General features: G+C 43.5%; 1 long non-coding RNA gene across 1 annotated transcript; it reads right to left on the reverse strand.

The window, feature by feature from the left end:
- Nucleotides 1-27221: 27221 nt before the first annotated feature.
- Nucleotides 27222-94052, reverse strand: LOC308472544. Its single transcript, XR_013983571.1, has 2 exons — nt 93839-94052; nt 27222-27451 (listed from the first exon to the last, which is right to left on the reverse strand). It is a non-coding gene; the product is annotated as an uncharacterized lncRNA (long non-coding RNA).
- Nucleotides 94053-143445: the final 49393 nt, after the last annotated feature.

The following is a 143445-nucleotide window of genomic DNA, read 5'->3' on the forward strand; positions in this document are numbered from 1 at the left end:
CAGTAAATAAAATCATCATCGACGGCACAGAAATAGAAAATCTGAAAGAAATTAGAAAAGGATTCTTGGACTTTTATAGACAATTGTATAAAAGCAAGGAAAAGAATAATATGAGAAAGATAGACAGATTTTTAAGGGAAAAAGAAGTGCAGAAAATCCCGACGGAGAAAAAAGATTTTTTGAACGCCCCAATTGAAACCAAAGAAATAAAAGAGGTAATAAAAGAACTGAAAAAAGGAAAAGCTCCAGAACCAGATGGATTTACAGCCAGATATTATAAGGATTTGAGAAGCATCCTACTTGTACCATTGAAAGAAGTTATAAATAACATATTAAAGAATAGTGAAATTCCGGAAACATGGAAAGAAGCCTTTATGACATTCATCCCAAAACAAGATTCAGATTTGACGCAGGTCAAAAATTATAGGCCTATTTCGTTGTTGAATACTGATTATAAAATCTTTGCGAGTATATTAGCAAAGAGAATGAAAAAAGTACTGCAAGAATTTATACATAAGGATCAAGCGGGTTTTCTTCCTGGCAGACAGATGAAGGATAACATAAGAAACATAATAAATATATTGGAATATCTGAATGTCAGGAATGAAAAACAAGCTATCTTAATCTTTGTAGATGCTGAAAAGGCCTTTGACAATATATCATGGAACTTTATGTTAAAAAATTTAGAGTATATGGAAGTGGGTAAGGAATTCTATAATGGGATAAAGGCAATATATACAGAACAGAAAGCGAAGCTGATAGTAAACAATTATACTACAGAAGATATCAAAATAACCAAGGGTACAAGGCAGGGGTGCCCATTGTTGCCATTATTATTCATTATGGTGCTGAAAGTTTTGCTAAAATCACTAAGAAAAAATGAAGATATAAAAGGGGTGTCTATAGGGAAAAACGAATACAAAGTTAAAGCATTCGCAGATGACTTGGTAATGACGGTAGAAGAACCAGTGGAAAGTGTTAAGAAAATCTTAGAAGAAATAGAGCAATTTGGTCGAGTCGCAGGATTCTATCTCAACAAAAAAAAGACAAAAATTATTGCTAAAAATATGAATCAAGAATTAATTGAGGAAATACAACAAAGGACAGAGATAGAAGTGGTGAACAAAGTGAAGTATTTAGGAATATGGTTAACCCCCAAGAACATTGACTTGTTTCAAAACAACTATTTACCTGTGTGGAATCAAATAAAAAGGGATCTGGAGGTGTGGGGAAGACTGAAACTGTCCTTTCGGGGGAGAATATCTACGATAAAAATGAGTGTGCTACCAAAGATGTTATTCCTTTTCCAATCGCTGCCGATAATCAAAGGGGCATCAATTTTTAAAGAATGGCAAAAAATAATTTCAAGATATATCTGGCAGGGCAAGAAGCCAAGGATTCAGTTTAAGTTATTAACAGATGTGAAAGAAAGAGGTGGCTTCGCCCTGCCAGACCTGAAATTATATTACGAAGCATCATGCCTCTGTTGGATAAAGGAATGGATCAAATTAGAGAATGGAGAGTTGTTAGATTTAGAAGGATTTGACAATAGATTTGGTTGGCATGCTTATCTATGGTATGAGAAGAAAAAAATTCACAAAGTTTCGAAAACCACATCTTTCGAAGATCACTGATAGAGGTGTGGGAGAGGTATAAAAATTTGCTGGAACCTAGACTCCCCCATTGGATTTCACCATTAGAAGTGATGAGTGTGGAAAAAAACAATATGAGGGGGAGGTGGACAACATATGGAGAATTGGTAATAAGAGAGGGGGGGAAATGGAAAATGAAAACTTATGAAGAGGTGAAAGAATCCGTCTATGATTGGTTACATTATTATCAGATCAGCGAAATGTTTAAAAAAGATTGCAAAATATATGGTTATGAAGGTAAAGAATCAAAATTTCAAGTGGAGGTATTGAATAATGAGTATTAAAATCTGTCTAAAATGTATAAAATGTTGCTGGAGTGGCATACAAAAGATGAAGAGGTAAAAGCAGTAATGATACATTGGGCAAGAGATTTTGTTTATAATATACAGTATGATGACTGGATGAAATTATGGAATGAAAGGTTAAAATTTATGGCATGTACTGCATTGAAAGAAAATGTAATGAAAATGGTTTACAGATGGTATACAACACCAGTTAAACTGGCTAAAATGTACAAAACATGCAACAAGTGTTGGAAATGTAAAGAAAAAGAAGGCACTTTCTATCATATGTGGTGGGAGTGTAAAAGGGTGAAAGGCTTCTGGGAAATGATATACAATGAATTGAAAAAGATGTTGAAATATACGTTTGTTAAAAAACCAGAAGCCTTTCTATTAGGAATGGTAGGAAACAAAATCAATAAGAGAGACTGTAAACTGTTTCAATATGCAGTGACTGCCGCAAGGATACTTCTGGCCCAAAGATGGAAGCAGGAAGAAATTCCAACAGTGGAAGAATGGAGAAGGAAATTGACTGAATATGCAGAATTGGATAAATTGACTGGGAAGATTCGATATCAGAAAGACCAAAAGTTTATCGAGGACTGGGGGAGATTTACAGAATATCTGAAAAACATATGTGATGTACAGACAACGCTTGTTGGTTTTGAAGAGACTCTGTGAGATAGTAAGAAATAGTGCAAAAAAGAGAGTAAGAGGAAAAGGAGTTCTAAAAGGCAATATTATGTTTTGAAATGCGTTAACAAAATAGAAATTTTATGAAAGATTGACAGAGAAACTGAGGGGAGTCAAAAATTGAAGAATGAGTGTGAAAATATTTGTTGACTGTATAAAATTGTTTGGAAAATGAATAATTTTTTTTTTTTTTTAAAGAGAATTTCCTCACTTCCAGAGGCAACGTTCTTCCGCTATTTCATCCAGCGGGTTCACGGGACAGCCCATAATATCTTGTGCTGTATTCACCACCCTCTGTAGGCACTTCCTAGTTGATGTCAAACCAGCATACCACACCGTGATGCAGTATGAAAGGACACTTTCTATTGTTGACCAGTAGAAGGAGATCATCAAATGTTGATTGACATCCTTCTTTTGCAATACTCTGACAGTTGCTGTGAAGAAGGCAAAACTTCCAAATGGATCCAATTTGTCTGTAGACAAATTCCTTCCCAGCTCTGAATATGACCAGAGCCATAGCTAGGTGATCTTGCACCCCTGGCAGAACTGTCCAGATTGCGCCCCCTAGTCACTGACAAATTCTACCTCTCCTCCAGCGCACTCCCCCCATTCAATTCACCCTCTATTGAAAACCTATTCTTATGAGGCAGTAATCAATATTTTTATTTATGGACATATTTTAGCTGATTTTGCACTCCCTCTCACCTGTGCCCCTGGTGGGAGCCCACCTCTCCACCCCATAGCTATGGCCCTGAATATGGCAGCCATTTTATAAACAACAGCAAGGTCGATACAGCAGGTGCTCATGGAAGCAAAACAAGGTTAGCATGAAAATTAAAAAGAAGTAGCCTAATGGGAGGGCAAGTGGGCTGCTCTTTGCCCAACTGTGTTGCAAAAGGCAAGCACAGTCGGGGTTTTTTGCAGGCGGCAGACCATAGTGCAGATCCCTATGCAACTCTGAGGGGCAAGAACTTGGAATGTGTGGCACAGGAATCTATTGTTGCAGTATTCTATAAGACTTCACTCTTTTTCAGATGAATGGCTCCCTGCATCTGTCTGCAAATTTATTTCTTAATATTATAAATAATAATAAATAATGAATTTTTATTTATACCCCGCCCTTCCCACTTTAAAAACTGGGCTTAGGGCGGCTAACAGCAAATATAAAACATTGATTAAAATGCGACTTAAAAACAGCATAAAATACAACATAAATGCAGCATCAATGTCAATAAAATTCAAAAATTCAGGGGTCATTTAGGGGAAAGAAAACCCCAGTCAGTAAGCATCAAATGATCACCAGGGCTAATTGGCCAAGTTGGTCCTACTAGGTCCTATTAGATCATCATCATCATTGTTTTATAAATTTCACCTGTTTATATGGCAGTTCCATTCATATTTATGGCAAAATAAGTCCCACCTTCCTGGAACGTGCATCCTTTTTGCAGCATAGACTTAGAATTGCAAATGTAGCAACAAACTTGCTCACTTTTTGTTATTTCTCTTAACAGTGGAGATCCACGATCTAGTCCTCCTGCAGAGACTGAGGTTTATGGGACTGACGTTGAACCCAGTCTGGCCCAGTTTACCCTTACCATAAAGGGCAAAGGACCAGAGGCTTCTTTCACCACTTTAATCCAAGGGATCAATTCTTTCCTTACAAGGGAAGATGAAATAATTGGTTCTTCCGTGGACATAGGAAATCAAAAAATGGATGCTTCACTCAACCCTACAAGAGGAAACATCTATCTTATATTGAGCATATGAGGCCAAGGAACGGATGCTGGTCTCAACAGATTAATCAATGAGATCCGTGATCTACTTAGCAGAGAATACCAAATAACTGATATTACCCTGAGCATACAAGGTCAAGAGATTGATGCTTCTATCAAAAGATTAATCAAAGAGATCAATGTTTCCTTGAGGACAAATCAAGAAATCATGGATGATTCACCCAACAAGTCAGATCAAGGCCAATTGTCTAGTTCTTTCTGGGATACAGGACATGAGGCCAATGCTGATTCACCTGACCAAGGAGACCATGCTTTCTTGGAGAAAGAAGGCCAACTAACTGGCTCTTCCGTGAACATAGAACATGAGGCGAATGTTAGTTCATCCCACCAAGAACAGTTTACCATGAAAATACAAGGCCAAGGGACTGATGACTCTGTCAATAGATTAGTCCAAGCAATCAATGCTCTACTTAACAGAGAAGGGCATATAAGAGATTCTTCCCTGAATAAAGAAAACCACGGGGACCATTTTACTCTGACGCTGAAAATCCGGGGGTTTCCTGCTTTTCTCAACAGAGCAGCCCAAGAGATCGTGGCTTTGATAGGAAGAGAAGGCCAAATAACCAAGTCTTTCCTGAGCATCAAAGTCAACATGTTTTATGTGTCACCCAACACAGGAGGTTTGCTTTAAAATATTCAAAATGTGTATTACACATAAGGGTACTTGCAGCGGGGATCCATCCCTCTTGGAGTATCAGAATGCTATGCCCATTGCATGCCTGGCAAATGTTCATCATAACAGTCAAGCACATTTTTCTGGGTGGTGGCAAATTAAGTATAGAGCCTGATCAAAATATATTGAATACCAATTTAGATAATGCTAGGCTCCTAGAATATATGTTGATAAAAAAAAGAGTGGACTAAGACACGTCAGCTGCCAATGTAGCTTAGAGAGCAAAGAAGTAGCAGAGAAGACCATGGATCAGTTCTTGCCTCTGCACCTCTAGTAGCTGTTCTCCCATCTGCCTGGGTACAGAAGAACATTTACTGACCTGGGAGGATTAGTAGGAAGGTTGCAATCAAAAGTAGCCGTCAGACATTCAGAATTACTACAGGGGAACACCCCCCCCCCGCAAAAGGCACTAGTGTCTCTCAAGACAGGTGGATGCCAACAATACTCTGTACTGTCATTATCAGAAAGGATCCAAAAGATCATAGAATAGAATAGAACAGAATAGACTCAAGGGCCATCTAGTCCAACCCTCTGCAATGGAGGAATCTCACCTAAAGTATCCATGGCAGGTGGCCAGATCTTACTGTCCATACAGTAAAGGTAAAGGACCCCTGAACGGTTAAGTCTAGTCAAATCCAACTATGGGGTGTGGTGCTCATCTCTGCTTTGTTGAATAGCACATCCCTATTTTCATCTGAGAAATGTTGGAGGGTATGCATGCTAATTATAGTCATTATTATAATGTCTGCAAGTGCCTTTCTGTTCAAAGGATGTTACCCTGGCCGGGGGGGTGAAAGAACAACCAAGGTATCTGGTGCATGATTTGTCAAATTTCAAGAAATGACTTTTGCTTAACTACCCTTTCTTCTCTTTGCAGATCCTGACATGACTATTCAATCTCCAGAAACATGTTCTTTGCAAGGGGGCTCCTGCACACAGGACCCATGCACTTCTGAAGGGCAAATACTCGGCACGTGTAGTGCAGGAATGTATTGCTGCAGTACTGAACTTTATGGTGTTGACGTTTCACCCGGGGATAGCCATTTTACTCTGACCATAAAAGGCCAAGGAGTGGGTAATTCTGTCCAATCATTAGCGAAGGCGATCAAATTGTTGTTTAAGAATGAAGATGAGATTATCAGTCCTTCCTTAGGCATACAAAGTGAAGGGTTGGGAGTTCAGAGTTCTGGTTTTATACTGACCATACAAGGCCAGGGGACTGATGCTGCTCTGGAAAGATTAATCCAAGCAATCCACACTCTGCTTAAAAGAAAAGGCAAGATCAGCAACGTTACTATGGACTTACAAGGCCAAGGGATTGCTGATTCTCTCAAAAGATTAATCCAAGAGATCAATGGTTCCCTGAAAAAAAGAGGCCCAGTGACTAACAACCTGGGTGGTGTTAACAACCTGGGTGATGTTTGCATTGATGATATTCAAGAGGTTTGTACACGGAACATGGGTAATTGTAGGAAGATGCCATGCCGGGGGAAGGAGAAGGATATTGGCTCCTGTGGTCCAGGCTTCTATTGCGGTAAAAGGTCTTGATTTCTTTTGCTCTGATGCAGTAAATGGCAGCATCAATTAAAAGGATATTTCAAAATTCGTGTTTCCTGTTTTCGTGTCATAATTTGTGAATGTGGTCCAAAAAAATAACTCAAGCTGGCATTAGAACACTTCAGATGTCCTTAATGTGCTTTTTTAAAGGCACTTAGCCGAAAGCCCATGGCATGTAAGGGAGTCCTGATTCTATTGACACAAAAACAAACCCCACAGTATTTAAAAGCACTGACTCCCTTCAAAATCTTTTTTTTTTTAAGGTTTTGAACTATAAAAAAGGAATATTCATTCAATTAAACATTTAAAGAATTCATTGGTTCAGGCCCTTCCCTCCAGAGTAGCAGAAAGCATGTGTGCTCCATTTTCCATTTGAAGATGGCCACCATATCATCTCTTGGTCTTCTCTACCCCAGGACAAACATATCTAGCTTCTTCAACAGTTCCTCATAAAACTTGGTTTCTGGGCTGTTTAGCATCTTAGTTCCTCTCCTCTGTGATTGAAGCCCATCCTTGTTTTACTTAGACCACACTGCTAGGACCATGGAGGCACAAGTTAATTCTGTGTCCAGGACAGCTGTCTACCAGCTCCACCTGGTACGCAGGCTAAGACCTTACCTGCCTGCGGACTGTCTTGCCAGAGTGGTGCATGCTCTAGTTATCTCCTGCTTGGACTACTGCAATGCGCTCTACGTGGGGCTACCTTTGAAGGTGACCCAGAAACTGCAATTAATGCAGAATGCGGCAGCTAGACTGGGAGTGGCCGCCGGGACCACATAACACCAGTCCTGAGAGATCTGCATTGGCTCCCAGTACATTTCTGAGCACAATTCAAAGCGTTGGTGCTGACCTTTAAAGCCCTAAACGGTCTCGGTCCTGTATACCTGAAGGAGCGTCTCCACCCCCATTGTTCAGCCCGGACACTGAGGTCCAGCGCCGAGGGCCTTCTGGTGGTTCCCTCATTGCGAGAAGTGAGGTTACAGGGAACCAGACAGAGGGCCTTCTCAGTAGTGGCACCCACCCTGTGGAACGCCCTCCCTTCAGATGTGAAGGAAATAAGTAGCTATCTTATCTTTAAAAGACATCTGAAGGCAGCCCTGTTTATGGAATTTTTAAATATTTAATGCTGTATTGTTTTTAACACTCGATTGGAAGCTGCCCAGAGTGGCTGGGGAAACTCAGCCAGATGGGCGGGGTATAAATAATAAATTATTATTATTATTATTATTATTATTATTATTATTATTATTATTTTATGTGTATCCTTCCCATCTGATGTCAGGCTTCAAGGAATTGGCTTCCTCCCCCGTGGCAGTAAATAAGAAGATCAAACAAAAAGAACATCTTACCAGTTAGATTCTTTAATAATTAAAGCGAGAGATAAAAAAACATGTCTCCCTAGAATGGCGATGCTCCCAATTAAGGCTCACTCCCCCTCCCCCCTTATTAATCTACATCACTCCTACGTCTTGTAATCTGAGTTTGTACCCTATGCGCTTTCTGTGCTTTCTGTTCTAAGACTTTCTGAGCTCTTCTTGACCTTGGGCTGAGCGGAGGAATGCTGTCCAGAGACTGTGAACCTGTTAACCCTCCTTCTCCCAGTGTTTCTTCTTCTAGCTGTTTCCCATCCAGTATTTCCCAGCTTCTGCCTTCTGAACTATGCCCCTCTACAAACCACTGTTCCAAATCTACACTGTCTTCCTGTTCCTGGGAATATTCAGGATCAGGGGGAGGGGGTGGCTCCCACCATTCTTCCTCAGTGCAGCCCTCCTCAGCATGGTTCCTGACATCTGACTGGGTTGCCTCAGCCACTCTGGGTAGCTTCCAGCATATGCAAAAACATAATAAAACCTCAAACATTAAAAATACCCCTATACAGGTCTGCCTTCAGATGTCTTCTAAAGGTTCTAAAATTCTAAAATTATTTAATTACAGTGGTACCCTGGGTTACAGATGCTTCAGGTTACAAATGCTTCAGGTTACAGATTCCGCTAACCCAGAAATAGTAGCTCGGGTTAAGAACTTTGCTTTAGGATGAGAACAGAAATTGTGCGGCGGCAGCAGGAGGCCCCATTAGCTAAAGTGGTACCTCAGGTTAAGAACAGTTTCAGGTTAAGAACAGACCTCCAGAACAAATTTAGTTCTTAACCCAAGGTACCACTGTATAGAGATTGGGATGGAAATGTTTCTTCGGGTATACAGGGCCAAGGCCTTTTAGGGCTTTAAAGGCCAGCACCAGCACTTTGAATTGTGCTCAGAAACTTACTGGGAACCAATGTAGGCATTTCAGGTCCAGTGTTATATGGTCCCAGTGACCGCTCCCAGTCACCAGTCTAGATGCTGCATTCTGCATTAGTTGTAGCTTCCGAGTCACCCTCAAAAGTAGCCCCACATAGAGTGCATTGCAGTAGTCAAAATGGGAGATAGCCAGAGCATGTACCACTCTGGCTAGACAGTGCATAGGCAGGTAGGGTCTTAGCCTGCGTACCAGATGGAGCTGGTAGACAGCCGCCCTGGATACAGAATTAACCTGCTGATCCATGGACAGCTGTGAGTCCAAAATGACTCCCAGGCTGCACACCTGGTCCTTTAGGGGCACAGCCTGGTGGAACGCTCCGCCTCATGAGACCAGGGCCCTGCAGGATCTGATTTCTTTCCGCAGGGCCTGTAAGACAGAGTTGTTCCGCCTGGCCTTTGGCTTGGAGCCAATTTGATTCCCTCCCTCCCTCTCTTTCTTTTTTCTTTTCCTTTCTCCTCCTGCAATGAGGCTACATTTTAATATTTTAATTTTTCAATATTTTAATGTTGTATTTTAATTTTGTTTTTAAGTTGTAATCATTCAACTTGTTTTTATTATTGCTTGTTAGCCGCCCTGAGCCCGGCCTTGGCTGGGGAGGGCAAGGTATAAATAATAATAATAATAATAATAATAATAATAATAATAATAGTAATAATAATAATAATAATTCAGGACCAGGGAGTCCTTCCCCACCCACATCCTATCCCCCATAAACAGTAATTCTGTCTTATCAGGATTCAACCTCAGTCCGTTAGCTGCCATCCATCAGAAATGTTGCCCAGGTGGAGGCCTTTGCTGGGATTCCAGCTATGGTGCATTTCATTAAAAATTGCACTATTCCTTTAAAAACAACAGAAACCGTTCCATCAGCAGAAAAAGGTCCAAAGTTCTAATTTCTATGTACTCTTCAGTTCAGTTCACTTTAATTGCTTTAGTTATGGACAACAGCAGCTGGAAGCAGGAAAGAAAACACAACAATTTTAATTAAAAACTTGAAAACAATAAAAACCATACTTCAAGCCAATGGACCCTGGATTTATCTTCAAATTAATGTACCTCGCTGCACTTATTTTGGGTACACAGTGTCTTGCCATGCAGCCTGCTGTTTCCATGAAAGCCTGAAGTTCTAATATGCAACCTGATACCCATTTTTAGGCTCCTTCTACACCAATGGCTGAAAGATACTCATGAGCCCATGAAGTGACAGGATCAGGATCAGAAGGAAAATGGGTGCTGACTGACTTGAGCCACTTGGTTTAGAAAGTGACGTGGAGGTTGTCCCAGAAAGAGGAAACTCTGAGAGAAAGCAATCAGAAATCATGTCTGAACTTTAGGGTGAATCTGCTTTTCCTCTTCTCCTGGGGGAAATCACTCTTCAGCATTCATTTGCAACAAACGGCAATTCAGTTTTTCTCTGGATTTAGCACTAAAGAGCATTTTCCCACCCCCTGAGAAAGGAGCAGGGCAAGGGAGAAACGGCTCAGATCCATGGCTAGAAAGTGCAGATCAAGTGGGGAACTGCTTGGGCACGTGCTTTCCAGGCATTGTACAAGCGGGAGTGTGGAGGAACCCTTCGCCAACTTCATCAAGAATAAAGCAATAAATATCTACTAGGTACCCAGTACCTTCACACTCACACCCACCCACATCCAGGGCTTTGTTTCTGCTGGAAGTAACCATGACTCAGTTGTCAGGAATGAGCCAGCTGCTAGTGACATTCTACAGCCAGCTGCAGAACGGAAAGAGTTAGATCTGCAGCAGGCTGAACAGCAGCCAGTGTCCAGTGCAACTCCCATGCGTATTGGAATGTTGGTTGCCAAGGGAACAACTGGTCCATCAAATATCTCTAGTCCCCTCCCAAGTGGGGGAGACCACTTCATTTTCTTCCTGCGCAACAGCCACCATCTTTTTTCCTTCTCAGCCCGAGCCGCTTTCATGTCTGATCTTGTTTTGCCAGTTTCTAATTGGGGCTCTCCGCCCCAATTGGGCTCTTCGGCTCTCCGCCGGCTCTCCGCCGAAGACTGTGCAGCCAAAAATCCAATTAGTTTTTACACCTCCTGCATTCTCTTTAGATAACTGATTCTTTCTTGGTGAGGTTCACCAAATCATGAGATAGCAAGTATAATGAGTAGAAAAGAACAGCAGCCTCTCACCTCAATAAATCCGTATGTAAAGATAAGAGTCTCTTTCAACTCCAAGCTTTGGCACCCAGTGACTGGGAAGTTTAGCAGATCTTTTTCATCTCCTTCCATCCAGAACACGCCTGGTTTTTAGTCCGAATTTTGGTAAATTTTAAAGAACAGGAATCTCCTGGCTTGCTAGAATGGCTCTCGAGAGTGCCCAATTCGTACAGTGCTCAGCACCCAGCGTCCCCACCCTTCCATTATGCAGCGAGCAGCAGATAATGGATGATCTCTGGGTGATGGCCAGTCCCCCCCCCAGCCGGGGGGGGGTCAGCAGGGATAACTACTCCCTATCATTCCTGATAACCTGCATGACAAGGGTCCGATGTAATTGGAAAACAGCCATTTCCATCAGCCAGGAAACCAGAAGTCTTTAGAAGGGTCATCTTGAGTAATGATGCCGGAGGCTTTGTTTAAGCCGTCTGGAGCTGGGAACCTGGACTCCTGACATCAGTTATAGTACCTTTCAGGTGGGCACCATTGCTGTTATAAGAGAGCAAGGGAGGCATTCATGGTGAATTCTGGCGCCTCTTTTCTAGAAAAATAGCACTGCACACATCACAACTCTTTGTGTAACTAGGTCATTGCTATCCAGTGACATTTTCCCCACCCCAGTTTATCCTGGGGGGTCCACGGACTTCCCCCCACCCTACCACCAAGCCCTATGCAAGCCATAAAATCTGTGACATGGGAGAAACCAACCCCCACTAACAAACCTGGCATTAATGGTGTCCATGCTACAGAGGGACATTTTACGCACACCATGAATAGACATGAAAAATTATGGGATTGTAATCCTTCCCACAAATCAATATAATTGGAGCTCACTGGGGAAATAAATGCTTTGAGCCCCATAGATGCACAGTTGGATTTACCTGGCACTCAGTTTCACTTCCCCCCACTGGAATTAGTTTGGAAAGGAAGATTCTTTGTAGCCAATAGAATACTTTGCAGTCTTCAATGCAGTGGGTGTTTGGTGCCCATGGCAGTTCCTTCAGCTTGCAAATCTGCCCACAGGCTGAGGAAAAAATGTGATTCCTGACGTATGAGTTAGGCCTATGAGGAACATGTGCTAATTGTTCAGGATAAAAACTGTATATTTTTGAAAAATGTTAGAAACAGTAAAATCCTTATTTACGAACCAGTAAATCCTGAATATAATCTTAGACCAATGCAATGTTAATGTACCGTTTTTAGTTCCTCTTACTGGCACACCATGACTTTTAAAGAAATGATGCAGCAATACATTAACAACAACAACAACAATGACAACAACAATAACAACAACAATAATTTATTTATTTATTTATTTATTTATTTATTTATACCCCCGCCCATCTGGCCGGGCCTCCCCAGTCACTCTGGGCGGCTTCCAACATAATATTAAAAATACAATAAAACATCAAACATTAAAAACTTCCCAAACAGGGCTGCCTTCAGATGCCTTCTAAAAGTCAGATTGTTGTTTAGTTCCTTACGATCTGATGGGAAGGTGTTCCACAGGGTGGGCGCCACTACCAAGAATGCCCTCTGCCTGGTTCCCTGTAACTTTGCTTCTTGCAGTGAGGGAAATGCCAGAAGGCCCTCAGCGCTGGATCCCAATGTCTGGGCTGAACGATGGGGATGGAGACGCTCCTTCAGGTATCCTGGGTCGAGTCTGTTTAGGGCTTTAAAGGTCAGCACCAACACTTTGTGGTGCTCAGAAACATACTGGGAGCCAATGTGTAAAAGTAGCATACATTCCTATAAATAGATGAACATTCAGCTTTCCAAATGGTGGTGACTAAAGGCTATCTGCTCTCCCCCCCAAAAAAAAAAATTGTTCACTGAATTATCAGCATCTGGAGACAGCTCTCAGTCGAGGAATCTCTTAGGTCATCAATTCCATTCCTTCTCCTGCAAGTTGGCTCAGTTGGATAATCCCCATTACAATGATTTCAATGACCCATGGTGCTCACCATTATCCCCATTTGTCATGTGCCAAGAAGCAGACAACACATCAAAGCTCCACCTAATACCCTATCCAGCAGGAAAGCTACTCACATCCTACTGGTCACAAGCTGGCTAATAAAAAAGCTTTTGAATGTGTTCCAAGCTCAACTCCCATCCATGGTAGCGGCATCTCATTTTAAGTGAAATTTATGAAATACAACATACAGATTTTATTACCCAAGTCCTGCTCCTTTAATAAGGAAAGGTACTGATTTACTGTTCTATAGTTGAGATATAGTTCTCTGGCCAGCCTGGCTAGGATATGGTATGGTGGGACCTCATCATCACCATGCCAAGAGCCTCCTGAAGTCTGGCATCCATTCTTTATTACCATCCTTTTGGCCCTACCAACTAAGGAGTTCCAGAGGTGGTGAAGCTGATGGTAAGGAAACCAGCGGCAAGGGTATCCTAGTCTGGTGAGTGTATAGTCCCACTAGGCTCGGCTGTAGCAGAGAAACAGAGATAGGCATCATCAACCTGTCTATTTCAACAGATTGAGATTTTTCTTCATGTGCTTGACTCCAAAGGGACAGAGCCTCCAAGAAGCTCTGCTTATAAGGATGCCAACTAGAGAAGTGACCCAACTCTCTATGCTTCCTGGAAGATATTGGAGCAGGATTTAATCTGGAAAAACACACAAGGCTAGTTGCAAACTGGTCCAGACAGCCCCTGCTTTCTTCCTGCAGCTCTTGTGTAACTTTCTTGAAAGGAGAAATCAAGGTGCTGAGACAGCTCTAATGGAAATGTGTCTTTATGCTGGCTCTGGGGAATGTGTCTGGCAAGTAAATTGTTCCCCATTTAGTTGCATTAACAGCTGCTCCTGTGTGCAAAGACGTTACACACAATTCTGCTTCCAGTGATGAAGTTGGGTGGTTTTCACAACATATACAGTAAAGTAGGCAGCTGCCTGCAGTTGAAATAATATTGTAGTAATGTTAGCAATAAATACATTTTTTCATATTTCTATGCACTATAGGTCTACACTTGGATAGAGGTATTGTCAGCGGATATGAGCCTCAAAAAGTCCTCAGAAGTTCACTGAGGGACCTTGGGCCAGTCCCTGCATCTCAGGATGACTGAAAGAGTTAAAAAGGGACACGACAAGGTTGCCCAATTTCCCCACTCCGTTTTATTTCGGTCCTGGAGGTTTTGCTGAATATGATTAGAAGGGACCAGTTGGTTAAAGGTATACAGGTCAGAACTAAACAGTACAAATTGAGAGCATTTGCAGATGACTTAGTATTGACGTTACAGGAGCCAGAATCTAGTACTAAAAGGGTTTTAGAACTGATTCAAGAATTTGGTCAAGTGGCAGGATTTAAATTGAACAAGTCAAAAACCAAGGTTTTAGAGAAAAATTTAACACCGATTGAAAGAGAGAGGTTTCAGAATGAGACAGGTTTAACAGTGGTTAAGAAAGTTAAATACCTGGGGATTAACATGACAGCAAAAAATGGGAATTTATTTAAAGATAACTATGAAAAATGTTGGGCTGAAGTGAAAAAAGATTTAGAAATTTGGTCAAATTTGAAGCTTTCACTGCTGGGCCGTATTGCTGCGATAAAAATGAATGTATTGCCTAGAATGTTGTTTTTGTTTCAAACTTTGCAAATCGTGGACAAAATGGACTGTTTCAAGAGGTGGCAGAAAGATATTTCTAAATTTGTCTGGCAGGGCAAGAAGCCCAGAATAAAATTTAAAATACTAACGGATGCAAAGGAAAGAGGTGGATTTGCCCTGCCAGACCTTAAACTTTACTATGAATCAGCAGCTTTTTGCTGGTTGAAAGAATGGCTACTTCTCGAAAACACTGACATTTTGGACTTAGAAGGTTTTAACAATGTATTTGGATGGCATGCATATCTATGGTATGATAAGGTCAAAGCACATAAAGCATTTAAAAACCACATTGTCAGGAAAGCGCTGTTTAATGTTTGGATAAGATATAAGGATTTGCTAGAAAATAAAACCCCAAGGTGGCTGTCACCAATGGAAGCGAAAGCCTTGAAAAAGATCAATATGGAGGTCAAATGGCCGAAATATTGGGAAATTTTGGAACAAGATGGAGATAGACTGAAATTGCAGAGTTTCGAAAAATTAAAAAACAAAGTGCGAGACTGGCTTCATTATTTTCAGATAATGGAGGCATCTAAATTGGACAAGAAAATTGGCTTCCAGGTGGAAAAATCAAATTTAGAAACTGAACTGTTAGAACCCAAAACTAAGAATTTGTCAAGAATGTATAACTTGCTGCTGAAATGGAACACTCAGGATGAAACGGTAAAATCGGCTATGATTAAATGGGCACAGGACGTTGGACATAACATTATGTTTGGTGACTGGGAACAGTTATGGACCACAGGTATGAAATTTACGGCATGTAACGCCTTAAGAGAGAATATTATGAAAATGATATACAGGTGGTACATAACCCCAGTCAAGCTTGCAAAAATCTATCACTTGCCCGATAATAAATGTTGGAAATGTAAAGAAACAGAAGGTACATTTTTTCACCTTTGGTGGACATGCCCAAAGATTAAGGCTTTCTGGGAAATGATATATAATGAATTAAAAAAGGTATTTAAATATACCTTCCCTAAGAAACCAGAGGCCTTTCTCCTGGGCATAGTCGGCCAAATGGTGTTAAAAAAGGATAGAACTTTCTTTATGTATGCAACAACAGCAGCAAGAATACTCATCGCAAAGTATTGGAAGACACAAGAACTTCCCACGCTGGAGGAATGGCAGATGAAACTGATGGACTATATGGAACTGGCGGAAATGACTGGCAGAATCCGGGACCAGGGAGAAGAGGCGATGGAGGAAGATTGGAAGAAATTCAAAGACTACCTACAGAAACATTGCAAAATTAAAGAATGTTAGAGTGATGTTGGATTGAAAATAAGTGGTTTCCAGCTGTACAGGATAAAATGATAGACAGACTAAGATTAAAGATTAGGATTAAAGAAGTTTAAGGAAATGGAAAATTGATATTTAAGAGGTAAAATTTTAATGCTATATTATATCAAGATTAAAGATTAGGAGTAAAGAAGTTAAAGGAAAGGGAAATTTGGTACTTAAGAGGTAAAATTTTAATGCTATATTATTCTAAGATTAAAGACCGGGATTAAAAAAGTGGAAAAGAAATTGCTGGATAAACAATTTGGACTGGAATACAAAAGAGGGAGGTATGAGGAAGTCCAGAAAATAAGTAAATTTAAAAAAGGAAATGAAAACGTGATATTGTTTTTAATTGTTCTGTTTCTTTTTTATTGTTGTTTTTTGCTTTTCGTGTTTTTTTATTTCTTTTTGGGATTTGTATTGTGTATTTGTGTATCTTTTTTTTAATGTCTTTTCTGTTCAATTTTTGATTGAAACTTTAATAAAAATTATTTAAAAAAAGAAGAAGAAAGAGTTGTGATGGGGATGAAGGAAAGTGGGGAAGAACTGAACTATATCCCATGGTTATAGTGGGGATTACATGAGGTGAGGAAGAACTGTATAAATCACCTGGAGAAAATATGTGATATAGCTACAATGAATGAATGAATGAATGAATGAATGAGATCCCTCTACTGTCTTGTATAGTATAGGGAAAGTGTGTGATGAAAAAGTGTGTAATAAAAAAAATTGAAGAGTCTGGGGTGAAAGAAATGTCAGCCCCCAGGAAGGATGTTCTTACACAGGGATTCTTGGCTTTCAGTGAGCTTCAGTACCCAAACCATCCCAGATTTGACCTGGAGAGAACACAAATATCTTCATAGGCTTACGTAGATGAAGACATAGTAAAGGACCCTGACCATTAGGTCCAGTCGTGACCGACTCTGGGGTTGCGGCACTCATCTCGCTTTATTGGCCAAGGGAGCCAGCGTACAGCTTCCGGGTCATGTGGCCAGCATGACCAAGCTGCTTCTGGTGAACCAGAGCAGCGCATGGAAATGCCGTTTACCTATCTACTTGCACTTTGACGTGCTTTCGAACTGCTAGGTTGGCAGGAGCAGGGACCGAGCAACAGGAGCTCACCCCGTCGTGCGGATTCGAACCGCCGACCATCTGATCAGCAAGTCCTAGGCTCTGTGGTTTAACCCACAGCGCCACCTACGTCCCCCAGATGGGTCCACATTAAAAAGTAAACAGTGTCAGTGTCTAATCCTTCCCAGAAATAAAATATAATTGGAGTTCTCTAGGGAAATAATTCACTTTTATTAAAAACTTTGACCCCCATGTATGCACAGTTGTGCATAGAAGCATTATGCGGCTCCGTATTTCCCCTCCTTCCAATGAAATTAGGTTGAAGGGTGGATGATTTTGTAAGCAAAGTTTGGTGACCCTTGGTCTTTGAGGTCAGCATATGAGCCATGCCTGCTGACCATACAGGAAAATACTATATCTTTCAAGAAAATCTTAGAAACAGAATAATCCTTTTTTCCAAACCAGTGAACCCTGATTATAGTCTTAGAATAATGTAATGGCAATGTACCGTATTTAAGTTCCTCTTACTGGAGCACTGCTTCTTGTAAAGGAATGATGCAACAAAACTCTGACATTTTGCAAATGACATTAAAGTACACGTGGAAAAGTAGCATAGAGTCCCATAAATAGATGAGCACTCGGCTTTCCAAAAGACGCTGGAACTTGGTAGTGCACTGCTTGGGTGTCCATTTCTCACTGGCCTCCAAGGAATCCTAATGAAAGTTCCACCATGCAAGTCTGCTGTCCATTCATAGCTACCATTTTATTGATGCTCCTGATTTCTCCAGGTAAGTCTAATACCAGAACTGCAAGCCATCAGATTTCAGTTGCAGAACTATAGAAGTAAAGGAGAATGGAGGACATCTAGAACTGGGCCAGGCAACCAAGTGGCTACAGGCTAGATATGCCCTTCTGGACACACACACACACGCACACACACACGCACACACACACACACACACACACACACACACACACACACACGAAGCCCTATGAAGTATTCATCATGGTGTGGTAAAAAAGGTACAATGTCATGAATTCTCATAATTACCTACTATCACAAATGGATTTGCAAAATTCTCTTTTGGTAAATTGTGACTGAGCTCTATCTTCTATTCTCCATTTGTTTAGTGGTGAGCCATGCAAACTTACATTTTGAATGGATGTATTTGGCATTCAGAAACTAGCTGGAGATTAGAGGATTTGATTCTGCAATGTGCAGGGGTCTGCTTCACAAGTGCCTTCCCTACAGTTAAGGACCTTGCTAAAAAGCATCCAGCAGGGTTGAATCCTCTGCTCAACACCTGTTGGATGTATTCCCAACAGAGCAAGCAGGGATGATCTTAATTGTCTGTTTTAACCATATTTGCACATCAGGTTCTAATGCTGTTAGTGGCCTCTATTTCAGGGGCTTCTACTCTGCAGCCTCTTATAGGCAGCGAGTCTTTTAGTTCTTACACTCTTACAGTTGTTTTAACTGCATGTTTTTATTTGTTTTTAGTTTTTATCTGTTTTAATTATCAGTTTTTATCCATCCATTATCCTTGTTTAATCTTGTATTTTATTCAGATGCTTTATCCTATGCTTGTTTCTTTGTCCTTATTTGCTCCAACATTTATCAGTTAAAAAAAAAACCCCTAACTGCTATTTTATTTATATGTTTGTTTTTTATCCTGGTCTGTGACCGTAATAAAGTTCATTCATTCAGCAGACCTACTCTATTTTTCCTCTGTTTTCCCCCCAAACACACTCCACTATATGTTAAAAAAAAAACAACTAGTCAATTATGTCAATTTCTCTTTGTTTATTTTCATCTACAGTCGTACCTTGGTTTTCAAACAGCTTAGTTCTTGAATGTTTTGGCTCCCAAACGCTGCAAACCGGGACATGACTATTCTGGTTTGTGAGCTATTTTTGGAAGCTGAAAGTCCACGGGCTTCCGTGGCTTCCGATTGGCTGCAGGAGCTTCCTCCTGCTGGGGCCTCCTGCTGCTGCCGCTCCGCCGGAGCATGATTTCTGTTCTCATCCTGAAGTAAAGTTCTTAACCTGAAGCACTATTTCTGGGTTAGCAGAGTCTGTAACCTGAAGCGTATGTAACCTGAGGTACCACTGTAGTTACCACTTATAGTTTCCTTTCCACAGGATTTTCCTACCACAGCTCATCGTTCTTGGTGCCCTGCTAAGTGTATGTACACGACAGAAACTTCCTCCTACCCCACCCCCAAGAATATGGGGCCAACTTGAGTAAAATATTGGGACAGGCAAGTAAGCCCCACCCTGTATAATCGACCGCATGGTTCTTTGCATGCACACACCATTTGAAAGGCAAAGTCCATCAACTTTTGGGGGCGCAGCTCCCTCAAATATTGGGGATGGGGTGGTGGTGACGAAGGAACCTGTGCCAAGAACAGAGACAGGCCAATCCCCGGAATGGCAGCAGTGCCCCTGCGCATGGTGAGAGCACCTCTGCAGCACTTGAGGCTACTATTTGCCTCCTGATTCTGGCCAGTCAATCCCAGGCTTGAGGCGAGCCTGTACCCACCCTCTCCTGAAAGAGGCAAGAGTGTCCCTGCCCATAGCAAGAGCGCCCAACACACACCCCCGCAGCCACCACTCACAGCACCTCCTGCTCTGTTCCGTCTCCGCTGTTGGCGATGAGGAAGCCAAAATGCGGCGCTCACCATCAGCTGCCACCGTGGTCACCCAACGAGTTCAGTGAGTCCATCTCGCTTGCTGCCTCATCTTTGGCAGCGTCGTCATTGTCATTCTCCACCTCAGTCAGGGGTCCGCAGGGCACAGAGCCCATGCCACCGGCCCAGGTGGTAGAGGCAGCCTCCCCACTGCCATCGCTTCCTCCCACTAGGCTCTTGGCCATATGCGGCCACCTCAGTGGGGAGGAAGGGGCGTTGCCCAGAGGCATCCGAGGCTTCGGATTGGCTGCAAGAGCTTTCTGCAGCCAATCCGAAGCCACGCCACCGCTACCGCCTGCCCAGAGGTGGGCCAGATTTACGAGCCGGGGGGGGCAGATCTGGCCCACGGGCCGACACAAGTTTGCTGACACAAGATCTAGTCTATCTTGAGTTCAGTAAGGCTTTCAACAAAGTCCCCTAAGATATTATTGCAAAGTGGTGGATAAAATGTGGGCTAGATTAGTAGTTGGTTGACCAAACCCAAAGAGTGCTCACCAATGTAAAAACCTCCTAAACCTGGAAAAAAGTGGTAAATGGGTTATTTTGGGGTTATCTCCTGGACCCCTTGTTCAATGGTTTTATAAACAATTTGGATGAAGGAATTGAGAGGGTGGTCATCAAATCTGCAGATGATATCAGCTAGGAGGAGTATCTAATACCACAAAAGATAGAATACAAATTCAAGTGACTCTAACGCATTGGAGAATAGGGCCAAAACTACATCCCCTCCCTCCCAAAAGAGAAAATCAACAGGGACAGATATAAAGTTCCACACTTAGGCAGGAATATCCAGATGTAAACCAGTGAAAATGATCTAGGTGTCTTAGAAATAAAATCCTGTTAATTTTTTCCAGGTGGGTAGTTATGAAACCTTAGAACATATTTTGATCTAAAAAATGGAGTAACGCCTGGCAGATGACAACGAGAGCTTGTGGTTTAGAGAGTGAACAAGAGGTGCAGAAGGCACTGGGTCAACTTTAGCCTCTGCACAGATTCCACTTGGTGGTTCTAGAATAGCTATTCTCCCATTTGCACTAGGTAGGGAATAACACTGATTGAGCCGAGAATAATAGTTGGAAAAGTTACAATCAGATATAGAAGTTAGACATTCAAAATAAATTTAAAAATGAGAAAATTGTCCTGTAGAAGCTTAGAGACCAACTGAGTTTGTTCTAGGTATACGCTTTATTGTGCATACACACATCTACAGATACACTGAAGATGCTATTGGACAATTTTCTTATTTTTTTATTTCGACTGCGTCAGACCAACATGGCTACCTACTTGAATTTAGACATTCAAAAGACAATCACAAAATGCTAAGAGGCTAGAAAAGGTCCTTAGAATATATTTTGATTTTTAAAATGGAGTAACACTTGGCAGATGACAATGAGAACTTGTAGTTTAGAGATAATAATAATATTTATTTATTTATTTATTTATCCATCCATCCATCCATCCATCCATCCCATCCATCTGGCGGATTTCCCCAGCCACTCTGACCAGCTTACAACAAAATATTAAAAATATAATAAAACATCAGCCATTAAAAACTTCCCTAAACAGGGCTGCCTTCAGATGTCTTCTAAAAGTCAGGTAGAGAACGAACAAGAAGTGCAAAAGGCCCTGGATCAACTCTCACCTCTGTACAAATTTCACTGGTTGGTTCTGGAATAGCTATTCTCTCATTTGCACTAGGTAGAGAATAACACTGATTGACCTGAGAGCAGCAGTTGGAAAAGTTACAATCAGATATAGAAATCAGATATAGAAATCAGACATTCAAAAGCACTATATACCATATTTTTCGCTCTATAAGACGCACCAGACCATAAGACTCACCTAGTTTTTGGAGGAGGAAAACAAGAAAAAAAATATTCTGAATCCCAGAAGCCAGAACAGCAAGAGGGACCGCTGCTTTCTCTGCGCAGAGAAAGCTGCGATCCCTCTTGCTGTTCTGGCTTCTGGGATAGCTGCACAGCCTGCATTCACTCCATAAGACACACACACATTTCCCCTTACTTTTTAGGAGGGAAAAAGTGAGTCTTATAGAGCAAAAAATACGGTACTTGCTAAGTATTGTCACAATTAGAAAATATCTAGAATATACATATCTTTTCTATTTAACTGTTAGTAACCTGGCAGAAAGGGAATTAATAGAATATGCAATTAGGTAAATCTCCAGGACCGGATGGACTGACCTCAAGAGGAGAAGATGGTGAAATGCAAACAGGGGACACAGAAGGGGCTGAACTCCTCAATGCGTTCTTTGCCTCAGTCTTCTCCGATAAAGAAAACAATGCCCGACCTGAAGAATTTGGAGCAAATGATTCAGCAGAGGAAACACAGCCCAGAATAACTAAGGAGATAGTACAAGAATACTTGGCTAGTATTGGCTACCTGAAGGTAGGAGTCTATCAATTGATGAAGATGATCATCCAAATGTCATAGACCAAATGGAGCAAACAGCACACAGACCTAGTGGTGGGAGGAAAAAATCCTTAAATAAGAGTCACGGGGGAATGATTAATGGACTTCAATGTCTGTACACTAATGCGCAAAGCATGGGAAATAAACAAGATGAGCTTGAGCTCTTGGTACAGCAAACTAAATATGACATAATAGGCATCACTGAAACCTGGTGGGATAAGTCCCACGATTGGAATGTAATAATGGGGGGATACAATCTATTTCAGAGAAACAGACCAGACAAGAAAGGAGGAGGAGTGGCATTATATGTCAGGGATGTGTATACCTGTGAAGAGATCCAAGATTTAGAACCTCAAAGCCAAAGTGAGAGCATTTGGGTCAAAATTAAGGGAGAGAAGAATAACAGTGACCTCATTGTGGGAATTTACTATAGATCCCCAAGCCAAACGGAGGACATAGATGATGCCTTCCTGGAACAGATGGCCAAGCATGCAAAAGGAAGGGAGATAGTAGTAATGGGGGACTTCAATTACCCGGATATTTGTTGGATGTCAAACTCAGCCAAGAGCATAAGGTCAAAGAGATTCCTCACTGGCCTTGCAGACAACTTCATTGTCCAGAAAGTGGGAGAAGCAACAAGAGGAACAGCCATTTTAGATCTGGTCCTAACCAATGTTGATGACCTGGTTAGTGGGGTAGAAGTGGAAGGATCATTAGGCGCGAGTGATCATGCTCTTCTGAAGTTTACTATACAGCGGAAAGGAGCAGCCAAGCATACTAGGACTCAATTTCTTGACTTTAAGAAAGCCGACTTCATAAAACTTAGGGAAGTGCTGGGTGAGATCCCATGGACAGTAATACTAAAAGGAAAGGGAGTTCATGATGGCTGGGAGTTTGTTAAGAGGGAGATACTAAAAGCACAACGTCAGGCAATACCAATGAGACAGAAACATGGAAGGTGCCTAAAGAAGCCAGGGTGGCTATCTAAAGAACTTTTAACTGAGTTAAGATTAAAAAAAGGATGTGTACAAAAAATGGAAAAGGGGGGAAACCACCAAAGAGGAATTCAAACAAATAGCCAGCACGTGTAGACACAAAGTCAGAAAAGCTAAAGCACAGAATAAACTCAGGCTTGCTAGAGAGGTTAAAAGCAACAAAAAAGGCTTTTATGGGTATGTCCGTAGCAAAAGGAAGAACAAAGAAACAGTGGGGTCACTCAGAGGAGAAGATGGTGAAATGCAAACAGGGGACACAGAAAGGGCTGAACTCCTCAATGCCTTCTTTGCCTCAGTCTTCTCCGATAAAGAAAACAATGCCCGACCTGAAGAATTTGGAGCAAATGATTCAGCAAAGGAAACACAGCCCAGAATAACTAAGGAGATAGTACAAGAATACTTGGCTAGTTTAGATGTATTCAAGTCTCCAGGGCCAGATGAACTGCATCCAAGAGTATTAAAAGAACTGGCAGATGTGATCTCAGAACCACTGGCAGTCATCTTTGAGAATTCCTGGAGAACAGGCGAAGTCCCGGCAGACTGGAGGAGGGCAAATGTTGTCCCTATTTTCAAAAAGGCGAAAAGAGAGGACCCAAATAATTACCGCCCAGTCAGTCTGACATCAATACCAGGGAAGATTCTGGAGCAGATCATTAAGCAAACAGTTTGTGAGCACCTAGAAAGGAATGCTGTGATCACCAATAGTCAGCATGGATTTCTGAAAAATAAGTCATGTCAGACTAACCTGATCTCGTTTTTTGAGAGAATTACAAGCCTGGTAGATGAAGGGAACGCAGTGGATGTAGCCTACCTTGATTTCAGCAAGGCATTTGACAAGGTGCCTCATGATATTCTTGTAAAGAAGCTGGTAAAATGTGGTCTTGACTATGCTACCACTCAGTGGATTTGTAACTGGCTGACTGACCGAACCCAAAGGGTGCTCATCAATGGTTCCTCTTCATCCTGGAGAAGAGTGACTAGTGGGGTGCCACAGGGTTCTGTCTTGGGCCCGGTCTTATTCAACATCTTTATCAACGACTTGGATGATGGACTCAAGGGCATCCTGATCAAATTTGCAGATGACACCAAACTGGGAGGGGTGGCTAACACCCCAGAGGACAGGATCACACTTCAAAACGAACTTGACAGATTAGAGAACTGGGCAAAAACAAACAAGATGAATTTTAACAGGGAGAAATGTAAAGTATTGCACTTGGGCAAAACAAAATGAGAGGCACAAATACAAGATGGGGGACACCTGGCTTGAGAGCAGTACATGTGAAAAGGATCTAGGAGTCTTGGTTGACCACGAACTTGACATGAGCCAACAGTGTGACGCGGCAGCTAAAAAAGCCAATGCAATTCTGGGCTGCATCAATAGGAGTATAGCATCTAGATCAAGGGAAGTAATCACCAAGGGCCACTGTATTCTGCTCTGGTCAGACCTCACCTGGAGTACTGTGTCCAGTTCTGGGCACCACAGTTCAAGAAGGACACTGACAAACTGGAACGTGTCCAGAGGAGGGCAACCAAAATGGTCAAAGGCCTGGAAACGATGCCTTATGAGGAACGGCTAAGGGAGCTGGGCATGTTTAGCCTGGAGAAGAGGAGGTTAAGGGGTGATATGATAGCCATGTTCAAATATATAAAAGGATGTCACATAGAGGAGGGAGAAAGGTTGTTTTCTGCTGCTCTAGAGAAGCGGACCCGGAGCAATGGATCCAAACTACAAGAAAGAAGATTCCACCTAAACATTAGGAAGAACTTCCTGACAGTAAGAGCTGTTTGACAGTGGAATTTGCTGCCAAGGAGTGTGGTGGAGTCTCCTTCTTTGGAGGTCTTTAAGCAGAGGCTTGACAACCATATGTCAGGAGTGCTCTGATGGTGTTTCCTGCTTGGCAGGGGGTTGGACTCGATGGCCCTTGTGGTCTCTTCCAACTCTATGATTCTATGATTCTTTATTACAGATCTTTGAAAGAATGGGTAATACAACCTTTAAAGGAAGTCTGTAATGAAATACTGGAAGGGAAAAGGGCACCAGAGTCGTGGAAGGAAGCTTACATCACACTTATACCGAAAACAGAGACTGAAAAGACACAACTTAAGAATTACCGCCCCATATCATTGCTTAATGTGGATTATAAAATTTTTGCAGATATTTTGGCTAAAAGATTAAAAAAGGTGTTAATGGAAGAAATTCATAAAGATCAAGCGGGCTTTCTCCCGGGCAACTTATCTGACAATACGAGGAATATAATTAATATTTTAGAAAAATTACAAGTGAAGATTAATACCAAAGCAGTTTTGATATTTGTGGATGCGGAGAAAGCTTTTGACAACATTTCTTGGAGTTTTATGAAGAAGAATTTATTGGGGATGGGGGTGGGTCAAGGTTTTGGAAACGGTATAAGTGCAATTTATTCAGAACAGAAGGCCAAATTAATTGTGAACAATGTAGTGACGGAAGAATTTAAGATTGAGAAAGGAACACGACAAGGTTGCCCAATCTCTCCATTGCTTTTTATATCGGTTTTGGAGGTTTTGTTAAATATGATTAGAAGGGACCAATTGGTAAAAGGTATACAAGTGGGAGCGAAACAGTACAAATTGAAGGCATTTGCTGATGATTTAGTATTGACTTTACAGGAGCCAGAATCTAGTACTAAAAGAGTATTAGAATTAATCCAAGAATTTGGTCAGGTGGCAGGTTTTAAGTTGAATAAGATGAAAACTAAGGTATTAGAAAAGAACTTAACAGAGATTGAGAGAGAGAAGTTTCAGAAGGAGACAGGACTGACACTGGTTAAGAAAGTGAAATATTTAGGGGTTAATATGACTGCTAAGAATGTGAATTTATTTAAGGATAATTATGAAAAATGTTGGACTGAAGTGAAAAAAGATTTAGAAATATGGTCAAATTTGAAGCTATCGTTGTTAGGCCGAATTGCTGTGATTAAAATGAATGTATTGCCAAGAATGCTGTTTTTGTTTCAAACACTGTAAATTTTGGACAAAATGGACTGTTTCAAGAAGTGGCAGAGAGATATCTCCAGATTTGTCTGGCAGGGCAAGAAGCCTCATATAAAATTTAAGATATTAACTGATGCTAAAGAAAGAGGTGGATTTGCCCTGCCAGACTTAAAACTTTATTATGAATCAGCCACTTTTTGCTGGCTGATAGAATGGAAGCTTCTTGAAAACACGGACGTTTTGGATTTGGAAGGTTTCAATAATGTATTTGGTTGGCATACATATTTGTGGTATGATAAGGTTAAAGCACAGAAAGCGTTTAAAAACCATATAGTAAGAAAAGCACTGTTTAATGTCTGGATAAGATATAAGGATTTGCTAGAAAATAAAACCCCAAGATGGCTGTCACCAATGGAAGCAAAGGCTCAGAAAAAACTCAATATGGAGGCCAAACGGCCGAAGTATTGGGAAATTTTGGAACAAGAGGGTGACAGATTAAAACTGCAGAGTTTTGAAAAATTAAAAAACAGAGTACGAGATTGGCTCCATTATTATCAAATAATGGAGGTGTATAATTTGGATAAAAAAATTGGCTTCCAGATGGAAAAATCAAAGTTGGAAACAGAATTGTTAGACCCTAAAGTTAAGAATTTGTCAAGAATGTATAACTTGCTGTTGAAATGGAATACTCAAGATGAAATGGTGAAATCTGCTATGATTAAATGGGCACAAGATGTTGGACATAATATTATGATGGCTGACTGGGAACAGTTATGGACCACTGGTATGAAGTTTACGGCATGCAATGCCTTAAAAGAGAATTTAATGAAAATGATTTATAGGTGGTACATGACACCAGTCAAGCTTGCAAAAATCTATCATTTGCCCGATAATAAATGTTGGAAATGTAATGAAACTGAAGGTACATTCTTTCACCTTTGGTGGACATGCCCAAAGATTAAGGCATTCTGGGAGATGATCTATAATGAAATGAAAAAGGTATATAAATATACCTTCCTGAAGAAACCAGAGGCCTTTCTCCTGGGCATGGTCGGCCAATTGGTGCCAAAGAAAGATAGAACTTTCTTTATGTACGCTACAACAGCAGCAAGAATACTCATTGCGAAATACTGGAAGACACAAGATCTACCTACCAGGGAAGAATGGCAGATGAAGTTGATGGACTATATGGAACTGGCGGAAATGACTGGCAGAATTCGAGACCAGAGAGAAGAGTCGGTGGAAGAAGATTGGAAAAAATTTAAAGTATACTTACAGAAACATTGTAAAATTAATGAGTGTTAGAAGGATGCGGGAATGAATTAACATGGTTTTAGTAGAAATGCAACAAAGAATTAAGTAAAAGTTGATTGATATCGGGTTAAATTGAAAAAAATTAAGGTTAGATCATTAAAACTATAGAATCAAAAATGAGAAAGATGGGAAGAACTTGCTGAAATAGTGAATTGAACTAGAATAAAAAAAAGGGAGGTGTGAGGAGGTCGATGAAATAAGTTAAGGAAAGGTAAAGACATGGAATATTGGATGTGTTTTTTTAGTTTCTTTTTTGTCTGTTTTTTTTGCTGTATTATTGTATGGTTTTTATATGTTTTATGTGTTTTGTTATTGTTTTTTTTCTACTTTGTTGTTATTTCTTTTTTTCTTCTGTAATTTTTAAACTTTTAATACATATCATTTTTTTTAAAAAAGGAATTAATAGACATGATGTATGGTGCCCGGTATGTTGGAATTTAAGAAAAAGCATTTGCTTCACAATACCTTTTTAAATTTCTTTACAGTTGATTGCTTCACTCATTTGCCCCGGACAGTAGAAGACCAAGTTATGAATGCTGAGCACAAGAGAGAAATCCAGATAACCGATTTTACACTTAATATACAAGTCCAAGGGACTCGTGCTTCTCTCCAGAGATTTGTTGAAGACCTCAAAGCTCTCCTTTACAAAAATGTTGAAATAAGTGATACTTCTATTAATATGGAAAAAAAAGACAATGGCGGTTTTCACAATAAAGAAGATGATGGGGAGGGATTCATAATCACCATAAAAGGTAAAGGGACTGAAGCTTCTGTCAAAAGATTAGTCCAAGAAATCAATGCCTTAATTAGCACATATGGTGAACTAAACAATACTTCCACGGATAATGAAAGGATTGACTCTCCAAACAACAATGGACATATGGGAGTTGATTTTATCCTGAACATACAAGGCCAAGGGGATGATGTTTCTCTGAAGAGATTAGTCAACGAGATTAAAGCTTTTCTTACCAAGGATGGGGAAATAAATCATTATTCTGTGAAACTGCAAAGCCAAAGCCTTGGGCATCAGACATTGCTTTTTAAATTAACCATACAAGGCAATGGGGTTGATGCTTCTATCAAGAGATTAGTTGAAAACATCAATGCCATGCTTCAGACAGAAGGCCAAATAACTCACAGTACCATCAACATAGAAGGCCAAGGGATTGGTCCTTCTATCCACCAATTAATAAATGAGATCAACAGTTCCCTGAATAACAGGCCTCATGAGGTTAATAATTTCCCAACCGAAGGAGGCCAGCAGGTCAAGTTTACATTGAAGATAAAGGGCCAAGGGAATGATGCTTCCCTAAAGAGATTTGTCGAAAAGATCAAGGCTTTTCTTGGCAAGGATAAGGAAATAAATGATTACTCTCTGAAGATGAAAGGACAAAGGCAGGACAATCAGATGATTCATTTTACTCTCACGACAGAAGGTCATGGGACTAATGCTGCTCTAAGGAGATTGGTGGAAAACATCAGTGCCTTCCTTCAAAGAGAAGGGAAAATGACTCATATTACCTTCGAAATAGAAGGCCAAAAGATTGGTACTTCTCTCCACCAATTAATAAATGAGATCAATAGTTCCCTGAACAACAAGCCTCATGCAGATATTAATTTCCCAAACGAAGTACACAAGAGGGTCATGTTTACATTGAAGATAAAGGGCCAAGGGGATGATGCTTCTCTAAAGAGATTTGTCAGAAAGATCAAGGCTTTGCTTGGCAAGGAAATGGAAATAATGGATTATTCTGTGAGCATGAAAGGCAAAAGCCTGCGCAACCAGGTCATTCATTTTACTGTCACTGTAGATGGACAAGGGCCTGATTCTTCTGTCAGGAAGTTAGTGGAAAAAGTCAATGCAATCCTTGAAGAAGAAGAAGACAAAATGACTCACATTAACCTCAGCATACAAGGCCAAGGAATTAGTCCTTCTCTCCACCAAATAATCGAGGAGTTCAATGATGCCCTGAACAAAAAGCCTAATGTTGATGTTCCTCCACTCGAAGAAGGAATCGTGAGGATCCCGTTTACCTTTGAAATACAAGGGCAAAGTGATGATGCTACTCTAAAGAGATTTGTCAGAAAGATCAAGGCTTTGCTTGGCAAGGAAATGGAAATAATGGATTATTCTTTGAGCATGAAAGGCAAAAGCCTGCGCAACCAGGTCATTCATTTTACTGTCACTGTAGATGGCCAAGGGCCTGATTCTTCTGTCAGGAAGTTAGTGGGAAATGTCAAGGCAATCCTTGAAGAAGAAGAAGACAAAATGACTCACATTAACCTCAGCATACAAGGCCAAGGAATTAGTCCTTCTCTCCACCAAATAATCGAGGAGTTCAATGATTCCCTGAAGAAAAAGCCTAATGTTGATGTTCCTCCACTCGAAGAAGGAATCCGGAGGATCCCGTTTACCTTTAAAATACAAGGCCAAAGTGATGATGCTACTCTAAAGAGATTTGTCAGAAAGATCAGGGCTTTGCTTGGCAAGGAAATGGAAATAATGGATTATTCTGTGAGCATGAAAGGCAAAAGCCTGCGCAACCAGGTCATTCATTTTACTGTCACTGTAGATGGCCAAGGGCCTGATTCTTCTGTCAGGAAGTTAGTGGGAAATGTCAATGCAATCCTTGAAGAAGAAGAAGACAAAATGACTCACATTAACCTCAGCATACAAGGCCAAGGAATTAGTCCTTCTCTCCACCAAATAATCGAGGAGTTCAATGATTCCCTGAACAAAAAGCCTAATGTTGATGTTCCTCCACTCGAAGAAGGAATCCGGAGGATCCCGTTTACCTTTAAAATACAAGGCCAAAGTGATGATGCTACTCTAAAGAGATTAGTCAGAAAGATCAAGGCTTTGCTTGGCAAGGAAATGGAAATAATGGATTATTCTTTGAGCATGAAAGGCAAAAGCCTGCGCAACCAGGTGATTCATTTCACTGTCACCATAGAAGGCAAAGCGACTGATAATTCTCTCAGGGGATTTGTGGAAAACATCTATGCGATCCTTGAAGGAGAACAGAAAATAGCTAACATGAACATGAACATAGAAGGTCAAGGGATTGGTACTTCTGTCCACAAATTAGTCCGAGACTTCAATGTTTCCTTGAAAAAGAGGCCCAGTCTGATTGACAATGAACACAGTGAAAGAGGCAAGCAGCTCAAGTTTACCTTGAACATTCAAGGCCAAGGGGACGATGCTTCCAGACAGAGATTAGTAGAAAAGATCAAGGCTTTACTTGAAATGCAAGAACATCCAACGGATTATTCTGTGAGTGTGGAAGGCCAAAGGCAGGGCAACCATGGGAATCATTTCACTGTCACCATAGAAGGCAAAGCGACTGATAATTCTCTCAGGCGATTTGTGGAAAACATCTACGCGATCCTTGAAGGAGAACAGAAAATAGCTAACATGAACATGAACATAAAAGGTCAAGGGATTGGTACTTCTGTCCACAAATTAGTCCGAGACTTCAATGTTTCCTTGAAAAAGAGGCCCAGTCTGATTGACAATGAACACAGCGAAAGAGGCAAGCAGCTCAAGTTTACCTTGAACATACAAGGCCAAGGGGACAATGCTTCCGGACAGAGATTAGTAGAAAAGATCAAGGCTTTACTTGAAATGCAAGAACATCCAACGGATTATTCTGTGAGTGTGGAAGGCCAAAGGCAGGGCAACCATGGGAATCATTTCACTGTCACCATAGAAGGCAAAGCGACTGATAATTCTCTCAGGGGATTTGTGGAAAACATCTACGCGATCCTTGAAGGAGAAGAGAAAATAGCTAACATGAACATGAACATAAAAGGTCAAGGGATTGGTACTTCTGTCCACAAATTAGTCCGAGACTTCAATGTTTCCTTGAAAAAGAGGCCCAGTCTGATTGACAATGAACACAGCGAAAGAGGCAAGCAGCTCAAGTTTACCTTGAACATACAAGGCCAAGGGGACGATGCTTCCAGACAGAGATTAGTAGAAAAGATCAAGGCTTTGCTTGAAATGCAAGAACATCCAACGGATTATTCTGTGAGTGTGGAAGGCCAAAGGCAGGGCAACCATGGGAATCATTTCACTGTCACCATAGAAGGCAAAGCGACTGATAATTCTCTCAGGGGATTTGTGGAAAACATCTACGCGATCCTTGAAGGAGAACAGAAAATAGCTAACATGAACATGAACATAGAAGGTCAAGGGATTGGTACTTCTGTCCACAAATTAGTCCGAGACTTCAATGTTTCCTTGAAAAAGAGGCCCAGTCTGATTGACAATGAACACAGCGAAAGAGGCAAGCAGCTCAAGTTTACCTTGAACATACAAGGCCAAGGGGACAATGCTTCCGGACAGAGATTAGTAGAAAAGATCAAGGCTTTACTTGAAATGCAAGAACATCCAACGGATTATTCTGTGAGTGTGGAAGGCCAAAGGCAGGGCAACCATGGGAATCATTTCACTGTCACCATAGAAGGCAAAGCGACTGATAATTCTCTCAGGGGATTTGTGGAAAACATCTACGCGATCCTTGAAGGAGAAGAGAAAATAGCTAACATGAACATGAACATAAAAGGTCAAGGGATTGGTACTTCTGTCCACAAATTAGTCCGAGACTTCAATGTTTCCTTGAAAAAGAGGCCCAGTCTGATTGACAATGAACACAGCGAAAGAGGCAAGCAGCTCAAGTTTACCTTGAACATACAAGGCCAAGGGGACGATGCTTCCAGACAGAGATTAGTAGAAAAGATCAAGGCTTTGCTTGAAATGCAAGAACATCCAACGGATTATTCTGTGAGTGTGGAAGGCCAAAGGCAGGGCAACCATGGGAATCATTTCACTGTCACCATAGAAGGCAAAGCGACTGATAATTCTCTCAGGGGATTTGTGGAAAACATCTACGCGATCCTTGAAGGAGAACAGAAAATAGCTAACATGAACATGAACATAGAAGGTCAAGGGATTGGTACTTCTGTCCACAAATTAGTCCGAGACTTCAATGTTTCCTTGAAAAAGAGGCCCAGTCTGATTGACAATGAACACAGCGAAAGAGGCAAGCAGCTCAAGTTTACCTTGAATATACAAGGCCAAGGGGACAATGCTTCCGGACAGAGATTAGTAGAAAAGATCAAGGCTTTACTTGAAATGCAAGAACATCCAACGGATTATTCTGTGAGTGTGGAAGGCCAAAGGCAGGGCAATCATGGGAATCATTTCACTGTCACCATAGAAGGCAAAGCGACTGATAATTCTCTCAGGGGATTTGTGGAAAACATCTACGCGATCCTTGAAGGAGAACAGAAAATAGCTAACATGAACATGAACATAGAAGGTCAAGGAATTGGTACTTCTGTCCACAAATTAGTCCGAGACTTCAATGTTTCCTTGAAAAAGAGGCCCAGTCTGATTGACAATGAACACAGCGAAAGAGGCAAGCAGCTCAAGTTTACCTTGAATATACAAGGCCAAGGGGACGATGCTTCCGGACAGAGATTAGTAGAAAAGATCAAGGCTTTACTTGAAATGCAAGAACATCCAAAGGATTATTCTGTGAGTGTGGAAGGCCAAAGGCAGGGCAACCATGGGAATCATTTCACTGTCACCATAGAAGGCAAAGCGACTGATAATTCTCTCAGGGGATTTGTGGAAAACATCTACGCGATCCTTGAAGGAGAAGAGAAAATAGCTAACATGAACATGAACATAAAAGGTCAAGGGATTGGTACTTCTGTCCACAAATTAGTCCGAGACTTCAATGTTTCCTTGAAAAAGAGGCCCAGTCTGATTGACAATGAACACAGCGAAAGAGGCAAGCAGCTCAAGTTTACCTTGAACATACAAGGCCAAGGGGACGATGCTTCCAGACAGAGATTAGTAGAAAAGATCAAGGCTTTGCTTGAAATGCAAGAACATCCAACGGATTATTCTGTGAGTGTGGAAGGCCAAAGGCAGGGCAATCATGGGAATCATTTCACTGTCACCATAGAAGGCAAAGCGACTGATAATTCTCTCAGGGGATTTGTGGAAAACATCTACGCGATCCTTGAAGGAGAACAGAAAATAGCTAACATGAACATGAACATAGAAGGTCAAGGGATTGGTACTTCTGTCCACAAATTAGTCCGAGACTTCAATGTTTCCTTAAAAAAGAGGCCCAGTCTGATTGACAATGAACACAGCGAAAGAGGCAAGCAGCTCAAGTTTACCTTGAATATACAAGGCCAAGGGGACGATGCTTCCGGACAGAGATTAGTAGAAAAGATCAAGGCTTTACTTGAAATGCAAGAACATCCAAAGGATTATTCTGTGAGTGTGGAAGGCCAAAGGCAGGGCAACCATGGGAATCATTTCACTGTCACCATAGAAGGCAAAGCGACTGATAATTCTCTCAGGCGATTTGTGGAAAACATCTACGCGATCCTTGAAGGAGAACAGAAAATAGCTAACATGAACATGAACATAGAAGGTCAAGGGATTGGTACTTCTGTCCACAAATTAGTCCGAGACTTCAATGTTTCCTTGAAAAAGAGGCCCAGTCTGATTGACAATGAACACAGCGAAAGAGGCAAGCAGCTCAAGTTTACCTTGAATATACAAGGCCAAGGGGACGATGCTTCCGGACAGAGATTAGTAGAAAAGATCAAGGCTTTACTTGAAATGCAAGAACATCCAAAGGATTATTCTGTGAGTGTGGAAGGCCAAAGGCAGGGCAACCATGGGAATCATTTCACTGTCACCATAGAAGGCAAAGCGACTGATAATTCTCTCAGGCGATTTGTGGAAAACATCTACGCGATCCTTGAAGGAGAACAGAAAATAGCTAACATGAACATGAACATAAAAGGTCAAGGGATTGGTACTTCTGTCCACAAATTAGTCCGAGACTTCAATGTTTCCTTGAAAAAGAGGCCCAGTCTGATTGACAATGAACACAGCGAAAGAGGCAAGCAGCTCAAGTTTACCTTGAACATACAAGGCCAAGGGGACAATGCTTCCGGACAGAGATTAGTAGAAAAGATCAAGGCTTTACTTGAAATGCAAGAACAGCCAACGGATTATTCTGTGAGTGTGGAAGGCCAAAGGCAGGGCAACCATGGGAATCATTTCACTGTCACCATAGAAGGCAAAGCGACTGATAATTCTCTCAGGCGATTTGTGGAAAACATCTACGCAATCCTTGAAGGAGAACAGAAAATAGCTAACATGAACATGAACATAAAAGGTCAAGGGATTGGTACTTCTGTCCACAAATTAGTCCGAGACTTCAATGTTTCCTTGAAAAAGAGGCCCAGTCTGATTGACAATGAACACAGCGAAAGAGGCAAGCAGCTCAAGTTTACCTTGAACATACAAGGCCAATGGGACAATGCTTCTGGACAGAGATTAGTAGAAAAGATCAAGGCTTTACTTGAAATGCAAGAACATCCAACGGATTATTCTGTGAGTGTGGAAGGCCAAAGGCAGGGCAACCATGGGAATCATTTCACTGTCACCATAGAAGGCAAAGCGACTGATAATTCTCTCAGGCGATTTGTGGAAAACATCTACGCGATCCTTGAAGGAGAACAGAAGATAGCTAACATGAACATGAACATAAAAGGTCAAGGGATTGGTACTTCTGTCCACAAATTAGTCCGAGACTTCAATGTTTCCTTGAAAAAGAGGCCCAGTCTGATTGACAATGAACACAGCGAAAGAGGCAAGCAGCTCAAGTTTACCTTGAACATACAAGGCCAAGGGGACAATGCTTCCGGACAGAGATTAGTAGAAAAGATCAAGGCTTTACTTGAAATGCAAGAACATCCAACGGATTATTCTGTGAGTGTGGAAGGCCAAAGGCAGGGCAACCATGGGAATCATTTCACTGTCACCATAGAAGGCAAAGCGACTGATAATTCTCTCAGGCGATTTGTGGAAAACATCTACGCGATCCTTGAAGGAGAACAGAAAATAGCTAACATGAACATGAACATAAAAGGTCAAGGGATTGGTACTTCTGTCCACAAATTAGTCCGAGACTTCAATGTTTCCTTGAAAAAGAGGCCCAGTCTGATTGACAATGAACACAGCGAAAGAGGCAAGCAGCTCAAGTTTACCTTGAACATACAAGGCCAAGGGGACAATGCTTCTGGACGGAGATTAGTAGAAAAGATCAAGGCTTTACTTGAAATGCAAGAACAGCCAATGGATTATTCTGTGAGTGTGGAAGGCCAAAGGCAGGGCAACCATGGGAATCATTTCACTGTCACCATAGAAGGCAAAGCGACTGATAATTCTCTCAGGCGATTTGTGGAAAACATCTACGCGATCCTTGAAGGAGAACAGAAAATAGCTAACATGAACATGAACATAAAAGGTCAAGGGATTGGTACTTCTGTCCACAAATTAGTCCGAGACTTCAATGTTTCCTTGAAAAAGAGGCCCAGTCTGATTGACAATGAACACAGCGAAAGAGGCAAGCAGCTCAAGTTTACCTTGAACATACAAGGCCAAGGGGACAATGCTTCCGGTAAGAGATTAGTAGAAAAGATCAAGGCTTTACTTGAAATGCAAGAACATCCAACGGATTATTCTGTGAGTGTGGAAGGCCAAAGGCAGGGCAACCATGGGAATCATTTCACTGTCACCATAGAAGGCAAAGCGACTGATAATTCTCTCAGGGGATTTGTGGAAAACATCTACGTGATCCTTGAAGGAGAACAGAAAATAGCTAACATGAACATGAACATAGAAGGTCAAGGGATTGGTACTTCTGTCCACAAATTAGTCCGAGACTTCAATGTTTCCTTGAAAAAGAGGCCCAGTCTGATTGACAATGAACACAGCGAAAGAGGCAAGCAGCTCAAGTTTACCTTGAATATACAAGGCCAAGGGGACGATGCTTCCGGACAGAGATTAGTAGAAAAGATCAAGGCTTTACTTGAAATGCAAGAACATCCAAAGGATTATTCTGTGAGTGTGGAAGGCCAAAGGCAGGGCAACCATGGGAATCATTTCACTGTCACCATAGAAGGCAAAGCGACTGATAATTCTCTCAGGCGATTTGTGGAAAACATCTACGCGATCCTTGAAGGAGAACAGAAAATAGCTAACATGAACATGAACATAAAAGGTCAAGGGATTGGTACTTCTGTCCACAAATTAGTCCGAGACTTCAATGTTTCCTTGAAAAAGAGGCCCAGTCTGATTGACAATGAACACAGCGAAAGAGGCAAGCAGCTCAAGTTTACCTTGAATATACAAGGCCAAGGGGACGATGCTTCCGGACAGAGATTAGTAGAAAAGATCAAGGCTTTACTTGAAATGCAAGAACATCCAACGGATTATTCTGTGAGTGTGGAAGGCCAAAGGCAGGGCAACCATGGGAATCATTTCACTGTCACCATAGAAGGCAAAGCGACTGATAATTCTCTCAGGCGATTTGTGGAAAACATCTACGCGATCTTTGAAGGAGAACAGAAAATAGCTAACATGAACATGAACATAAAAGGTCAAGGGATTGGTACTTCTGTCCACAAATTAGTCCGAGACTTCAATGTTTCCTTGAAAAAGAGGCCCAGTCTGATTGACAATGAACACAGCGAAAGAGGCAAGCAGCTCAAGTTTACCTTGAACATACAAGGCCAAGGGGACAATGCTTCTGGACGGAGATTAGTAGAAAAGATCAAGGCTTTACTTGAAATGCAAGAACAGCCAATGGATTATTCTGTGAGTGTGGAAGGCCAAAGGCAGGGCAACCATGGGAATGATTTCACTGTCACCATAGAAGGCAAAGCGACTGATAATTCTCTCAGGCGATTTGTGGAAAACATCTACGCGATCCTTGAAGGAGAACAGAAAATAGCTAACATGAACATGAACATAAAAGGTCAAGGGATTGGTACTTCTGTCCACAAATTAGTCCGAGACTTCAATGTTTCCTTGAAAAAGAGGCCCAGTCTGATTGACAATGAACACAGCGAAAGAGGCAAGCAGCTCAAGTTTACCTTGAACATACAAGGCCAAGGGGACAATGCTTCCGGACAGAGATTAGTAGAAAAGATCAAGGCTTTACTTGAAATGCAAGAACATCCAACGGATTATTCTGTGAGTGTGGAAGGCCAAAGGCAGGGCAACCATGGGAATCATTTCACTGTCACCATAGAAGGCAAAGCGACTGATAATTCTCTCAGGCGATTTGTGGAAAACATCTACGCGATCCTTGAAGGAGAACAGAAAATAGCTAACATGAACATGAACATAAAAGGTCAAGGGATTGGTACTTCTGTCCACAAATTAGTCCGAGACTTCAATGTTTCCTTGAAAAAGAGGCCCAGTCTGATTGACAATGAACACAGCGAAAGAGGCAAGCAGCTCAAGTTTACCTTGAACATACAAGGCCAAGGGGACGATGCTTCCGGTAAGAGATTAGTAGAAAAGATCAAGGCTTTACTTGAAATGCAAGAACATCCAACGGATTATTCTGTGAGTGTGGAAGGCCAAAGGCAGGGCAATCATGGGAATCATTTCACTGTCACCATAGAAGGCAAAGCGACTGATAATTCTCTCAGGGGATTTGTGGAAAAAATCTACGCGATCCTTGAAGGAGAACAGAAAATAGCTAACATGAACATGAACATAAAAGGTCAAGGGATTGGTACTTCTGTCCACAAATTAGTCCGAGACTTCAATGTTTCCTTGAAAAAGAGGCCCAGTCTGATTGACAATGAACACAGCGAAAGAGGCAAGCAGCTCAAGTTTACCTTGAACATAAAAGGCGAAGGGGATGATGCTTCCAGACAGAGATTAGTAGAAAAGATCAAGGCTTTGCTTGAAATGCAAGAACATCCAACGGATTATTCTGTGAGTGTGGAAGGCCAAAGGCAGGGCAATCATGGGAATCATTTCACTGTCACCATAGAAGGCAAAGCGACTGATAATTCTCTCAGGGGATTTGTGGAAAAAATCTACGCGATCCTTGAAGGAGAACAGAAAATAGCTAACATGAACATGAACATAAAAGGTCAAGGGATTGGTACTTCTGTCCACAAATTAGTCCGAGACTTCAATGTTTCCTTGAAAAAGAGGCCCAGTCTGATTGACAATGAACACAGCGAAAGAGGCAAGCAGCTCAAGTTTACCTTGAACATACAAGGCGAAGGGGATGATGCTTCCAGACAGAGATTAGTAGAAAAGATCAAGGCTTTGCTTGAAATGCAAGAACATCCAACGGATTATTCTGTGAGTGTGGAAGGCCAAAGGCAGGGCAACCATGGGAATCATTTCACTGTCACCATAGAAGGCAAAGCGACTGATAATTCTCTCAGGGGATTTGTGGAAAACATCTATGCGATCCTTGAAGGAGAACAGAAAATAGCTAACATGAACATGAACATCGAAGGTCAAGGGATTGGTACTTCTGTCCACAAATTAGTCCGAGACTTCAATGTTTCCTTGAAAAAGAGGCCCAGTCTGATTGACAATGAACACAGCGAAAGAGGCAAGCAGCTCAAGTTTACCTTGAACATACAAGGCCAAGGGGACAATGCTTCCAGACAGAGATTAGTAGAAAAGATCAAGGCTTTACTTGAAATGCAAGAACATCCAACGGATTATTCTGTGAGTGTGGAAGGCCAAAGGCAGGGCAACCATGGGAATCATTTCACTGTCACCATAGAAGGCAAAGCGACTGATAATTCTCTCAGGCGATTTGTGGAAAACATCTACGCGATCCTTGAAGGAGAACAGAAAATAACTAACATGAACATGAACATAAAAGGTCAAGGGATTGGTACTTCTGTCCACAAATTAGTCCGAGACTTCAATGTTTCCTTGAAAAAGAGGCCCAGTCTGATTGACAATGAACACAGCGAAAGAGGCAAGCAGCTCAAGTTTACCTTGAACATACAAGGCCAAGGGGACAATGCTTCCGGACAGAGATTAGTAGAAAAGATCAAGGCTTTACTTGAAATGCAAGAACATCCAACGGATTATTCTGTGAGTGTGGAAGGCCAAAGGCAGGGCAACCATGGGAATCATTTCACTGTCACCATAGAAGGCAAAGCGACTGATAATTCTCTCAGGGGATTTGTGGAAAACATCTATGCGATCCTTGAAGGAGAACAGAAAATAGCTAACATGAACATGAACATAGAAGGTGAAGGGATTGGTACTTCTGTCCACAAATTAGTCCGAGACTTCAATGTTTCCTTGAAAAAGAGGCCCAGTCTGATTGACAATGAACACAGCGAAAGAGGCAAGCAGCTCAAGTTTACCTTGAACATACAAGGCCAAGGGGACAATGCTTCCGGACAGAGATTAGTAGAAAAGATCAAGGCTTTACTTGAAATGCAAGAACATCCAACGGATTATTCTGTGAGTGTGGAAGGCCAAAGGCAGGGCAACCATGGGAATCATTTCACTGTCACCATAGAAGGCAAAGCGACTGATAATTCTCTCAGGCGATTTGTGGAAAACATCTACGCGATCCTTGAAGGAGAACAGAAAATAGCTAACATGAACATGAACATAGAAGGTGAAGGGATTGGTACTTCTGTCCACAAATTAGTCCGAGACTTCAATGTTTCCTTGAAAAAGAGGCCCAGTCTGATTGACAATGAACACAGCGAAAGAGGCAAGCAGCTCAAGTTTACCTTGAACATACAAGGCCAAGGGGACAATGCTTCCGGACAGAGATTAGTAGAAAAGATCAAGGCTTTACTTGAAATGCAAGAACATCCAACGGATTATTCTGTGAGTGTGGAAGGCCAAAGGCAGGGCAACCATGGGAATCATTTCACTGTCACCATAGAAGGCAAAGCGACTGATAATTCTCTCAGGCGATTTGTGGAAAACATCTACGCGATCCTTGAAGGAGAACAGAAAATAGCTAACATGAACATGAACATAAAAGGTCAAGGGATTGGTACTTCTGTCCACAAATTAGTCCGAGACTTCAATGTTTCCTTGAAAAAGAGGCCCAGTCTGATTGACAATGAACACAGCGAAAGAGGCAAGCAGCTCAAGTTTACCTTGAACATACAAGGCCAAGGGGACAATGCTTCCGGACAGAGATTAGTAGAAAAGATCAAGGCTTTACTTGAAATGCAAGAACATCCAACGGATTATTCTGTGAGTGTGGAAGGCCAAAGGCAGGGCAACCATGGGAATCATTTCACTGTCACCATAGAAGGCAAAGCGACTGATAATTCTCTCAGGCGATTTGTGGAAAACATCTACGCGATCCTTGAAGGAGAACAGAAAATAGCTAACATGAACATGAACATAAAAGGTCAAGGGATTGGTACTTCTGTCCACAAATTAGTCCGAGACTTCAATGTTTCCTTGAAAAAGAGGCCCAGTCTGATTGACAATGAACACAGCGAAAGAGGCAAGCAGCTCAAGTTTACCTTGAACATACAAGGCCAAGGGGATGATGCTTCCAGACAGAGATTAGTAGAAAAGATCAAGGCTTTGCTTGAAATGCAAGAACATCCAACGGATTATTCTGTGAGTGTGGAAGGCCAAAGGCAGGGCAACCATGGGAATCATTTCACTGTCACCATAGAAGGCAAAGCGACTGATAATTCTCTCAGGGGATTTGTGGAAAACATCTATGCGATCCTTGAAGGAGAACAGAAAATAGCTAACATGAACATGAACATCGAAGGTCAAGGGATTGGTACTTCTGTCCACAAATTAGTCCGAGACTTCAATGTTTCCTTGAAAAAGAGGCCCAGTCTGATTGACAATGAACACAGCGAAAGAGGCAAGCAGCTCAAGTTTACCTTGAACATACAAGGCCAAGGGGACAATGCTTCCGGACAGAGATTAGTAGAAAAGATCAAGGCTTTACTTGAAATGCAAGAACATCCAACGGATTATTCTGTGAGTGTGGAAGGCCAAAGGCAGGGCAACCATGGGAATCATTTCACTGTCACCATAGAAGGCAAAGCGACTGATAATTCTCTCAGGCGATTTGTGGAAAACATCTACGCGATCCTTGAAGGAGAACAGAAAATAGCTAACATGAACATGAACATAGAAGGTGAAGGGATTGGTACTTCTGTCCACAAATTAGTCCGAGACTTCAATGTTTCCTTGAAAAAGAGGCCCAGTCTGATTGACAATGAACACAGCGAAAGAGGCAAGCAGCTCAAGTTTACCTTGAACATACAAGGCCAAGGGGACAATGCTTCCGGACAGAGATTAGTAGAAAAGATCAAGGCTTTACTTGAAATGCAAGAACATCCAACGGATTATTCTGTGAGTGTGGAAGGCCAAAGGCAGGGCAACCATGGGAATCATTTCACTGTCACCATAGAAGGCAAAGCGACTGATAATTCTCTCAGGGGATTTGTGGAAAACATCTATGCGATCCTTGAAGGAGAACAGAAAATAGCTAACATGAACATGAATATAGAAGGTCAAGGGATTGGTACTTCTGTCCACAAATTAGTCCGAGACTTCAATGTTTCCTTGAAAAAGAGGCCCAGTCTGATTGACAATGAACACAGCGAAAGAGGCAAGCAGCTCAAGTTTACCTTGAACATACAAGGCCAAGGGGACGATGCTTCCAGACAGAGATTAGTAGAAAAGATCAAGGCTTTACTTGAAATGCAAGAACATCCAACGGATTATTCTGTGAGTGTGGAAGGCCAAAGGCAGCGCAACCATGGGAATCATTTCACTGTCACCATAGAAGGCAAAGCGACTGATAATTCTCTCAGGCGATTTGTGGAAAACATCTACGCGATCCTTGAAGGAGAACAGAAAATAGCTAACATGAACATGAACATAAAAGGTCAAGGGATTGGTACTTCTGTCCACAAATTAGTCCGAGACTTCAATGTTTCCTTGAAAAAGAGGCCCAGTCTGATTGACAATGAACACAGCGAAAGAGGCAAGCAGCTCAAGTTTACCTTGAACATACAAGGCCAAGGGGACGATGCTTCCAGACAGAGATTAGTAGAAAAGATCAAGGCTTTACTTGAAATGCAAGAACATCCAACGGATTATTCTGTGAGTGTGGAAGGCCAAAGGCAGCGCAACCATGGGAATCATTTCACTGTCACCATAGAAGGCAAAGCGACTGATAATTCTCTCAGGCGATTTGTGGAAAACATCTACGCGATCCTTGAAGGTGAACAGAAAATAGCTAACATGAACATGAACATAAAAGGTCAAGGGATTGGTACTTCTGTCCACAAATTAGTCCGAGACTTCAATGTTTCCTTGAAAAAGAGGCCCAGTCTGATTGACAATGAACACAGCGAAAGAGGCAAGCAGCTCAAGTTTACCTTGAACATACAAGGCCAAGGGGACAATGCTTCCGGACAGAGATTAGTAGAAAAGATCAAGGCTTTACTTGAAATGCAAGAACATCCAACGGATTATTCTGTGAGTGTGGAAGGCCAAAGGCAGGGCAACCATGGGAATCATTTCACTGTCACCATAGAAGGCAAAGCGACTGATAATTCTCTCAGGCGATTTGTGGAAAACATCTACGCGATCCTTGAAGGAGAACAGAAAATAGCTAACATGAACATGAACATAAAAGGTCAAGGGATTGGTTCTTCTGTCCACAAATTAGTCCGAGACTTCAATGTTTCCTTGAAAAAGAGGCCCAGTCTGATTGACAATGAACACAGCGAAAGAGGCAAGCAGCTCAAGTTTACCTTGAACATACAAGGCCAAGGGGACAATGCTTCCGGACAGAGATTAGTAGAAAAGATCAAGGCTTTACTTGAAATGCAAGAACATCCAACGGATTATTCTGTGAGTGTGGAAGGCCAAAGGCAGGGCAACCATGGGAATCATTTCACTGTCACCATAGAAGGCAAAGCGACTGATAATTCTCTCAGGGGATTTGTGGAAAACATCTATGCGATCCTTGAAGGAGAACAGAAAATAGCTAACATGAACATGAACATAAAAGGTCAAGGGATTGGTACTTCTGTCCACAAATTAGTCCGAGCCTTCAATGTTTCCTTGAAAAAGAGGCCCAGTCTGATTGACAATGAACACAGCGAAAGAGGCAAGCAGCTCAAGTTTACCTTGAACATACAAGGCCAAGGGGACGATGCTTCCAGACAGAGATTAGTAGAAAAGATCAAGGCTTTACTTGAAATGCAAGAACATCCAACGGATTATTCTGTGAGTGTGGAAGGCCAAAGGCAGGGCAACCATGGGAATCATTTCACTGTCACCATAGAAGGCAAAGCGACTGATAATTCTCTCAGGCGATTTGTGGAAAACATCTACGCGATCCTTGAAGGAGAACAGAAAATAGCTAACATGAACATGAACATAGAAGGTGAAGGGATTGGTACTTCTGTCCACAAATTAGTCCGAGACTTCAATGTTTCCTTGAAAAAGAGGCCCAGTCTGATTGACAATGAACACAGCGAAAGAGGCAAGCAGCTCAAGTTTACCTTGAACATACAAGGCCAAGGGGACGATGCTTCCGGACAGAGATTAGTAGAAAAGATCAAGGCTTTTCTTGACATGGATGGTCAAATAACAGATTACTTTGTAAACATTAAAAGCCAAGACCTAGGCAACCAGGTGACTCGGTTTACAGTCTCCACAGAAGGCCAAGGGACTGATGATTCACTCAGGAGATTAGTGGAAAATATTGATGCAATCCTTCAAGTAGAACGGAAAATTACTCACATAACCATCAGAATCCAAGGCCAAGGGATTGATGCTTCTCTCCACCAATTAATCCAACAGATAAATGCTTCCCTGAGCAAAAGGCCCTATGTGGTTGTCCCTGTATCTATAAGAAACCATCTGATCAGGTTTACATTCACTATGCAAGGCCAAGGCAACAAGCCTTCTCAAAAGACGTTAGTCCAAAAAGTGAAGAGTTTTATTTACCAGGAAGGGCATATATATGATTTTTCTTTGAACTTGGAAGGTAAAGGCCAAGGCAACCAGATATTTCCTTTTAAAGTCACTATGGAAGGCAAAGGGACTAATCGCTCTATAAAGAGATTGCTTCGAAATATCTATTTCATCCTTCGGACGGACGTCAAAATATCTGATATTACCAGCAGCATACAAGGTGAAGGGATTGATGTTTCTCTCCACCAATCAATCAATGAGATCAATGCTTCCTCAAGAAAGGTTAATTAACTGTTTATTTCCTGACAATAGAAAACTAAAGCACTGGTTTTTAACCCAGAAGGAATGAATAGATGGTATCCAAAGAAAGTGCAGGATTGCAAGGGTTCTGGTTACAGGAAACTATGTACAGGGAATTTGAAAGGAAATGGATCAAGTGGTCCAGGCTTGTACTGCTGCAAAATAATGTGAGATTTCTATCTTTTTCAAATAAATGGCACCAGAAACGATACATGTATATTAAGTGTCTATGTCTCATGTTTGGGTATTATAACTTGAATACATACTCTGCAAAAGTGCTCCTCAAACTGGCTTTAGAATGATAAGCATGCCATGGAGGCTCATTAGCCATAACTAGTCAGCTTTGAGGAAGTGATGGAGTCAAGGAAGTGGTTAGGTCATCAGTTCCATTCCTTTTCAAGCAGGTTGGCTCAGTTGGATGCTCTCCACTGCAATGATTGCAATGACCCATGGTGCACACCATCATCCCCATGTCTCATATGAGAAGCAGCGGTCAACACAAAGAAGCTAAACCCAATCCCCCATCCAGCAGGGAGGATTCTGGCATTCTCATCCTTATGTACCTGAGTGGAAAGGTGCATCTAGTCACAAGCTGGCAAATAAAATTTTGAATGTGAGCCAAGCTCAGCTCCCATTCATGGTGGCTGCTTCCTACTTTAAGTGAAATTTATAAAATATAACATACACATTTTATTACCCAGTCACAGACCCTATAACTATGAAAGTTACATGACTCTCTAGTTGAGTTATAGTTCTCTATCCAGCCTGGCTGGGTTGTGGCATGGTGGGGCCTCATCATCACCATAACAAGGGCTTCCTGAGGTATGGCACCATCCCTTCCCACCATTCCTTTGACCCTACCAATTAAGGAATTACTGATGGGATGCGGGTGGTGCTGTGGGTTAAACCACAGAGCCTAGGACTTGCTGATCAGAAGGTCGTGGTTCGAATCCCCATGATGGGGTGAGCTCCCGTTGCTCGGTCCCTGCTCTTGCCAACCTAGCAGTTTGAAAGCACGTCAAATGCAAGTAGATAAATAGGTACCGCTCCAGCAGGAAGGTAAATGGCGTTTCCGTGCGCTGCTCTGGTTCGCCAGAAGCGGCTTAGTCATGCTGGCCACATGACCGGGAAGCTGTACGCCTGCTCCCTCGGCCAATAAAGCGAGATGAGCGCCGCAACCCCAGAGTCAGCCACAACTGGACCTAATGGTCAGGGGTCCCTTTACCTTTACCTTTAAGGTATTGATGGAGATGGTAAGGAAACCAACATCAGATCTCCTTCTTCCAAGGTTGGAGTTGTCACTTTGATGCATTCTTTGGCCCTGGGGGTCCCCCTTGCACAGTAGTATACAATCGAAGTTAATAGCCATTACCACATCATCTTCTAGTAATATTTGTATTTTAGTTATACATCATATATGAAAATGTTGTATTCTTACATACAGAAAAAAACAAACAAACTTTCCAAAGTAAATACAAAAACTAAGCTTATGGTTTTGAGGAGCTATAGCTTGCTGCTTCTTTCTCAGCTGTAAGAATTATGCTTGGGGCCTCCAAGAAACGATATAATTTTTGCAGGCATTTGATGTCTGGTAGAACCTGGCCATGGAAAAATTGAAAATAAAAACTGTGAGAATATGTGTTGGCTTTTCCATGTTCTTTGTCCTTTGTAAGTTCTAAAAGTGGTCCCTTCCAACGGAGCAATGGATCCAAACTACAAGAAAGAAGATTCCACCTAAACATTAGGAAGAACTTCCTGACAGTGAGAGCTGTTCGACAGTGGAATTTGCTGCCAAGGAGTGTGGTGGAGTCTCCTTCTTTGGAGGTCTTTAAGCAGAGGCTTGACAACCATATGTCAGGAGTGCTCTGATGGTGTTTCCTGCTTGGCAGGGGGTTGGACACGATGGCCCTTGAGGTCTCTTCCAACTCTATGATTCTATGATTCTATGATTCTATAACTCTTCTATGATTCTATGAAAAGTGTCTTTTAGAGGGAGCAAAGAGAGGGCCCCACTAAAGAGTCTTCATGGGTTGTGGCAATAGTAGTGACAGAGTAGAGCCATATGTGGAAAGGCACTCCTTGAAGAAACCTGATTCCACAGTGTTAGGCCTGCATGCGAAAACACCCAAGACCTTGAGGCTGACCTAGTGGCTTATTGGCTGCTAGTAAAAAAAAAGGGGGGGGAGGTAATGGTACAGTTATAGGTCCTTAAATAAAGGTGTAAAGTGTGGTCTGAAGGATACAGCAGTGTGCTGGTTGCAGCTTCCAGATTAGCATTAAGAACAGCCCCACAAAGAGCACATTACAGCAGTCCAGCTTTGCACGAGTCACAATGGCAAGACTATCCAAGTTTGGTGACTGTATGGTCCCACTTGGCTCCGCCGTAACAGAACTAGGTCTCATTGACCTGCCTTTATTAACAGACTGTTTGAGATCTTTCTTCATGTGCTTGACTCCAAAGGGATAGAACATTCCAGAAGCTATACGTATAAGAAGGATGCCAACTAGAGAAGCGACCCTGCTTCCCAGAAGATGGTGGAGCAGGATTTATTCTGCAGAAGCACTCAAGAGCAAGTTGCTTACTGGTCCAATCAGTCCCTGCATCCTAGCTGCCATTCTTATGCAACATCTTTATGAACCCCTTTGCCCAGCTTGTCCGGAGTTTTGGGCTGGGTTGCCATCAGTATGCCGATGACACCCAACTCTATCTGTTGATGGATGGCCATCCTGACTCGGCCCCAGACACACTGACCAGATGTCTGGAAGCTGTGGCTGGATGGTTACATGGGAGCCGCTTGAAGTTAAATCCTTCGAAGACAGAGGTCCTCTGGCTGGGACGGGGCGATATGGGATTGAGGGGGCAACTCCCATCTCTTGCGGGGGTGCAGTTAGTGCCAGCATCGTCCGTTAAGAGTTTTGTGTAATATTCGATACCTCCCTCTCTATGGAGGCTCAGATTACAGCTATAAAAAAAGGCGGCATTTTTTCATCTCCGCCAAGCTAAGCAGTTGGCTCCTTATCTCTCTCACCCTGACCTAGCCACTGTGATCCACGCGACGGTCACCTCCAGATTGGATTATTGTAACTCGCTCTACGTGGGGCTGCCCTTGAGACTGACCCAGAAACTCCAGCGGGTGCAGAATGCCGCGGTGAGACTCCTTATGGGGTCTTCGCTGTGAGATCATATTCATCTGGTACTATACCAGCTGCACTGGCTCCCGGTGGAGTACAGGATCAGGTTTAAGGTGCTGGTTTTAACCTTTAAAGCCCTATACGGCCTAGGACCCTCGTATCTATGGGACCGCCTCTCCTGGTATGTCCCACAGAGAAATTTACGGTCTGCAAATAAAAACATCCTGAAGATCCCAGGCCACAGAGAGGTTAGGCTGGCCTCAACTAGAGCCAGGGCTTTCTCGGCCGCGGCTCCAATCTGGTGGAACGCTCTGTCACAAGAGACTAGGGCCCTGCGGGACCTGACATCTTTCCGCAGGGCCTGCAAGACAGAGCTGTTTCACCAGGCCTTTGGTCAGGGTGCATCCTGGCCCCCTCCTCTTGGCAATCTGCACAGAATTTTGCTTAATGGTTGCCATCAATTTGATTTTAATTAATTTTATAATGAATGTTTTTAGAATGCTGGATTATTTTGATTGTTGTTAGCCGCCCTGAGCCCAGCTTCGGCTGGGGAGGGCGGGATATAAATAAAATTTATTATTATTATTATAACTTCCTTGAAAGGAGAAATCAAGGTGCTGAGACAGCTCTAATTGAAATGTGCCTTTCACCTGGAAAAACTGTCTAAGAAGTAAATTATTCCCCATTTGGTAGCATTAACTGTGCCAAAATTCTGCTACCGGGAATGTCACAACACATACCCAATAATAGTGGCAGTTTTCTGCAGTTAGAATTATACTGATATCCAGCAGAGGGCATGATCCTAAAATGTTCTCAGAAGCTCTCCAGGTGACCTTCGGCCGGACCCTGACTCTCAGGCTGACATGTATCCCAGGGTTGTTGTGGGGATTACATGAGGTGAGGAAGAATTGTGTATGCCCCTTGTGTACAATTATTATTATTATTATTATTATTATTATTAGAGTTTATGTACCACCCTATACCTGGAAGTCTCAGGGTGGTTCACAGAAAAGATCTCAACATATATAATTAGAATAAAAAACACAACCCAATAACACTCCTCCAAAAAAGAACATTTTAAAAGGGTATAGGATGTCAAACAGATCAACCAAAGGCCTGTTCAAAGAGGAAAATTTTTGCCTACTGCCGAAAGGTGTGTAATGAAGGTGCCAGGTGAACTTCCTTGGGGAGAGCATTCCACTTCTCTGCCACTGCAGAGAAGGCCTCTTCTCGTGTTGCCACTATGGACCTCTCAAGGAGGAGGCACAAAAAGGAGGGCCTCAGAAGATGATCTCAGGGTCCGGTCCAGGTAGGTTCATATGAAAAGAGGCGGTCCTTGAGGTATTGTGGTCCTGAGCCACAGTAAGGCCGGATTGCTGCGGTAAAAATGAATGTATTGCCTAGAATGTTATTTTTGTTTCAAACATTGCAAATTGTGGACAAAATGGACTGTTTCAAGAGGTGGCAGAGAGATATTTCCAGATTTGTCTGGCAGGGCAAGAAGCCCAGAATAAAATTTAAAATACTAACAGATGTAAAGGAAAGAGGTGGATTTGCCCTGCCAGACCTTAAACTTTATTATGAATCAGCAGCTTTTTGCTGGTTGAAAGAATGGCTGCTTCTTGAAAACACTGACATTTTGGATTTGGAAGGTTTTAACAATGTATTTGGATGGCATGCATATCTGTGGTATGATAAGGTTAAAGCACATAAAGCATTTAAAAATCACATTGTCAGGAAAGCATTGTTTAATGTTTGGATAAGATATAAGGATTTATTGGAAAATAAAACTCCAAGGTGGCTGTCACCAATGGAAGCGAAAGCCTTGAAAAAGCTCAATATGGAGGTCAAGTGGCCGAAATATTGGGAAATCTTGGAACAAGATGGAGATAGATTGAAATTGCAGAGTTTTGAAAAATTAAAAAACAAAGTGCGAGACTGGCTCCATTATTATCAGATAATGGAGGTATACAATTTGGACAAGAAAATTGGCTTCCAGGTGGAAAAATCAAAATTAGAAACAGAACTGTTAGAACCCAAAACTAAGACTTTGTCAAGAATGTATAACTTGCTGCTGAAATGGAACACTCAGGATGAAACGGTGAAATCTGTTATGATCAAATGGGCACAAGATGTAGGACACAACATTATGTTTGCTGACTGGGAACAGTTATGGACCACAGGTATGAAATTTACGGCATGTAATGCCATAAGAGAGAATATTATGAAAATGATATACAGGTGGTACATAACCCCAGTCAAGCTTGCAAAAATCTATCATTTGCCCGATAATAAATGTTGGAAATGTAAAGAAACTGAAGGTACATTTTTTCACCTTTGGTGGACGTGCCCAAAGATTAAGGCTTTCTGGGAGATGATATATAATGAATTAAAAAAGGTATTTAAATATACCTTCTTGAAGAAACCAGAGGCCTTTCTCCTGGGCATAGTCGGCCAATTGGTGTTAAAAAAGGATAGAACTTTCTTTATGTATGCTACAACAGCAGCAAGAATACTCATCGCAAAGTATTAGAAGACACAAGAGCTACCCACACTGGAGGAATGGCAGATGAAATTGATGGACTATATGGAATTGGCGGAAATGACTGGTAGAATCCGTGACCAGGGAGAAGAGTCGGTGGAAGAAGATTGGAAGAAATTTAAAGATTACTTACAGAAATATTGCAAAATTAAAGAATGTTAGAGTGATGTTGGATTGAAATGAAGTGGCTTCTAGCTGTACAGGCTTTAAAGTTATAGATAGATCAAGATTAAGGATTAGGATTAAAAAAGTTAAAAGAAATGGAAAATTGGCTTTTAATAGGTTACAATTTAATGTTATATTATATCAAGATTAAGGATTGGGATTAAAAAGGAGGGAAAGGAATTGCTGGACAAACAAATTGAATTGGAATACAAAAGAGGGAGGTATGAGGAGGTCCGGGAAATAAGTCAATGTAAAAGTTAAGATGAAAAGATGGAATTGTTTTTAACTGTTTTTTCTTTCTTTTTCCTTTGTATTTTGTATGGTGTATTTCTTTTTTTCTTTTTAAATTTCTTCCCCCCCCCTCTTATTAAGATGTCTTTTTTTTATGTGAAACTTCAATAAATATCATTAAAAAAAAAAAAGGCTTTGTAGATCAAAACCAGCACTTTCAGTTGGGCTTGGAAACTAATTGGTAGCCAGTGCAGTCAGAGCAGGATCAGTGTAATATTCTCAAACCATATTGCTCCATGAGCAACCTGGCTGCTGAATTCTGCACCAGCTGAAGATTCTGAACCGTCTTCAGAGGGAGCCCTACATATAACACATTGCAGTAATCTAACCTTGAGGTTACCAGAGCATAGACAGCAGTAGTTAGGCTATGCCTGTCCAGATAGAGGTGCAGCTGGCCCACCAACTGAAGCTGATGGAAGGCACTCCAGGCCACTGAGGCCAACTGAGCCTCAAGCGACAGGAAAGGATCCAGGAGTACCCTCAAGCTATGAAGCTGCTCCTTCAGAGGAAATGTAAGCCCATCAAGAGCAGATGACCTTCCACCCATTGGGTCTACGGAACCCCCCAGTAACAGTGCCTCAGTCATATCTGGATTGAGCTTCAGTTTGTTGGCTCTCATCCAGTCCATTACCAAGGCAAGACACTGGTCCAGCACTTCCACTGCCTCACCTGCAGATGTAAAGGAGAAATAGAGCTGAGTGTCATCAGCATACTGCTGACAAAGTACTCCGAACCTCTGGATAACCCCACCCAGAAGTTTCATGTAGATGTTAAACAACATGGGGAATAGGATTGAGCCCTACAGAACCCCACATTGAAGGTTCCACAAGGCTGAAAAGCACTTCCCCAGTAGTACCTGTTGGGAATAACCATCCAAGTAAGACTGGAACCAAAACAAAGCGATGCCACCCATCCCTAGTTTGGAGAGTTGCTCCAGCAGGATACCATGGTTGATAGTATTGAAAGCCACTGAGAGGTCGAGAACAATTAAAAGGGACATGTTTCCCTTGTCTCTCTCTCGACAAAGGTCATCATACAGGGCAACCAAGGCAGTTTCTATGCCAAAATCAGGCCAAAACCCCAATTGAAATGGATCCAGAAAATCAGTTTCAGTAATAATAATAATAATAATAATAATAATAATAATAATAATAATATTAAAATACAATAGTCTATTAAACATTAAAAGCTTCCTTAAACAGGGCTGCCTTCAGATGTCTTCTAAAAGTCTGGTAGTTGTTTTTCCCTTTGACATCTGGTGGGAGGGTGTTCCACAGGGCGGGTGCCACTACCGAGAAGGCCCTCTGCCTGGTTCCCTGTAACTTGGCTTCTCGCAGCGAGGGAACCGCCAGAAGGCCCTCGGCACAGGACCTCAGTGTCCGGGCAGAACTTTGGGGGTGGAGATGCTGCTTCAGGTATACTGGACTGAGCCTGTTTAGGGCTTTAAATGTCAGCACCAACACTTTGAATTGTGCCTGGAACCATACTGGGAGCCATATAGATCCTTTAGGATTGGTTTTATATGGTCCCAGTGGCCACTCCCAGTCACCAGTCTAGCTGCCACATTCTGGATCAGTTGTAGTTTATGGGTCACCTTCAAAGGTAGCCCCACATAGAGTACATTGCAGCAGTCCAAGCGAGAGATAACTAGAGCATGCACCACTCTGGCGAGACAGTCTGCGGGTAGGTAGGGTCTCAGCCTGCGTACGAGATGGAGCTGATAAACAGCTGCCCTGGACACAGAATTGACCTGTGCCTCCATGGGCAGCTGTGAGTCCAAAATGACTCCCAGGCTGCGCATCTGGTCCTTCAGGGGCACAGTTACCCCATTCAGGACCAGGGAGGCCTCCACACCTGCTCGCTTCCTGTCCCCCCAAAACAGTACTTCTGCCTTGTCAGGATTCAACCTCAATCTTTTAGCTGCCATGCACCCTCCAACCACCTCCAGACACTCACACAGGACCTTCACCACCTTCACAGGTTCTGATTTGAAAGAGAGGTAGAGCTGGGTATCATCCGCATACTGATGAACACCCAGCCCAAATCCCCTGATGATCTCTCCCAGCAGTTGCATGTACATATTGAAAAGCATGGGAGAGAGGACAGAACCCTGAGACACCCCACAAGTGAGAGCCCAGGGGTCTGAACACTCATCCCCCACCACCACTTTCTGAATACGGCCCAGGAGGAAGGAGTGGAACCACTGTATAACAGCGCCCCCCAGCTCCCAGCCCCTCTAGATGGTCCAGAAAGATGTTATGGTCGATGGTGTCAAAAGCCACAGAGAGATCCGGCAGAACTAGGAAACAGCTCTCACCTTTGTCCCTAGCCAACCAGAGATTATTGACCAGTGTGACCAAATGGTCCACTTCTTCCAGGCGTGCCTGGAGTTGTTCAGCAACAACTTGCTCAATCACCTTGCCCAAGAATGGAAGATTTGAGACTGGGCAATAGTTGGCCATATTGGCAGCATCTAAAGATGGTTTTTTTTAGAAGCAGTTTGATGACCTCCTCATTTAGCGGGTCTGGGAAGGCTCCCTTACAGAGAGAAGCATTCACTACCTCACGAAGCCCTTTGCCCAGCCCTTCCTGGCTAGCTTTTATAAGCCAGGATGGGCAAGGATCAAGGAGACAGGTGGTTGATTTAACTCATCCAAGAAGCCTGTCCACATCCTCAGAGGTAGCAGATTGGAATTGATCCCATGCAATTTTACTAGACAGGACTCTAACGAAATAACGAGACCCAGTTTTACAGCTGTGAAACATGGCAGGTGCTGCTAAGTTGTGTTAATTAAGCTGTGTCAGCAATTGGGCATAGTATATAAAGAGCAGCACCTAGCTCTCTCATTACCCTGGGGGGTGGGTGGGTTGGTGGTTGGTTCATGTTTGTTGATGTATTTAGTGTAAAAGGAGTTTTTGTTTTTGTTATTAAAACCATGTTAAAGTTATTTTTTAGTTCCTTGTGATGCATGGTCTCCCTATCAAGCTCTCTGCAGCGCTACTAAACTGCAAATAGCCAACATCGCCCTGGCCCTGCTCCCACGGTGGAGTCTACCTCTTCCCGAATCTGAGCAACTTCATCTGCAAAAAACTTTGCAAAATCATTGCAGGAGATCATGTGGCCCGTACTGGGCCCTGATGGAGCAGGTGGTTCCGCTAAATTGCGAACCACCTGAAAGAATCTCCTGCTGCTGTTTTCTGCAGATGCAATAGAGGTGGTGAAGAAAGTCTTCTTCGCCATCGCTACCGCCACTTGGTAGGCTCAACACTGAGCTCTAACCCATATCCAGTCAACTTCAGAATGAGTTATCCACCACAGGCACTCTAGCCATCTCAGCAATTGTTTCATTGCCCTCAGATCTGTGGAAAACCATGGGGCTGTCGGGTCTCTGGGCCACTGGAGAGGGCGCTTTGGAGCCAAACAGTCAATAGCCCTGGTTAACTCCACATTCCAGCGGGCCACCAGGGAATCAGCTGAAAGGCCATCAACATGGGTTAAACATTCCCTACCACTCTCTGGAAACCATTTGGATCCATTAAGTGGCAGGGGCGGACCATCTGAATTTGTCCCACCTCCCTGCTGAGGGGAAGGGTGACGGAGAAGTCCAGTTGCACCAGGAAGTGATCTGACCATGGCACTTCTTTAGTTTTGCTTTTACTTAGTGTCAGATCACCAACATCCATAGAGGTGAACACCAGGTCTAAGGCATGTCCGCAGCAATGAGTTGGGCCAGACTTATTCAGGGACAGCCCCATGGAGGCCATGCTTTCCACGAAGTCCCAAGCAGCCCCTTGTAAGGTTGTGTCAGCATGGATGTTAATATCCCCTAGGACAACCAAACTTGGTGTCTCCAGGAGAACATCCTTCACGACCTGAAGCAGCTAGGGCAGGGAATCCTTGGTGCAGTGGGGAGGTTGGTACACTAAAAGGAATCCTGTTCTGCCCCTATTGCCCAACTTCCAGAACATGCACTCAGAAAACTGGGTCTTCCCAATAGGACGCCTGGTGCAAACTAATGACTTCCTAAAAATCACTGCCCCACTGCCCACAAGGTTGCTGTACGTAAGAGAAACCTGGTGGACAAGCAGAGGCAAGGACAGGCCCATCTGCTTCATCCAACCAAGTCTCTGTTGCACATGCCAGGTCAAGTCCTCCATCAAGTCATGGATGGCAGCAGTCTTATGGATCATGGACCTGGCATTGCACAGCAGTACCTTCAGGTCATGTGGGTATCGCTTGCTGAATCCAGTATCCGTCCAGTCAAGACCAGATCCAGAGGCACGGATAGTCCTCAATCAACGACTAAACCTGCCTCCTCGGTAATGACATGGTCTGGTCTTAGCGTAAATCCTCCTACTGCCTGTGATCACTGAGATCGCTTGTCCCAGTGCAACCCCCCCCCCCCCCGGTGTAACCTGCCCCAGCCATTTTGTTGGCTGGGACCCATACAGGAAAAAAAACTATATCTTTCAAGAAAATCTTAGAAATAGAATAATCCTTTTTTCCAAACCAGTGAACCCTGAGTATAGTCTTAGAATAATGTAATGGCAATGTACCGTATTTTAGTTCCTCTTACTGGAACACTGCTTCTTGAAAGGAATGATGCAACAAAACTCTGACATCTTGCAAATGACATTAAAGTACACGTGGAAAAGTAGCATAGAGTCCCATAAATAGATGAGCACTCGGCTTTCCAAAAGACGCTGGAACTTGGTAGTGCACTGCTTGGGTGTCCATTTCTCACTGGCCTCCAAGGAATCCTAACGAAAGCTCCACCATGCAAGTCTGCTGTCCATTCATAGCTACCATTTTATTGATGCTCCTGGTTTCTCCAGGTAAGTCTAATACCAGAACTGTAAGCCATCAGATTTCAGTTGCAGAACTATAGCAGTAAAGGAGAATGGAGGACATCTAGAATTGGGGCAGGCAACCGGGTGGCTACAGGCTAGATCTGCCCTTCTGGAGATACACACACACACACACACACACAGCCCTATGAAGTATTCATCATGGTGTAGTAAAAAAGGTATGATGTCATGAATTCTCATAATTACCTACTATCACAAATGGATTTGCAAAATTCTGTTTTGGTAAATTGTGACTGAGCACTATCTCCTATTCTCCAATTGTTTAGTGGTGAGCAATGCAAAATTACATTTTGAACGGATGTATTTGGCATTCAGAAATTGTGGATTGGAGGACTTCCTTCTACAGTCTGCAGGGGTCTAATGCAGAAATGTCTTCCCCAGAGGCAAGGGTCTTGCTAAAAAGCACCCAGCAGGGATGAATCCTCCATTCACCAACTCTTGAATGTATTCCCAAGAGAGCAAGAAGGGTTGATCTGCCTGCCCCATGTTTGCAAAGTCTGTGCTGTTGAGTTTTGGCTTTGACACCATGTTCCCACTTCTTCACCTTTCCCATACTGTAGACCTATAACCAGAAACCAATCACAGCAACATATCATGCTCCAATCGCAACTCTGGCTGGAGTTTAAGGACACCTGTACCCTAAATGCCATACACTGGTCTGACCATATATTTCATAAGTCCTGAATAAGGTGTGAATATATTTTGGCAAACCTATTCTGTTTCTCCTCTGTTTTCTTTCCAAACCCACTCCACTATATGTTTTTAAAAGACAGACTAGTCAATTATGTCAAAATATTTTTTTATTTTTTTCATCTATTGCTCCTTCTCCTATGCTATCATGCGATAAATGCAAGGAATTAGCAAGGAATCCAGTGCCAGGTCTACCATAAAATGGAATACATTGAGGGCAGTCTTGATAATGGTCCAGAAAGATGCATGAAATATATGGGTGCCTGTAGAAAGGATCGATGGAGCAAGATTATTTTTTTCTGGCTCTGGTGGGTGGCATATTAACCAATGGCTTCAGGAAACAATAAAGGAGATTGTGGCGCTGTGGGTTAAACCACAGAGCCCAGGACTTGCCGATCAGAAGATCGGCGGTTCGAATCCCCGCGATGGGATGAGCTGCCGTTGTTTGGTCCCTGCTCCTGCCAACCTAGCAGTTCGAAAGCACGTCAAAGTGCCAGTAGATAAATAGGTACTGCTCTGGTGGGAAGGTAAACAGCACTAGTCTGAACATATATTTCATAAGTCCTGAATAAGGTGTGAATATATTTCGGCAAACCTGCTCTGTTTCTCTTCTTTGTCCCCAAACCCACTCCACTATATGTTTTCTTTAAAAAACCAGCTAGTCTCTTATGTCAAAATATTTTCCCCCTCCACTATGCTATCACAGGATAAATGCAAGGAATTAGCAAGGAATCCAGTCTACCAGTAAAAGGAATAGCTTTTGCGTAAGAACCACACTTTGTCTTTGCAATGGAGGGCAGTCTTGATAATGGTCCAGATAGATGCATGGAATGCACGGGTGTTTGTAGAAGGGATTGATGGAACAAGATGGTTTTTTCTGGCTCTGGTGGGTGGGACATGAACCAATGGCTTCAGGTTACAGGAAAAGAAATTCTGACTAAACATCAGGAAGAACTTTCTGATGGTAAGAGCTGTTCAAAAGTGCAACAAACTCCCTTGGACAGTTTTTAAGGAGAGGTTGGATGGCCATCTGTTATGGACACTTTTGCTGAGTATCCTGCATTGCAGGGGCTTTTACTAGATGACCCATGGGGGTCTCTTCCAGCGCTATGATTATATGAGAACTAAAAATGGGATCATATGGTACCATCCCTCATTGCTGCTATTTATCACAATATTGTGCATGGAGTGCAATGGTACTTGTAGCAGGGACACATCTGTCTTTGTATATCATAAGACACAGAGGTTGAAGTCCTGGCCAAATATGCATGCTGTAATTATGTCTGGCAGGCAAGCAAGCCCCAATAAGAAGACTCTCGGCAGTTTTACGTAGGTTTATTTACAAAAAAACACATCCAGAAGACGGCTTCTTGCCTGCTCTCATTTACAATAGCTGGTCACTTTCAAACCCCTCCCACAGCAGTTAAGTTTCTGAGTCTAACTTTCCCCCTGCACTCTGGGGGGGGGGCACGTTCCTGAACCCCCCCGCATAATTCCCCTCCTCTTCCTCCTTCTCCTCTTCTTCCTCCCTCCACCCTCTGCCTCTAGGTTTGTTGGGGTGGCTACAGTGAAACCCCGTCTGTAGTTCAGGAGTATGGACATGCTCTGCAAATTCGCAGGATCTGTCTGATGGGCCATATCCCTTCCACTTTATCAGATACTGTAGCCACTTCCTCATCCAGTAAGAGTCCAGAATCTGCTCCACTTCAGACTCCTCTTCTCCCTCCACCATTACCAGGGGAGGAGGTGACCCCCTAGGGATCTAGTAAAGGTGTGCAGGAACTACTCGGGATAACAGTGTCAGCATCACCCTTGAGCCAGTGCCACGGACTGGACTCATCCACTTCAGCCCAGACTGGGCCAGGCGAGCTGGGGTAGCACTTCCAGAGACGACCTTCTGCACAGGAGCAGGTCAAAGTGCTGTGGACTCACAGCTTAGAGCTGTGAGTACCAGATTCACTTCCACAATACAGTCATGCACAGCAGAGTATAGCAGAGTATAGCAGAGCATAAACAATTCGGAGAGCAGCTCTGTAGAATATCTTCTTTATTCTGTCTACAACTGTTATAATACAAAACTATATACAGAGCTAAATGAGGTCTAAACAAAAATGCTGAACTGCACTGAGTGTCTACAGCTGCTCTTAGCAGCAACCTTATCTATACAGAGATAACACACTCTATCTCTCTAACACTCAGTCTCTCTCTCTCCTTTGATGTGAGGCTGGAGAGGAATAAGTACTGAGCAGAAACCGCCCCCTCCTCTCTGGAGAATCAGCAGAGAACATCAGCAGATTCTTGGATATGGGAAGGGTGAAATCTTCTCAAACAGTGCTCTATGGAATACAGGATATATTTTCATGGAAGCTGGCAACCTAAGCCTGAACGTCACCAGGTTGATCTATTACTTCAAAGGGCTCCACCTACTTTCTGCATCTACATTTCTGGGGCAGATCTCTTGTGAACAGGAACACCTTGTTCCCCACCTTTATCTCTTTGCCTGGCTTCCTGTGTTTATCTGCACCTCTCTTGTATGACTTTTTTAGCCAAGTCCAATTGCTCCTTTAACAGACTATGCATGGCTGTCGTCTCCTCAATGAACTCTTCTGCTGCTGGCACTGACAGTCTTTCCACCTTTGCAGGAAAAGTCTGTGGATGGCACCTGTGACTGGCAAAAAAGGGAATTTACTGTGTGGATGCATGAAGGGCAACTTGGACACTCAGTCATCTTGTTGATAACTCACATAGCACTGGAGGTTGATAACTCAAATAGCACATGGGATTGTTACATGTCACATGTCTGTTTACATTCCAGCACAGTATGCTGGAAACTTCCGTTTGTGTATACCTTTTGCTTTTCTCTGTCTCTCTGAGGAAAAGAAAGGGAGACAACATGTTTTCTTTGTCCTGATTTATGCTCAATAAATCTTTAGCTGTTAGTATGTTTCCACAAGCCTCATACCTGTTCTGTTTGCACAGTATGCTCTGCTAATATAGCGTGCTCAGGCTTTTGAAGTCTGAATCTCTGATTTACGTTGCACCAGAGATCGGGGTATCGTCACTGCTGGAAGGGCATGATCCAGCTGGGGGCTAGCTAGCTGGCATCTCGACCCCCAAAGGATGCTAGGAACTGTAGTACGGCAAGCATGGGGAGCCCAGGAATCACTGGACCTGGTTGAGGCCCTTTGGCTAACCTTACTCTTAGTCCTGGGCCTCCGAGAGGGACTGGGACTTTTCGTTTCCCACCTGCTTCTCATTAGGGTCGGGTTTCTCCCCCACACTTGCCCCTAATAGTGACCCCACTGCCCCTCTGCTAGGGCACTGCCTTGATATGTGATTTGCTTTGCCACAGACAAAGCACAGCCTCTCTCTTCTCCTTTCTCACTCTGCCAGCGACATCTGGAGCCTGCCTCCCACTGAGCCAAGCTGCATGGGTTTCCCCATAGTTCCTCCCTGTGCCTGCTGCCAAACGTTCGCATGGGAATGTCAGGAATGTTGGCCATCTTGAACGATGGTCTGCCCAGCCCCCTCCTCTCCGCCTTGTGTTCTATCACACGTTGATCTAATTGTAGCAATGTTTTTATCAGACCTTCCAAGGAAGAAGGGGCGGGGCAACCTGGCTAGCTCATCCATCAAGTCTCGGTTCAGCCCAGCTCGATATAATGCCGTGATTGCCTTCTCTCCCCATCTCAATTGCTGGGATAACATACTAAATTCCATGGTGTATTGCATCCCAGTTTTACTCCCTTGTTTTAAACTCAGTAATTGTCAGGAAGCAGCAGCCAAAATTGGGGGTCCTGGAACATTGCATCCATTAGTTTCAGGAACGAGTCCAGATCTGACAAGCCTCAGGGTCCATCTACAAGGAGGGTCTCCCCCTCCAGCAAACCAACCACGAGAAACACCTTCTCACTTTCAGTCTGAAATTCTTTGTCTCTCTGTTCAAAAAACCACTTCAGACTGCTTTTGAACGCTAAGAGTTCTTCCCTGAAAACTTGGAAGGGGGGCCCAGTAGGCAACCTGGCGGCTCTTCTGTCCTTTTCTTCTGACACTTCCTGCCACTGTTGATTAAATGACCCTGCTAATTGGTCAATTTGAGTCTTTAGTTCTAAATTCTGTTGGAATAGTACCTGTAGCTGACTAGTTGCATCTCCATGTGTCCCAGGGCCTGCAACTGCATCAGCAGCAGTAGCGTGTTGCCCCTCAGACATATCACCTATTTTCCCAGCCTTGTTGAAGTTAGAGACTAACCAAGCAATAATGATCTCTGGCAGGTAAGCAAGGTCCGATAAGAAGTAATGACTCTCCAGCAACTTTATGCATGTTTATTTACAAAAAGACACTTCCAGAGCACGGTTTCTTGCCTGCTCTCATTTACGATAGTTGGTCAGTCTGAATTTTCACCCCTCCCACAGCAAGAAGGATGCCAAACTCCAGCCTCTCCCCTCTTACCCTTCCGTTGCCCTCTGATCTTCTCAAGTTGCCTAGAACGGGGACTGAGAGGTTGGCCTGCCTCCTCCCCACATCCACTCAACACAGATTCAGAGCCCTGCTTATCTACTGATTGCCTAGAAACCCTCAGGCTGTGATTCAACTCTTCCTCCCCTTGAGAGTCTTCCATGGGAAGGTCAAACTGCTCTCATCTGCAGAGTTGATCCCTTGTGCACTTAGTTCAATTTCCGAGTCTAATTTCTGAGTCTAACGCTTCCCTTGATCTCTGGGGGGCCATGTTCCTGACACATGATAACTGAAAAAGCACTTATTGCTGTATGGTGGCAAATTAAGTATAGAGCCTATGTGTGGCAACGTTATTTTATGTAACAATACAGATTGAAAAAATGATATATGGTGGAAGCTGCAATTCAAGATGGAAATAGAGGTGGCAAATACATAACTAACCATTTCAAATGAATTCAACATTAAAGGAAACTGCAGGTGTAATGTCAAAGACTCTGTCTATAAACTTTGAGAATTCTTTGTCACTGTGGACTGGAGGCAGGCAAATTCCCTATCTTCAAAAAAAAAAAGGGGGGGGGAGACCCAGGCAACTACCAACCAGTCCACATGACATTGATAGCAGAAAATAATAGAACCAATAATTAAACAGTTGGTCTATGAGACATAGCTTGGGGGAATCAAGAGAATGTTGTTGATCTAGCCTATCTTGATTACAGTAAGTCCGCCGAGATATTATTGCAAAGAAGTTGGTAAAATGTGGGCTAGATTTGTAGTTGGTTGACCAAACCCAAAGAGTGCTCACCTATGTATATAATAATGATGATAACAACAACAACAACAACAACAACAACAACAACAACAACAACTTATTATTTATACTCCATCCATATGGGTGGGTTTCCCCAGCCACTCTCAAAAACTACAGGGTTATCTCCTGGGCCCCTTGTTCAATGGCTTTATAAACAATTTGGTTGAAGTAATTGAGAGGGTGGTCATGTAATCTGCATCTAATACCACAAAAGATAAAATACAGATTCGAGTTGCTTTAACGCATTGGAGAATAGGGCCAACACTAACCCCCCCCCCAAAAAAAAAATCCACAGTGACAGATACAGGTTTCCACACTTAGGCAGGACTATACAGATGTAAACCAGTAGTACATGTGAAAATGATGTAGCTGTCTTAGAAATAAAATCCTGTTGATTTTTCCCAGGTGGACAGTTCTATGATTCTATGAATACAGTGGTACCTCGGGTTACAGATGCTTCAGGTTACAGATGCTTCAGGTTACAGACTCCACTAACCCAGAAATAGTACCTTGGGTTAAGAACTTTGCTTCAGGATGAGAACAGAAATGGCACAGAAGCAGTGGGAGGCCCCATTAGCTAAAGTGGTACCTCAGGTTAAGAACAGTCTCAGGTTAAGAATGGACCTCCAGAACGAATTACGTTTTTAACCTGAGGAACCACTGTATTCACAAAATGCTATGTAACTAGAAGAGGTCCTTAAAATATATTTTGATCTAAAAAATGGAGTAACACATGGCAGATGACAATGAGAGCTTGTGGTTTAGAGAGTGAACAAGAAGTGCAGAAGGCCCTGGATCAACTTTAGCCTCTGCACAGATTCCACTGGTTGGTTCTAGAATAGCTATTCTCCCATTTGCACTAGGTAGAAAATAACACTAATTGAGCTGAGAGGAATAGTTGGAAAAGTTACAATCAGATATAGAAATGAGACATTCAAAAGCACTATATGCTTGCTAAGTATTGTCAAAATTAGAAAATATATGCAATATACATATCTTTTCTATTTAAATGATAGTAACCTGGCAGAAATGGAATTAATAGACATGATGTATGGTGCCCGGTATGTTGGAATTTAAGAAAAAGCATTTGCTTCACAATACCTTTTTAAATTTCTTTACAGTTGATTGCTTCACTCATTTGCCCCGGACAGTAGAAGACCAAGTTATGAATGCTGAGCACAAGAGAGAAATCCAGATATCCGATTTTACACTTAATATACAAGTCCAAGGGACTCGTGCTTCTCTCCAGAGATTTGTTGAAGACCTCAAAGCTCTCCTTTACAAAAATGTTGAAATAAGTGATACTTCTATTAATATAGGAAAAAAAGACAATGGCGGTTTTCACAATAGAGAAGATGATGGGGAGGGATTCATAATCACCATAAAAGGTAAAGGGACTGAAGCTTCTGTCAAAAGATTAGTCCAAGAAATCAATGCCTTAATTAGCACATATGGTGAACTAAACAATACTTCCACGGATAATGAAAGGATTGACTCTCCAAACAACAATGGACATATGGGAGTTGATTTTATCCTGAACATACAAGGCCAAGGGGATGATGTTTCTCTGAAGAGATTAGTCAACGAGATTAAAGCTTTTCTTACCAAGGATGGGGAAATAAATCATTATTCTGTGAAACTGCAAAGCCAAAGCCTTGGGCATCAGACATTGCTTTTTAAATTAACCATACAAGGCAATGGGGTTGATGCTTCTATCAAGAGATTAGTTGAAAACATCAATGCCATGCTTCAGACAGAAGGCCAAATAACTCACAGTACCATCAACATAGAAGGCCAAGGGATTGGTCCTTCTATCCACCAATTAATAAATGAGATCAACAGTTCCCTGAATAACAGGCCTCATGAGGTTAATAATTTCCCAACCGAAGGAGGCCAGCAGGTCAAGTTTACATTGAAGATAAAGGGCCAAGGGAATGATGCTTCCCTAAAGAGATTTGTCGAAAAGATCAAGGCTTTTCTTGGCAAGGATAAGGAAATAAACGATTACTCTCTGAAGATGAAAGGACAAAGGCAGGACAATCAGATGATTCATTTTACTCTCACGACAGAAGGTCATGGGACTAATGCTGCTCTAAGGAGATTGGTGGAAAACATCAGTGCCTTCCTTCAAAGAGAAGGGAAAATGACTCATATTACCTTCGAAATAGAAGGCCAAGAGATTGGTACTTCTCTCCACCAATTAATAAATGAGATCAATAGTTCCCTGAACAACAAGCCTCATGCAGATATTAATTTCCCAAACGAAGTACACAAGAGGGTCATGTTTACATTGAAGATAAAGGGCCAAGGGGATGACGCTTCTCTAAAGAGATTTGTCAGAAAGATCAAGGCTTTGCTTGGCAAGGAAATGGAAATAATGGATTATTCTGTGAGCGTGAAAGGCAAAAGCCTGGGCAACCAGGTCATTCATTTTACTGTCACTGTAGATGGACAAGGGCCTGATTCTTCTGTCAGGAAGTTAGTGGAAAATGTCAATGCAATCCTTGAAGAAGAAGAAGACAAAATGACTCACATTAACCTCAGCATACAAGGCCAAGGAATTAGTCCTTCTCTCCACCAAATAATCGAGGAGTTCAATGATTCCCTGAACAAAAAGCCTAATGTTGATGTTCCTCCACTCGAAGAAGGAATCCCGAGGATCCCGTTTACCTTTAAAATACAAGGCCAAAGTGATGATGCTACTCTAAAGAGATTCGTAAGAAAGATCAAGGATTTGCTTGGCAAGAAAATGGAAATAATGGATTATTCTGTGAGCATGAAAGGCAAAAGCCTGGGCAACCAGGTGATTCATTTTACTGTCACTGTAGATGGAAAAGGGCCTGATTCTTCTGTCAGGAAGTTAGTGGAAAATGTCAATGCAATCCTTGAAGAAGAAGAAGACAAAATGGCTCACATTAACCTCAGCATACAAGGCCAAGGAATTAGTCCTTCTCTGCACCAAATAATCGAAGAGTTCAATGATTCCCTGAACGAAAAGCCTAATGTTGATGTTCCTCCACTCGAAGAAGGAATCCCAAGGATACCGTTTACCTTTAAAATACAAGGCCAAAGTGATGATGCTACTCTAAAGAGATTCGTCAGAAAGATCAAGGCTTTGCTTGGCAAGGAAATGGAAATAATGGATTATTCTGTGAGCATGAAAGGCAAAAGCCTGCGCAACCAGGTCATTCCTTTTACTGTCACTGTAGATGGACAAGGGCCTGATTCTTCTGTCAGGAAGTTAGTGGAAAATGTCAATGCAATCCTTGAAGAAGAAGAAGACAAAATGACTCACATCAACCTCAGCATACAAGGCCAAGGAATTAGTCCTTCTCTCCACCAAATAATCGAGGAGTTCAACGATTCCCTGAACAAAAAGCCTAATGTTGATGTTCCTCCACTCGAAGAAAGAATCCCGAGGATCCCGTTTACCTTTAAAATACAAGGCCAAAGTGATGGTGCTACTCTAAAGAGATTCGTCAGAAAGATCAAGGCTTTGCTTGGCAAGGAAATGGAAATAATGCATTATTCTGTGAGCATGAAAGGCAAAAGCCTGGGCAACCAGGTGATTCATTTTACTGTCACTGTAGATGGAAAAGGGCCTGATTCTTCTGTCAGGAAGTTAGTGGAAAATGTCAATGCAATCCTTGAAGAAGAAGAAGACAAAATGACTCACATTAACCTCAGCATACATGGCCAAGGAATTAGTCCTTCTCTCCACCAAATAATCAAGGAGTTCAATGATTCCCTGAACAAAAAGCCTAATGTTGATGTTCCTCCACTCGAAGAAGGAATCCCGAGGATCCCGTTTACCTTTAAAATACAAGGCCAAAGTGATGATGCTACTCGAAAGAGATTCGTCAGAAAGATCAAGGATTTGCTTGGCAAGGAAATGGAAATAATGGATTATTCTGTGAACATGAAAGGCAAAAGCCTGGGCAACCAGGTGATTCATTTTACTGTCACTGTAGATGGAAAAGGGCCTGATTCTTCTGTCAGGAAGTTAGTGGAAAATGTCAATGCAATCCTTGAAGAAGAAGAAGACAAAATGGCTCACATTAACCTCAGCATACAAGGCCAAGGAATTAGTCCTTCTCTCCACCAAATAATCGAAGAGTTCAATGATTCCCTGAACGAAAAGCCTAATGTTGATGTTCCTCCACTCGAAGAAGGAATCCCAAGGATACCGTTTACCTTTAAAATACAAGGCCAAAGTGATGATGCTACTTTAAAGAGATTCGTCAGAAAGATCAAGGCTTTGCTTGGCAAGGAAATGGAAATAATGGATTATTCTGTGAGCATGAAAGTCAAAAGCCTGCGCAACCAGGTCATTCCTTTTACTGTCACTGTAGATGGACAAGGGCCTGATTCTTCTGTCAGGAAGTTAGTGGAAAATGTCAATGCAATCCTTGAAGAAGAAGAAGACAAAATGACTCACATCAACCTCAGCATACAAGGCCAAGGAATTAGTCCTTCTCTCCACCAAATAATCGAGGAGTTCAATGATTCCCTGAACAAAAAGCCTAATGTTGATGTTCCTCCACTCGAAGAAAGAATCCCGAGGATCCCGTTTACCTTTAAAATACAAGGCCAAAGTGATGGTGCTACTCTAAAGAGATTCGTCAGAAAGATCAAGGCTTTGCTTGGCAAGGAAATGGAAATAATGCATTATTCTGTGAGCATGAAAGGCAAAAGCCTGGGCAACCAGGTGATTCATTTTACTGTCACTGTAGATGGAAAAGGGCCTGATTCTTCTGTCAGGAAGTTAGTGGAAAATGTCAATGCAATCCTTGAAGAAGAAGAAGACAAAATGACTCACATTAACCTCAGCATACATGGCCAAGGAATTAGTCCTTCTCTCCACCAAATAATCGAGGAGTTCAACGATTCCCTGAACAAAAAGCCTAATGTTGATGTTCCTCCACTCGAAGAAGGAATTGTGAGGATCCCGTTTACCTTTAAAATACAAGGCCAAAGTGATGATGCTACTCTAAAGAGATTCGTCAGAAAGATCAAGGCATTGCTTGGCAAGGAAATGGAAATAATGGATTATTCTGTGAGCATGAAAGGCAAAAGCCTGGGCAACCAGGTGATTCATTTTACTGTCACTGTAGATGGAAAAGGGCCTGATTCTTCTGTCAGGAAGTTAGTGGAAAATGTCAATGCAATCCTTGAAGAAGAAGAAGACAAAATGACTCACATCAACCTCAGCATACAAGGCCAAGGAATTAGTCCTTCTCTCCACCAAATAATCGAGGAGTTCAATGATTCCCTGAACAAAATGCCTAATGTTGATGTTCCTCCACTCGAAGAAGGAATCCCGAGGATCCCGTTTACCTTTAAAATACAAGGCCAAAGTGACGATGCTACTCTAAAGAGATTCGTCAGAAAGATCAAGGATTTGCTTGGCAAGGAAATGGAAATAATGGATTATTCTGTGAACATGAAAGGCAAAAGCCTGGGCAACCAGGTGATTCATTTTACTGTCACTGTAGATGGAAAAGGGCCTGATTCGTCTGTCAGGAAGTTAGTGGAAAATGTCAATGCAATCCTTGAAGAAGAAGAAGACAAAATGACTCACATCAACCTCAGCATACAAGGCCAAGGAATTAGTCCTTCTCTCCACCAAATAATCGAGGAGTTCAATGATTCCCTGAACAAAATGCCTAATGTTGATGTTCCTCCACTCGAAGAAGGAATCCCAAGGATACCGTTTACCTTTAAAATACAAGGCCAAAGTGATGATGCTACTCTAAAGAGATTCGTCAGAAAGATCAAGGCTTTGCTTGGCAAGGAAATGGAAATAATGGATTATTCTGTGAGCATGAAAGTCAAAAGCCTGCGCAACCAGGTCATTCCTTTTACTGTCACTGTAGATGGACAAGGGCCTGATTCTTCTGTCAGGAAGTTAGTGGAAAATGTCAATGCAATCCTTGAAGAAGAAGAAGACAAAATGACTCACATCAACCTCAGCATACAAGGCCAAGGAATTAGTCCTTCTCTCCACCAAATAATCGAGGAGTTCAATGATTCCCTGAATGAAAAGCCTAATGTTGATGTTCCTCCACTCGAAGAAAGAATCCCGAGGATCCCGTTTACCTTTAAAATACAAGGCCAAAGTGATGGTGCTACTCTAAAGAGATTCGTCAGAAAGATCAAGGCTTTGCTTGGCAAGGAAATGGAAATAATGCATTATTCTGTGAGCATGAAAGGCAAAAGCCTGGGCAACCAGGTGATTCATTTTACTGTCACTGTAGATGGAAAAGGGCCTGATTCGTCTGTCAGGAAGTTAGTGGAAAATGTCAATGCAATCCTTGAAGAAGAAGAAGACAAAATGACTCACATTAACCTCAGCATACATGGCCAAGGAATTAGTCCTTCTCTCCACCAAATAATCAAGGAGTTCAACGATTCCCTGAACAAAAAGCCTAATGTTGATGTTCCTCCACTCGAAGAAGGAATTGTGAGGATCCCGTTTACCTTAAAAATACAAGGCCAAAGTGATGATGCTACTCTAAAGAGATTCGTCAGAAAGATCAAGGCATTGCTTGGCAAGGAAATGGAAATAATGGATTATTCTGTGAGCATGAAAGGCAAAAGCCTGGGCAACCAGGTGATTCATTTTACTGTCACTGTAGATGGAAAAGGGCCTGATTCTTCTGTCAGGAAGTTAGTGGAAAATGTCAATGCAATCCTTGAAGAAGAAGAAGACAAAATGACTCACATCAACCTCAGCATACAAGGCCAAGGAATTAGTCCTTCTCTCCACCAAATAATCGAGGAGTTCAATGATTCCCTGAACAAAAAGCCTTATGTTGATGTTCCTCCACTCGAAGAAGGAATCCGGAGGATCCCGTTTACCTTTAAAATACAAGGCCAAAGTGATGATGCTACTCTAAAGAGATTCGTCAGAAAGATCAAGGCTTTGCTTGGCAAGGAAATGGAAATAATGGATTATTCTGTGAGCATGAAAGGCAAAAGCCTGGGCAACCAGGTGATTCATTTTACTGTCACTGTAGATGGAAAAGGGCCTGATTCTTCTGTCAGGAAGTTAGTGGAAAATGTCAATGCAATCCTTGAAGAAGAAGAAGACAAAATGACTCACATCTACCTCAGCATACAAGGCCAAGGAATTAGTCCTTCTCTCCACCAAATAATCGAGGAGTTCAATGATTCCCTGAACAAAAAGCCTAATGTTGATGTTCCTCCACTCGAAGAAGGAATCGTGAGGATCCCGTTTACCTTTAAAATACAAGGCCAAGGTGATGATGCTACTCTAAAGAGATTCGTCAGAAAGATCAAGGCTTTGCTTGGCAAGGAAATGGAAATAATGGATTATTCTGTGAGCATGAAAGGCAAAAGCCTGGGCAACCAGGTGATTCATTTTACTGTCACTGTAGATGGAAAAGGGCCTGATTCTTCTGTCAGGAAGTTAGTGGAAAATGTCAATGCAATCCTTGAAGAAGAAGAAGACAAAATGACTCACATCTACCTCAGCATACAAGGCCAAGGAATTAGTCCTTCTCTCCACCAAATAATCGAGGAGTTCAATGATTCCCTGAACAAAAAGCCTAATGTTGATGTTCCTCCACTCGAAGAAGGAATCCGGAGGATCCCGTTTACCTTTAAAATACAAGGCCAAAGTGATGATGCTACTCTAAAGAGATTCGTCAGAAAGATCAAGGCTTTGCTTGGCAAGGAAATGGAAATAATGGATTATTCTGTGAGCATGAAAGGCAAAAGCCTGGGCAACCAGGTGATTCATTTTACTGTCACTGTAGATGGAAAAGGGCCTGATTCTTCTGTCAGGAAGTTAGTGGAAAATGTCAATGCAATCCTTGAAGAAGAAGAAGACAAAATGACTCACATCTACCTCAGCATACAAGGCCAAGGAATTAGTCCTTCTCTCCACCAAATAATCGAAGAGTTCAATGATTCCCTGAACAAAAAGCCTAATGTTGATGTTCCTCCACTCGAAGAAGGAATCATGAGGATCCCGTTTACCTTTAAAATACAAGGCCAAGGTGATGATGCTACTCTAAAGAGATTCGTCAGAAAGATCAAGGCTTTGCTTGGCAAGGAAATGGAAATAATGGATTATTCTGTGAGCATGAAAGGCAAAAGCCTGGGCAACCAGGTCATTCATTTTACTGTCACTGTAGATGGACAAGGGCCTGATGCTTCTGTCAGGAAGTTAGTGGAAAATGTCAATGCAATCCTTGAAGAAGAAGACAAAATGACTCACATTAACCTCAGCATACAGGGTCAAGGAATTAGTCCTTCTCTCCACCAATTAATCCAAGAATTAAATGCTTCCCTGAAAAACAGGCAGAATTTTATCGGCTCTGTACCCAGCGAAGGAGGCCAGCAGGCCCAGTTCACGTTGAAGATACAAGGCCAAGGGGATCAATCTTCTCTAAAGAGATTCGTCAAAATGATCAAAGCTTTTCTTCATAAGGAAGGACAATTAACGCGTTATTCTCTGCGAGTGGAAGGCAAAGGACAGAGTAACCAGCTGATTCATTTTACAATCACCATAGAAGGTGAAGGGACTGATGATTCTCTCAGGAGATTAGTGGAAAGCATCAATGCAATCCTTGAAGAAGAAGAGAAAATATATCACGTTACCCTCAACATAGAAGGCCAAGGGATTGGCTCTTCTCTCCACCAATTAATCCAAGAATTAAATGCTTCCCTGAAAAACAGGCAGAATTTTATCGGCTCTGTACCCAGCGAAGGAGGCCAGCAGGCCCAGTTCACGTTGAAGATACAAGGCCAAGGGGATCAATCTTCTCTAAAGAGATTCGTCAAAATGATCAAAGCTTTTCTTCGCAAGGAAGGACAATTAACACGTTATTCTCTGCGCATGGAAGGCAAAGGACAGAGTAACCAGCTGATTCATTTTACAATCACCATAGAAGGCGAAGGGACCAATGATTCTCGCAGGAGATTAGTGGAAAGCATCAATGCCATCGTTCAAAGAGAAGGGGAAATAAATCACATTACCCTCAACATAGAAGGCCAAGGGATTAGTGCTTCTCTCCACCAATTAATCAATGAGATCAATGCCTCCTAAAGAGAGAAGGCCAAATACGTGTTAATTTCCTGAAAATAGAAAACCAAAGCACTTGTGTTTCAACCGAGAGGTAATGAATAGATGATATAGAAAGAAAGTGGGATCGCATGTTCCGGAAATTTGAAAGAAAATGGATCGCTTCTTCAGGCTTGTATTGCTGCAAAATATAGTGAGATTTCTTTCTTCTCAAAATAAATGTAATCGGAAACGATACATGTATATTAAATGTCCATGTCTGATGTTTGGGTATTGACTCATATACATACTCTGCAAATGTGCTCCTGAAATTGGCTTTAGAATGATTTGCATTCCCCCCCCCTTTTTTTGCACTACTCTTCTAGGTGTTTGGATAAAATTCACAAGCTACATGAGAACCATAAGTATATTTATGCACATGTAAGTTCCCCTGTATTGAAAGGGGTTTACTGCTTCTTAAATGCATTTTGGATAAAAATTGCTGCAACAAGACTTTCCCCCCACTTTGCATTTGACGGGGAACTTTGTCCAACCACTGAATTGGACATTTACTGTATATCTTTCAATGCTTGTGGGCCATTTTTAAGAGATGGATGCAGCCATCCACACTGTCAGCCATCACACATAACAAAGATGTCAAGTGGTGGTCCCTGGGACTCTTAAATGTAATGCCACAGATTAAGCAGGCTTGAAGAAACCACCTGCTGCTAGGATGTGACGTCAAACCTGTTTTTTATAGAGATCTGCCTGTGGAGAAAAAATATATAAGGATTATCTTCCAATAGAAGCAAGTTGCATTTTATGGGTCAGTATCTTTACTGACGTGGGATGCGGGTAGCGCTGTGGCTTAAACCACAGAGCCTAGGACTTGCCGATCGGAAGGTCAGTGGTTCGAATCCCCATGATGGGGTGAGCTCCTGTTGCTCGGTCCCTGCTCCTGCCAACCTAGCAGTTCGAACGCACGTCAAAGTGCAAGTAGATCAATAGGTACCGCTCCAACCGGAAGGTAAACGGCGTTTCCGTGTGCTGCTCTGGTTCGCCAGAAGTGGCTTAGTCATGCTGGCCACATGACCCGGAAGCTGTACGCCGGCTCCCTCGGCCAATAAAGCGAGATGAGCACCGCAACCCCAGAGTCGGTCACGACTGGTCCTAATGGTCAGGGGTCCCCGTACCTTTATCTTTACTGACAAGGTTGTTCAGAATGCTGCTCTTCCTCCTTTCTTGCTGTTCTTTCTTTAGCTACACTGCATTTTGCCTTCAGACCAAGGGGAACTGGGGCTCTTTGTTACACTGAGAGCTTAATCTTGCACTCATCAAAACATGTTTAAAATGGTTTGAATAGGGGGCATGTTCCTGAAAATGCCTTGCTACCTTTGTTCCAGCATAAATGACACCTCAATTTTAATCAATTGCATCTCTCCAGTAGAGGCCATATTGATATCAACTCAAGGGCTAGGGATACAATCTCTGCAACCTGGGTGGAACGACTGACCTCACTGAATTGAATCAGTACCATAACTGCCTTTCAGTGTCCACATGTGTAAGCATGCCAAGGATGCTCATAATCCATCACTAGTCAGTTTTAAGGAAGTGATGGAGTTAAGGAAGTGGTTAGGTCATCAGTTCCATTCCTTTTCAAGCAGGTTGGCTCAGCTGAATGCTCTCCACTGCAATGATTGCAATGACCCATTATTCCTATGTCTCATATGTCTCATAAGCAACAGTCAACACAGAGAAGCTCAAACCAATCTCCCATCCAACAGGGAGGGCACTGGCATTCTCATCCTTATGCACCTGAGTCAAAAGGAGCATCCAGTCACAAGCTGGCAAATAAAGAAACTTTTGAATGTGAGCCAAGCTCTGCTCCCATTCATGGTGGCAGCTTCCTATTTTACGTGAAATTCATAAAATACAACATACACATTTTATTACCGAATCACAGCCCCTATAACTACAATTGCTCTACAATTAAATTATAGTCCTCTATCCAGCCTGGCTGGGGTGTGGCATGGTGGGGCACCATCATCACCATTCCAAAGGCCTCCTGAGGTTTGGCACCATCCCTTCCCACCATTCTTTGGCCCTACTAACTAAGGAATTCCCAAGGTGTTGATGGTGATGGTGAGGAAATCAACATCAGATCTCCTTGCAAGTTTGGAGTTGTCTCTTTGATGCATTCTTTGGCCCTGGGGGTCCCCCTTGCCCAGTAGTATACAATCAAAGCTAATGGCCATCACCACAACATCTTCTAGTAATATTTGTGTTTTAGTTATACATCATATATGAAAAAGTTGTATTCTTACTTACAGAAAACAAACAAACAAACAAACAAACAAACTGTAAATAAAAATCTGTTACCTTTCCAAAGTAAATACAAAAACTAAGCTAGTGGTTTAGGGGCGAGAGGTTCCATAAGACTAACAGATGCTTCTTTCTCAGTAGTCAGAATTTTATTTGGGGTCTCCAAGAAACAATTTAATTTATGCAGGCATTTGATGTCTGGTAGAACCTGGCCATGGAAAAATTGAAAATAAAAACTGTGAGAATATGTGATGGCTTTTCCATTTTCTTTGTCTTTTGTAAGTTCTAAAATGGTCCCTTCCAACTCTTCTATGATTCTATGAAAAGTGTCTTTTAGAGGGAGCAGAGAGAGGGCACCACTAAAGAGCCTTCATGGGTTGTGGCAATAGTAGTGACAGAGTAGAGCCATATGGGGAAAGGCACTCCTTGAAGAAACTTGTTCCCACAGTGTTAGGCCTGCATGCATCAACACCCAAGACTATAAGGATGGCTTAGTGGCTTCTTGGCTGCCAGTAAAAAAAAAAAGGTAGCCTTAAGGACAGCTCCACATAGAGCACATTACACAAGTCCAGCTTTGCATGAGTCACAATGGCAAGACTATCCAAGTTTGGTGACTGTATGGTCCCACTTGGCTCAGCCGTAACAGAACTAGGTCTCATTGCCCTGCCTATATCAACAGACTGAGATCTTTCTTCATGTGCATGACTCCAACGGGATAGAGCAACCCAGAAGCTATACATATAAAAAGGGTGCCAACTAGAGAAGTGACCCTGCTTCCCGGAAGATGGCGGATCAGGATTTATTCTGCAGAAGCACTCAAGAGCAAGTTGCTTCCTGGTCCAATCAGTCCCTGCATCCTACCTGCCATTCTTATCAGCCCGGACCATCGTTCAGCCCGCACACTGAAATCCAGCGCTGAGGGCCTTCTGGCAGTTCCCTCATTGTGAGAAGTGAGGTTACAGGGAACCAGGCAGAGGGCCTTCTTGGTAGTGGCGCCCACCCTGTGAAACACCCTCCCTTCAGATGTGAAGGAAATAAGCAGCTATCCTATTTTTAAAAGACATCTGTTCAGGGAAGTTTTAATATTTAATGCTGTACTGTTTTTAACACTTGATTGGGAGCCGCCCAGAGTGGCTGGGGAAATTCAGCCAGATGGGCGGGGTATAAATAATAATTTATTATTATTATTATTATTATTATTATTATTATTATTATTATGCAACTTCCTTGAAAGGAGAAATCAAGTTGCTGAGACAGCTCTAATTGAAATGTGCCTTTCACCTGCAAAAACTGTCTAAGAAGTAAATTATTCCCCATTTGGTAGCATTAACTGCTGCTCCTGTGTGCCAAAATGTTAGACACAATTCTGCTACCAGGAATGTCACAACACACATCCAATAATACTGGCAGTTGCCTGCAGTATATACCAATACTCAGCAGAGGGCAGGATCCTAAAATGTTCTCAGAAGCTCTCTGGGTGACCTTGGGCCAGTCTCCGACTCTCAGGCTGACCTGTATCCCAGGGGATTGCATGAGGTGAGGAAGAACTGTGTATGCCCCCTGAAAACAACTTTTAGGGGAAACTTTTAGGGGAGACTGCAATGAATGAATCAATGAATGAATGAATGAATGAATGAGATGTATATTGTATAGAGAAAGTGTGTGATGAAAATAAATCAAAGAATTTGGGGTAAAAGAAATGTCAGTTCCCAACAAGGATGTTCTTACACAGGGATTCTTTGCTTTCAGTGAGCTTCAGCCCCCAAACCATCCCAGATTTCATAGAATCATAGAAGAGTTGGAAGAGACCACAAGGGCCATCGAGTCCAACCCCCTGCCAAGCAGGAAACACCATCAGAGCACTCCTGACATATGGTTGTCAAGCCTCTGCTTAAAGACCTCCAAAGAAGGAGACTCCACCACACTCCTTGGCAGCAAATACCACTGTCGAACAGCTCTTACTGTCAGGAAGTTCTTCCTAATGTTTAGGTGGAATCTTCTTTCTTGTAGTTTGGATCCATTGCTCCGGGTCCGCTTCTCTGGAGCAGCAGAAAACAACCTTTCTCCCTCCTCTATGTGACATCCTTTTATATATTTGAACATGGCTATCATATCACCCCTTAACCTCCTCTTCTCCAGGCTAAACATGCCCAGCTCCCTTAGCCATTCCTCATAAGGCATCGTTTCCAGGCCTTTGACCATTTTGGTTGCCCTCCTCTGGACATGTTCCAGTTTGTCAGTGTCCTTCTTGAACTGTGGTGCCCAGAACTGGACACAGTACTCCAGGTGAGGTCTGACCAGAGCAGAATACAGTGGCACTATTACTTCCCTTGATCTAGATGCTATACTCCTATTGATGCAGCCCAGAATTGCATTGGCTTTTTTAGCTGCCGCGTCACACTGTTGGCTCATGTCAAGTTTGTGGTCAACCAAGACTCCTAGATCCTTTTCACATGTACTGCCCTCAAGCCAGGTGTCACCCATCTTGTACTTGTGCCTCTCATTTTTTTTGCCCAAGTGCAATACTTTACATTTCTCCCTGTTAAAATTCATCTTGTTTGTGTTTGCCCAGTTCTCTAATCTGTCCAGGTCGTTTTGAAGTGTGATCCTGTCCTCTGGGGTGTTAGCCACCCCTCCCAGTTTGGTGTCATCTGCAAATTTGATCAGGATGCCCTTGAGTCCATCATCCAAGTCGTTGATAAAGATGTTGAATAAGACCGGGCCCAAGACAGAACCCTGTGGTACCCCACTAGTCACTCTTCTCCAGGATGAAGAGGAACCATTGATGAGCACCCTTTGGGTTCGGTCAGTCAGCCAGTTACAAATCCACTGAGTGGTAGCATAGTCAAGACCACATTTTACCAGCTTCTTTACAAGAATATCATGGGGCACCTTGTCAAATGCCTTGCTGAAATCAAGGTAGGCTACATCCACTGCGTTCCCTTCATCTACCAGGCTTGTAATTCTGTCAAAAAACGAGATCAGGTTAGTCTGACATGACTTATTTTTCAGAAATCCATGCTGACTATTGGTGATCACAGCATTCCTTTCTAGTTGCTCACAGACTGTTTGCTTAATGATCTGCTCCAGAATCTTCCCTGGTATTGATGTCAGACTGACTGGGCGGTAATTATTTGGGTCCTCTCTTTTCGCCTTTTTGAAAATAGGGACAATATTTGCCCTCCTCCAGTCTGCCGGGACTTCGCCTGTTCTCCAGGAATTCTCAAAGATGACTGCCAGTGGTTCTGAGATCACATCTGCCAGTTCTTTTAATACTCTTGGATGCAGTTCATCTGGCCCTGGAGACTTGAATACATCTAAACTAGCCAAGTATGCTGGTACTATCTCCTTAGTTATTCTGGGCTGTGTTTCCTCTGCTGAATCATTTGCTCCAAATTCTTCAGGTCGGGCATTGTTTTCTTTATCGGAGAAGACTGAGGCAAAGAAGGCATTGAGGAGTTCAGCCCTTTCTGTGTCCCCTGTTTGCATTTCACCATCTTCTCCTCTGAGTGACCCCACTGTTTCTTTGTTCTTCCTTTTGCTACGGACATACCCATAAAAGCCTTTTTTGTTGCTTTTAACCTCTCTAGCAAGCCTGAGTTCATTCTGTGCTTTAGCTTTTCTGACTTTGTGTCTACACGTGCTGGCTATTTGTTTGAATTCCTCTGAAGATTTGTCCTGAAGAGAACACAAATATATTCATATGCTTACACAGATGAAGGCATGGGTCCACATTAAAAAGTAAACAGTGTCAGTGTCTAATCCTTCCCAGAAATAAAACATAATTGGAGTTCTCTAGGGAAATAATCCACTTTTATTAAAAGCTTTGACCCCCGTACATGCACAGTTGTGCATAGATGCATTATGTGGCACCGTATTTCCCCTCCTTCCAATGAAATTAGGTTGAAGGGTGGATGATTTTGTAAGCAAAGTTTGGTGACCCTTTGAGGTCAGCATATGAGCCATGCCTGCTGACCATACAGGAAAATACTATATCTTTCAAGAAAATCTTAGAAACAGAATAATCCTTTTTTCCAAACCAGTGAACCCTGAGTATAGTCTTAGAATAATGTAATGGCAATGTACCGTATTTTAGTTCCTCTTAGTGGAACACTGCTTCTTGAAAGGAATGATGCAACAAAACTCTGACATCTTGCAAATGACATTAAAGTACACGTGGAAAAGTAGCATAGAGTCCCATAAATAGATGAGCACTCGGCTTTCCAAAAGACGCTGGAACTTGGTAGTGCACTGCTTGGGTGTCCATTTCTCACTGGCCTCCAAGGAATCCTAATGAAAGCTCCACCATGCAAGTCTGCTGTCCATTCATAGCTACCATTTTATTGATGCTCCTGATTTCTCCAGGTAAGTCTAATACCAGAACTGCAAGCCATCAGATTTCAGTTGCAGAACTATAGCAGTAAAGGAGAATGGAGGACATCTAGAATTGGGGCAGGCAACCGGGTGCCTGCAGGATAGATCTGCCCATCCAAAAGTTTATTTGTTTTCTTGAAGCTCTACGAAATATTCATCAAGGTATGGTGAAAATGTATGGTGCACTTTACTACTATCACATATGGGTTTGCAAAATTCAGTTTAGGTAAATTGTGCCTAAGCACTACCAAAATGAAAAACTGCATTTTGAATGGATGTATTTGACATTCATCCCCATCTATTTTTATTTTTTTCATCTATGGTCCAGAAAGATGCATGAAATGTATGGGTGCTTGTATAAAGGATCGATGGAGCAAGATTATTTTTTTCTGGCCCTGGTGGGTGGCATATTAACCAATGGCTTCAGGAAACAATAAAGGAGATTGTGGCGCTGTGGGTTAAACCACAGAGCCCAGGACTTGCCGATCAGAAGATCGGCAGTTCGAATCCCCGCGATGGGGTGAGCTCCCGTTGTTTGGTCCCTGCTCCTGCCAACCTAGCAGTTCGAAAGCACATCAAAGTGCAAGTAGATAAATAGGTGCTGCTCTGGTGGGAAGGTAAACAGCATTTCTGTGCGCTGCTCTGGTTTGCCAGAAGCAGCTTAGTCATGCTGACCACATGACCTGGAAGCTCCCTCGGCCAGTAAAGCAAGATGAGCGCCGCAACCCCAGAGTCGGTCACGACTAGGGTCCCTTTACCTTTAACTAAGCATCAGGAGGAACTTTCTCACAGTAACAGCTGTTCTAAACCTCCCTCAGGAGGTTTTTAAGGAGAGGTTGGGTGGCCATCTGTTATGGATGTTTTAGCTGAGCCTCCTGGACAAAGTATTCCAGGTGCGGTCTGACCAAGGCAGAACAGAGTGGTACTATTACTTCCCTTTGTCTTGTCACTCTACTTTTGTTGATGCAGCCTAGAACAGCAGTAGCTTTTTTTTGGCGGCGGCTGTATCACATTGTTGATTCATGTTAAACTTGATTAACTGTCTACTAAGACCCCTCGATCCTTTTCACATGTACTACTGGCAAGCCAGGTGTCCCCATCTTATATTTGTGCATCTGGTTATTCCTGCCTAAGTGTAGAAACTTACATTTGTACCAGGTATTCCTCCGACATCTGCAGTATTGTCTGCCTCCTCCTCAGAATCTATTTAAAACTCTCCTGATCAGGTTCACAAGACTCTTAGCAAACAGATTCTTTCTAACCACTTTGAGGTTCAGCCCATCTCTTGCCAGAAGTACTTCCTCAAGGAGGTGGAGACCACGGTCCAAGAAGCCAAACCCTTCCTGGTGACAAAACCTGCACAGTCATTGGTTTACTTTCAGTATTTTCTGTTGGTTTGCAAGCCCCCTCCACAGAGGCTGGCCCCTCTCACTGTCCTCGGAGCTTGCTTACCGGTAACCTCCTCTGGCTGATATCCAGACAGACCAGGGAGATTTTGATAGGCGACATTTTCCCAAGCGTGGGTAAAATGCACAACCCCTCTCTCCTGCTTCCGCAGGGGAAAGAAAATAAGTCAGAAATCTATTTACATGATGTTTATTTCTGACATTACAGCACTAGAGAAAAACACGTCCTTTCAGTTCAGTTTTTCTAGCAAGTCAGACAAACTTCCTGAACATGCACACACAGAAGGTTTCAAGTTACACTCTTCACAAAGACTTATCCAGCCTGTGAATCTCCTGGGAAATTCTTCTTTCCCACAGATAGGCACATCATGTGATGTCAACAGTCTGGCTGTCTGCAGCGGTGATGTTTCCATATACTGACATTTTCCTCTATTTTCCTGGCCCCAAACTTCAACATGGAGTGATGAAAAAAACCATCTGTCCCCAATGCTCTTAAGCTTCCTGCCCAGAGTCTCAGATTCCTTCGTTATTAAGTTGAAAGCTGTGTCTGGAAGTATCATTTAAAGCTACATGAATAAACAAGATATTGTAGTCAGTGGCCTTTATAAGATACGACAGCTTCTCTGCTGCATCATGATTTTTTGCGCCTGGAGGACAGCAAATTTACCCGGACATTCTGTTACCTCCACACACTGCTGCCTCTGTCCCACTCAGTAGGAAATAGCCTAACACCATAAAATGTCTCTTTCTCTTCTGAAGGGTGTCAGGAATCATTCTTTACACTGTCTCCTACAGCCTCCTCAGTGTGCTCTGAGATATTCAAATGCTGTGACTGCTCCGCTAGCCCAGAATCAGAAAATAGCTACCAGGGTTATCTATTTTAGAACTTCTTCTGCTATCATTGTCAAACTGGGTGGTCAGTAGTTGCCTGAGTATTCTCTGTCTGTCTGTCTGTCTGTCTGTCTGTCTCTCTCTCCGATTTATTGCAATAATGTCCCTGAAAAAGAGGAGACTGAGATCTGATGCTAGTAAAGGTAAAGGTAAAGGTAAAGGGACCCCTGACCATTAGGTCCAGTCGTGGCCAACTCTGGGGTTGCGGCGCTCATCTCCCTTTATTGGCCGAGGGAGCTGGCGTACAGCTTCCGGGTGATGTGGCCAGCATGACTAAGCCGCTTCTGGCGAACCAGAGCAGCGCACGGAAACGCCGTTTACCTTCCCACCGGAGAGGTACCTATTTATCTACTTGCACTTTGACATGCTTTTGAACTGCTAGGTTGGCAGGAGAGATCTGATGCTAGCCACCTTCAAATATCTCAAAAGTTGTCACAGACAACAAGATGGAGCAAGTTTGTTTTCTGCTGCTCCAAAGGATAGCATCCGAACTAATGAATTCAAATAAGAAGAAAGGAGATAGTGCCAGTGCCTTCCATTAAGAGTTTGGGTGTAATCCTTGATGCCTCCCTTTCCATGGAGGCACAGGTTACAGCAACAGCCAAGGCAACATTTTTCCATCTTCACCGCATTAAGCAGGCGGTCCCTTACCTTTCCCGCTCTGATCTGGCCATAGTGATCCATGCTACGGTCACCTCCAGGCTTGACTACTGAAATTTGCTCTACGCGAGGCTGCCCTTGAAACTGTCCCACAAACTCCAGCGGGTGCAGAATGCTGCAGCGAGGCTCCTCACAGGGTCCCTGCCATGGGAGGATATTCACCCAATACTTTACCAGTTGCACTGGCTCCCAGTGGAGTATAGGGTCAAGTTCAAGGTGCTGGTCTTGACCTTTAAAGCCCTTTGTGGCTTTGGGCCCTCATTTTTACGGGACCGCCTCTCCTGGTATGCCCCACAGAGGACCTTAAGGTCCATGAATAACCATAGTTAAGAGGTTCCGGGCCCTAAGGAAGTCAGACTATCCTCCACCAGGGCCAGGGCCTTTTCAGTGATGGCCCAACCTGGTGGAATACTCTGTCCCATGAGACTAGGGCGCTTCAGGATTTAACTTCTTTCCGTCGGGCCTGTAAGACAGAGCTATTCCCCCTGGCCTTTAATTTGAATTCAGCCTGATCTTTTATTTCCCTTCTCTTCCCTCCCCCTACCCTTTCATGAAGATTACACGCTCTGAGACCCCACAGCTAATTCTCCCCCTGGCTTCCTTGCTGGCCCAAGTAGGACTAATTCAGCCAGCTAGCCCTGGTGACTATGTAATGCTTATTAGAGGGATTTCACCCAAATTGATTTCTGAACTTTGAATTTTATTTTTATTCATGTTTTTATACTGTATTTTATGCTGCTTTTACAATTAAGTATTTTAAATTTGTTGTTAGCCGCCCTGAGCCCAGTTTTCTGAACCGGGAAGGTCGGGATATACATAAATTATTATTATTATTATTATTATTATTATTATTATTATTATTATTAACAACACCATTTTCTCTTTCCAGTTGATGGCTTCACTGATTTGTCCCTGACAGTAGAAGACCAAGGGATGAAAGGGGCACACAAGAGAGAAATCCAGGAAACCGATTTTACATTTAAGATACAAGGCAAAGGGGATGAGGCTTATCTAAAGAGATTAGTCAACGAGATCCAAGCTTTTCTTACCAAGGATGGGAAAATAAACAATTATTCTGTGAACCTGAAAGGCCAAAGCCAAGCAAACCAGGGGATGCGTTTTACATTAACTGTACAAGGCACCGGGGCTGATGCTTCAGTCATAAGATTAGTGCAAAATATAAATGATTTCCTCAAAAGAGAAGGCAAATTAACTGACATTACCTTAAGCATACAAGGCCAAGGGATTGGTGCTTCTATTCACCAAAAAATTGAAGAGTTCAATGCTTCCTTGAAAGGAACCAACAAAGGAGAGCAGTGGATCCCGATTACATTGAACATAGAAGGCCAAGGGAATGGTGCTGCTCTAAAGGGATTCGTCAAAAAGATCAAGGCTTTTCTTGTTAAGGAGGGGCAAATTACTGATTATTCTGTGAACATGCAAGGCCAAAGCCAAGCAAACCAGGGGATGCGTTTTACAGTCACCATACAAGGCAAAGGGACTGATGCTTCTCTCAAGAGATTAGTGGAAAACATCAATGCCATCCTTCAAGGAGAAGACAAAATGACTGACATTACCATAAGCATACAAGGCCAAGGGATTGGTGCTTCTATTCACCAAAAAATTGGAGAGTTCAATGCTTCCTTGAAAGGAACCAACAAAGGAGAGCAGCGGATCCCGTTTACATTGAACATAGAAGGCCAAGGGAACGATGCTACTCTAAAGGGATTCGTCAAAAAGATCAAGGCTTTTCTTGTTAAGGAGGGGCAAATTACTGATTATTCTATGAACATGCAAGGCCAAGGCCAAGCAAACCAGGGGATGCGTTTTACAGTCACCATACAAGGCAAAGGGACTGATGCTTCTCTCAAGAGATTAGTGGAAAACATCAATGCCATCCTTCAAGGAGAAGACAAAATGACTGACATTACCATAAGCATACAAGGCCAAGGGATTGGTGATTCTATTCATCAAAAAATTGGAGAGTTCAATGCTTCCTTGAAAGGAACCAACAAAGGAGAGCAGCGGATCCCGTTTACATTGAGTATAGAAAGCCAAGGGAACGATGCTACTCTAAAGGGATTCGTCAAAAAGATCAAGGCTTTTCTTGTTAAGGAGGGGCAAATTACTGATTATTCTGTGAACATGCAAGGCCAAGGCCAAGCAAACCAGGGGATGCGTTTTACAGTCACCATACAAGGCAAAGGGAATGATGCTTCTCTCAAGAGATTAGTGGAACACATCAATGCCATCCTTCAAGGAGAAGACAAAATGACTGACATTACCATAAGCATACAAGGCCAAGGGATTGGTGCTTCTATTCACCAAAAAATTGGAGAGTTCAATGCTTCCTTGAAAGGAACCAACAAAGGAGAGCAGCGGATCCCGTTTACATTGAGTATAGAAAGCCAAGGGAACGATGCTACTCTAAAGGGATTTGTCAAAAAGATCAAGGCTTTTCTTGTTAAGGAGGGGCAAATTACTGATTATTCTGTGAACATGCAAGGCCAAGGCCAAGCAAACCAGGGGATGCGTTTTACAGTCACCATACAAGGCAAAGGGAATGATGCTTCTCTCAAGAGATTAGTGGAAAACATCAATGCCATCCTTCAAGGAGAAGACAAAATGACTGACATTACCATAAGCATACAAGGCCAAGGGATTGGTGCTTCTATTCACCAAAAAATTGGAGAGTTCAATGCTTCCGTGAAAAAGAGGCCTAACGAGGATGGCTCTGCAACTGGAGGAGAAGGCCAGTTTACATTGAAAATACAAGCTATAGGGAAAGAACCTGCTCAAGTGAGTTTAGTTCAAAAGATAAATACTATTCTTGGTCAAGAAAAGCAAATTACTGATTATTCTGTGAACGTGCAAGGCCAAGGCAAAGTGAACCAGCAATCCAGTTTTGAAGTAACCATACAAGGCAAAGGGACTGATGCTTCTCTCAAGAGATTAGTGGAAAATATAAATACTACCCTTGGAAGAGAAAATGAAATATCTCACATTATCCTCAGCATACAAGGCCAAGGGATTCAACCTTCCCTCCATCAGTTAATCTATGATATCAATGTTTCCCTGAAATATAAAAAAAACCACTGTTGTTCACCTCACAAAAAGGTCCAATGGATCCAGTTTATATTGAACATAGAAGGCCAAGGGGATGCAGCTTCTCAAATGAGATTAGAGCAAGAGATCAAGGCTTTTCTTGGCAAGGAACAGCAGTTTACTGATTATTCTGTGAACATGCAAGGCCAAGGCCAAGCAAACCAGGGGATGCGTTTTACAGTCACCATACAAGGCAAAGGGACTGATGCTTCTCTCAAGAGATTAGTGGAAACCATCAATGCCATCCTTCAAGGAGAAGACAAAATGACTGACATTACCATAAGCATACAAGGCCAAGGGATTGGTGCTTCTATTCATCAAAAAATTGGAGAGTTCAATGCTTTCTTGAAAGGAACCAACAAAGGAGAGCAGTGGATCCCGTTTACAATGAGTATAGAAAGCCAAGGGAACGATGCTACTCTAAAGGGATTCGTCAAAAAGATCAAGGCTTTTCTTGTTAAGGAGGGGCAAATTACTGATTATTCTGTGAACATGCAAGGCCAAGGCCAAGCAAACCAGGGGATGCGTTTTACAGTCACCATACAAGGCAAAGGGACTGATGCTTCTCTCAAGAGATTAGTGGAAAACATCAATGCCATCCTTCAAGGAGAAGACAAAATGACTGACATTACCATAAGCATACAAGGCCAAGGGATTGGTGCTTCTATTCACCAAAAAATTGGAGAGTTCAATGCTTCCTTGAAAGGAACCAACAAAGGAGAGCAGTGGATCCCGTTTACATTGAGTATAGAAAGCCAAGGGAACGATGCTACTCTAAAGGGATTCGTCAAAAAGATCAAGGCTTTTCTTGTTAAGGAGGGGCAAATTACAGATTATTCTGTGAACATGCAAGGCCAAGGCCAAGCAAACCAGGGGATGCGTTTTACAGTCACCATACAAGGCAAAGGGACTGATGCTTCTCTCAAGAGATTAGTGGAAAACATCAATGCCATCCTTCAAGGAGAAGACAAAATGACTGACATGACCATAAGCATACGAGGCCAAGGGATTGGTGCTTCTATTCATCAAAAAATTGGAGAGTTCAATGCTTCCTTGAAAGGAACCAACAAAGGAGAGCAGTGGATCCCGTTTACATTGAGCATAGAAAGCCAAGGGAACGATGCTACTCTAAAGGGATTCGTCAAAAAGATCAAGGCTTTTCTTGTTAAGGAGGGGCAAATTACTGATTATTCTGTGAACATGCAAGACCAAGGCAAAGCAAACCAGGGGATGCGTTTTACAGTCACCATACAAGGCAAAGGGACTGATGCTTCCCTCAAGAGCTTAGTGGAAAACATCAATGCCATCCTTCAAGGAGAAGACAAAATGACTGACATTACCATAAGCATGCAAGGCCAAGGGATTGGTGCTTCTATTCATCAAAAAATTGGAGAGTTCAATGCTTCCTTGAAAGGAACCAACAAAGGAGAGCAGTGGATCCCGTTTACATTGAGTATAGAAAGCCAAGGGAACGATGCTACTCTAAAGGGATTCGTCAGAAAGATCAAGGCTTTTCTTGTTAAGGAGGGGCAAATTACAGATTATTCTGTGAACATGCAAGGCCAAGGCCAAGCAAACCAGGGGATGCGTTTTACAGTCACCATACAAGGCAAAGGGACTGATGCTTCTCTCAAGAGATTAGTGGAAAACATCAATGCCATCCTTCAAGGAGAAGACAAAATGACTGACATTACCATAAGCATACAAGGCCAAGGGATTGGTGCTTCTATTCGCCAAAAACTTGGAGAGTTCAATGCTTCCTTGAAAGGAACCAACAAAGGAGAGCAGCGGATCCCGTTTACATTGAACATAGAAGGCCAAGGGAACGATGCTACTCTAAAGGGATTCGTCAAAAAGATCAAGGCTTTTCTTGTTAAGGAGGGGCAAATTACAGATTATTCTGTGAACATGCAAGGCCAAGGCCAAGCAAACCAGGGGATGCGTTTTACAGTCACCATACAAGGCAAAGGGACTGATGCCTCTCTCAAGAGATTTGTGGAAAACATCCATGCCATCCTTCAAGGAGAAGACAAAATGACTGACATTACCATAAGCATACAAGGCCAAGGGATTAGTGTTTCTCTCCACCAATTCATCCTAGAGATCAATGCTTCCCTGAACAAAAGTCCCAATCAAATTGTTGTATCCACAGTTTTTCCTTTTATGGTGAGCCTACAAGGCCAAGCAACTGTTCCTACTCTCAACAGGTTACAAGAGGAATTTAATATATTCCTGAAGAAAGAAGAACAAATAACTTCTTCTTCTGTGAACTTACAACACCAGGTTATTGATGGTTCAGCCAACAATGGGGATCAGAAGGCCCTTTTTATTCTTGTCCTAAAAGTACAAGGAACTGCTGCTTCTCTCAGCAGATTAGTCCAAGTGGTCAAAGATTTCCTTAAAGGAGGACAGCAGATTGTGGCTTCTTCCCTAAGCATACAAGGCCAACAAATTGATAGTTCTCTCAACCGATTAATTCAAGAGCTCAACGCTTTCCTGGAGAAACAACATGAAGCAAATGATATTTCAAACAAGAATGGGGATCAGAAGGGCTTTTTTCTTGTGAGCATTTATGGCCATGGGACTGATGCTTCTGTTACCAAACTAGAGCAGACAATTAATGCTTTCCTTAAGAGTGAAAGCCAAATTAGTGGTATTTCCCTGAACATACAAAGCCAAAGAGTTGATATCTCACCCAACAATAAGGGCCAGATGTTGCTTTTCATTCTCAGCATACAAGGTCAAGGAACATATGCTGCTCTCAACAAATTAGTCCAAGAGATTGATAATTTCCTTCAGAGAGAAGACCAAATAACCAATAATTTCCTGAAAATAGATCACCAAAGCACTGGTGAATTATCCATGGTGGAATGCATTGATGATATCCAAAGAAAATGCTGGGATCGCATGGGTTCTTGTTACAGTAATCCATGTAGAGGGAAATTGAAAGAAAATGGATCATGTGGTCCAGGATTCTACTGCTGCAAATAAATGGCATCAGAAATGATACATGTGTATTAAGTGTCCACGTTTTATGTTCTGGTGTTATAATTTGAAAATGAACTCCTCAAAGCGGCATTAGAATGATTTACATTATTTATGCAGTGCTCTTCCAGGGTGTTTAGATAAAACCCACAATTTACATGAGACCCATAACCATATTTATGCACATGTAATCTTCTTGCTTCTGATATGCATGCTGGGAGGAAATCCTCAACACAACATTTATTCAACTGTGCATTTTATCAAGGGTGGGGGGCTGTCAGGGCAGTAGCCCAGGCGTATTATATCTTAAACTCTGCGAGCCATTTTTAAAAGGTGGGTACAGGGATCCAGATTGTCAGCCATCTCACGTAATAAAGACCTCAGGTGATGATCACTGGGACATTAAAATGCCATCCAGGCTTTACCGCAGACTTGAATAAATCATCTATAATCTGCTGGATGGTGACTTCATACTTGCTTTGTGCAGAGATCTGTCTGTGGCTAAAAAACAAAAATAAGGATTACCTTCTAACAGAGGCTGGTTGCATTTAGTGAGTCAGTATGTGTACTGACAATTTTGTTCAGAGTGGTTCTTTCATCCTTTCATGTCATTCCTTCTTTAGCTACGCTGCATTTTGCCTCTTAACCCAAGGACATGTGTGGTTCTGACTTGTACAGAGAGCTTACTCTTTTGCTGTAGCCCAGCCCAGCCTAGTATACACCCAACATCTGTGTCATTAAAGCACCTTTAGAGAGCAGGTGTATCACATATTTAAAAGGGGGCATGTCCTGGTAAATGCCTGACTCCCTTTTGCCCCACTTTCATGCATTCACATCAGTAACTGAGCCAGTGGATCTCACAAATGCAGTAAATGACTTTCCGGTGTCAGATTTCCCACTGATGCTTGCACTGGGCAGAGAAAGAGGAGGCATATGTCCTAAGCGATGGGTCAGAAGAACAGTCCCAAAGCCGTCCAAGTCATGAAATGCCTTTTGTGTAAGTCTTTTGATGGGAAGAAATAAATCAGCAGCTGTTTTCCAACGTAATTGACCTCTCGATTTTCAACCACACATCTTCAGTAGAGGCCATCTTGATAGCAGTTCAAAGGCTAAAGATAAAACCTCTGCAACGTACCTTAAATGGCGGAGCTCACATAATTGAATCAATACCATAACTGATAATTGATTTTCATTTCATGAAACCATGTCAAGGAGGCCCATAAACCATCATCCGCATCCATAGTCAGCTCTCAGTAAGTAATAGAGTCAAGGAAGCTTTTAGGTTCTCCATTCCATTCCCTTTCAAGCAAGTTGACTCATTGGCATGGTGAGGTCCCATCATCACCATGATTCACTGCTCCATCAGTGAGATACAATACAAATCTTTCTTACGGTCATAGACCAACATTTAAAATCTGAAAAGCGCTTTAGAAAGTCAAAAGGTATTAAAACACAAGGTGAATATAAAAGTCTATAAAAAATTTGAAAGACGCTAAAAGAATCCAAAAGAAGGTTCAGGAACACTGGGCGGGTGTGGAAGAGCACAAAAGGTTGATATATAAAGGCTTTAACTATCATTTACAGAGCACTCTGATATGTTCATTAAAACTGATTTGTCATCCTCCAGAACTCTCGAGCGCTGCTGTGCAGAACCTAGCAACACTGTAAGTTGCAGCAGGATCAGTATCCAAGAGCAGCAGGGAGGTGTAAAATTGTCCTGTGTGCCCTGGGTAAAGGTAAAGGGTAAAGGGACCCCCGACCATTAGGTCCAGTTGTGGCCGACTCTGGGGTTGCGGCGCTCATCTCCCTTTATTGGCCGAGGGAGCCAGCGTACAGCTTCTGGGTCATGTGGTCAGCATGACTAAGCCGCTTCTGGTGAACCAGAGCAGCGCACAGAAACGCTGTTTACCTTCCCACCGGAGCAGTACCTATTTATCTACTTGCACTTTGATGTGCTTTTGAACTGCTAGGTTGGCAGGAGCAGGGACCGACCAACGGGAGCTCACCCCATTGCGGGGATTCGAACTGCCAACCTTCTGATCAGCAAGTCCTAGGCTCTGTGGTTTAACCCACAGCACCACCCATGTCCCTTGTGTGCCCTGGGTACTTTTGAAATAATGGGGAAATCAGGCTAGTACGAATGTCTTTGTAGTACAGGCACTGGAGAAGGACATGCACTACCATTTTTATTTGTCCCGAGTCACAGGAACATTGTCTCTCTGGGTAGTCAATCATCCTGTATCTACCTTCAATAACAGCTGAGGGGAGGGCATGACATTGAGCCAGGGTAAAAGCCCTTCGGTGTTTAGGGACTTCGAGTTTAGTTAGATATGCCATAGGAGAGACAAAGTACCTTGTGGATTCCATGGCTACAAAAGTTGGGGTCCTGGCTAGATCCAATTGGCGCTCTGTGTCCACTACACATTGTTTAATGACTGCTTTGGCTTGATCGTATCCCATGCTAAGTAGAAGACCTGGAGAGAAGCCCAGGGATGATATTTTAGTTGCCACTGCCGGTTTGCATGTGGATTGAAAATCATCATTCCTAATTAGTGGGGCAAAGCCATGGGGAAATAAAGATGGTTTAAGCCAATAATTAAGTATGGTCACCCACACTTTAGCCTCCATTTTAATGAAGCCCGTCTTATGTCTCAGAGTAGCATTAGAGAAACGTTTTGGGACTTGAAGGACTGACCTTAGAAATTTGGATTGCACAAGTTCTAGCACTGCAAAATTGGAAAAGGGACCCAGCTGGGCACCATGCTGCTGGTATATAGTGACTACCTCTTGGGTTTTTTAAAAAAATAAGGATTGCCAATGAGCTTCTCTGAGCAATTTCAGCAGTATAGTCCCCATGGGCTTTCCTACTACCAGCAGAATGGAAGACTACCCCCAGGTATTTGAAGCAGGAGACCTGCTCAATCTTGTGGCCATCTATGCTCCAGGAGCGGCTCATAAGCATTTTTGGCAAATGCCATGATTTTAGTTTCCTGATAATTAAGTTCTAGCTGGACCCCCTTGCAGTACTGTATTAATGCTATCAGGGCTCTTTTGAGGCCAATAGGTATTCATGAAAAAATGCTGCTTCGTCTGCATAGAGAAGAACAGAGATGTGTCTTCCAGCCAGTTGGGGGGAGTGGAAGTTTATGTTTTGGAAATGGCCCACCATGGAGTTGATATAGAAATTAAATAAGGATGGGGCCAATATGCAGCCTTGCTTGACACTTTTCTCCGTTTCAATGGCATTGGTGAGATGGCCCTGAGGGCTACATCTTACTTTGAGTGAGGTCCCTTCATGTAACATACAAATTAAATAAAGTAGACGTCGGTCTGTTGAGGTGGCCTTCAGTTTTCCCCACAGTGCAGCTCCGGATATGGAGTCAAATGCTGCTTCAAAATCGATAAAAGCAGCATAAAGGGAGGTTGTGTTACGGGAGGAGTGCTTTTCAATAAGATGATGGAGTACTAGGCACTGGGCAATAGTGGATCAACCTTCCCTAAAGCAAGCTTCCTCCTCTGCAAGTATATTTTCTTGTTCCACCCAGTTGTGGAATTTCTCAGTGAGATACAGTTCTATCCAGCCTGGTTGTGGTGTGGTGTGCCATGACATGCTGCAGCCCCATCACCACCATGTCAACAGCCTCCTGAAGTCTGGCACCATCCCTTTGGCCAACCAACTAAGGAGCTCCCAAGGTATTGGTGGCGATGGTAAGGAAACCAACATCTCTTCCAAGATTGGAGCTGTCTCTCTGATGCATACTTTGGCCCTACCTAGCAATCCCCCTCCCCTGCTACTACAGAATTGAAGCTAACAGCCATCGCCACATCATCTTCTATCGATATTCATATCCTAAACATCCTTCTACATACATCAAGAAGGGTTACAGGTCATGAGAAGTAAAACACACATGGCTTCATACTGGTAACTTCATCCCTGCAATCACTTTGGGGTGCCCCTAAGTGCCCAGGACATGTGGGTCTCAATTATCCTATTTTATCACTGTTTCCTTAGCAACCAGGCCTTCAACAGGGTGGTTGATAGTCCTGTCCCTTTCTCACTTCTCCCTGAGCCGTCTCAGTAAGCTTCAAAGAGATGATCGGATTTACACTCCACTGTAATGACCATTTGTGCCACTTTTAGGGTTAGATAGGGTTTCTTGTTTATGGCCTAGAGAGCACAGGGGTTATAAAATGTTATAAAATGTAGGCACACTGGAGCCATACTTAAAAACTATTCAGTGATACATTCTATATTTCTAATATTTGAAACATAATCTAAATCAAATATATATACTGAGGGTTCTCTGATTTTTACACCAGCACTATATAGCAATACTTAGACAGAGTTATATGTCAGAGTGCATGATCCTGAAATATCCTCAGTAGAGAGTTATTCCAGGCCCATGAAGTTCACAGAGTGACCTTGGGTCAGTCCCTAACATTTATGCTGACCTATACAGTGGTACCTTGGGTTAAGAACTTAATTCGTTCCGGAGGTCCGTTCTTAACCTGAAACTGTTCTTAACCTGAGGCACCACTTTAGCTAATGGGGTCTCCCGCTGCTGCTGTGCCGCCAGAGCACGATTTCTGTTCTCATACTGAAGCAAAGTTCTTAACCCGAGGTACTATTTCTGGGTTAGCAGAGTCTGTAACCTGAAGCGTCTGTAACCTGAAGCATCTGTAACCCAAGGTACCACTGTATCACAGGGCTGTAGTGGGGATTAAGTGAGGGTATATGTGAGGGAACCTCCTTGTGCCTACATTGTAAAAAAAAGTTGTAATATGCATGCAATGTATAAATTATATTTCTTTGTTGTCCTATGTAGGAAAAGAGGTATTGGAGGAAAATAATAATAGAGTCTGGTGTGAAGGAAATGTCAACCCACAGGAAAGATATTCTTACCCATGGATTACTGGTATTCAGTGAGCTTGTGCTCCTACTTGCCCAATTTTTGATTGGGATCTGATGGATATATCTTCCTAGGCTTACATAGATGAAGGCATGGATCCACATGAAATATAAACACTTACTGTCATTTGCATAAATCAGTGTAATTGGACTTCTCTAGGGAAATAATTCACTGCTATTAAAATCTTCGAACCCCACAGATTCACCGTTTTGCACAAATGCTTTACCTGGTCCCCAGTTCCCCTCCCTCCACTGAAAGGTAGATTATTTTATAGCCAATTTAATAGTTTGCAGTTGGTGCTTCAGTGCAGCATGTGTTTGCAAATGTGTCAAAAGATGTTGCTGATTGCTGACCTGTGAGGTAGGCTTATGGGCTATGTTTGCTGGCCATTCAAGATGGAAACTGTATCTTAAACACACACACACACAAAACAGTACAAACTTTATTTCCAGTATATTTTCTCTTTTTCAAATGAATCAGAAGCAAGAGATGAACGGTTCAGCCAAGAAAAAGGCCCAAATGGTGCATTTTATACTTACAATACAAGTTGAAGGGATGCATGCTTCTTTCAAAAGATTTGTCCAAGAGATCAATGCTCTACTTGGCAAAGAAGGTGAAATAACTGTTTATTCCCTGGATATATAAGGCAAACATATTGGCGGTTTCCCCAACAAAGTAGACCAGGAGGACAGTTTGATCATTAACGTACAAGGGACTGACACTTCTGTCAGAGGATTAGTCCAAGAAATTAAGAATATGCTTAAGAGACAATGCCAAATAATTAAAGCTTCTCTATATAGGGAAGGTCAAGAGACTCATGCTTATATTAGCAGATTAGGCCAAGTGAGGAATGCTTTCCTTAGGAAAAAAAGGATTCTAGGTGATATTTCACTGAACCTAGGAGTTGATGTTTCTCTCCAAAAATTAATCCAAGGGAGAAAACCTTCCTTGAACAAACAGCACCAAGGAAATGAGCATAAAGGGAGCTGTTTTATCCTAAGCATACATGCCAAAGGAACCAATCGTTCACTCAGGAGATTAGTCCATGAGATCAAAGTTTTCTTTAAGACCGAAGGCCAAATAAGTGATTCTTCCATAGAGATAGAACATTATGGGATTGATGGAGACCAGAAAGCCCTTTTTATCCTGCACATACAAGGTCGAGGGACTGTTGTTATTATTAAAAGATTTATCCAAGTCATACATGGTTTCCTTACAAGAAGCAGCCACCTAACTGATGCTTCCCTGAACATACAAGGCCAAGGGATTGATGCTTCTATCAGGGAATTAATCCAAGACATCAATGCTTCCCTGGACAAAAAACACAAAACAATTGATGTGCCCATATCCTTCTATGCCGAGCATACAAGATGATTCAATCGAGGAGGATTGCATTGATGATATCCAAAATATTTGCCAAAGAGAATGGGTAGTTGCTTCAGGGAACCATGTAAGGGGAAGAGGAAAGAAAATGGCTCATGTGGCCCAGGCTTCTACTGTTGCAAACTATCATTAAAAAAATCTCTTTTTCCAATAAATGGTATCAGAAATGATACATGCATTTTAAACATTCATGTCTTATGTTTTGGTATTATAGTTTGGAAGCTTACACCCAGAAATTGCTCCTCCAACTGACATTAGAAGGGTTTACATTATTAATGCCATTCTTTTTCTAGTTTCCTTTCGTAAAATCACACAATTTACATGACAACTGTAGGCATATTTATTCACATGCAAGTCCCTGAGTAATGAAGAGATATTATTGTTTTTCAATAATTGGATTATTTCAGATAATAATTGCTGCAATACATTTATCTAGATTACACCAAGGAAACGTCAATGCTTGCCTGAACAAAAAACACAAAACAATTGATGTGCCCACAACATATCCTTCTATGCTAGATATCTATTCTAGATATCCTTCTATCTAGATAAAATATGTTTATCTAGATAAACGTGTTGCAGCAATTATTATCTGAAATAATCCAATTATTGAAAAACAATAATATCTTTTCATTACTTGGAGACTTGCATGTGAATAATCAGGGGTGGGGGATTTTATCTGGCCAATGAGCCAGATCTTCATATCTCTTAACATTTGTGAGCTATATTTAAAAGTTGGGACAGCGACACAGGCTATTGTTGGGAAAAAGCACCAAGGCAAAAGCCAGCTCCAGATGGCTGGAATGCAAAACAGGATGTTATGGTTTGCAGATGTACTGTTGGAGAAAAGGTGGAGCCTATTCTCTGTACTGAGCACCGGATGTTAGCTCAGTGTGTCATCTGACCTGTGCTGGAAGTACAGGGGAGGAGTTGTGACTCTTCTAATGGAGACTGAAGGGTGCAGTCACATTTCTATGTACTGTTGAGTGACAGGAATAAAACATGTAGAAAGGACTCCTGTCTGTCTCATTTCTCCTCCCTGGGAGAATGCAGGGAGGGAGAGAGAAGCAGAGAAGCAGAGGGTGTGTTCTATCTCACGACTAATGAGAAGAATCGCCGGGTTTGTTTACCTAGCCTGCCGAGGGTCGCAGACGGATGGTAAACACAGTATCTCGCTCAATTGCCTCGGGGGAGGCCAGGTACCTGTGATGGGACGATGAGCTGCTTGTGCGTAAAATCCAAGTCCCTCAGAGTTTGGTCAAGTTTGCAAACCTCTGTCTGTAACGGAGCCCCTTAAACATGGCTCTGTCAGTCGCTTGCAGATTCCGACAGTGGTTGCTTTCGGAATCGCTTCCAACATAAAAGCTCCTTAACGGAAACACGTCTTCTGGACTCTCTGCGTGACAGTTTCCGGCGAGGAGTGGGTGTCCCTACAGGAGGTCCTGAAACCTCCCCACTGTTTTCGCTGGAAGTGTCTCGGAGCCATCCCTCCTGCTCACTTTCCCTCAGCTCAGCTCTTCTCCCCCTATTGGGTTCCCTCTTCAGCTGCTGAGTCTCTCCCAACCTGTGTGAGCCCTTCCACCTCCCTTCCTTCCGATGGCAGTTCCCTGACATCCACCTCCCCTCCAGGGCCCCCTTCACCCCCTCCCGCCCCCTCCTCTATGGGCGGTGAGGAGGCAAAACCCCGGAAGGAACTTCCTTCACCTTCCGATGTCTCGAACACTTCTCTCCACCTGTTGCGGTTCCTGGTCTCGAAGTACTCCTCCTCCTCAGAGTCCATCTCCCCTTCCCCTTCCGAATCCGTGAATCCTTCCAACTCCTCCTCCTCATCGGTGGTCCCAAAGTATTCCCTCCGGAACCTCTCCACAGGCTGAGGTTTCCTTGGGAACCTTTGATGGAACGTTTCTATCAATACCTCGTCATTGATATCTTCTGCCATTACCCAAGTGTTTTCTGACTCCGGTTCTCCTTCCCACGCTACCAAATACTCCACCTGATCCCCCTTCCACCTGGCGTCGAGGATTTCTGCCACATGGCTGCTGCATTCCCTTTCTTCTATGATCGGTCCCCGAGTGGACATCCCTTCTCGTCCCCCCTCATACGGTGACAGTAACGACCTGTGAAATACTGGGTGCAGTTTCATGTGGTTGGGTAACCGGAGCCTGAAAGCCACTGGGTTGACTTGTTGAATGACCTCAAAGGGACCCAACCTCCTGGGTCTTAATTTCTTACAACCTCCTTTGAACGGCAACCCTTGGGTTGACAGCCACACCCGATCTCCCACCCTTATGGTTTCACCTTCCCTTCGGTTCTTGTCTGCCTGCCTCTTGTATTCTTCCTTCGCCCTTTCTAAGTTGAGTTGGAGCTGACGATGGATTGCTTCCATTTCTTCTACAAAATGCTCGGCTGCCGGGACGCTCCATCTCTCCCCTCCTCCCCCTGGGAATGCCCTGGGATGACACCCATAATTAGCCAAGAAGGGGCTCATCCCTGTGGACACATTCTCTGCATTGTTGTAGGCAAATTCCGCCAGCGCCAACTTCTCTACCCAGTCATCTTCTCTGTCATTGACATAACACCTCAGGTATTGCTGGAGGACACCGTTTGCTCTTTCCGCCTGCCCGTTGGTTTCAGGGTGCCGGGCAGTCGAAAAGTTGACCTCCACCTGCAGTAAGCTCATGAGCTTCCTCCAGAACCTGGAAGTAAATTGTTTTCCCCTGTCTGAGACCACCCTCAATGGCACCCGTGCAACCTAAAAATGTGTTCTACAAATAACTTCGCTGTCTCTTCCGCCGTGACTGCATGCGAACAGGCTACAAAGTGGCACATCTTTGTTAGTAGGTCTACCACCACCATGATGGCTGTTTTCCCCTTGGACTTCGGCAGATCAGTCATAAAATCTATCGACACTGCCTCCCAAGGTCGTTCTGGGGTTGGTAAGGGTTCTAATAGCCCCGCCGGCGCCCGCCTCTCCCCGTTGGCTCGCTGGCATTGCTCACACCCTCTTACATACTCCCGTACATCTTCCCTCACCTTAGGCCACCAAAATTCCCTGGTGACCAACCACATGGTTTTGTGTTGTCCAAAATGCCCCGCCGTGGGGCTGTCGTGCAACTGCTTGAGTACCCTCCCCCTTAAGTCTCCTTCGGGGATATACAGTGCCCCTTTGTAATACAACGCTCCATTTCTTTCCTCAAAACCCCCTGGTTCCTCTCCCTCACCCCTAAGACCTCTGAGCTTATTCTGGGCATATTCATCATTCTCTGTTTCCTCTACCAGTTCTCTTTGCCCCACCAATGCCGCCCCACACACCCAGCGGTCCTCTGGGATGACATGTCTCTCTTCGGGTCCCCCCTCCCCTTCCAAATATTCAGGTTTGCGTGAGAGAGCGTCCGCCCTAACATTTTCTGGACCTGGCACATAACAAATTTCAAAGTGAAATTTGGAGAACTCCTGGGCCCATCGCACTTGCCGTTGGTTGAGCACTCGTGCCGTTCTCCAATACTCTAAGTTCTTGTGGTCCGTGCACACTTGCACCTTATGTTGTGCCCCAATTAATAAATGCCTCCATCTCCTGAACGCTTCATGAATGGCAAGTAGTTCTCGGTCATACACTGTGTAGTTCCTCTCAGATTTGTTCAGCTTTCGCGAAAAAAAGGCACACGGTCTCCACTCTGACTCCTCCTTCCCAGGCTGCAGAAGCACCGCCCCCACAGCCCGGTCTGATGCGTCCGTCTCCACTCGCATCGGTTTTTGTAAATCCACATGCAGGAGCTGTTCTTCCAAAGCGAACGCCCTTTTCAGTTCCTCAAAAGCTCGCTCCGCCTCCGCCGTCCAAACGAATTTCCTCTTACTGCTGAGACAGTCCGTAATGGGAGCCGTCAAGTGGGCAAAATTTCTGATGAACTTCCGATAGAAGTTTCCAAATCCAAGGAATCTTTGCACATCCTTCCTTGTTTTCGGTGTTTTCCATTCCAGTACCGCTTGGACCTTGCCAGGATCCATGGCCAATCCCTTGTCCGACAAGCGGTACCCCAGGAATTCCACCTCCTTGGCATGAAACTGACACTTCTCTAGCTTCACCCACAGCTGATTGGCTTGCAGTCTGCCCAACACTTCCCTGACGTCTTTTACATGCTGCTCCTCAGTCTCTGAATATACTAACACGTCATCTAAGAAGGCCACACAATTCTTGTAAAGCAAAGGCCCCAGGACGTGGTTCATAAATGATTGAAAGCACGCGGAGCCTGCTTGTAGGCCGAAGGGCATAACTAAATATTCAAATGCCCCCAAAGGGGTGAACATGGTGGTTTTCCATTCATCCCCCTTCCTTATTCGTATCAGGTTGTACGCCCCCCTCAGGTCCAGTTTAGTAAAAATCTTTCCCTTCCTGACCCTTGTCAAAATGTCATCAATTCTGGGCATCGGGAAAGTCACTGGTTCTGACACTGCATTTAAGGCCCTGAAGTCCACTACAAGCCTGGGTTTGTCCGTGTTTTTTTTGTCCACAAAAAACACTGGGCTGCCCCCCACCGCCCTGGACTCTCTGATGAACACTCTCTTCAGGTTCTTGTCAATGAACTCCCTTAGCTCCTGCATCTCTCTGTCTGACATGGCGTACAGCTTGCCTACAGGGAGCTGTGCCCCAGGGAGTAAATTGATTTGACAGTCAAAGGGCCTATGTGGGGGTAGTTTGTCTGCCTCCCTCTCGCTGAAGACTTTGCTCAGGTCGGCGTATTGTTGGGGAACCTTCCCCTTCTCCGTTACTTCCGTCCCTGCTAGAGTGGCTCTGGCCCCTCCTTGAGCCTCCCGCTCTTTGCAGTGTTCTAGACAATGTGCTGACCCAAAGGAGACCACTCTCTGATGCCAGCCCACTAGCGGATCATGTAACGCTAGCCAGCTCATCCCCAAAATAATGGGAGCTCCTCCCAAGGTAGCCACATTAAACGCTATTAGCTCAGTGTGTCTTGCTACCCTCATTATCATTGGGACGGTCTGCTGGCTGACTTCTCCTCCCAGCAGCTCCCTTCCATCGATCGTGGTCACCTGCAAAGGGTTACTTAAAGGGATAGTCTGTATCTGGTGCTCAGCAGCAAACTCCTTACTCATGAAATTGCAGGAGCTGCCTGAGTCCAATAGCGCCTTTATCTTTAGTGGGTGTCCGTTAGGCAGCTCTAGTAACACCTCTATCACTAGGGCGGGTTTAGGAGGTTCCAGCGTGGGCACTTTCACTGCTCTTTGGCCTGGCTGCTGTGCCCCGACGGTGGCAGCCAGGCGTTGGCTTTTACTTGCTCCGGTACCTTTTCCTCCCTCTCCCCAACAGCTCCCGCCATTCCTTGCCATTCCTTTCTTTGGGGGCAGACTCTGGCAAAATGACCTGGCTGTTGGCAGAGATAACATTTCTTGGCGCCCTTTCCCTCCTTCTTCCGCTCTTCACTGGGCTTTGAAACTGCGCGCGTGCGCGCTGTTCCAATTTCCATCGGCTCTCCCGGCGGGAACGGTGGCTCTGGAATCTCTGGAATGCGAAGCTCCCTCCAACGTTCCCCCTTCCCTTCCCGCCTCTCCAAGGCTCTCGCCTCTTGGCGCGCTCCTATGGTCAGCGCTGATTTGGTCAGCTGGTCCATAGACTCCGCCCTGGGCGCCCGGGAAAGTTCATCCTTCACCGCCGAAGCAAGCCCTTCTTCAAAGAGCATTTGAATGGGTTCCGCCGATAGATCCCACCCCAATTTATGGATCAACATGGTAAACTCAGTCCAGTACTCACGCACAGATCGGCTCCCCTGTTTGCACGCCATTAACTGTCTGCGTACCACTCCCTGCTCAATATCGCTGGAAAACATCAAATCCATTGCACGAAAAAACTTCCTCGTATCCTTCAGGATGTCATTGTTTGTTGCCATCAGGGGCCTCACCCAGTCTTTCGCCCCCTTTTCGAGATGCCCAATCACAAAAGCCACCCGCGATTCCTCGTCGGGAAAGTCATCAAACTGCAGATTAAGGGCATATTGCATCTCTGTCCTAAAGGCATGATAGTCCTTGGCCTCCCCCCCAAACTTCTGCACCAATCCTGGCAACTTTCTGGCGAGCGGGGTGGTTTTCCCCTTCTCTGCATCTTGAGCCCTCCTCTCCTCGAGCCTCGCCGTCTGCAGCGCTAGCTGGACCTCCAACGCCCTGTACCTTTCCTCCAGGCTTGGACCCGCTCCAGCTCCTGCTTCTCCGGTTCCGGCTGGGTTGCTCATGATGCCTTCTCCTGCACAAACTGCTCACAGAGACTGTCGGAATGCTGTGATGGGACGATGAGCTGCTTGTGCGTAAAATCCAAGTCCCTCAGAGTTTGGTCAAGTTTGCAAACCTCTGTCTGTAACGGAGCCCCTTAAACATGGCTCTGTCAGTCGCTTGCAGATTCTGACAGTGGTTGCTTTCGGAATCGCTTCCAACATAAAAGCTCCTTAACGGAAACACGTCTTCTGGACTCTCTGCGTGACAGTTTCCGGCGAGGAGTGGGTGTCCCTACAGGAGGTCCTGAAACCTCCCCACTGTTTTCGCTGGAAGTGTCTCGGAGCCATCCCTCCTGCTCACTTTCCCTCAGCTCAGCTCTTCTCCCCCTACTGGTTCCCTCTTCAGCTGCTGAGTCTCTCCCCACCTGTGTGAGCCCTTCTACCTCCCTTCCTTCTGATGGCAGTTCCCTGACAGTACCTCTGCCTGTGAGCTGAAGATACTAACATATGGCAGCCTTCGGATGGTTGCGATTCATCGGACATCTGCATGAGAGGCTGGTGGATTGTCCTCCTCTGCTCCAAGGAGGAAGAGAAGCGTCTGAAAGAAGCCAGAGGCTCAACAGACAGCTGGTGGAAAGAAGAGGTGTTTTCCAGAGCAACAAAGTTCAAGGTATGCTGCATTTCGGGCTAAAAGTGTGAACGCAGTTTGATTAATTCACTGGTTCACGGAGCTGCGTTTCAACGGAAACAAAAGCTCCGGGAGGAAGAGGCCTGCAGCTTAAAGGCTGAAGCCTGCATTCCACAAATTCTTGTGGTTGATAAACTGTCCTATTGGAATGCATTGTTGCTAAGTAACGGAAAGTTGGAAAGTTACTGGCAAAGGGGCTGGACTGTGAGTGTGAGCCTGGGAAAGCGAAACAAAACCAGGGAATGTTTTGGCTACAAGTTTACGTGCCCTTGGAAGGGACTTTCCATAGCAGCCAGAGTTTAGCTGCCAGGTGCAAAAGAGCGTAAACAACTTGCAGTTTGCCTGCGTGAGAAAGGAAAAAAACAACTGTTGGATTTTACAGCTTGTTTGAAAGTGTGAGCTGGAGGCTTGGCTTCAAGATGGATGCCAAGAAAGGGGGAGCCCTGCCCTGTTCATCTCCCCTGACCAGAGACAGTTATTCATCATGGTCTGGATGGATAACTACCCCAGAAGGGGTGAGCCAAGATGATGCTGGCCAAGTTCCTAAGAGCTCATCGAAAGCTGAGGAGAGCTTTGACCCCAGAGGGGTGAGTGCAGGAACTGTGGCTGTTGGAACTGTTGGTGTTCCTGAACAAGGTGCAATGGGTGTTGCTGACAGGGGGAGGGAAAAACAGAGTTCAAATCTCCCCACTGATGATGCTACTGGGAAGCATGGAGTAGCATTGAGTGCTGTCCGATGCTACAATTGTGGACAGACTGGGCATCTACAGCGAAACTGTAAGAAGCCGCGCCAGTCAAGAAGAGCAAAGAGCAGCTCTACGAAGCCTGAGGCGTCAGGCAAAAGCCGTTCCAAGTGCCAGGTGAAACCTGCAAAGGCTATGATGGCGAAAGGAACCACGCCAGATGTTGGGAACTCGTTCATAATTGACACGGGCGCAACGGTTCATATGTGCCTGCACAGACAACTGTTTACGACGTTGAAGAAGCAAAGCTTCGCTGTGAAACAGGCCAACGGTCAAGAGTTGGAAGTGACTGGAATTGGGACTGTGTATCTTGAGAGTCTGAACTTGACTATAAGTGATGTTTACCTGGTTCCAGAACTGAGATTTAATCTGCTGAGTGTGTCGCAGATTGCAAAGAAAGGACTGAAACTGACCTATGATGCTAAAAGCTGCAAGATCTACAAAGATGGAGAACTGTTTCTTACTGCCAAAGAGAAAGATGGACTGTATTTGTTGACTTTTGATCAAAGTGATTACATGAAATGTAATTCTTCTGATTCTAACGAAATCTCTCTTGCAGGTGTGGCCAGTATGAGCACCAGGAAGGTGACCAAGAAGGTCGACAGAGCATTTCAGCGGGTGTATGCTGATGTGATTGGTCCTCTAGAACCATCTAGAGGCGGTGCACGATTTTACCTTGTGTGTGTGGATTGTTTCACTAATAATTCTTGGGTTTATGTGATGGAGAAACCGCAAGAAACTTTAGAAAAGTTTCAGGAGTTTTGTGACAAGGTTAAAAATATGCATGATGCTAACATTGATTGTCTTTTCACAGATGACAAGCAAGTTTTTCTGTTACAGAAGTTTCAGAAGTTCCTGGATGGAAAAGGGATAGACCACAAAATTGCTGTTTCGCCAGAAGCGTGGAACAGGGGGGTCTGTGTTAGAGTGAACAAAGAATTGCAAAAGGGGATGAATGCGCAATTGCTGAGTTCACATTTGCCACATGAATATTGGGCCGAATCGCTAGCGTCCTATCTTCATGTGTGGTTGAGAAAAGTCTCAACAGAGTTGGGATGTTCTCCTTTTGAGAAGCTGTTCAATAGAAAACCTTCTGTTGCCTATTTTAAGGTTTTCGGGTCTCATGTGAGAACAGAAGCTCCAGGTGGAGTAAAGAATGCCAAAGGCATTTTTGTGGGATATGAAAAGGGTCTCTACAGAGTAATTTTGTCTGAATCTGGTCAGGTGATTCTCACAAAGTTTCTAGAGAGTGCTCCAGAGCAAGAGCGAGTAGTACAGACATTTCCCACAGGTGACAATTCAGATGATGATAATGATTTTTCTGATGTCACAGGTTACAGTGGTACTGACGATGACAGTGATAGCTCAAAGAGTTCAGTTGTAACGGTCATTGAGAGAAAATCTCACACAATGGATAGACCTTCACAGGTGAAGGAAGAACCACTGATAGCTACTGGTTCTCAACAGAGTCCAAAGGTTGAACCAGTGAGCACAGAGGATCAGAACCTCAAACGCAGGTCTGGGAGAGTCACAAAGGGTGTACCATCAAAGAGGTACTCAAAAGAGTTTGCTAACTTAGCTGTTGCATGTGTTGCTATTGTTAACAACTCAAAGCAGGTTAAAGCAGTGTCTAAGTCAGAGACAAAGACACAACAGAGAGTAGCTAGCCAAGGTAATGCAGAAGCACTCATTCCTTGGAAGCCAGACAACCAGAGAGGTACACTGGTGAAACCAGTGGTGGGGAGTTCCAAGGGTGGAACTGAAACAACAGGGGACTGTTATATGTATAACAACTGTTTGTTCTCTTCTCTGGATCATGTTTTGCCAATTGATGCTTTTGGGGGAGGATGTTGGGAAAAAGCACCAAGGCAAAAGCCAGCTCCAGATGGCTGGAATGCAAAACAGGATGTTATGGTTTGCAGATGTACTGTTGGAGAAAAGGTGGAGCCTATTCTCTGTACTGAGCACCGGATGTTAGCTCAGTGTGTCATCTGACCTGTGCTGGAAGTACAGGGGAGGAGTGTGAGACTCTTCTGATGGAGACTGAAGGGTGCAGTCACATTTCTATGTACTGTTGAGTGACAGGAATAAAACATGTAGAAAGGACTCCTGTCTGTCTCATTTCTCCTCCCTGGGAGAATGCAGGGAGGGAGAGAGAAGCAGAGAAGCAGAGGGTGTGTTCTATCTCACGACTAATGAGAAGAATCGCCGGGTTTGTTTACCTAGCCTGCCGAGGGTCGCAGACGGATGGTAAACACAGTATCTCGCTCAATTGCCTCGGGGGAGGCCAGGTACCTCTGCCTGTGAGCTGAAGATATTAACAGCTATCAGTCATCTCACATCACCAGGACATCATGCGATAAGTACTGGGACTTTGAAACACTTATGCAAGGCTTACAAAGAGCTCTGCATGGTGACTTTGTTCTTTTAAAAAAAGTTGTTAAAATCATTTAAACATATAACAACATACTACAGATAAATAATGAAACATAAACAGTTTGTTAATAAAAAAAAATGAATGGAAGGTGAGTCCTCTGTTTTCATTTTTAGCCATGTGCGTAATAAAGCTATGACGTTCAATTACTGAACAGCCTTTTTGGTTCAAGCCTAGTGCAAATAATATTTCCACAAGTGCTATTTTGAAATACTTTGTTGTGCCAATTTGTCGGGGAAGCACCCCATTAGTCCTTCCAGTGTCTCAGTATCATGAGCTTGGCTCACAATATTAACCTGTAAGATAATATTGTCTTCCATGATAAGACTAAGGAGAAACAGCTCTGGACACCTGAAGACATTTTGTCCAGTAATTGGTTTTATTTGGGCAAATATTCCCTCCCAGAAGTGAGCCACTTTTCCACAAGGCTACCACATCTATTGGTTACAGCCCAACATTTCATATCCTCTCCAAATGTTTAGCAAGCAGGAGGAGCTAATGTGGTAATTTTTGCACTATTTTAAGTTCTACCTCTCATGTTAAGGTCAATGCTGATTGAAAATGAAATTTCCTCCACACTGAGGTCTACACGGTTACAGTGATCTGCCAATCAGCTTCCCACATCTGACTTAAACAATCTGCTGTACCAACATCTGTTTGATCAGCATACTACAGTAGACAGACTAGAAACGAGACGCTGTTCTACCTAAGGTTCCTCAATGCCTGTTCCTTGATGTGAGTTTGGCTTATAAAATTTCCAATTTGATACCACACCAAGCAATATCACCTGAGCTGAAATTTCCACATATCCCTTGGGAGTGCACAACTCCCCCCCCCCAACCCACTTCCACCCATTTATGCCTGCTTCTGAGCTGGTGGAGCTCACAAGTGCAGTAACAAGGTTTTTTTTGGGGGGGTGGGGGTGGGGTTAGATGGCCACACTAACCTTTGTGTAAGGCAGAAGGGGACAATTGAATTAACTCCTGTCTTCCAGCCTAACTGACGTCTCAATTTTGATCTGCAACACACCAATTTAAGAACAACTCCACCTCATCAGCGGAGGCTAGCTTGGTATCTTATTCAAGGGCTAGGGATACAATTTCTGTAAGTTACCTCACTGAACTGAATCAGCATGTTCCAGCATAGTTGTCTTTCATCACCTACACACATAAGGATGCCAAGGAGGTCCATAACCCTAATCAGCATCAAGAGTCAGCTCTCAATAGGTGATGGAGTCAGGAAAGATGTTAGGTCATCAGTTCCATGCCTTCTCACACAAGCTGGCTTGGTTGGCCATCATCCACTTAAATGATTGCAATTACCCATGTTGTGCACAATAATCCTTACGTGCCATGTGACAAAACAGCAGGCAGCACACAGCAACTCCACCCAGTCCCTCTACCAGAAGGAAGGCATCTGGTATCCCCATCCTTATGCACCTGAGTGGGGAGGAGTGGCTGGTCAGATGCTGGCAAATAAAAAAGGCTTTTGAATGGGAGCCAAGTTTATCTTCCATCCATGATCCTTGCTGCTTCTTTTAAGTGAGAATTACTCAGTCACAACACCTATAACTATGGAATTTACTGATTCATCGATGTACAGTCAACATAGACCTATATCCACCTTGCTTGGGGTGTGGTGTGCTGGGGCACCACCATGCCATGAGCCTCCTGAAGCATGGCACTATCCTTCCCGCCGTCCCTTTGGCCCTACCAACTAAGGATCTCCCAAGGTGTTGGTGGTGGTAAGGAAACCAACATCAGGTCTCCCTCTTTCAAGGTTGGAGTTGTCTCTCTGATGTATTCTTCCCCGCCCCCCCCCCCCATCTATAGAGCTGAAGAACACAGCTAGAAGCCATCATTCTGTAATGATATCTGTATTTTAACATATACGGAAAATGTAGTGTTCTACAGAGAGGAGCAAACCCCATCACCTGTGAATAAACATATTTTACCGTATTTTTTGCTCTATAAGACTCACTTTTTCCCTCCTAAAAAGTAAGGGGAAATGTGTGTGCGTCTTATGGAGCGAATGCAGGCTGTGCGGCTATCCCAGAAGCCAGAACAGCAAGAGGGATTGCTGCTTTCACTGCGCAGCGATCCCTCTTGCTGTTCTGGCTTCTGAGATTCAGAATATTTTTTTTTCTTGTTTTCCTCCTCCAAAAACTAGGTGCGTCTTGTGGTCTGGTGCGTCTTATAGAGCGAAAAATACGGTACCTTTCCCCAATCACTAGGAAAACTGGTCTTGTGGCTTTGAGAGGGCAATAGGTTCCATAAAAACCATGGTTATGATTGCCATGCCTAAATCAACAGACTATGAGAGGTTTTTCTTCATGCGCATGACTCCAAAGGGATAGACCCACCCAGAAGCTCTACGTATAAGGATGCCAACCAGAGAAGTGACCCAACTCCCTGTGCTTCTTAGAAGCTAACAGAGCAGGATTTAATCCGGAGAAGCACTCAAGTGCTGGTTGCAAACTGGTCCAGGCAGAACTTGCTTCTGACCTGCTTTTTTTATACTTCATTGAAAGGAGCAATCAAGGTTTCTGAGAATGCTCTAATGGGGAAGGTGTCTGACAAGTAAATTGCTCCGCATATAATAGTAACATTAACTGCTGCTCCCACGTGCCAAGATTTTAGGCACAATTCTGGTTCCAGGGATGTCAGTGGGATGGTGCTCACAGTGCCCATATCCTAATGCAGGCAGCTGCCTGCAGTTGGAATAATATTGTAAGAATGGTAGTAAGAAATACATTTATTCATATTTGTATGCATTACAGATCTACACTTGGATCGATTTCTCAAAGGGAATGATATTAAATGCAACATTTCCTCAGAAGGGAGTCATTCCAGCCCCATGAAGCCTGGGCCAGTTGTTCCCTCTTGTGCTGACCTATTCCCCAGAAGGGACGAAAGTGGCGCTGTGGTCTAAACCACTGAGCCACTTGGGCTTGCCAATCAGAAGGTTGACAGTTCAAATACCCGCAACCAGTAGAGCTCCCTTTGCTCTGCCCCAGCTCCTGCCACCCTAGCAGTTTGAAAGCACACCAGTGCAAGTAGATAAATAGGTACCACTGCGGCAGGAAGGCAAATGGAATTTCTGTGTGTTCTGGTTTCTGTCACAGTGTTCTGTTGTGTTAGAAGCGGTTTATTCATGCTGGCCACATGACTTGGAAAGCTGTCTGTGGACAAATGCCAGCTCCCTCGGTCTGAAAGCAAGATGAGCACCACAACCCCATAGTCATCTTTGACTGGATTTAACCATCCATGGGTCCCTTTTTATCCCACAGGGTTGTGGTGTGGATTAAGTGAGTTGGAGAAGAACCATGTATGCCTCGTTGTGCTTACCTTGTAGGAAAAGGTGAAATATAACTTCAGTGAATGAATGAAAGAAATGTTTCTATTGCTTTGTATAGAGAGAGTGGGTGTTGGAGAAAGCGTGTTCTCCTTCATGGAGAGCACGTGTTGTGGTGGGGGTCGCCAGGACACTCCAAAGTTGGGGGCGGGCTAATTGACCGTTGGCCACTGATGCGATTGGACTTCCCTTGTTGTTGGGAAGAAGTTAATGTTGCTATTTGATTGATTGACAGCCAGAAATGCTAAAACTCCTTGCACGAGGCTAGGGCTTCCTCTTTTCACCCGTGCATCGGATTGTCCGTCCCCCCCGAATTAGGGTTGTTTGCTTTGACCTTGCTATGCCTGTCATGGGGTCGTCTGCTCTTGGGACAGGGGCCCGGTAGGAATTTTGTCCATTTGACTTATTGGCTGGTACCATTTGTTTTTTGCCTACTGCGTAGCAAATCGTCACAACTTGTAAGGTTGCAGTTAGGCATTGGTTTATGGTTTGGTTGGTTGAGGGGCATGGATTGGCTGTGCCTGTCCCTCTAATGCTGCTGCTGCGAGGGATTCCGTTAAAGGAATCAGGGGCTAACTATTGCTTGTCCACCCTGTCAAGGGGGCTTGGGCCACTGCAAGAGCTCCTGGCTGCATTTGGGGTGGGCTGAGGGCAGGTTCCCTGCTCCGTCGCTACCCCCAAGTGTATTCCCCTTTTCTGACTTTCGCAGGCATGCGGAATGTCAGTCTGTCCCCCATGGTGGGGGCAGATAGTCGCGACCAATGCCTAAGCAACCACTCACTTGTTTGTATTTTAATAAAGTTGTGGCCAAAATTATGCCAAAAACCTTAAACAAAAATTTTGGTGTGATGTGTGAGTTATTGGGGTGGCCCTGGGGACCTCGACATGCAAATAGAAAAGTTTGGTGTAAAGGAATTGCCATCCCCCAGGAAAGATGTTCTTACCCAAGGATTATCGGTTTCGGGGAAGCCTCTGCCCCCCCCCCAACCCAGATTTGTTTGGGATGCAATGAATATATTTTCCCAAGCTTCCAGAGGTGAAGGCATGTATCCACATGAAAAATAAACATTTTTAAATCCTTGCCACAACATTGCACATAGATGCCTTACCTGGCACCCAGTTTCCTCTGCTTCCAATTAAATTACATTTGAAAGGAGGCTGCTTCTGTCACCAGTAGAACTGTTTTCAGTCTGTTGCGTGTCAAGGTCCCCGAGCCACCCCAATAACTCACACCACATACATCAATTTGCAGCACCACCATTGGAGGGGTAGGCACTTACCCCTCCACCAACCAATTTTAACCAATGCCTAACCACCAACCTTACAAGTTGTGACGATTTGCTACGCAGTAGCCAAAAACCAAATGGCAACAGCCAATCAGCCAAATGGACAAAATTCCTACCAGGCCCCTGCCTCAAAGAAGACAACCCCATGACAGGCATAGCAAGGTCAGAGGATAATGACCCCCCCCCCTTTTCAGGGAGGGTGGGTGGGTGATCCGGTGCACACAGCCCAAGAGAAAGCCCCAGGCTGTGTGCCCTGTATTTAAGCCCTCTGACCTCTCCCACCGGTTTGCAACATAACAAACTCCCCAGCAACACACTTTTGCCCAATCACAGCTCCTGGCCAAATATTAGCCAAACAACAGTGGGGTGGTCTTTTGGCCCCCACCGCAACATGTGCTCTCTGCTATGGTGAACACGCTTTCTTCAATACAGTGGGCGTTGGGTCCCGTGACAGTTTCTCCAGTTTGCAAATGTGCCCAAAGGCCAAAAGTGGTTGCTGATCCCTGGCCTATGAAGTAGGCTTTTGAGCAATGTGTGCTGACCATACAGGATAAAAACTGTATCTGTACAAAGAATCTTAAAAACATTATGAACCTTATTTCCAAACCAGTGAACCCTGAGTATAGTCTTAGAGTGATGCAATGTTAATGTACCGTATTTTAGTTCCTCTTACAAGCACACCATGTCTTTTCAAGAAATAACGCAACCTGTCTTTCTGCCACCATGTACATGGTTTAAATAATATTTCTAAGTGTAGTATAGAGCCCTATAAATAGATGGGCATTCAGCTTTCCGAATGACGCTGGAACTTGATAGTTCAGTGGTTTGTTTTTCATCTCTGTTCTCGAGAACCCAGTGAAGTTTCAACCATGCAAATCCATGCTGCCTTCATAGCTGCCCTTTCACTGATGCTCATGCTTTCTTCAGGTAAGTCATATATCAACATGAAAAGCAATCAGATATCAACTGCAGAACTATGGAATGACAGGATGGAAGCCATCTGGAACTGGGACAGATAAATTGCTCCCCCCCCCCCCAGGCCAGATCTGCTATTTCAAATACATATTCATTTTCTTGAATCCCTACAGAAATATTTATCAAGGTGTGGTAAAAAGGAACAATGTCATTAAGGTTCATAATGAACTGCTATGGCAAATGGCGATTGAAAATTCTTAATGTTTAGGCATAACTGTGACTGAACACTGCCTCTTCTTCTCTGTTGCCCTCCCCTCAGTCATTGATGGGAACTTGATTTTATTTTGAATGGTTGGGCAGTAAGCCTGCAACTTACATGCATATAACTTGTGCACATTCAACTTTATGCACTCAGCAAAAATAAAATAAAAAACAAAGATTGTATTTTTAAAGATAGGGGGAAGGCATCTGAGGTCAAAAGACTTTGGCAATCCCGCCAGCCATTGAACCCAGTGTATTTTAATTATATGCAATTTTTGTTTTATGTGCGCTCCCTGGAACGTAAGCCCCATGTAAGTTGTGGGCTTACTTTATTTGGCACTCAGGAACAATTTAGCAATTGACTCCTTCCCTCTGCAGGGCCCTGTTTCTGATGTGGTATTAAAGGGAGGTGTGGAGGTGCTTTTCACACTAAGAAGTTCAACATCCAGTTTATTAAACTTCTTAGCTTCGTTAGTTACTGAAGCTGTTTGAAATGTCTACAGTGGTACCTCAGGTTACAGACGCTTCAGGTTATAGATGCTTCAGGTTACAGATTCCACTAACCCAGAAATAGTGCCTCGCGTTAAGAACTTTGCCTCAGGATGAGAACAGAAATCATGCAGCGGAGGCACAGCAGCAGTGGGAGGCCCCATTAACTAAAGTGGTGCTTCAGGTTAAGAACAGTTTCAGGTTAAGAACGGACCTCCAGAATGAATTAAGTTCTTAACCCGAGGTACCATTGTACTTCACTACCACATAGTGTGCAGGTGTGGCTTCTTAGATACAACATTGTGTATTAGTAACAAGCTGTACTGGTTAAAGTCCTGAAGAAATAATTTGGTGTACAGCTTTCCCCCCCCTCCTACTTGGGCTTGCAGGTCCAGGCGTCATGCTCCCCAGTCCCAAAACCAGATAAATAAAAGACCACCAAGACTGGTTTGGCTCACCTGGTGGAATGCCCTACCGCAGAAGATAAGGGCCCTGCGGGATTTGACATCTTTCTGCAGGGCCTGCAAGACGAAGCTGTTCCGCCTGGCCTTTGGGCTGGACTCAGCCTAACCCCCCCCCCATTTATTTTTATTTTTTGATGGAACCCCTTATATGGGATTTCTATATAAATTTTCCCATGGCTCTTTTTTTTTTTTTTTTAATGATATTTATTAAAGTTTCACAAAAATACAGAAAACAAAGAAAAAAGTATAAATTACAGCAAAAAAGCAAAAAGTAAGAAAAAACATACAAAATAAAACAGTTAAAAACACACTAATGTTCCATAACCTATCTTCCTTACTCTTATTTCCCCAGACCTCCTCATACCTCCCTTCTTTGTATTCCAATTCAGTTTGTTGGTTCAGCAAATCCTTACCATTAATCTTTTACCCAATTGTTAACCTTTTTTTTTTCCATGTCTCTTAAAGCATTACAGCTAAAAACCTCTTAATTTCTATCCAGCATCCTTCTAAAGTTCCTTAATTTTACAATATTTCTGTAAATAGTCCTTAATTTTTTTCCAGTCTTCTTTCACCGACTCTTCTCCCTGGTCTCGGATTCTGCCAGTCATTTCCGCCAATTCCATGTAGTCAATCACCTTCATCTGCCATTCTTCCAAAGTGGGTAGATCTTGTGTCTTCCAATACTTTGCGATAAGTATTCTTGCTGCTGTTGTAGCATACATGAAAAAGGTTCTGTCCTTCTTTGGCACCAGTTGGCCGACAATGCCCAAGAGAAAGGCCTCTGGTTTCTTCAGAAAGGTATATTTAAATACCTTTTTCAGTTCATTATATATCATTTCCCAGAAAGCCTTAATCTTTGGGCACGTCCACCAAAGGTGAAAGAATGTACCTTCAGTTTCTTTACATTTCCAACATTTGTTATCGGGCAAATGATAAATTTTTGCAAGCTTGACTGGGGTCATGTACCACCTGTATATCATTTTCATAATATTCTCTCTTAAGGCATTACATGCCGTAAACTTCATACCTGTGGTCCATAACTGTTCCCAGTCAGCGAACATAATATTATGTCCAACATCTTGTGCCCATTTAATCATAGCAGATTTCACCGTTTCATCCTGAGTATTCCATTTCAACAGCAAGTTATACATTCTTGACAAATTTTTAGTTTTGGGTTCTAACAATTCTGTTTCTAATTTTGACTTTTCCACTTGGAAGCCTATTTTCTTATCCAAATTATATGCCTCCATTATCTGATAGTAGTGGAGCCAATCTCTCACTTTATTTTTTAATTTTTCAAAACTCTGCAGTCTCAATTTATCTCCTTCTTGCTCCAAAATTTCCCAATATGTCGGCCATTTGGCCTCCATATTGAGCCTTTTCAGAGCTTTTGCTTCCATTGGTGACAGCCACCTTGGGGTTTTATTTTCCAATAAGTCTTTGTATCTTATCCAGACATTAAACAATGCTTTCCTAACAGTATGATTTTTAAATGCTTTGTGTGCTTTGACCTTATCATACCATAAATATGCATGCCATCCAAATACATTGTTAAAACCTTCTAAATCCAAAATGTCTGTATTTTCAAGAAGTAGCCATTCTTTCAGCCAGCAGAAAGCTGCTGATTCATAATAAAGTTTAAGGTCTGGCAGGGCAAATCCACCTCTTTCCTTGGCGTCAGTTAATATCTTAAATTTTATTCTGGGCTTTTTGCCCTGCCAGACAAATCTAGAAATATCTCTCTGCCACTTCTTGAAACAGTCCATCTTATCTACAATTTGTAATGTCTGAAACAAAAACAACATTCTAGGCAATACATTCATCTTTATCACAGCAATACGGCCCAGCAACGAGAGTTTCAAATTTGACCAAATTTCTAAATCTTTTTTCACTTCCGTCCAACATTTTTCGTAATTATCTTTAAATAAGTTCCCATTTTTGGATGTCATATTAATCCCCAAGTATTTCACTTTCTTTACCACATTCAATCCTGTCTCATTCTGAAACCTCTCTCTTTCAATCGGTGTTAAGTTTTTCTCTAAAACCTTAGTTTTTAACTTGTTCAATTTAAAACCTGCCACCTGACCAAATTCCTGAATTAATTCTAAAACTCTTTTAGTACTAGATTCTGGCTCCTGTAACGTCAATACTAGGTCATCTGCAAATGCTCTCAATTTGTACTGTTTAGCTCCGACCAGTATGCCCTTAACCAACCGGTCCTTTCTAATCATATTTAGCAAAACCTCCAGGACCGATATAAAAAGCAGTGGGGAAATTGGGCACCCCTGTCGTGTCCCTTTTTCTATCTTAAATTCTTCCGTAACCACATTATTTACAATTAATTTAGCCTTTTGTTCAGAGTATATTGCACCTATACCATTTTCAAAACCTTGGCCAACCCCCATCCCATGCAGATTCTTCTTCATAAAACTCCAAGAGATATTATCAAAAGCTTTCTCCGCGTCAACAAATATCAATACTGCTTTGGTGTTTATATTCACTTCTAATTTTTCCAAAATATCAATTATATTCCTCAAATTATCAGACAGGTGTCTTCCCGGGAGAAAGCCCGCTTGGTCTTTATGAATCTCTTTCATCAATATTTTTTTCAATCTCTTGGCCAAAATGTCTGCAAAAATTTTGTAATCCACATTAAGTAACGATATAGGTTGAAACTTTCTTTGTTAGGCCGAATTGCTGCTATTAAGATGAATGTATTGCCAAGGATGTTGTTTTTATTTCAAACACTTCAGGTTCTGGACAAAACGGAGTGCTTTCAGAAGTGGCAGAGAGACATTTCTAAGTTTGTCTGGCAGGGCAAAAAGCCCAGAATTAAGTTTAAGATATTAACTGATGCAAAACAAAGAGGGGGCTTTGCCCTGCCAGACTTAAGGTTGTATTATGAAGCCGCAGCGTTCTGCTGGCTAAAAGACTGGCTACTTCTTGAAGACACTGATGTGTTAGATCTGGAAGGGTTTAACAATGCTTTTGGATGGCATGCATATTTATGGTATGACAAGGTTAAAGCAAATAAGGCCTTTAAGAACCATATTGTCAGAAAATCACTGTTTAATGTCTGGACAAAATATAAAGACTTGCTGGAAAATAAAACACCAAGGTGGCTTTCACCTCTGGAAGCTAAGGCCCGAAAAAGACCCAATATGGAGGCTAAATGGCCAAAATATTGGGAAATACTAGAAAAGGATGGAGACAATTGGAAATTGCAGAGTTTGGAGAAAATGAAAGACAAAGTGCGAGATTGGTTACATTACGCTCAGATTAAAGAAGTTTTTAAAAATGATAAGAAACTAGGGTTCCAGGTGGAGAAATCGAAACTAGAAACAGAATTGTTAGAACCAAAGATTAAGGTACTTTCAAGGATGTATAACTTGCTGTTGAAATGGAATACACAAGATGAAACGGTTAAATCGGCTATGATAAGGTGGGCACAGGACATTGGGTATAATATCATGTTTGAGGACTGGGAGAGGTTGTGGAGTAATGGATTGAAATTTACTGCATGTAACGCTCTGAAAGAAAATGTAATGAAAATGATTTATAGATGGTATATGACCCCAGTCAAACTTGCAAAAATTTACCACCTGTCTGATAATAAGTGTTGGAAATGTAAAGAGTGTGAGGGAACGTTCTTCCACCTCTGGTGGACTTGCCCTAAAGTGAAGGCGTTCTGGGAAATGATTTATAATGAATTGAAAAAGGTATTTAAATATACCTTCACCAAGAAACCAGAGGCTTTCCTTTTGGGTATTGTCGGCCAAGGGGTGGCAAGGAAGGACCAGACATTTTTTATGTATGCAACAACAGCAGCAAGGATACTTCTCGCAAAACACTGGAAAACTCAAGATCTACCCACACTGGAAGAATGGCAGATGCAACTGATAGACTACATGGAACTGGCTGAAATGACCGGCAGAATTCGTGACCTGGGAGAAGAGAGGACTGAGGAGGATTGGAAGAAATTTAAGAATTATTTACAAAAGCATTGTAATTTGAGTGAATGCTAAATAAGATGCTAGACTAAAATAACTGAGCACCACTAAATTTAGAAGTTTTTAAGAAAATAAGTAAGACTGTGAAAATTTAACTCCTTTCGAGAATTATAAGATTATGAAATATAGAAGGGATATAAGAATTTAAATAAGATGATAAATTGCTGACAAAATGTTATAACGATGAAAGTGGGAGCGGGAGATGTGAGGAAGTCCAAAGAAAATGTGAAACTATGTTAAGACAAATGTTATATTGTTTATTATGTTTACTTCTATTGTAAAACCCAATAAATTGCTTTAAAAAAAAAAAGATATAGGGCGATAGTTCTTAAGCTGAGTCTTTTCAGTCTCTGTTTTCGGTATTAGTGTGATGTACGTCTCTTTCCACGATTCTGGTGCCCTTTTCCCCTCCAGTATTTCATTGCAGACTTCCTTCAAAGGTTGCAGTAACCACTCTTTCAAAGATCTATAGTATCTGGAAGTCAGCCCATCCGGTCCTGGAGATTTGCCCAATTGCATATTTTGTATGGCACCTTCTACTTCCTGTTCAGATATTTTATAGTTCAGCATTAATTTACTTTCTTGAGAGATTTTTTGTAGGCCATTTGTCTTCAAAAATTGGTCTATGTCTATTTCCTTCTGTGGCCCTTGTGTGTATAATTGTTTAAAGTACTTCTGGAAGCAATTTCTAATCTCATTTGGATTATGTATACTCTTTCCTTCCACTTCTAAATTTATAATAGTATTTAATTTTTGTCTTTTTTTCATTTGCCAGGCCAACAGTTTTCCACATTTATTAGCTGATTCAAATGTTTTTTGTCTCATTTGTTTGATTTTCCATTCTATTTCCTGATTCATCATTTCCATATATTGTACTTGATATAATTTTATTTCTCTCAAAATATCCTGGGACTTTGGTTTTGCTCTCAATTTCTTCTCTCCTTCTTTTATTTTTTCCAAAATTTTATCTTTCTTTTCATTTTGACTTCTCTTCTTTATTGCATTCTGTTGTATCAAAACCCCTCTCATCACAGCTTTGCTTGCGTCCCAGATTACTCTTTTTTCTACATTGGTATTCATATTTATTTCAAAATAGTCTCTCAAAGTCTTTTGGGCCTTTTTGTAAACTTCTTCATCTCTAAATAAGGTGTCATTCATCCTCCATCTAAAGGATCCGGTTGTTGTTTGTTTCATCTCCATCCTTACAGCATTATGGTCGGAACAAGTTTTTGGGCAGATTTCTACCTTCTTTATCTTTGGTGCCATTCCTCTAGTTATCCATATTTGGTCAATTCTAGTCCATGTCATCTTGGCTTCAGAAAAAAAGGTTCCTTCTCTTCCCAGGGGGTTCTTTACCCTCCAGATGTCCACTAAGTCCATATTGTCTGTCATCTCAAAAAATGTTTTCGGTAGTCTACCATCCTTGGTGACTACCTGTCTTTGAGCCTTGTCCATATTTGTAGATACTACTCCATTCATGTCCCCCATCAAAATCAAATTATAGTCCAAATGATCCAATAAAGTCTCATGCAACTTTTTATAGAATTCAGATTTCCCCTCGTTCGGTGCATAAATTCCCACGATTAAGAATTTCTCTCCTTGTAGTTGAATTTCAATTGCCAAAAATCTTCCTTGATCATCTTTAAAGATAAATTTCGGTAAAAGTCTCTCCTTTGCATAAATCACGACTCCTCTTTTTTTAACTTTGTCAGATGAGACAAACTCCTGTCCTAATCTTTTATTAATCAATAACTTCCTATGTGCCCTTGTTATATGTGTCTCTTGTAGACAAATCAAGTCCAATTGTTCTTTTTTTAATAAATGAAACACACTTTTTCTTTTTCGCGGAGAATTCAAACCGTTACAATTCCAGCTTAATAGTTGCAGAGCCATGGTGGGGGCTACTTCACTTTACCTCCAACTGCCCCAAGTGCCACTTCTTGTTCTGTGGGTAGTATCACTTTTTCTGGACCGTGCAGTCCAAAAGATAAATTTGATATGTCTAGTATGCCTTTTGGTTCTTCTTTAGATTCCCCTTCTTTCAGTAGATCTTCCTCGTGGTCTTTCAAGAATCTGTCTTTTTCCTCAGTTGATTTTATTTTTATCTTTCTCCCTTTATATTTGAAGGACAGGCCTTGCGGAAATTCCCACCTGAAAAGAATTCTGTTTCTTTTCAATAAGGTCACTAGGTCTCCGTAATTGGACCTTAAGTCCAGCAAATGCTTTGGGATGTCCTTAAAAATCACTAGTCTTGAGTCATCAATTTCCAAAGTTTTTTGATAGTGCAAATTCAGAATTTTATCTCTCTCTTCTTTTGTTCGAAAGGTAATCAAACAGTCTCTCACCTTGCCCTTGCCTTGTCTTCTTCCGAGCCTAAATGCATTCACTATCTTAAATTCTTCCTTCCCCGGGTCCAATTGCCAAAAATCTGTAAATTCCTGTGTAAGAAAGTCAGCCAAATTATCTTTCTCCCGCTCTGGAACAGCCCTAATTTTCAGATTTCTCTGTCTATCTTTTAATTCAAACATGGAAAATGTCACATCATGGTCCTCCAATTTCTTATATACAGGTGGAATTTTCTCCTGAGTAGCAATTGCAATATCTTTTGCTTCCTGTGCAGTTTGTCGAATCAAGGCAGATTCCTGTAGTAATTTTTCGATAATCTCTGTGTTGGCATTCACCTTCTGTCCCAAGGTATTTATACTTGCAGTATTTAAATCAATTTTATTTGATGCTTCCACAACTTGTCTGTTTGTCTCAACTACTTGCCTATTTGTTTCTGCTACTTGTCTATTTGTCTCAATTACCTGTTTACTTAGGCTTTCCAAAGATTCATTAATTTTTGCCAGAGCCTGTGCCAAAACTTCTTCTGACGTCATAACTTTTGATTTAGACTGTGGGAGTGGGGCCCCTGATGCTCCGGATGCTCCAGATGTTGAGCCCCTTCGCGGCAACGCAGTATCTATCCGATAATGTCTGCCAGATCTAGTAATTTTTTCCTGCGATTCCGCCTTCTTATCCTCTGCCATAACAGTCTCATAGACATTCAAGGTCGCTCCCACAGCCGACCAATTGTTTTGACATAGAGTGGAATTTTCCTCTTACTATTGTTGTAACAATGTCCAATCTCCTCTAGGGGGACACAGTAACAGCCAGAACTTGTAACTTTTTAAAAACAAAAATAGTCTTTATAAATCCCCCAATTTACTTTCGAAGTCCACAGTCTCAATACATTTAAACAGTTACTTTTAAGCCAAAAGAGGTTCGGAAACACTGTATCACTTTTGCAGAATTGGCTGTCAGAAACAAACTTTCACTATAAACCTCTATCTTAAGGCAGTCCGTTCTGAATCTTAAATTGTAAATTCTTCCTTCCTCTCCCCTTCTTTACTGCAGGGAAATTCAGCTCAGTCTTTTTCCCCCTCCTCTCCTGCAATCCGGAGGGGGAACCCTTTTCAAGATGTTGGAATTTAGCACATTTAAATGACTGTCCGAGTTTCTGCTTTGAAGTCTCTTTGCTTTGATCTATTTACAATTCAGGGGAGGTAGACTTCCTGCTTGTACGTTCCCCGCTCGTGCCAAATTAACTTCCCCCCCCCTTTAAATCCAATTTACTCCTACTCACGGGTAGTTGTTTTCAGTGCCAATTATCCCAGGAAAAAAGGCAGAGCTCTCCGGTAACAGCTTCGTGGCTTCACTCCACGGAAGAAGCAATTTGCTCACAGCACCACGCCACCCCCGCTCCACTCCGGAGCCCGTTGCCGAGCTCCTTTAGCAATTGGGGGGGCGCAAACGGTGCCCACTGAGTCCCACGTTCACAGGCTTCACCCGCCTGTGATTTATTTGGGGGTCCCCGCTGCGCCGTAGCGACAGGACCCAAATTCCGTAGAGCTAGTTCTCTCCAAATTAGAGAGAAGCAGCCATTACCGTTGGCTCCGCCTCCGGAAGCCAATTTTCCCATGGCTCTTTTTGCTGGCCCAGGTAGGACCAGCATGGATAGTTGGCCCGGGTGAATATTTGACATTTTCTCCCCTTATGGCTTTGATCTATGGGCTACTACTAAAATGAGGCTGCATTTTAAGTTGTATTCTAACTTACATTTTAATCAACTGTGTTTTTTTTAAAAAAAATGTTTTTACTGTATTTTTATTCAGTGTTAGCCACCCTGAGCCTGATCTTGGACGGGGAGGGCGGGGTATAAATATTATTATTATTATTATTATTATTATTATTATTATTAGCAAAACAGGCCACAACTTTATTGAATACAGATGAAAGAGGTTTGGCTTGGGCATGGGGCAATTGAAATACTTTCGGCCTGCCCATCAGAAGAGACGCATAGGTCAATCCAGGCGGGGGCTCCTAAGACATATCAAATAGGGTGATCCCTGTGATACGCCAGCATTTGGAGGGGCAGGCAGAGACTACAACCTCCCCTCCATCCAAGACAAAGGATTGCCCCTTTGCCCAACCCAGTTGTGATGTTTGCTATGAGGTAGGCAAAACCACCAGGTTGGGTGGGGTTTCTGTTTTGTTTTGTTTTGGTTTTGTTATATTTGTTCTTTTATCCTGTATTTTTATCTTCTGAGCCACCCCGAGATCTTCGGATGAAGGGCAGTGTAATAGATTTAGGGGTTGCTCGTGCGTAAGTTGCCGCCACTGCTGGCGAGGTTACCTGGTTAAACCCTTTCTGACTGAACAGCCTCCAGCATCGTGACTGTCTCAGTCGCTGGCAGAATCCGTCAGTGGGAGTTTCTTAAACCTTTTCCAGCATAAAAGTTGTTTGACGCCAAGTCTCCTCCTACTCTCCCTGCGCGGAAGTCTTCTGCACAGGGAGGGTGTGGGCAGCGGAGTACCTGTACTCTCTCCTCTGGTCTCCGGCGAGGAGTCTTGGAGCCTCCTCTCCGATTCCCCCATCTGCCCCCCTTCTCCACTGGTGTTACGCTGATTTCCTTCCCCAGCAGATGGGCTGCCTCTCTCCCTACTGGGACCCTCTCCGACATCCCTCTGGAGCCTTCCCTCCGCCTCTAGCTCCGATGGCAGTTCCCTGACAGGCAGTATATAAATTTAATAAATAATAATAATGAAAGTAGTGTCAGAATTTTTAAAAATAGCTTTTGCTAAACAACCCCATTCTATCTTTCCAGTTGATGGCTTCACTGTTCAAACTACAGAAAAGTGCTCGCAGCACTCTGGCGTTTGTAGAAAGGCCCCATGCCCTCTTAAGGAACGAGATATCGGAAAGTGTGGCCTACATCTCTATTGCTGCAGGGAGCGGCTTAGTCATGCTGGCCACATGACCCGGAAGCTGTACGCCGGCTCCCTTGGCCAATAAAGCGAGATGAGCACCGCAACCCCAGAGTTGGCCACGATTGGACCTAATGGTCAGGGGTGCCTTTACTATTGCTAAACAACCCCACTTTCTCCTTCCAGGTGATGGTGTCAGAGCTGATCCTCCAGAAAAGTGCTCCGAGCACTCAGGATTTTGTAGAAAGCACCCATGCAATGCTACGTTCAAAGATCTAGGAAATTGCGGACCAGAACTCTATTGCTGCAGTAATTCGTAAGATTCCTCTTTTGCAAATAAACAATATAACTCAAAATAACTCATTCAGCTGCCATTTCATTTCTTAATCTTAAGAGTATCAACTTTTAAAACATTGTTTTATACAGGCCACCAACTTATAGTGTGGTCCCATTCAGCTGTATGCTGAGATTTTGCGGGAAAGAGCTTAGTTTTTTCAACATGGATTTAGAATAGCAAATATAATAACAAAATGTTTACCTTCTATTAATTATTTCTTTTAGCAACAGAGAAGAAATCACTACGCCTAGCTTAAACAGACCAGAAGAAAGGAAAAGGCATAAGAACAATACGGTCTCTTTTGCGTGCTGAGGTCCCCCAAAACACCCCTACCCTAATAACTCACACATCACTCATAAATTTTTGTTTAAGGTTTTTTGGCATAATTTTGGCCACAACTTTATTAAACATACAAATTGTGAGTGGTTGCTTAGGCATTGGTTATGACTATCTGTCCCCCCCGCCTTGGGGAACAGCACTGACTCCCGGATTCCAGCGAAAGCCAGTGTGGAGGAACAATATCAGGGATAACTGGAGCTGCGGCACAGACCCTCAGCTTCTCCCTGCATGCTCCCAGGGGCTTACACGGCCCAAACCCGATTCCAGGGGTTTGGACGAAAGGATGGTAAGCCCGTGAATTCCTTTAACGGAATTCCCGTGCAGCAGCAGCAGCATTGGAGGGGCAGGCACAGCCAATCCATACCCCTCCACCAACCAATTTAAACCAATGCCTAACTGCCAACCTTACTGTTACCATAAAGCACCAATGCTGCAGCAAGCAAAGGCAATAGCAGCTCAGCCAGCTGCTTGTGGCTGGAAAGCCAGACAGGATGTTTGTGACTGTTGCCATGGGAACAAAGGGGCAGTCCATTCTGTACTGAGCACCGGATGTTAGCTCAGTGTGTGTGTGTGTCATATGACCCGTACTGGATGTACTTGGGAGGAGTTTTTTTCTTCTTGCTGTTGTTGAGTGCAGACATGATTCTCTGTACTGATGTAAGAGGCAGAAATAAATGATGTAAATAGTTTTCTGTCTGCTTCTTTCCCCTCCCTGGGGACACCAAAGGGGAGAGAGGAAGAACGGTGTGTTCCTCTCACACATCTGAGAAGAATCGCCGGACCTCGCCTGCTTATCAGCAGAGGTTGGGAGACGCGGGGAGGTCGACAGGAATATCTGCCGGTGCCTGCTTGTGGCACATTCCTCTGACCCAGGCAGAATTCCAACAGTGGCAGCCTTCGGATGGTTGCGATTCATCGGACATCTGCATGAGAGGCTGGTGGATAGTCCTCCTCTGCTCCAAGGAGGAAGGCAAGCGTCTGACAGAAGCCAGAGGCTCCACAGACAGCTGATGGAAAGAAGAGGTGTTTTCCAGAGCAACAAAAGTCAAGGTATGCTGCATTTCGGGCTAAAAGTGTGAACGCAGTCTGATTAATTCCCTGGTTCACGGAGCTGCGTTTCAAAGAAAACAAAAGCTCCGGAGGAAGAGGCCTGCAGCTTGAAGGCTGAAGCCTACATTCCACAAATATTTGTGGTAGATAAGAAGTCCTATTGAAATGCATTGTTGCTAGGCAACGGTAACGGAAAGTTACTGGCAAAGGGGCTGGACTGTGAGCCTGGGAAAGCGAAACAAAATCAGAGAATGTTTCGGCTACAAGTTTACGAGCTCTTGGAAGGGACTTTTCAATAGCAGCCTGAGTTTAGCTGCCAGGTGCAAAGAGCGTAAACAATTTGCAGTTTGCTGCGTGAGAAAGGAAAAAACGACTGTTGGATTTTACAGTTTGTTTGAGAGTGTGGGCTGGAAAGCTGAAGAGGCTTGGCTTCAAGATGGATGCCAAGAAAGGAGCTTTGCCTTGCCCTCCTTCCTTGACCAATGACAATTATTCATCTTGGTCTGTAAAGATGAAGGCCCTGCTGCAGAATCAGAGGCTTTTTGATGTAATTGAAAACCCCATCCCTGCAGCACCAACCAGAGGTTGGGAATCACGGAATGTAAGGGCCAGGACAGCTATAATTCTGTGTGTCTCAGATGATCAGTTGGTGCATGTTCAGCATTTAGAAAATGCGAAAGAGGTATGGGACACGCTGCGTACAACGCATCAGAGAGATGCTGGTTCTTCAGCGTTGCTGTATTTTGAGAAATTGACCAATCTGAGACTTGCGCCTGATGGAGATGTTCAAGCGCACCTGACAGAAATGAAGTTTCTGCGTCAACAGATGGTGGAACGCAATTTTCGTCTTCAGGAGGAAGTGTTTTGCTTCATGATGATAAACAGCCTTAGCCGCACTTACAAGGTTGTTGCCAGTCAGCTTGGTTCCCTACCGGCCGCGCAGCTGACCGCGGAGAGAGTTTGTGCTGTGGTCCTGAATGAACACGACAGACTTGCTGCACTGGAAGAAAAAGACAGGGGGAGGGAAGAACAGAGTTCTAATTCCCCCACTGATGATGCTACTGGAGAGCATGGTGTAGCATTGAGTGCTGTCCGATGCTACAATTGTGGACAGACTGGGCATCTACAGCGAAACTGTAAGAAGCCGCGCCAGTCAAGAGGAGCAAAGAGCAGCTCTACGAAGCCTCAGGCGTCAGGCAAAAGCCGTACCAAGTGCCAGGTGAAACCTGCAAAGGCTATGATGGCGAAAGGAACCACGCCAGATGTTGGGAACTCGTTCATAATTGACACGGGCGCCACGGTTCATATGTGCCCGCACAGAGGACTGTTTTCGACGTTGAAGAAGCAAAGCTTCACTGTGAAACAGGCCAACGGTCAGGAGATGGAAGCAACTGGAATTGGGACTGTGTATCTTGAGAGTCTGAACTTGACTATAAGCAATGTTTACCTGGTTCCAGAACTGAGATTTAATCTGCTGAGCGTGTCGCAGATTGCAAAGAAAGGACTGAAACTGTCCTATGATGCTAAAAGCTGCAAGATCTACAAAGATGGAGAACTGTTTCTTACTGCCAAAGAGAAAGATGGACTGTATTTGTTGACTTTTGATCAAAGTGATTACATGAAATGTAATTCTTCTGATTCTAACAAAATCTCTCTTGCAGGCGTGACCAGTGCGAGCACCAGGAAGGTGACGAAGAAGGTCGACAGAGCTTTTCAGCGGGTGTATGCTGATGTGATTGGTCCTCTAGAACCATCTAGGGGCAATGCAAAATATTACCTTTTGTGTGTGGATTGTTTCACTAATTATTCTTGGGTTTATATGATGGAGAAACCGCAAGAAACTTTAGAAAAGTTTCAGGAGTTTTGTGACAAGGTTAAAAATATGCATGATGCTAACATTGATTGTCTTTTCACAGATGAGAAGCAAATTTTTCTGTTACAGAAGTTTCAGAAGTTCCTGGATGGAAAAGGGATAGACCACAAAGTGGCAGTTTCGCAAGAAGCGTGGAACAGGGGGATCTGTGTAAAAGTGAACAAAGAATTGCAAAAGGGAATGAATGCGCAATTGCTGAGTTCACATTTGCCACATGAATATTGGGCCGAATCGCTAGCGTCCTATCTTCATGTGTGGTTGAGAAAGGTCTCAACAGAGTTGGGATGTTCTCCTTTTGAGAAGCTGTTCAATAGAAAACCTTCTGTTGCCTATTTTAAGGTTTTCGGGTCTCATGTGAGAACAGAAGCTCCAGGTGGAGTAAAGAATGCCAGAGGCATTTTTGTGGGTTATGAAAAGGGTCTCTACAGAGTAATTTTGTCTGAATCTGGTCAGGTGATTCTCACAAAGTTCCTAGAGAGTGCTCCAAAGCAAGAGCGGATAGTACAGACATTTCCCACAGGAAACGATTCTGATGATGATGATGATGATGAGTTTGATCTTATTGAGTTCAGTAGTACTGATGATGACAGCGATAGCTCAGACAGCTCAGTTGTCACAGTCATTGAGAGGAAATCTCACATAATGACTAGACCCTCAGAAGAGGAGGATGAACCATTGATTAAGCTTAGTACTGGTTCTCCAGAGAGTTCAGAGGCTGAACCAGAAAGCAGAGAAGAGCAGCAACTTTTACGTAGGTCTGAGAGAGCAACGAAGGGTGTACCACCCAAGAGGTATTCAAAGGAGTTTGCTAACCTTGCATATGTTGCTATTGTAAACGACCAAGGACAGATTGAAGCTGTGTCTGAGACAGAGACAAAGGCACAACAGAGAGTTGTTAACCGAGGTAATGCGAAGTCACACAACCAGAGAGGTACATTGGTTAAACCAGTGGCGGGTAGTTCCAAGGATGGAACTGAAACAACAGGGGAATGTTATAAATATAACAACTGTTTGTTTTCTTCTCTGGATGACGCTTTGCTCGCGGCACACATTGATACTTTAGGGGGAGTATGTTACCATAAAGCACCAATGCTGCAGCAAGCAAAGGCAATAGCAGCTCAGCCAGCTGCTTGTGGCTGGAAAGCCAGACAGGATGTTTGTGACTGTTGCCATGGGAACAAAGGGGCAGTCCATTCTGTACTGAGCACCGGATGTTAGCTCAGTGTGTGTGTGTGTCATATGACCCGTACTGGATGTACTTGGGAGGAGTTTTTTTCTTCTTGCTGTTGTTGAGTGCAGACATGATTCTCTGTACTGATGTAAGAGGCAGAAATAAATGATGTAAATAGTTTTCTGTCTGCTTCTTTCCCCTCCCTGGGGACACCAAAGGGGAGAGAGGAAGAACGGTGTGTTCCTCTCACACATCTGAGAAGAATCGCCGGACCTCGCCTGCTTATCAGCAGAGGTTGGGAGAGGCGGGGAGGTCGACAGGAATATCTGCCGGTGCCTGCTTGTGGCACATTCCTCTGACCCAGGCAGAATTCCAACACTTACAAGTTGTGACGATTTGCTATGCAGTAGGCAAAAACCAAATGGTACACACTAATCAGCCAAATGGAAAAATTCCTACCAGGCCCCCGCACCAAGGCGGACGACCCCATGACAGGCATAGCAAGGTCAAAGCACAAGCCCAAACAAGGGCGGGCGATCCAGTGCCCACAGCGAAAGAGAAAGCAGCTTGCTGTGGACCTTGTTTAAATAACCTCTGTTCCCACCCCCAAATTGGCAACATCAAATTTACCCCAGCAACACCAACCACCAATCCAAGCCAGGCCCCTTCAATCTATCCTGCCTGGCAACTACAGGGTGCTTTGCCTGGCCCCATCCGCAACACGTACTCTCCTTTAGTGAGAACACGCTTTACCCTCACCATAAGTGGCCAAGGTACCGCTGCCTCTTTCCATCGATTGGTCAAAGATATCGTGAAGGTGAAATAGCTGGTTCTTCCCTGGCCACACAAGGCCCACAAACTGGTCATTCACCCAATCTTAAAGCTCAGTTTTCCCTGAGTATAAATGGCAATGCAGAGGATGCTGCTCTCAAGAGATTAGTCCGACAGATCAATCTTTTCCTTAAAAGTGGCTTGCAAATAAGAGAAAGGTCCCTGAGATTACGAGGTAATGGAATTGACCCTAAGCTTGAAGTGAGTCTATCGGCTGTTGAGTCACAAGTACTCATGCAACACAGAGGTGATATTGGAGCTTTTGTTTTTGCTTTCTTGCGTTTTTGTTTGTGTGGCTTTTTTGTTTTTTCGACTGCCACTTGTTCTTCGTTTTATGGGACTGGCTTGTGACTGTGGCTTGTGACTTCGTTTTTTTGACTTGTTTTTGTGCCTGTGTGAAACCCAGTTCAGCTACTGATTGATTGATTGTGTGACAGCAGACATGGATAAAAGCCACCCCCCCACACATCCAAACGATGACTATCATCAGTGCACATAAGGAAGAATTTTTCTTTTTAATTCTAACCATCTACAATACTGTCTTATTTATTTTATAGTACAGTACATTCATTATTGCTTTCATTTTATGGATCAATGGTCTCTTTAGATAGTAAAATTCATGTTAAATTGCTGTTTTAGGGATTGTTTTTAAAAGTCTGGAACGGATTAATCCATTTTGCATTACTTTCTATGGGAAAGCGAGCCTTGGTTTTAGAACGGACTTCCGGAACGGATTAAGTTTGGGAATCAAGGTACCACTGTACTTATTTTGCTATGGTTGTGAGCAATGGTCACTTGTGAAAATGAGTGCAACCAAACAAATAAGTAAATTATTGGGCTATTAAAAAATAAATAAATCCCAAAGTCTTTCTAGAAGGTATTTATGACTTGAGTTATAAGAATGATTATGAAACTGAGTGATTTAGGAGTATTATTGACACTGCTAAAAGTGCCACATCATACTCATTCTGTATTTGCAAGAACTCAATCACTTAATGTGGCAGCATCTACATTTTTGAATTCCCTGGCTATTGAGATCAAGCGGCGCCTTCACTGTACTTTTTTCAGCACCCGTTAAAAACATTCCTTTTTAGGCAAGTCTACACAGACACTCAAAAAGTTGAGGTAATTTTAATCTGTTTTAGTATTTTAACTTTTGTATGTTTTAAAGTAGGCTTGTAAATTCCTCTTGATCTTACAGTTTTATCTTTTGCAAGCCATTTGCAGTCAAGAGGTGGGTAAATTTTATGAAATAAAGTAATAACGAGCACTCGCACTTTACACTGTGGGTGCATTTTCCGGGATCGGGCGCAGCGCTTTGGACCCCAGGAAACTTACCGGTTTGTGTGGGCTGGCCTGCCTCTCAGTGTTATTCCTTGGGGGCTCACATGCAACCTCAGTTAATCAATTTACACTGCTGGGAGGTGGGGCCAGTCACATAAATAGGGGGCAGACCAGCAGCAGCCAGGCAGTCGGCTCAGGAGCTTCACCCACCCACCCAACCCTCCCTTTGTTTAATGTTTCTTATTTACAGGTTAACCTTTTTTCTTCCTGTTTAGCGGGCACTGCTAAAGTCTTTGGACTGGTTGCTGTTGAAGAGCCAGGAAGAAATTCTCCTGCATTGGCAGGTTTTGTCTTCCCCATAGCAATTCGTCACAACTTTGGCAGTTTAAGGCCTTGGGTGGAATCCTTTAATCTTTTCTTCCCTAAAATGGGGGAGGGGGGACTGAAGTGGTGACTCACCCCCTCCCCTCAGCAGCGATTCCAGGGTCCCTTCTTAAAGGGGTTGTAATATGGGTGTCACTGGCCATACACTGAAAGGTCGTCAGTGAACTACCCCACGTACAAAGATATGGGGTGAGCTGCCTGCTACATTTATGTCTTGCAGAGCAACCCCATATCCCATTTACGCTGAGGAGCCCCAGTTCCCCTCGCTGGGGGGCTGGGAGGGATACACGCCCAAGGCCTAAGCCAAGGTCTTCCTACATTTGAGAGTTTAATAATAAAGTTGTGGCCAAATTTTAATTCCATAACAGGTTGTCATAACAGGTTCCTTTCTGGTGGTCCCTGGGGGTTGGGGTGGTCGCTGCCTGGTCATGCAAATAAATTATCCCTATGTATTTATTTCATGTGATTTATACACTTCCTGATTATAAAAAACCCTCAGAGTGATTTGCAAAAAGAATCAAGAAAGCGTTACAAAAGTATTTTAATATATATTGGTGTAAACATCTCCAAAGATGTTAAATAAAGTCCATGCATTTTAAACAGATGTTTCCGGTTCTGATAAAGCAATATCATTTTCATACAGTGGAATTTTGAATTCATGCAAGCCAAATTTGATTCCATGGATATTTCAATTCCTTTTTTAAGTCAAAATTGCTAATGGTTATATAACAATTGCAAACAATAATGGAGATAACGGTACACATTGCGGTCTTAGTGGCTTTGACAACTGATTGTGAATAAAATCTTTCCCTGTTGGGTCCTTGTGGAAGAGGTAAATACACTCTTTAAATCTGTCACCAATATTGTTTTAAATGGGCCACCTATTTCTGTGGTCGTCCAATTCATCTTTATCCCAAGATAAGCCCAACCTTGCAGCAAAGAGCATGGTTTCTTCAAAATGGATGTAGAACTGAAAATATAATAACAAAAAATTTACTCACTATTTATTCTTTCTCTTAGCAGGGCAGAAGAAGCAACGAGTTCTAGCCTAAACGTACAAGCCCAAGGAATTCAAGGTACACCCAAGAAGATCATTTCAACCCTGACCATAACAGGCCAAGCAACTGCCCTTTCTCTCAACAGATTAGTTCAGAAGATAAATGTTTTCCTTAAGAGAAAAAGCTCAAAAGACTGGTTGCTCCCTGACATACAAGGGCAAGGGATGGTTGTTTCACCCAACTAAGGAGATCAGGGGACACATTTTACCCTGAAGATACAAGCCCATGTCAGAATTGAAGAAGTGGCTATTGCTAAACAGAGGGGACGCAGGTGGCGCTGTGGGTTAAACCACAGAGCCTAGGACTTGCCGATCAGAAGGTCGGCAGTTTGAATCCCCGCGACAGGGTGAGCTCCCGTTGCTCCGTCCCTGCTCCTGCCAACCTAGCAGTTCGAAAGCACGCCAAAGTGCAAGTAGATAAATAGGTACCGCTCTGGTGGGAAAGTAAACAGAGTTTCCATGCGCTGCTCTGGTTCGCCAGAAGTGGCTTAGACATGCTTGCCGCATGACCCGGAAGCTGTATGCCGGCTCGCTCGGCCAGTAAAGCGAGATGAGAGCCGCAACCCCAGAGTCGGCCACGACTGGACCTAATGGTCAGGGGTCCCTTTACCTTTACTATTGCTAAACAACCCCACTTTCTCCTTCCAGGTGATGGTGTCAGAGCTGATACTCCAGAAAAGTGCTTCAAGCACTCAGGAGCTTGTAGAAAGCATTCATGCAATGCTACGTTCAAAGATCTAGGAAAATGCGGACCAGGACTCTATTGCTGCAGTAGATCGTAAGATTCCTCTCCCCCTCCCCCAGATAAAAAGCTACCAAACATGACTTCCCCACCTGCCATTTAATTTATTAGTTAGATTGTTATTTTTTAACATTGTTCTACAAAGACCACCTACTTACAGGTTGGTCCTATTCAGTGGTAACTCCCACTGTGCTGGGAAAATCTTAGTTTCTTCTGCATGGATTTAGAATTGCAAATATAATAATGCAATATTTACTCACTATTTATTCTTTTCCTGTGGTGTATGGGGTGTTAGAGGAGGGATAGTACCTCTGGTGGAGGACATGTCATGCTCCTTGGGTAATTTTTTCACCTTTGATCCCCAAACTGCACTCAGCTCTCACCTGTGGCTCCTAGAAGCTGTCACAAATGTGATAGTGGCCATACCCCGGGAATGGCTTAGACTGGTCAGCTAAACCTGGTGAGGGTAGCCGGTGGGTCTCAAATCCTTGGTGAGTTCCCCTACATGAAAACAGGCTTCAGTGGACTGAGAGGATGACACCAGTAGTGGGTCCAACAGTCAAGAAGTTAGTTTCTGTACAAGCTGTAGAGGGGAATAAAGCACTGATGGGGCTCGTCAACCTGTGAAGGTAACCCACATAGGAGAAGGAAAGCTCTAATCCTAAACTGCCACTGCCTTGTGGAACATCTTCAGGAGAAGTAAAGACTAAATTAAGTAGTAAACCATACACAAATCAGTGGAGTCCCTAAGGTGGTTGGATGGTGCCTTGTACACCTCCTTCCTGCAACTCTTGCAGCCAAGCTGGTGCCAAACATATTGCTCTGCTTTCCTTTGGACCACATCAGCAAGGCTGAGAGGGGGGTCTTGTCATCTAGGCAGCCCAGAACCTCCATATAAACTGCCCAAGTTTGTGCCCTGGGGAAGTCACTTTGGTGCTGCTAACATAGTGGTTTAACTCCCCGCCCCCACAAGATACACTCCATTTCTCTTGAGACAGAAGGTTGCCAATAACAACAATATTCTTTCTCTTAACCGTAGAGAAGCAAAAACTAATTCTCTCCTAAAAGTGCAAGATGAAGGTATTGAAGATTCATCCAAAGGGGCCAATTTTATCCTGACTATGAAAGGCCAAGGAACAAGTGTTTCCATCAACAGATTATTCAAAGACATCAAGGCTTACCTTAAGAAAAAAGGCAAAATAATGGATTATTCACTGAAAATGGAAATACAAGGCCCAGAGACTGGTAGTTCACACAGCCAAGGCAATCTGAGTGTCCAATTCTTCCTGAGTGTACAAGGCCAAGGGACCAATGCTGCCCTCAAGAGATTAGTCCAACAAAGCAATATTCTCCTTAAAAGCAACAGGCATATAACGAACATTTTCCTGAAGATAGAAGGTCAAGGAATTCAGGCTTCACTCAAAACACTTATCCAAGAGATCAATAAAGGTAAAGGTACCCCTGCCCGTACGGGCCAGTCTTGACAGACTCTAGGGTTGTGCGCTCATCTCACTCTAGAGGCCGGGAGCCAGCGCTGTTCGCAGACACTTCCGGGTTATGTGGCCAGCGTGACAAAGCTGCTCTGGTGAACCGGCACCAGAGCAGCACACGGAAACGCCGTTTACCCTTCCCGCTATAAAGCGGTACCTATGTATCTACTTGCACTTAAGGGTGCTTTCGAACTGCTAGGTGGGCAGGAGCTGGGACCGAACGACGGGAGCTCACCCCGCCGCGGGGATTTGAACCGCCGACCATGCGATCGGCAAGTCCTAGGCGCTGAGGTTTTACCCACAGTGCCACCCGTGTTCCAGGGAAGAGCAGTACTTCCCTGGAAAAAGACCGGATGGATGTTTCACCCAACAAAGGGGAAAAGGAAGCCCATGCTATCCTAACCATACAAGGTAAAGCAACTGATAGTTCTCTCAGCAGATTAGTCCAAGAGATCAATGGTTTCCTTAAGAGAGAAGGTAAAAATCTGGTTCTTCTCTGAACCTGGAAGGCTAAGGGATAGTTGTTTCACCCAGCCAAGGAAATAATTTTACTCTGAAGATGCGAGTCCAAGGGTCTGATGCTTCTCTCAAAACAGCAGTCCAAGACACAGTAGCTTTACTTAAAAGAATTTTGCAAATAACTGATTCTTCCCTGAGAATCCACCTTCAAAGGCTTGATGCATTAACCAGCCCAGTAGGTATGTTTGAAAATATTTAAAATGATCATGGAGTGCAAGGATACTTGTCTCAGGAACTAATCCCCTTTTGTATATTTGAACAATGTGCACTGTAATGGTCAAGAACTACCGGTACTTGCTTGATTGTGACAAAACTAGTCTAGAGTCTGTCCATTTATGCCAAGGGAATTGGGGTAACAAAATATATTGAAAACACACAAAATGATTTGTGGCTAACAGAGGACCTTAGAATACATTAGTTGGTTGGCTTCCATCTGTCTTGGGAGACAATTGTGGGGGTGAGGTCAGACTGTGGGAAGGTTGCAGTGCCTGCCGTCTGTTCTAAGACACATCAGGTTTCAAGAAGAGCTTGTGGATTATGGAATGACAAGTCAAGAAGACCCTGCATCTATACTTGCCTCTTCCCCAAATCCACTAGGTGGTATGAAAGTAGCTCTTCTCCTGTCTCCACTAGGGAGAGAAGAACATTGACTGAACCTAGTGGATTAGTAGAATAGGTTAGCATCAACTGTAGCTGTTAGACAATCACAATTACTATATAAGTATATATTGTCATTATTAAATGGGTTCCAATAGACATTTGTATTCAAATGCTGTAACTGGCAGAAAGATCATGAACAGCCCAGATGACTGGTGCCAGAGGTTTAAGAATTTAATAAGAATAGCCAAGATGTCTGGTGGCAGCTTGTCAGAATTTCAAAGGTGGCTTTTCCTAAACAACCCCATTTTATCGTTCCAGGTGATAACACCACTGCTGATTTTCCAGAAAAGTGCTTTAAACTCGTGGGAACTTGTAGAAAGGCCCCATGCAAAACTAAGGATCAGCATCTTGGAAATTGTGGGAAAGGACTCAACTGCTGCAGATCGTAAGATTGGAAATGACACTTGCACCTGCCATTTGATATATTAACTTTAGATTGCTCATTTTTAAAATGTTGGTTTATATGGGCCACCCACAAATAGGGTGGTCCTACACATATTTATGCCAAGATCACCTGCTTATAGAGTTGGATGTAAGGGGTGTTAGGGAAGGGGTGGTACTTCTGGTGGGGGACATGTCATGCTCCTTCTGGGGAGGTTTATCCACCTTTGGTCCCCACCCTGCATTCAGCTCTCACATGAGACTCCTGTAAACTGCCAGCATGCGACAGCTGCCACACCCAGGGCAACGTCTTTGTCTGGCTGGCTAAACCCAGTAGTCAATGGGTCTCAAAAACTCTGTGAGTTAGGGACTTCCTTGAATGAGAGGATAGGTTCTGGTGGACTGAGTGGATGAGACCCAAAAGTGGGTCTACCAATCAAGAAGGCATTTTCTGCATGTGCTCTAGAGGGGCAGGTGGAGCTTGTCAACCTGGGCAAAGCAAAACTCTGATCCAAAACCTTCAGTGCCTTGTGGGATGTCTTTGGAAGAAGAAACGGTAAAGTATCAAACTCTACACAAATCCATAGTGTAGTCCCTATGGTGGTCTTGTCATCTGGGCAGCCCAGGACCTCCATACACACTGCCCAGGCTTGCACCTTGGGGAGGTCACTTCAGGGCTGCTAACACAGGGGTCTGACTTCAGACCTGGAGGGCACTCCATTGTCTTTTGAGGAAGATGGATGCCAACAGCAATACTTGTGGAGTGGTTCTATTCATCTTTATGGTGATATATGTTCCATCTACTGGAAACAGTTCCCCAACATGGAATTAGAATTGCACATATTATAACAAAAAATACTCACCACTCACCACTTATCCTTTCTTTTAGCATCAGGAAAGAAACAACAAATTCTAGTGTAAATGTTCACGACCAAGAGACGGAAGGTAAAAATGAGATATTCAATTTTACATTGACCATAAAAGGACAAGCAACTCCCATCAATTTCAAAGGATTAGTCCTGGACATCAAGGCTTACCTTGAGAGAGAAAACCAAATAACTCTTTCTTCCCTGGACATAGAGGATCCAGCGACTGTTTCACCTAACCATGATAATAAGATGGCCCAATTTCTACTGAGTATAGAAGGCCAAGGAAAGGATGCTGCTCTTAAGAGATTAGTCCGAGAGACCTACCTTATTCTTAAGAGTGGCAGGCCAATAAAGGATATTTCATTGAACATAGAAGGTGAAGGGTTAGACCCAAATTTCAAAATATTCATCCAAGACCTCAATACTTCCCTGCAGCACAACATTGTTGCAGTTTCAACCAACAATGAGGAGAAGGCCTATTTTATCCTGGTCATTCAAGGCAAAGCAAGTGCTGCTTCTCTTAACATATTAGTCCAAGAGATCAATGCTTTCCTTAAGAGAGAAGATCAAAAAAAGGATTCTTCCCTGAACATAAAAGGCCCAGAGATAACTATTGCACCCAACCAAGAGGATCAGAGAACCAACTTTACCTTCAAGATACAAGTCCAGGGGTCCGATGCCTCTCTCAACACATTAGTCCAAGAAATCAAAACTGTACTTAAAAGAGGCGAGGAAATCATTGGTTCTTCCCTGAACCTCGAAGTCCAAAGACTCAATGCGGAACCCAGTGTATCAGGTTTGTTTGATAATATTCAAATCGAACCATCCCTACTTATTTATTGGAATGGCAGGATATTGCTAAACAACCCCACTTTCTCCTTCCAGGTGTTGACAATACTGTTGATTCTCCAGAGAAGTGCTCTAAGCTCTCTGGAATTTGTAGCAAGGAGCAATGTGACACCATGGACAAAAATATTGGAAATTGTGGTGTTGGATTCCTTTGCTGCAGCACACTTTTTCAAATGAACTCACTTTTTCAAATGAACAGCTATCAAAAATGACATTCGCACCTTCTATATTGTTATTTTTAAAAAATGTTTATGCCAAGATATGTCCCACCTTGCTGTAAATAACTTTTTAAAGCATATATTTAGATTTGCAAATGATAACAGAATATCACTGTTTATTCTTTCTCTTAACAGAAGAGATCAAGCAGCTAATTCTAGCCTAGATGCACCACCCCATGGTAATGAAAGTTCACCCAAGAGGGTCGATTCTACCATGACCATAATAAGCCAAGGAACAGATGTGTCTTTCAACAACTTCATCCAAGATCTCAAGGCTTTTTTTAAGACAAAAGGTCATATAACTGGTACTTTCCTGGAGTTACAAGACCTAGAGACTACTGGTTCACCCAGCCAAGGCAATCTGACAGCCCAACTTGCACTGAGTTCAAAACACCAAGAAACAAATACTACTCTCAACAAATTAATCCAAGATATCAAAGCTTCCTTGAAATGCCACGGGATTGATATTCCACCCAACAATGGGGAGAAGGGGTCCCCTTTTATCTTGACCATACAAGGCTAAGTAAGTCCTCTCAACAGATTAGTTCAAGAGGTCAATGCAACTATCCAACTTTTTAAATGTCTGATGTTTTTATTTTTTTTAAATATTTTGTTGGAAGCCACTCAGAGTGGCTGGGGAAACCCAGCCAGATGGATGGGGTATAAATAATAAATTATTATCATTAAATTACTATTTCCTTAAGAGAGATGGTGAAACATACAATGAACGTGTCTGAACATACATTGCCTAGTGATTGATGGTTCACTCAACAGTGGAGATTGGAGGACCCATTTTATTCTGAGAATATAAAGCCAAGGAACAAAATCTTATTTCAACAGATTACGTTTTCCTTAATGGACAAAGCCAAATTACGGTTCCTTCCCTGAGTGTATAAAGCCAATGGGATTGTCACTTCCCTCAAGAGGTTATTCCAAGAGACCCATGCTTCATTGAACATACAATGACAAAAGATTGATGCTTCACAGAACAATGATGATAAGATGGCTCATTTTATCTTGAGCATAGAAGACCTATGAACTGATGCTTCTCACATGATAGGCAGTGACTTCAAGATTGTGTTTTGCAGGGGTCATGCCACAGAGAATATATATATAAGCACATTCTAATGGAAGCAGGTTGTGTTTAGTGTGCTAGTTTTGTCACTGACAATGTTGCCGAGGCTGGCTCTCTTTGCCCTTTCTTGTCCATCCTTCTTTAGCCACAATGCATATTGCCTCCCACCTGAGTGCAGCTAGGTGCCTTGTTAAACTTCTCCTCCAGCCTAACCCAGAATTGGGTAAATACACTCACCAGCTTCTGCCACCCAAACACCTTTAGTGAGCAGGAACATCACATATTTAAAAGGGCTGGAGGTGAGTTCTTTCTTACAAACATCCATGCATTCATGTCTGCATATAAGGCAATGGGTCCCACAAATGCAGCAAAGGTGTTTTCTGCGTCAGATGTTCACGATAACAATTGCATTGTGTGGAAGCAGCAGATTATTGGGCTTGAGATCACCGTGGTGACTTTGTCGCTGTCGTCTGCAGGGACCTACATACAAAGAAAAATAAATTTAAGAACTACTTTCTAATGAAGGTAAAAAGGTAAAGGTACCCCTGCCCATACAGGCCAGTCATGTCCGACTCTAGGGTTGTGCGCCCATCTCACTTAAGAGGCCGGGGGCCAGCGCTGTCCGGAGACACTTCCGAGTCACGTGGCCAGCGTGACGAAGCTGCTCTGGTGAGCCAGCACCAGCGCAGCACACGGAAACGCTGTTTACCTTCCCACTATAAAGCGGTACCTATTTATCTACTTGCACTTGGGGGTGCTTTCGAACTGCTAGGTGGGCAGGAGCTGGGACCGAAAGACGGGAGCTCACCCCACCGCGGGGATTCGAACCGCCGACCATATGATCGGCAAGTCCTAGGCACTGAGGTTTTACCCACAGCGCCACCCGCGTCCCTACTTTCTAATGAAAGCAGGTTACATTTAGTGGGTCACTATCTTTACTGAGAACATTGTTCACAGTGGTTCTCTTCAGCTTTCCTTTCCCTTCCTTCTTTAGCCCGACTGATGTCTCAGTTTTGATCTGCAACACATCAGTTTAAGAATGACTGCACTTCATCAGTAGAGACCAATTTGGTATCAGTTCAAGAGCAATGGTTGCAATTCCTGCAACTTACCTTGAGCAGATAACCTCACTCTGATTTCATGCATCACACTGGCAACATAACAGATAACTGCTTTTCATTATTTATACATGTAAACATGCCAAGGAGGTCCGTAAACCACCGTCAGTATCCAGAGTCAGCTCTCATAAAGTGAATGGAGTCAAGGAGGCTGTTAAGTCATCCTTCTTTTCCTCTTCAAGCAAGTTGGGTCAGTTGGCCATCCTGCAATGACTGCAATGACCCATGGTGCTCATCATTATCTCCATGATAATGGACTCAGTGTGGTGTAGTGGTTAAGAGCAGTAGACTCATAATCTGGTGAACCAGGTTCATGTCTCTGCTTCTCCACATGCAGCTGCTGGGTGACCTTGGGCTAGTCACACTTCTCTGAAGTCTCTCAACCTCACTCACCTCACAGAGTGTTTGTTGTGGGGGAGGAAGGGAAAGGAGAATGTTAGCCGCTTTGAGACTCCTTCGGGTAGTGATAAAGTGGGATATCAAATCCAAACACCTCCTCCTCCTCCTCCTCCTCCTCCTCCTCCTCCTCCTCCTCCTCTTCCTCCTCTTCTTCTTCTTCTTCTCCTTCTCCTTCTCCTTCTCCTTCTCCTTCTCCTTCTCTTCCCTCCTCCTCCTCCTCCTCCTCCTCTTCCAAGCAAGCAACAGGCAACACACAGCAGCCCCACCCAGTGCCCCTCCCAGCAGTTACACTTCTGACATCCCTGTCCTCAAGTAACTGAGTGAAAATGGGTGCCTGGTCAGAAGCTGGCAAATGCACAAGCTTTTGAATGGAAGCCAAGCTTAGCTCCCACCCATGGTGCCTGATTCCTATTTTAAGTGACATTAATAAAATACAATGCACAGATTTCATTAGCCAGCTGCACAGCTCATAAAACTATGAAATGTACTGATTCATTGAAGTATAGCCATGAAAGGTGGGATGGGGTGGGGCCCATCAACACCATGCTGACATCCGCCTGACGTCTGGTGCCATCCTTTAGGCCCTACCAACTTTGGAGCTCCAAAGGTGTTGGGGGTAGGGAAACTAATACAAGACCCCCCTTTTTCCATGGTCTTCCCTCCCCCAAATTCTGTGTCTGCTCCTTGGTGGAGGGGATTGGCAGCAGGTGCCCATCTAGAAGAAGCATCCTACCCAATTCCTGGAGCAAGGAACCACCCACTAATGAGACTTCTGTCTTCTCATAATTCTACTTCAGTTTATTATCCCTTCTCTGTCCTGTTACTCTATTCAGGCAATGGTTTTGGAGACTGCATGGTCCCACATGGCTGAGATGAACCCTTCTCATTCTACAACATTTTTTTTTAAAGGTTAGGTAATCAGAACTGCACATTCCAAGCATGGTCTAAACATAGATTAGTGTGTTATGATAACAGATTAGTGCATTAGTGTGCTATGATTTTGTGCAAAATTGTACATTGCTTAATTGGAAGAACATTTCATTTTCTCCTCCTCTCAGCTTCCTCTTTATTAAACACTAGTGATCCATAAGATGACCTGTTCCCTCATCCCATTAGTGTCAAGTTTACTCAGAAGTCCTTGGTGAGGTACTTTATCAAAAGCCCTTTGACACACTCACCCACAAAGAAGGCTCATGAGGCAAAATGTTAGGATAATGGTCATATTTATTAATACAACAACTTGGAGGAACTGTAGACCAAATCAACCAAAATCAGAAAATACAGGCAGGTGAGGAGTTTAGCTAATTCTGGTAGGAAAGCACCCCTCCTTGGATTCTGACACAGCAACAAACTGGGTTTCCCCAGCGAAGGACAGGGAAGAAGTTACTCCTCCTTGGGAATGTGCACCCAGGCTCCGCTGTCCAGCATTCACTGAAAATACATTGTTGTTGTTTAGTTGTTTAGTTGTGTCCGACTCTTCGTGACCCCATGGACCAGAGCACGCCAGGCACTCCTGTCTTCCACTGCCTCCTGCAGTTTGGTCAAACTCATGCTGGTAGCTTCGAGAACACTGTCCAACCATCTCGTCTGAAGCAGATTGATTTATTGCTCAGATAAGCCTGGCGTCCAGCCCGCTTCGGCTGCACAGCTCTTGCCGGCCAGGCCTCTGCATTCCAAACTCCACATTCCAATGCTCTGAGCAAAAGCAAAGATCAGCAGCGGTAAGAGAAAGCTTCAAAAAACTCCAGAGCATTCTTCAGTGTGCTTAAATAAAGTCCACTCAGGATCTTAGCAGCTAAAAGCAGTTTTATTTACAGCAGACTATCCATTATCTATCACAGCGAACAGCATCGTGAAAACACGTCCACTCTCCTCAAAAGTGAAAGTAGAGAGAGACAAAGGCTGGAGACTCTCGGAAATGACAAAGAATCTCCCCCCTCCCAATTGTAGGCAGGGCGTACACTCTGAGCTGTTTAACCCTGTAAGCTCAGGTTCTCCTCACACCCCCTCTCGCCCTGCGCTACTGTGGGGAAAGTAAGTACAGAACTTACCCCCAACTCCAAACCACCACAAAACTCCCCATGACGCTGGAAGCTTAAAGGTTTGGTAAATCCATCGGCCACGTTACTGTGACTGGCACAGTACTTCAGCCGTATCAAACCTGACTGAATACTCTGACACACATTTTGGAAACGTATGTCCAGATGCTTGGTTCTGGCCTTAAATTGCGCAGATTCAGCCAATTTCAAACAAGGTTGATTGTCCTCCCAAACCGTGATGGGCAAGCTACAATCCCCATAGATCTCTTGCACCAAGCATCTATAAAACTCTAGTTCCCGGCACAAATCTGACAGTGCACTGAATTCAGCCTCAGTAGAAGACAGCGCAATGAGACTTTGCTTCCGGGACTTCCACCCAACTAATGACTTCCCAAACTTTACCACCAACCCAGACACAGACTTGCGGTCCTGCGAATTCGCCCAGTCACTGTCTGCATAGCATGTGAGCTTCGCCTCACCTTCAGCTGGCAGCTTAAGACAGAAGTCTTTGGTATGCTGCAGGTAGCGCAGTACCCGCTTGATACCATGCCAAGCACTCACACTGGGCTTTGACGCTTCCCTACTTAGCAGGTTGGTAGCAAAGGCAATGTCTGGTCTGCTCCATTGGGACAGATACAACAGACTACCTAGAGCTGACTGAAAGAGCTCAGCATTCTCAAACTCAGCACTTTCTGCTTGCTGGCTATCTTTCATGAAGTTCGTCTCCATGGGTGTCCGAACTCCTGCACAATCGGACATTCTGAACTTCTCAAGCAACTGCTCAATCTTGCCTTTCTGACTGAGCAAGAAGCTACCATCCTCAGTTCTCGCTATCTGGATGCCTAGGTAGATCTTTACTGCACCCAGGTTCTTGAGCTGAAACCGTTTCCCAAGCTCTTTGGCAAGCTTCTGCACCTGTTTGTCTGCCTTTCCAACATGGATGATGTCATCAACATAAAATAACACCAGTTCCTGTGAGTCTCCTGATCCTCTAAGGAACAGGCAACTGTCAGCAAGACTCTTCCTGAAACCTAGCTTCTCCAAAGCTTCATTCAGGCACAAGTTCCAATTCCTGGCCAATTGCTTTAGGCCGTAAATTGACTTGTGAAGTTTCCACACAGTACCTTGCTCATTGCCCTCAAACCCTGGAGGAGGAAGCATGTACAAATCCTCCTGGAGGTCTGAGTTCAAGTAAGCAACATCCACATCAAAATGATGCACCAGCAAACCTCTTTGTGCAGCAATGGCCAAGACCAAGCGTAGAGATTCACTCCTACAGGTGGGAGCGTAAATTTCTGTATAATGCAACCCCCTGCGCTGCGTGAATCCTCTTGCCACTAATCTGGCCTTGTACTGCGGTTCTCCTGTCGCTGTGGGCTTAAGACGGTAAACCCAGCGGCTACCCACGGCCTTTCTGCCCACCGGCAACTTCGTGAGGGAGAACACACCTAGCCTCCATTGAGTTCATCTCCTTCTGCATCACCTCATGCCATTTTCTGGCTTCTTCCTGAGGCAGTTTCTGAACATCCTCAAAACTCTCGGGTTCACACTGTGCCATTCCGACCCACACGCTAGTGACGGCAAACCTTTCAGGAGGTTTCCCCTTGGTCGTCTGAGCTGAACGGCGCAGCACTACTTCAGGAACCCCCTCTGACCCACTAGGGCCAGCCAGAACATCCTTGGCATCAGAGAGCTCCCCCTCTGACTTACTGCGCCATCTGGACTTCTCAGCCGAACCTGTGGGGGAAGATGGAGCACTGTGTTGCTCAATCTTCACAGCCTTGGGAGAAGTTCTCCCCTCTGCCTGCACTGGGTCTGGACTCTGAGCCTCAGTAGCAGGTTCAACCTCTTCCTCTCCTTCATCGGCAGAGTCTAGCAGACTCTCTGACAGGATGTCAGGGTTCCCATGTATCCTTGCCCAGCCACTCTGCTCACAGAATTCAGCACTGTTGCTGAGCAGAATCCTGGACTGATTCCCTGACGGATAAGCAAACCTCCATCCCTTGGTCCCTGGCTCATACCCACAAAAAATAATCTTTTGGGACCTGGGTTCACCTTTCTTGCGTTTGGCCTTTGGTATGAGGACCCAAGCCTCACAGCCAAAAACACGGAAGTAGTGCACTTTTGGTTTCTTTCCGTGCAGCAAGAAGTAGGGTGTGTCACCTACCACTGAATTGAACGACCTGTTCAGAATAAAGTTGGCCGTTCGCCAAGCCTCCCCCCAAAAGCGCTGTGGGAGCCCGGCATCAAACAAAAGAGCTGCGGACATCTCCCCTAGCGTCTTGTTCCTGCGTTCCGTGATCCCATTCTGTGGGGGACTGTGTGGAGAAGTCAACCTGTGTTGAATCCCCTTTTTGCGGAAGAAACTTTGCAGTGCAGACCCGGTGAACTCCCCACCACGATCGCTCTGAAAGTTTTGCACCCGTGTGGAAAACTGCAGTTCCACAGCCGCAATCCAGTCTTTGATTAATGGCGCAGCTTCATTTTTGTGTCGGAGCGTGAAGGTCCAGGAGTTGCGTGTATGGTCATCAATCAGAACCAGCGCAAATTTGGCTCCGCCCATACTGCTCACAGACATCGGACCACACAAATCTGCATGAATTAACTGAAAAGCCCTAGTGGTCACCCTCTCAGACCTTGGGTATGTGCACGTTTTCACCTTTGCGGACTTGCACGCTCTGCAATCTAGAAACTTAGCACATGATTTCATTTTGCACCCTTGCGTACACCCTGGGATCTTCATCACTGACACCCAGGACACGTGTGCCATGCGTCGGTGCCATAAGTGAGCACACGCATCATGAACTGGAACATTGGCACACTGTGCTTGAGCCTCCTCCGTGTCATCTGGACCTGCAAAACAAGCATCTGTCACAAACAACCTGTCTTTACATTCAACACTGACTAGGTGCTGTCCATTCTTAGAAATAGAACACTTATTGTTCTCAAAACACACTCTGTAGTTCTCAGCAAGAAGTGCACTGACAGACAGCAACGCGCAGGACAGTCCTGGAACAACAAAAGCCTGGATTGAATCCTGTAAGAAAGAACAAAACAGTGAGCCAGTCTGCGTGAGTGGGTGTCGAGTCCCATCTGCTAAACAGACAGTTTTCCCAGAAGTTACAGAGGTGCAGCTCTCCAGGAATCCTGCAGATGGCACTAGATGATGCAGCGCACCTGAGTCTATGACAAAAGCCAGCACAGCATCCTGTTGACAACTCTTGACTGCAGCCATAGAGGTTGCCAAATGTTTATGTTCCGTGTCCCTGCCAGCTGCCTTCGGCTTGCCTTTCCCATGCTTTGAAGAAGAGCCCTTTATCTGGTTGCTACGGGAGACTGCCTTCAGCTGTTCCTGTGCCTCCACTGGACATTCTCTCACCAGATGGGAGGGGGAGCCACAGCGATAACAGCGACGGGAAACAAAAGCTCTCACAGTCTCCCCTCCGGCTCTTCCTGCATTCCCTGCACCCCCACTCCTGGGAGCACAGCCTGGGCCTGGAGCTTTCCCCCCAGCTCTCTGTCTGCGGGATTCTTCGTCGCAGAGGCGGCCCGCCACGTAATCAAGATTTAATTGGTCCGCAGGCATCGCTTCCAAGGTCAGACACAACGTCTCATAGCTCCTGTCCAATGAGCTCAAAAGAATGTACACTTTGAGCTCCTCAGAAAGAGGGACCTGTAGCTGCCAGAGCCTGTTGAACGCTGCCAGCATCTGGGTTATATGCTCCTGCATCGACCCCCCCCCCCGGCTGAAGCTTCAACTCAAAAAGGCTCCTAGTAGTATGGATCTTGGCCCCAGCCGTCGTTCTCTGGTGGACACGCTCCAAAACGCCCAGACGGCTTTTGCAGTGGTCAAACCATCAACATGAGGGAGCTGGGATGAATCCAGGGCAAGGATTAAAAGCCCATAAGTCCTCTGGTCCCTTCTCTGTGCTGTCGCTGCCTGCACTCTGGCTGCCTCATCAGCACCAGCAGCTGCTGGGGTAGGTTCAAGTTGAACACAGTCCCACAGGCCTTTCCCTGTGAGCCACGCCCGTACTCTTCTTGACCAGTCCTCCCAATTTTGCTGATTTAATCTTTCAAAGGGGACGTTGAAACTCTCCTGGAGTTCTGCCATCTCCTCCCCCGGTCCCCCCTTGGGGCTTTGGAGTACTCACGCGTACCAACCGGCTCCGAGGATAGGCCTCCGGCGTCCCTTTGCAGCACACAGCTTGCAGCCAGCCTCCCTGCTTTCTCCCAGGCAAAACCTCAAAGCAGGATATTTTTTTCTTCCGGCAGCAAAAACAGCAGCTTCTCAGTTTTCTCAGCTTTTTTAAGCACACAGCACTTCAGGCTTCAAAGCAGCTTCCTCTAATTGCAGTAACTGTCTCCCATAACCTCTGAAGCAGATTGATTTATTGCTCAGATAAGCCTGGCGTCTGGCCCGCTTCGGCTGCACAGCTCTTGCCGGCCAGACCTCTGCATTCCAAACTCCACATTCCAATGCTCTGAGCAAAAGCAAAGATCAGCAGCGGTAAGAGAAAGCTTCAAAAAACTCCAGAGCATTCTTCAATGTGCTTAAATAAAGTCCACTCAGGATCTTAGCAGCTAAAAGCAGTTTTATTTACAGCAGACTATCCATTATCTATCACAGCGAACAGCATCGTGAAAACACGTCCACTCTCCTCAAAAGCGAAAGTAGAGAGAGACAAAGGCTGGAGACTCTCGGAAATGACAAAGAATCTCCCCCCTCCCAATTGTAGGCAGGGCGTACACTCTGAGCTGTTTAACCCTGTAAGCTCAGGTTCTCCTCACATCTCGTCCTCTGTCGTCCCCTTCTCCTTGTGCCCTCCATCTTTCCCAACATCAGGGTCTTTTCCAGGGAGTCTTCTCTTCTCATGAGGTGGCCAAAGTCTTGGAGCCTCAGCTTCAGGATCTGTCCTTCCAGTGAGCACTCAGGGCTGATTTCCTTCAGAATGGAGAGGTTTGATCTTCTTGCAGTCCATAGGACTCTCAAGAGTCTCCTCCAGCACCATAATTCAAAAGCATCAATTCTTTGACGATCAGCCTTCTTTATGGTCCAGCTCTCACTTCCATACATCACTACTGGGAAAACCATAGCTTTAACTATACAGACCTTTGTTGGCAAGGCGATGTCTCTGCTTTTTAAGATGCTGTGAAAATACATACTTGAGGCTTAAACCCCCCCCCCCCATCATACAAGTTCCACTAGCAGATCCCTACAAGGTGCCCTTAGCTCAATAATGTCTCAGCATATCTAATCTTTCTCTCCAAGCTCCCCAATTGGAGGCATCCATTGCACTGTCTGTCCCATCTGTACTGGATGGCTTTTGAGTACTGCAACCTGAACAAGTTGCGGGGGAGGGCAGGAGAGGGTCTTCTTTGCAATAGCCGCTAAGATGTGGAATTCTCTCCACATAGAGGTGGCCTCTTCGCTATAAAACTTTTCAGAAGTTGCACCTCTTTGACACCTGAGATGTGTGTTTTCAGAGCCTACCTTACCCCTGTGATTGTACTCTGTTGAAGCTGTTTTGCATTTTGAACTTTAAGTTGTTGTAATCCACCCTGGGACCAGCCGCCGCCACCACCACAACACAACATCTTCGCCTAACTGGACTCAGCACCAAAAGAGGAAACAAATCATGCCACTCCCAAATGCTAATCTAATTCATCCCAACAGTTTGAAGTTGGCAAAAAAAGAGAAGGGAACCTGTGGCCTGTCAAGGAATTGCCTTTCAAATATTCTTATTCAGCCCCTCTTAACAGGTAATAATAATAGTATTCTAATAATTTATTATTTATACCCCGCCCATCTGGCTGGGTTTCCCCAGCTACTCTGGACGGGTTCCAGCAGAATATTAAAATACAATGATTTGTCCAATATTAAAAACATCCCTAAACAAAAGTGACTAGCAAAACCCCACAATGCAAACTGGAGGGAGGGAAGGCATAGCAAGATGGGGGAGCTTGAGGGGAAGCAGAAGGCTGATAATACCATGCTTTGAACATCTTCCCATTG

This window comes from Podarcis pityusensis (assembly GCF_964106645.2).
Source record: "Podarcis pityusensis genome assembly, chromosome: 3".
Lineage (NCBI taxonomy): Eukaryota > Metazoa > Chordata > Lepidosauria > Squamata > Lacertidae > Podarcis > Podarcis pityusensis.